Source organism: Cynocephalus volans, chromosome 6 (genome assembly GCF_027409185.1).
Source record: "Cynocephalus volans isolate mCynVol1 chromosome 6, mCynVol1.pri, whole genome shotgun sequence".
Lineage (NCBI taxonomy): Eukaryota > Metazoa > Chordata > Mammalia > Dermoptera > Cynocephalidae > Cynocephalus > Cynocephalus volans.
In genome coordinates this window covers 92,260,659-92,397,339 of record NC_084465.1, presented here as the reverse complement: position 1 = coordinate 92,397,339, position 136,681 = coordinate 92,260,659, and the positions used below count along the sequence as shown (strand labels likewise).

The following is a 136,681-nucleotide window of genomic DNA, read 5'->3' as shown; positions in this document are numbered from 1 at the left end:
GTCCCAGTTGCTAGCGCCTTGTTAGCGTTTAGGTGGAGTTGCAAAGCCCGGAAAGCGTTTTCCTGAATGCGGTTTAAACGCAAGAGGCGTCCACAGAACTGCGGATAATTTGGACCTTGTCTGGGGCTAGCAGTGGGGGAGCTGGGAAAATCTAAGGGAAACGGAGCTTTGCTTTTTGCAGTCCAAAGTTCTGTTCTCCGACTGATGTAAAGGAATGTCTCCTTTTAATGCACTTACCGGCACTGGTATGAATGTCCATTTGGAAAGGAAGTTTTTGTTGCTGTTGTTGTGTGTTTTGTTTTGCGTTACATAAAGCTGAGTATTTCTCGGAAATAAGCCTCATGAGAATGGCTTTATTCAGAAGCTATTATTCAGCTGTCATTCAGCTTGAATTCATATTGCATAAACTAAAACGGTCAACTGCTAATTTGGAAGAGGAGAAAGTACATTTTAAAACACGAATAAATGGCCCAACGATTGCACCTGTTGAAGGTTCACTGGCTGCCGAGTTCCAGACAGGCATTACTGGATCGCAAAAAATGCGTTAGAGTCCTCGCCCACTGGACTTGAATGACATTCATTCTATAGACATTCAATCAGCTTTTATCTTTAAAGTGTGCTTCTGAACCAGGCACAGTGCTAGCCCTTGGGGCATAAATATGAGTGGTAAGTGGCTTCGCATTTAAAGAGCTGGCAGATTAGCCAAGGGATGCTCATGACACAATGAACACACCCTTTACCCATTGGAATACATGTGATGCCGGAAAGCTGTCTTCTTTGCAAATTTCTGACATAGGAATTCTTTTTTCCCTAAATTCCCCTTAATAAGCAGTTGCATTCCTATAGTGAAATAGAATTTCCACTTAATCTTTTGGTTGAGAAAGGTGTTACGATGGTAGTGCTCAGCATTTTGTCTTTTCTGATCTTTTTCCTGTTGGGGGTTGTCCTTACCTAAAAGTTAATGCTCCTGTGTAACAATTTCCTGACTTTATAATTTCCCGTCTTCCTCTAAAACAACTCAGTTCAGTGAGCATTTATGGAGTATCTACTGGGTACCAAACGAAGATGCACAAGGCCCAGTTTTTGCCATCAAGTAATTTACAGACTGTAAACTAGGCAGGATTCTAAGATGGCCCCCAAGATCCCTACCTCACTGGTGTATAAAGTCTCCCAGTTATTCAATCAAACACTAGTCTAAGTGCTGCTATAAGGCATTTTGCATATGTAATTAAAGTCCCAAATCAATTGACCTTCAAATAGGGAGATTATGCTTGGTGGGCCTGAGTTAATCAGGTGAGCCCTTAAAAGGGACAGGGCTCTTCATGGAGAGAAATTCAAAGCATAAGGTAGACTCATCACCAGGGACATTCTCCACTGATGGCTTTGGAGATGGAGGGGACCACCTGGCAAGGACCAGAGAGCATTATCTAGGAACTGAGAGCAACCCCCAACCAACAGAGAGCAAGGAAACGGAGACTTCAGTCTTACAGTGCAAGGAACTGAATTCTGCTAACAGCCTAAATGAGCAGAAGTGATTTTCCTCAAGCCTCCAAATAAGAACTGAGCCTGACTGATACCATGATTTTAGTTTTGGGAGACCCTTAGCAGAGAACCCAGCTATGCCATGGCTGTGCTGGGATTTCTGATTTTCAGAACTGTGAGCTAATAAATGGGTGTTGTTTTAAGCTGCTAAGTTTGTTTAAATTTTTTGCACAGCAGTAGAGAACTAATACACATGACAGTGGAGGAGACAGACACATGTGGAATATGCATAAAGCAGATGTACTTCACAGGGCCTAGTTTTCCAAAGCCTTGCAGTTTCAAGTATTGACCTTGCAAAGGACAGGAAATTTCCCCCAGGCTATAGTCTGTGTTGTAAGTTAAAGAATTGTAACACAGCAAGGTTGCTGGCTCAAAGACAGACAGGTTACTGATTGATATGTAAAGATACTGGGAAATTGCTGTAAGAAGAGAATGCTAAAATCAAGCTTTTGTTGCAAATTGCACTATGGAAGTCACCTTGCTTGTCTTACTGAATGTTACCAGCTGCTATTGTTAAACTTGTTAAACTATACTTGGCAAAAACCCCACCTATGTTCTCTTCCTGTAACTTCCTAGTCTGGAGAATAAATGCAGGAAGAGAACCCCAATTCATGGTTAATTTCCCAGATGAAAGGAATGCCTCTCTCTTGAGGGTTCCTGGAGATTAACCCCTTTTGGGGGCTTCTCACTGCTCAGAAGAGATGGGCTTTGAGTAATCTTTGGTGGCTCTGTCACGCAGGGGAAAAGGGGTGACAAATCTGTGGGAGGCAAAGGAACAGACACATGAGTATAAAAATTCAATATACTTCTGTAAAGTTACAAAATGTCACTTTTAAAAAAATGTATAGTGCCTCAAGAAAGTGCAAGCTTCTTTGTAATTTTACCTGCTTTTTCCATTTAAAGCATAATATGTGTTAATGTGGAAATTCCAGAAATGAAGAATTCCTTATGTTTGACATGAGAATATGTAAAATGTATTGATTTTCTCCTTTTTGGAAAAGGGGGCATTTAAAAAATCCATATATTTTTAAAAAATCCACCTATCACGTTGGCTGTAAATGATGGGTGACCATAATTACAAAGTTGTATTTATTTAACAAATACTTTTCATGAGAAAATGAAAAATTCTCATGATATAAAATAGAATTTTAGTTACAAAGCAATTGCTCAATGAATTGAATAGCTACTGTTGGTTTCCTTAGAAAGGCATTGAGATAAAGAGCAGAAGCTTTGGAGTTGCATATCTGGGCTGATTCCCACCTCTGCAATCTTAAGTTTTATGTACAACTGCAACTAACTTAATTGCCCTGAACATCACTTTTCTTTTCTGAAAACGGGGACAGTAGAGAGATAAAGTATGTAAAGTCTTTATCAGAACCTGGCACAAAGTAAGAACTCAGGAAATGCCATTATACTCTTAATCTGCTTCTGAGGGATGATTTGTAGGAAGATCCACTGATGAATTTTAAAAGTAAAATTCGGGAGTGACATGAAGGTGATATCATGGTGAGTACTGGTCACAGATGAAGCTAAATCTCATTTTTTCCAAACTTTTAGAGTAGGGTTTCTCAACAGCAGCACCATTGATATGAGGAGCCAGATAATTCTTTATTGCAGGTGCTGTCCTGTGCACTGCAGGATGTTTAGCAGCATCACTGGCCTCTACCCACTAGATGCCAGTAGCACGTCCCTCTCTCCATTGTGACAACCAGAAATGCCTCCAGACATTGCCAAAAGTCCCCTGGAGGGCAAAGTCTCTCCCACTTGAGAACCACAGACTTAGAGAATTCTTGCACTGGTTCCGTTTCGGTCATGCTTGTTAACTAATGGAAAGGGTGTGCATATAAAGCTGTTGAAATTCGTCCTGAAAAGTCCTTCTACAGAAGTTGCTTGACACTTGGTTTCCTTAAAGCAACTGGAAAAGTTACCAGTTACTTAGATAAGAAGATATAAGTCTTCCCCCTGCCTCCCTCCTGCTTGGGGGGACTCCTGTGAGGCATCCTATATAGGCATGTACAGGCCTCAGGTACGGAGCAGTGTTCCTTTCAGAACTTTGGCCAGGTCCTTAGTGTAGCCAGCAGGTGAAGGAGCATCAGGGGCTCAGGTGGACAGAGCTGTGTGGCCTTCCTTGTGCTTAGAGAAGCGTTTCTGTCCCTTCATGTGAATCTAGACTTTGCTGTCTCTAAAAACCACCATTTGTCTTTGGGAGATGTGTGTTGGGAAGAAGAGCAGGCATATTCAAACCCCACTGGCTGAGAGGTGTCAAGAGCCCAGTTTGGAATTGCAAAGCCCACCCTAGACTCTCCTGCTAAAGCTGACTCTTCAACCCACCCCTGTTCTCAAGTCTGCTGTGGTTTCTATTCTAGTGTGAGGTTGACTTTAACATATAATTTGACCTTTTATTCACTCTTACATTGTAAGTCCATTTAATTAGCCCTACCCTTTGGTAAATACGCTTCATCCATGCAGACTTCTGGTTATACAGCAGGAGGAATCAGGCAGAAAGGGGAGTGTGGCTGGTTCCATGTTCACCCTCCTGCTGAGCTCAAGGCAGTGGCAATGTATCCACAGGAGCTGTAGACCCTGCATTCCAGGAGGTGGTGGTCAGTAGAGAAGTGTATGATTTGTCACAGTGGTGATGGGAGAGGAGAAAGGACCCTAGGATCTGGAGAAGCATCACCTAAAAGGACTACACAGAAGGGATGAGAGCTGTCCCCTCCTCCGAGTACACTCAAGAACAGTGAACCCAAGTAGTGGGGTGGGGAGGGTAAGCAGGGGGCAGACATGTGACTTAAGCTTATGCTGAAGTTTATGTTTCATTGCAATTAGAGCCTGGAAAAAAATGAAATCAGAAGATCAGCAAAAATGTCAAATCTACATAAATGAGTTATTGCGATTTACCTTGAATGCCCAATAAAATACAGGAGGATTTTCTTCAGCGTTCCTACCCTCTAGCTGAGAAAATCCATTCTGAATTTTGTTTCTGAAACTGCCAACCTTAGTTTTTACAAAATTATTTCTTTTTTGATATTCCTCTAAAAGGTTTGAATATAGGAGCTAGGGAGCTATGGGTTACATGATCTAGCTACACTTGCCTTCAGAACATCTCTCACCCGGTTAACATTCTCCTTTTAAATATGTCAAAGAAATGGAAATATTCACTTATGATTTGGTTTTTCATTTCTTCTTTATTCATTTAAACCCTCCAGTATTTTACATTGTTCAGTCATTCCCCTCTTGCCCTTATTTTCAACCAGAATAGTTCCTCATTCCCCCTGTTTCTAAATATTTACCTTGTCTTCCTGCAGTAAAGTACAACACACAAAACTTCCTTTCCGGCCATATCTCACTGGTGGTGCAAAAAGACAAACATTAACTATAAGGTGGCAAAACTGTTGCTTTAACGTTTTACTCTGTTACTTTTCTGATATTTTCCATTTTATTTGTCTGCTAAGGCTTTGTAGGGCCCACTTATATTAGCTTATCCTCTAGAGAGATGTCCCAAGAGCATTACTCCAGAACTCCTGCAAGGATGTGGGATTTCCTCTAGGAAAAGGCATGTATCCAGGTAACTTACTAAACCAGAAGCTGCTGTCATTCCATTAGCAGATTTATCTCTTGGGACACATCCATTTACTGAGGTACGATGATCTGGGTGACAGCACAGCATGCTTCCCTCCAACCTTGCCCCGGAGGTGAGCGTGTGTGTCATCAGCTACAATAATGGACAAGGGGCTGATAGAAAAAGTGCAGCTAAGATTTGTGACATGAAGGAAAGATTTGGGTGTTAGAAAGACATCAATCATGACTTTGCCACTAGTTAATTGTGTGGCCTTGGCTAAGTTACCTAACCCCTGCGAACCTCAGTTTTTTCATCTGTAAAATGAAATAAGGGTATATACCTTATGAACTTACTGTAAGAATCCAAGAAAATATGTGAGTACGTATGTGTATGTGATGGGGGAGGGGTGCAAGGAATAAACAAGGAGTTTTAAAAAATGTGACAAATTTGACTATAAATCCAAGGTTCTCAGAGCAGTGGCCCTTGATCAATAATGTGTGTACAGAGGTATTGATTAACTTTGGATTTTGTTAAAAGTACGCATGTTAAAAATTTTAAGGTCTATCAATTAGAAATTTCATTCATCTAATAATAAAAATCTTGACTAATGTGACTTGAGCAAGATAGAAGTTTATCTTTGTTTCACATGAACAAAATCTGCAGGTGGGCAGCTCAGGACAGATTTGGCCACTCCTTGACCATTAGGGCTCAGGCTCTTTCTGCTTTACTGGCCTTAGTATGTGGCTTCCATCCTCAAAGTTGCCTCATGGTCCATGATGGTTTCTAGAGTTCCAGCCATCACACCCACATTCCAAGCAGGATAAGGAGGGAAGGAGAAAGGAACACAGGCTAACTGTCTTACTCTCTTCCCACATGTCCCAACCAACAACATTTCCTTATATATTATAGTTTCCCTTCTCTCTGTGAGGAGAAATTCAGAAATGTAGTTTTTCAGCAAGGCATATTTCCTGGAGTTTCCATGCTGAGGAAGAAAGGCAGAATGATGACGCAGGACATCTAGCAGGCTCTGCCACAAGGGTAACCACTCAGTATTAGAAAGCCAACAAAAAAATTCCAAACAAGTAGAAAAGAAAATGAGGAATAAAGAAAATGCCATCAATCCAAAAGATAGCAAGAAAGGAATAAAAGGAAGCCAAGAAAAATCATTATAAAGAAAATGCACAAAATAAGATGGAATAAATAATTCCAATTAAGTGTAATTATAATCAATATGAATGTGGGAATGAATGCATAGATTGTCAGATAGGATAAATCAAACAAAACTCATCTATATGCTGTTTACAAGAGGCACAGTTAAATTATAATAGAGGAGGCATGAAAGCAAAGGAATGGGAAAATATATAACAGGCAAATATCTGTTAAAGGATACTTTTTTAAAAAAGAGAAAATCATTACACTTATACAAATATCAAATGAAACATCAAAGATTTTCTTTAATTCTTTAATTAATGAGGGAACCAGTAAGATGTTATAAAGGAGAATTCAAAGTACTACACTTTTGTAGTTGAATCAGGAATGCTGAAATAAATACATAAATACACGCAAAATTGGTTAATAGCCATAAGGCAATAATCAATTGCATTTCATGGAATGCAATTTCTATTTCTATGGACAGAATTACTTGTATGACTATCAGTTTTCTAGTACACAGTTCAAAGATAATGAAAGAAACAAACTCTACAGAATCAGAAAACTTGGAAAGATGTGCTCTACAACAATGCATAGTTTTCCATTGAAAACACCAAGTAACATTTTGGTCTATTTCAAAGTCTTTTGCAATTTTTCCCTAGTGTTCCCGCTATTTTTGTGATCATAGCAATCTCAAAAATTATTCTTAAGTTCGACTTGCAAAATCCAGGTCCACACAGTGTTGACCAATTACAAAATTAACGTTTACCTAGAACTTTTCGTAAGGAATCCCGGGATGATCTTTTAAAAGATCTGCTATCCTGTGGCTAGGAAACTCTTACCATCAAATTTCACCTGCAGTATCTATAAATTTGGATGAATTTCTTTCTTCTTAAAGTCCCCCAAATTTCTTAAGTTTCCTGGCCTGACAGGAAGTAACATTCCTTGCCTCTTGTAAGGCTGGGATCCTATAAGCCAGACACCATCCGGGTGTCTAGGAGGACATTGTACCCATTGGCTCCATAAATAAAGTCAACTTAAGCTTCTTAAAAGTAGCTGGTCATTTCTGATGAAATAAGCATCATTCTCAAAAATGACACTCCAGGTAAGGCCCTGGTTGTACACTTGATTCATCCAATTATATCCTAGTAAGAAGGAGACCAGATTCTTCTTGAACCTTTGCAAATAACTATATGGCCATAAAAAAAGTAAGGAGGCTCAGTAAGAGTTTCTGAATTCTGTGGGGTCAATGAGAATAAAATATTTTCAGGTATTTCATTTGTTTACAAAAGCAGAGTCTACTAAATTTTATAGATTACCGAAAGCTTGAGGGAAAAGAAAAGGGCTTATTTATACAACCAGAGTATAGAACATTGAAATAAAATCAAATATATATATATATATATTAAAACCCACAATGAAATTTCCCTCATCAGTTCATTCAGTCTTATGTAATTAACCCCTGTTCCATAGATCTTGGGTTAGCATTCCTCTTGACAAAAAGCATCCTGGAGATCGTGATGCATTCCACTGTTATGGTCTAAAAGTTATCTAAGATATGGCAGCTCAGAAGCCTACTCCCAAGAGTCTATGTATTAAAGTGTCAATAGTTTGAAGTATCTGATACAGTCCTTTTCTATGAGGCTCTGAGACTGTCCTTTTTGGTGGAAGACACAAAATCTGACTTGTAGCTTATAATAAGCAGAGCCTTCAGGGAAGCATCAGAGTAAAACAAAAACTATCTGGAGATGGCAGAGATGTAAAATGGCTGTGGTTAATTTATAACTGGTAACCCTCAAATGTCAAAGGTCGGTGGAGGGGTGCATAATTACACTGCAACCAGTGAGGAAATTTGGTTGTTACTGTGGCATGCCAAGCAAAGACGATAAAGCCATTCCAAAAAAGAAAAAAAAAAAAAAAATAGACTAAGGATAATGGTTAAGCTTGAATTCAAAGAAATCTGATTTATAAAAATGGAGGAACATAATTTTTATAGAGAAAAAATCTTGAGATATAATGTAATAATCATAAGACATGGTATACCGAGAACATGAAGTAAAGAGATCCAGGAGAAGGGCCTAGGCATCTTCACATTCATAAAACTCCAAAGGTAAGTCTGATGTGGAACCCCATTTGAAAACCACTGGCCTAGAAGATACTAGATTCAAATTAGATATGGGGGCTGGCTGGTTAGCTCAGCTGGTTAGAGTGTGGTGCTGATAACACCAAGGTTCAATCGCTGTACCAGCCAGCACCAAAAAAAAAGTATAAGATATTAACCAGCACAAGATAACATTTTAAGTAATAATTGAAACTAGGATTGAGAACACTATACTGTTATTGTCTATTATCACCAGGCAAAGCATTGACAGGACTCTTCATAAGAGTTTTGATAAGTGTTTTCCTTGACGATAAGAACAGATCATGGGTAGCCAGGGCATTGACAAATCTCCGGGGCTTCCTATCAAGTATACCATTAATGAAATATTTATGTATTGACAATATTTTGTCTATACAAATTTAACCTAGGGAAGGCTGAGCATCTCTTCTGACCTGACAACTCTTCCTACAATAGTAACACATCAAAGAAACCTAGCACTTAGCTTTTTATAAGGTGAAAGAACAAATTTTTGTGATTTTCCAGAGTCCAACTGGAAAATCTCAAAGGTAGTTTCAGGTGTAAAAGATATTCTGATTTTCTGTACACTTAAAAATGGTTAAAATGAGGGCCAGCCCGGCCCGTGGCTCACTCAGGAGAGTACGGTGCTGATAACACCAAGGCCACGGGTTTGGATCCTATATAGGGATGGCCGGTTCGCTCACTGGCTGAGTGTGGTGCTGACAACACCAAGCCAAGGGTTAAGATCCCCTTACCGGTCATCTTTAAAAAAAAAAAAAAAAAAAAAGGTTAAAATGGTAGGTTATATGTTCTATACATTTTATAACAATAAAAATAATTAAGAAAAATTATGACTAAAGAATGGCCAAAAAAAAAAAAAATCCTGATTTTATTTTATTTTTCCTAAATTTAAAATTTGATTTTTTGGGAGAACAAAAATATAAAAAATCTTGTCAGAAGCTATCTGGATATATGATTAAGACAGGATCATGGGTGCCTTACAAGCAATACTTTACTACCTATTTAATTAGAGTCACAATAAAGCATTTAAAAATAAAATAGAAGGTAACATGATTTAAAGGAATCTTTTTCTTTCATAAGCAAAGAACTCTTGTACTTTCTCTTCCTTAAATAAGCAAGGATATAGTAAAATCAACATAAAGCACAGGAAATTATTCTGGTAAAACCCAGAATCTTTGCTCTCCAGGCAGATTATACAGCAAGTAATGGATAACCTTTTACATTGTAGGCGAAGGCATTAATCAGTAAACCAAGGACACAAGCTCACAAAAATTAGGCAAATTTTGCTGAGATTTTAGCACATTACCAAGCTACTTTTCAGACTCAAGTATTATAAACTAAGGCAAATAAAACTCACTGTCTAAGTTTTGTCCTCTGTTATGTTCTTTAATATTTCACAACTCACTGACATTTTCTTTAGAACAGATCTCAGGGGGGTTGCAAGGTCAAAACTAATTTTATAGTAATGCTAACATGCAATGCATTCATCGGTGCTATCTTCAAATGAATCACTAAATATTTTTAAAATTCAGTTTCTATTTTTAATACAGTATTAAATATAGTATTGATAGTTATAACCCACATGACATAATAAGTTCTATGGGATCCTCAATAAGTCTTGAGTGTAAAAGGGGTCAGAAACTAACAAACAAAAAAAGTCCAAAACTACTGCTTTAGGACAAAATTACTCTTTTCCCTTGTAAAACAAAAGCACATACACAATTGTATTTCTTTGTTACTGCTGCTCCTAGTTTAACCTCAATAACTCATATTAATTAAACTTTTAACCAAAATAATTAACATCTATTTACAATGACTCAAAAATATAGCCTCTCTGCAGCATATAAAAATAAGAAGCAAAAGTATGCCAAATTAAATTACGGTTAGTAATCAGTGTTTTGGTATTCTATCTTACTTGATCGCATACACTACAGCCAACTCAAAGTAGCTTAAGCAAAAGAGGAAATGCACTGGTGGGGCAACTGAGAAGTTCAGGATTGAACAAGTTCAGGCATGGGGGGATCTAGGCACCCCAGCGGAGCTTTTGGGAAACTGCCTTTCTCCATCCCTTGGTTCTGGTTTCCTCTGTTTCTTCAACAGGCTGTCTTCTCATGCAGAAAAGACAACCTCTGGCAGTGCTAAGCTCACATGATCCTCAGTGTTTCAGAGCTCAGGGATTCATGTTCTCTCTTTCTTTCTGATTATTCTCCCTAAAAAGTCCTTTAGTAACTCTGCTTGGAGCTGAAGCCCATCTCTGGGCCAATCACTGACCCCAAAGGTCTGCAACACTCTAAATGCTAAGCCTGGATCCCCTGCCCACCCCTGTGTTTGTGGAGGTGGGACCCATCAATTGCCAGACCTACCACATCATTCAGAATAGGGAGCAGTGTTCTCTGCACCGAGCATGGTGCTAAACGTTTTCATGGAAAGGCAGCCTTGTTTGGTGGAAAGGACACAGACTGTCATTCAAAAGAATCACCATGTTGAGGGGGCTGGCAGGTTGGCTCAGTTGGTTAGAGCACATCCCTGTAACACCAAGGTCAAGGGTTCGGATCTCCTTGCCAGCCAGCCACCAAAAAAAAAAAAGTATCATCACGTTGAAGGGGTATCTGCACTCCCATGTTTATCACAGCTCTATTTACAATAGCCAAGAGGTGGAGCCAACCTAAATGTCCATCACTGGATGACTAGATAAGGAAAATGTGGTATATATACACAATGGAATACTACTCTGCCATAAAAAAGAATGAAATTCTGCCATTCACAGCAACATGGATGAACTTAGAGAAAATTATGTTAAATGACTGGGAGCTAAAAAAATAAACAAATAAAAAAAAGAAATATACAACAATCACAATGATACTTTGAACTATCAAAAGGTGAGAACAGAACTGAGGTTACCAGAGGTGGGAAAGGTGGAGGGCAAGGGGGGAAAGACAGGAATTGGTAAAGGGCCACGAAAAATGGTTACATCGTATAATGTTGAATACACTAATTATCCTGATTTGAGCATCACATATTGCACACAGGTAATGATACTCAACTATGTACCCCACAGATATGTACAATCAACTATGTTACAATAAAAAAACCTTAGAAATTAAATATACACACAGACACACACACACACACACACACACACAAGTGCAAAAGAACAACTACAACAAAACACAAAAGACCTAAGGTTTAGTTCTGGCTCTTCCATCTCTAACTTTGTGACCTTGGGAAAGCCATTTCACTACCTTGGGCATCCTTGTTTCATCTATAAAATAAATGGGCTGGATTAGATGATTCCAGATCTAAATGTCTGTAACTGTATTTCATGAATTCAGAAATCAAGGTTCATTCTTCTGTTCTGGGGCCTAAAACAAGATAGAGAAGTAGGTTCTAATTCTCTTAGTCAATGTTCTTCTAGTTGTCAATAACAGACTCATTCAAGCTAACTTTGGGGGTCAAGGGAACTTTACATAAAAATCCAGAATATCTCACAGAACCCAAGGTCAGGAGTGGGCCTCATGACAGCCAATAACCAGGAACTGGGAAACTACCAGGAACTATTATTTTCTTTCATTCTCTTCCCTGCCCCCACCCCCTGCCCAAACACCCCCTTTCTTTGTCTGTCTCCCTCTCTCTGGCCAGATCATTTTTTCACTTGTCCTTTACTCTGCACATCAGTTCTCTTCTTCTCTTGAAATGTCCCCTTTCTCTGCTTCTCCAGGCACGTGGAGGAGAGTGCTTTTCCATGATGGCAGCTTCTGCTCTTCAGTTTCCATAACCCTCACTCTAGCTAACAGGCGGTCTATCAGCTCTGAATCCCAACTCCAACCTAACCAGCTCACCTCGGGGCAGGTGTTCATTCATGGCCAGGGAAGCCATGGCTGCCTTATGCAGGTGGAGAGCCTCCCAGTAAAGGGGAGTACTGAGCTGGGAAGACACCCCCAAACGTACCTATGAGAATACTTCAAAAAGTTCATGGGAAGATTCCTATTATCTTTTCATTCTAGTTTTCCCTGAACTTTTTGAAGTACCCTTATTTTCAACAGTTAGGGTAATTTTTCTGTACAAACAAGTGCAATGTACTACTGCAAAGAAAGAACTTTACAACTACAAGGCTTTTAGATAGACAAACATGATTTTTAATAAACACACAAAAATACTCCTTGGAAGAGGGTGGATTCATAGAGTATAGGAAGTTGAGCATGAATCATAATAATCCTATTTAAGAAACAAAGTGGTGAAAACAACAAAAAAACAGTATACCAAAAGTGTACCAAAAGTATATCAAAAGTGTAACACAAACAGTTTTAGGGTCTCGTATGATCCATGTGTACTTGGCAGTGAGGACACTCAGAGGACCATATATGCATCTGGTGGTATTTCTTTTCTGAACTCGATTAAGATAGCCAGATGGACCGATTTCCTACAGCAGCTCCTAAACCAATGCATTCTGCTTCTACCTTTAGAAGAAAGGCCATCTGATCAACACCCAGGCAGAATCACAAGTGCATTCTCATCTCTTTGCTTATAGCTCTTACAGTTCTTTATAAATGCTTATATAAATCTAGGAATATTGCTGTCCTGTGCGGGTCTCTCAGGCCTACCCAGTTCGGCCTTCCTCAAGAGTTCCTCCTGGCAATCATACCAAGCTAGATGGATGTAACTCCTACAGAATGGCTCCAAGCAGCGCTAGGTCTGAGCAGGGACGGCGAAACCACCCTGGTACCTGCAGGACAGAACTGCACTGCAAGGCCAGCATCTTTTACTGGAAATAGCAATTAGTTAGTTCTGGATCTTTGACCCTGATTAGTTATTGATTTGGAAATTTAAACAGTATCCTCTCCAAAATGTGTCTCTGGGCAGAAGTACAAAGATTAAAAGTCACAGATGAATGCAGCCAATGCATTTTCCATGTAAAGGAAGGGAAGTCAAACAACTATAAATTCTTTATCCCTTTGGCCACTCCTCTCTTACCAAGGTGGCCCGAATCCCTCTGTTGGTCTGTTTCTGACCAGCTGTCTTCCTGTCATCCACCCAGAGTACCACTTTCTGACTAACCTCCTGTGGAAGGAAATGGAAGCATGTAAGGGTCAAAGAAGAGGCAGATCTGAAAAAGAGGAAAAAATAAGAAATTTTTCATGTGAAGCTCTGCCATTCCTGCTTCCTAGTCCTATCATCGAATGCATCCCCTCTTTGTTTTGCTTTTCCCACAGGTAAAACAGATTAATTACAAAATATACCATGATTAGCTCTGATAAAGAAAAAGCCAGAAATCATATATTCAAGGCCAGATTGAATGAAAAATCCTTTTTGAGATGCAATGGTAGAACCACAAAACTTTCCAGGAATGAGGGGCTGGAGGTATGGAGGGGGTAAGAATCTTGGAATAAAGATTTTCTCCTGAGAATTTTAAGGAATTCAGTGAAACATTGAAACATACTTTTAACCTACATGTCCATTCACAGAGTAAGGAAGCTGCCAGTGATTTTGCAGAGTTTATTCCCAAATTTGTTATGAGTTTCCAAGGGAGAGTTCTCTGGTTGCCAATATGTTACTGGTGTTCATCTAGCAAAAGTGATAATGGGGTTTGGATGTGTTGTCCCCTCCAAAACTCATGTGGAAATCTGATTCCCAATGTTGCAGCTTGGGTCATGGCGGCGGATCCCTCATGAATGGATTAATGCTCTCCCTGGGAGAGAGGGGATTAATGAGTAAGTTCTCGCTTTATTAGTTCCTGCGAGAGCTGGTTGTTTACAGGACCCTGGCACCTCCTCTCTCTCTCTCTCTTGCTTCCTCTTGCCATGTGATCTGCTTGTACCTTCCGGCTGCCTGTCACTTTCCGCTATGAGTAGAAGCAGCCTGAGGCCCATGCCAGATGTAGCTGTCCCAGAATCGTAAGGCAAATAAACCTCTTTCCTTTATAAATTACCCAGTCTCAGGTATTTCTGTTATAGAAACACAAAACGGACTAAAACAGGTGACCATGAGTTGGTCCTTCTGTCCCAGTATCCTTTCTGGTTTAGCATTTGTCTTGGACATAATCGTCACAGTTTGGATGATCGATTACATAATCACCCTACCTGTAGTACTAATGTTCAAAGAAACAAATCAGAAACCCACTAACAATGTTTGAAGACATTTATTTGAGCCTACTGTCTTTAACCAAAGCAAGTCTGCCACCAATCAAGCCAATATGAATTATAGGAAGGTGTAAAGTAAGGCAAATCATAACTAAAGCCAAAATGTTTCATTATTTTAGTTAGACTAAGTTTCCATTTATATTGTCAGAGCTAGGGCTCAGACCCTCCAAACCCACTGTACAGACTGGGTCCCCAGACCGCTCACACACAGGTCCATGCTAGGTAATTGGGAAAGATTCCAGGAGCTGTTGGCAGATAACATGAGCTCAGTCCTCAGCTTCTTCAGCTGCTTACAGCTCCAGTAGCTTACAGGTGCGGCAGAGGCAGTGGCCTTGTTGAGGGTTCCGGGGGCACTAGCAGCAGCAGCCTCCAGCAGCAGTAGTGGCCTCCCCATGCCCCCCCATTGGGGGGCATCCTGGGCATGGGAGGCACCATGGATCAGAGCCACTCATCCTTATACTTAAGTCCATAACCCAGGACACCTGGGTGTACATGCACAATTACATTAGACAATAACCAAGGAACACCTGGGCACATGTGCATATTTACATCAAATGCTCAGCAAGATTCTGAACATCTCAGGGGCCCTGACCATTTTCCTATATTTCCCCAACAGAAGGGTTTCAACTAATGCCCTCAAGCGAACATGAATTAATTTAATGCAAATTGGACTTGACTGGTGATTTTAAAATTGAAGTTGGTTCTTAGTTTTTTGGTTTTTTTTTCCAATTAGGGTAAAACACACAATATAAAATGTATAAAACATACCATTAGTGACAATTAGTGTATTCACAAGGTTGTGCAACAATTACAACTATCTAGTTCTAAAACATTTTCATCACTCCAAAAGGAAACCCCATATCCATTAAATAGTCACATCCCATTCCTCCCTCTCTGAACCCTTGGAAACCACTAGTATGTTTTCTGTCTCTGATGCAGTTTGGCTGTGTCGTCCCCTCCAAAACTCAAGTGGAAATTTGATCTCCAATGTGGCAGTGTTGGAAACTGATTGAGTCATGGGGGCGGATCCCTCATGAATGCATTTAATGCTCTCCCTGGGGGAGGGGGGATTAATGAGAGAGTTCTCACTCTATTAGTTCCCACAAAAGCTCGTTGCTTAAAAAGACCCTGGCACCTTCTCTCTCTCTCTTGCTTCCTCTTGCCATGTGATCTGCTTGTACCTGCGGGCTGCCTGCCACTTTTCTGCCATGAGTAGAAGCAGCCCGAGGCCCGTGCCAGATGCAGCTGTTCCAGAATCGTAAGCCAAATAAACATCTTTCCTTTATAAATTACCCAGTCTCAGGTATTTCTGTTATAGCAACACAAAACGGACTAAAACAATCTCTATGCATATCAATATTCTTGATATTTCATATAAATGGAATCATACAATAGATGGCCTTCTGTGTCTGGCTTCTCTCACTTGGCATAACGTTTTCAAGGTTCATCCATGTGGTAGCACGTATCAGTACTTCATTCCTTTTTACGGATGAATAATATTTCATCATTCAGATATACCACATTTCGTTTATCCATCATCACTTGATGGACATTTGATTTGTTTCCACCTTTGGGCTATTGTGAATAGTGCTGCTATGATCATTTGTGTATGAGCTTTTGTTTGAACACCTGTTTACCCAGGAGTGGAATTACTGGGTCATATGGTAATTCTATGTTTAACTTATCAAGGAACTGCCAGACTGTTTTCCACAGCAGCTGCACCATTTTACATTCTTACCAGCTATAAGTGTTCCGATTTCTCCACATCCTTGCCAACACTTGTTATTTTCTGTTTTTGTTTTTCTTCATTATAGTCATCCTAGTGAGTATGAAGAGGTATCTCATAGTGGTTTTGATTTGCATCTCCCTAATGACTAAGTTCTTAGCTTTTCGATGGCACAGAAAAGACTGCTCTCAGAGGCATGCATTGTTTCTTAGAGGTTGTGATATTTCCAGGGCTGAGAATTCAGTAGGTGTTGACAAACCTCTCATTCAGCAAATGTTCACAGAGAGCTTCAGCTCTGTGTATCACTTCAGAACCAATGAAAAAGAGTTATATTTAGCTTCAGGAGGTCAGAAGATCAGAGCATAAAATACATTCTAAAGGTTGTGACAACAGGTTCATAAGCTAGCAAATTCACACCTCAACATGAAACAGGATGGAAGCTGCAGAAGCTCTCTAATCCACTGCACCAAATGGTGGCTGAAGGTCAATTACAGTTAAAACAGGTATCAGCTGCTGTTTTCATCTCCCTTTTCACTTTTGATAAAACGTGTCTTTGCAGAAACCTCTTAAGGCAGATGGGTGCCCACTTCCCCAAGGTGTTTGGTGGATTAATGTGAGCAAAACACCCTGTGATAATAAGACTCTGCTGTAATTGAAGGGTGAGGTGCTCTTATTAATGAGACTTTCAATTCTGAGCATTTACTACGTGTGAGATACTGTCCCAGGCAATTTATTAATAGCCGAGAATGTAATGCACAGCTTTCAGACGTTATCTCAGTCTTAATAATAGCTCTTTCCTGGCTGCAGCAGTGGTTCTGTCTGGGTTCAGATTTGAGCTCTGCCGCTTACAAGCTGTGAGATTTAACCTCTGCAAGCACCAATTTTCTTATCTATAAAGAAGGAAATTAAAATGCCCATCTCTTAGGGTTGTTTTCAGGATGTGCTAAAATAACCTGGTTAACTTCCTTCAATGTCAGGTACATGGAGAGCAGTCAATACATGTTAGTTCCTTTTGCCTTAAAAGTAAGGATATTACAGAGTCTATTACTCCTATTTTGCAGATGGGAAGAGTGAGGCACAAACTCCACTGTGACTGAGAAGTCATCACCTTTTGGGGTGTCTTCCCAGCTCACAACCATTTCCAGTCCCTGGGAACTGCACCTTCCCCAGGTGATGGAACCACGGCAGTCATGTCTGTACCACAGGCTAATGCCTGAAAGACGAACATGGGACTAGAGAGGGCCCATCAGATTCTTGTCTAAGAATTTGGAAATGAGGCCAAGAGACAGAGTTAGAATCTGTATGTGGCTACAACAGTGTCACAAAACCTAGGATCTAGATGCCACTATATTATAGCATATAGTTGGGTGAAGTGGAGAAAGCTGGTCCTCAGAGAGAGAAGAGAGAAGCAGATGTGCTCTGAGAAGCAGCAATAAGAGCTGAGAAAAGATTCCAATGGCTTTCCAGTCCCTGGGTCTAGTCCTTTCTGAGCCCAGCACACATGTTTTCCTTTGGATTCCACGAGACGCCCACCTGCATTGTTATAATAAATTCCCTCATGCTGCCTCTCATAGTTTGATGGGCAAGATTTTCACAGACCACAAACTCAAACAGGCAAGTGACTGAACTTTATTTTCCTGTAACACAACTTAATTTCTCTTTTGAGGCCTCATTCCACCTGATGGCAGAAAAACAACCAAGTCAGCTCCAGTTACACTCAGTCATTTCAGCATGTTTCCCTCAATTCAGAATATTCTCACGTACTTCCTCTCTCCAGAATGGCACCTCTGGGCTTGTTGGGCATCCTGGCTCACACCCCTGGAGAAAGGTGTAATGAGATCTGATGTGTCCCATCTCATCCTGGGTCACATGTCCTTGCAAGCTACACTCTATCACCTTATCCTGAAGGACAGTCACCCTATAGGTCTTTGGCCACTGTCAGACATTTTTGCGTTCCTTTTAGGAATTCATCAGCATCTACATTTTTAAATCTTTTTTTAATAAAATGATTTTTTAAAAAAGTCTGGGCAACCTTTAACTAATCTGCAGAGTGGACTCACCTAGTTAATCTTCTAATCACTTTCTTACATCATGTTGACAACATAAACTTTGTGCTTTGACCTTTTTAGGATGCAGCCTTTTGAAACTTAAAATTCCTCTTCCTCTCATAAATCCTAGCTGTTGTAAATCAAAAGTGTTGGATTTTAAGACTACTGTTTCTACCACAAATTTTAAGAACCTAATTTGGAACTCCTTTGAGTCTCAAGAACCTAATCTGGAAGTCAACTCCCTTTGGCTGAGATATTGCATAGGGCTAACTTAACTAAGACAGGCCATGGGGTAACTTCTAGGAAATGCGCACGCGCGCGCGCACACACACACACACACACACACACACACACACACACGCACTCACGCACACACACAAACGCACATTATTTCATCATGCTGCATGACTTTGGGTTGATTTCTTGATTACTGTGAGCTGAGAACCCAGTCTCACAAGAACGCTTTCATCCTTCAACCCTGCCTGCCTATCACGAGAGTCTAGGACTGTCTCCTCTCTCGTATTCTATCTGCTTCCACAGTCATTATGTCGAATGGGGCACAGATGCTGGAGGGCAGGTGGAAAGGCTGTGCCAAAGTTAGACCTACATTTGCAAAACCAAGTGAAACACAATGCCCATTCTCCTGAAGCCAAACTGCTTTCGGAAGGAGCGCAGTGGAATGTCATTCTGTGTAGCATACTTGTCATTCCCCAACCTTGGTTTCAGATCGTCTTTATACTCTGGCCCGTGGAAAGACTTGCTATGAAATTCTGTTCTCTCACAGCACAGATATAGCAACTGTGTTGGGGGACTACTTCAGACACTCCAGGCTTCACTAAGAAAGCAACTTTCAACAATAAAGCTGGAATGGGGGAGCATCTAAGATTGAGCTGCAGCAAATTGGAGGCTGGAAATATAACCAAGTTATTTAGAATAGTCAATGAAAATCATTTCTGTGGGAGAGATATGACATTATCACATTATCTTGCCTTAAATATAAGGCATCTATCAGTGGTAAAAAGTTAATCAGGATTGTAGGGCTCTTAGTGTAGGTATTCCCTCTTTTATTTCTAGGTTGCAAGGTGCAGAAAGTAAAATTGCAGAATAGCCAGTCAAATATGTGCATGAAGATACTTCCCATCTATCATTAAACTTCTTAAGACAGAAGTTTTTCTTTGGTTATTTGTTTTTTAATGAATTTTAATGATATAAGAAAAATACAATATAATATTATGTGAACATGACACAGATAAATAGATGTATGCACATGAATCCAGTTAGGTAGTATACACATACATACATACACGCATATGGGTGTGTATTTCTAGACACATATAAGACAAAAAGAAGTAAACACATAAACAATGGTCATTTTTCGATAGTGTTACCTTGAGTAGTTTGCATTTTCCTCCTAACACTTTAATGCACATCTCAAATTTTTGTATTACTCGTAACAAGAGGAAATAATTGACATCATACTTTTTTTAAAGGGTGGAATGAGACAAATTCTCGAAGAGAAGATGAGGGAAAAGGTAATCTGAAAACTCTCCTGCTACATTGCTTAGAAATGCTTGACAAAATATAGCAAAAATTATTTTACATGCTTGAATGAACTGGCAGAGAAAAAGGAAGGCTCCAGGTGTGTCAGTAACAAAGAGGAAAGGGAGTGGTGAGGATGTGAGATGCTGCTACAGCTGGGGTTAGTTAAAAAACTGCTGCAGTTTTGAAAGGGCTGCACCCACACTGAAAAAATAGATTAGGAAGAACATCATCAATTCACTGGCACAGAGGGACAACAAAGAATTTATATGCCTCTGTCCGAGTGGAGAAAAATGTCCTCCTAAGAAACAAAATCTCCAGATTTGTTTCTACCTCAAATTTGCAGGTTTAGATTTGCAGATGGTCCAAGAACTATGACAATAAATGACCTCCAAGATGACAAATGTACAAGAAGGTGGTCTGGGGTGGAGTGATCTTTCTGTGGCAAATGCACAACAGCTCTTGAGGGACACATCTGCAACACAGGCCACAAGGGATTCTCACAGAAAAACAGGCTTCTCTAAAGATGACCTCACAAACAAATATGATGAAATGCAGGAAGACAAAATACTCCTTAAGAGTCAGCAGCCACAATAAATAGCATTAAAAGACTCCCTAAAACTTCACATAATAGAATGACAATTTGAAAGAGAATGTTAAAATCGTCATGTTTTAAATGATTAAAGTCCTAAAAGACGTAATTAAAACATTAAGAAAAGAAAAATCTCATGAAAGGCACTGTTGCATGGTAGTTTTGAGCATAGAAACTGAAGCTAAACTGCTAGGTTCAAATTCCAAAACTATCACCTACTACCTGGGGGACTTTGAGTGAGTCAATTAATATTTCTGTGTCTTGGGTCCCTCATCTATACAGTGGGGACATTTAATGGTACCTACATCAACAGGATGTTGTGAGAATTAAAGGTGTTAATATAAGTAAACTGCTTAGGAGATTACATATGTGCTTGGTACATAGTAACTTTTAGCTATTATTGTAACAAAAAAAGGGGGGAAATATTTTGAAAAGAAACAAATTAGAATGTCTTGAAATTAGAATTAGAGTCATTGAAATTAAAAAGTTAGTGAGCTGGTGAAAAAGAAGCTGAAGAGAGAATTAGTAAATTAAAAGTCCCATTTGAGGAAATTATGAAAAATAAAGGAAGAGGATAAAAAGATGGAAAATGTGAAAAGGAGGTTAGGAGACACAAAAAATGAGATAATCCAATATATATCTAATACAAATCCCAAAAATAGCAGTAGGTAGAATGATGGGGAGGCAGTGTTCAAAGAGATAATAGCTGAGACTTTTCCAGAATTAAAGAAAGAATCCTCAGGAGTGAAGGTACACACTGTGTCCAAGCATAAAAAATGAAAATAAATCTACACTAGACACAACATAGAGAAATTGCAGAACACACACACAAAAAAGATCTTAAATGCAACCAGAGATAAAAGACAGACATCTATAAAGAAACAAGTTAAGTTGATAGCACCTTATGCAATAATCACAACAGAGGCCAAAAGACAACAGAAAAATGTCTTCAAAATGTAGCGGAAAAATAATTGACAACCAAAAATTTTATAACTAGCTAAACTATAATTCAAAAGTGAAATGGAAAAAAGACATTTTAAGGCAAAGACAGAGTGCTCACCATTCATAGACAGTCACAGAAAATATATCATGGATGTACTTCAGGAAGGAGGAAATTAAAACCAGAAGAAAGAAGCAAAAGGCAAAAAATAATGATCTCCAAAGAAATAGCAAACACGTGGGTAAACCCAAGCAACTGACTGTGTAAAACACTACTGCTGTTTAAGATAATAATGACTAATTTGAGGGCATAAAAACAAGGAGAAACAAAAATACCAGAAGACAAGAACATGTAAGACAAGAGGCAGGTGACTGGTACTGAAGTGTTCTAAAGTCATTTACATCCTTTGGGAGAACTTTAGAATTCTTAAGCAAGTACAGATGTTAAAATTTTAAAGGTAACTACTAAAAGAATAGAAATATAATATGTAACTTCCATACCAAGAAGAAAGGGGGAAATAAACAAGACTTGATCTATCTAATAGAGAGAGAGAGTAGGGAAGGAGAAAAAAAGAAACAAAGAAAAGCATATTTCAAAAAAAAGCTTAAAATTAGGTGGTATAAATGAACCAAACTTCATCAGTAATAAATATAATACACACACACATACATAAGTGTACATGCATATATATATACACACATATATACATGTACATATACTAACACATACACATACATGCATGTACACACACGCGCGCGCGCGCGCGCGCACACACACACACACACACACACACACACACACACACACACACACACACATATTCCCAATCCATGAGTTTAAAAATAAATTTAGTTATTGGACACCAAAACCCAACAATATGCTATTCACAACAGGCAAACTTAAAATCTAATGACCTAGAAAGACTAAAAATAATGAAATGGCAAAATAGTAATACCAAGTAAATAATAACTTTTTAATTGACAGCAGAAGATTTAACAGGCACAAGAGAAGACAGTGTTATGTTGATATTAAACAAAAGATATTTAAAATTTTATTTAGGGATAAAGAAAGTCACTGCAAAATGAAAACAAACAATTTGCCAGGAATGTTCAACAGCTCTGATTTTCTGTGCAACAAACAACATTGCATAATAGAAAGAAATGGGAAAATGGACAAATTCACATTCAGAAGGGGTCGGACAAAGTAGAACATGGAAGATTCGAACAAAACAATTTACATGGCTCAGTGTATACCAAAAAAGTCAAGGTTTTCTGACCACAGTCTACCACAATTTGAAATTAGTTAACAAAAAGATAACCCCTTATAAAACATAAAAATACATTTCTAAATAGTTTATGTGTCAAAAAAGAATCTTAAGGGAAATGAGTAAACAGTAAGCTCTAAAAGATTGTGACAACACATAACAAAACCAGAGAGATGTAGCTAAAGCAGAACTTGAGTCATTTGTGGCCTTAATTGCCACATTAGAAAAGAAAGCCTGAAAAATAATAAGTGAATGTCCATTTTGCAGTTATAAAACAAATACATAAACCCAAGAATGCAGAAGATCGAAAATAACAAAAAATGAAAACAGAAATGAATAAAAAGTTCATATCCTTTGTATGTTTCTCTACTGTATTTCTGTATTTCTGATTTGTGGGAAATCTTCAAGTCTTGAACTTGCTGACCTTGCAACGTTGACCCCACTGTTTCTGAGAACGTGTTTTTCACTTAACTTTTAAAATTGAAATATAATTTATATACAAGGAAATAATTAGATCATAATGCGCAGTTTGATAAGTTTTGACAAAGGCCCACATCCATGTAACAAGCAACATGTAAGCCATTCTCAAATACTGAAAAGAGCTGTAGTGGACCTTATCTCTCAACACCCACCCTCAAAACCCAGGCCACCAGTGTTCTCACTGCTTTTGGCATAGACTGGTTTTGCCTGCTCTGAAATTTCATATACATAGAATCAGATAATATATACTATTTTGTGTCAGGCTTCTTTTGCTCGGAATAATGTTTCTGAGGTTCGTCCAGGTTGCTGGGTTTATCGGTAGTTTGCTTCTGGCTATTGCTGAATAGTATTCCACTGTTTGAATATACCAAAATGTATCTATTCACTTAACAAAATGAAGAGACAAACCACAGTTTAGGAGACGATGGGTCATTTTGGGCTATTATGAAAAAAGCACTTAGGAGTGTTACTGCTAGGTCATAGGGTAGGTGCATGTTTAACTTAAAAAAAAATTACCAGACCAATTTCCAAAGTGGTTATATCATTTTATACTCTCATTAGCAATATATGAGCACTTCAGTTGCCAACATTTTTTTTTTTTTGTTCTTTTTAATGTTAGCCATACTAGTATGTGTATAGTGGTATCTCATTTTAGTTTTAATTTGCATTTCTTGGTTACTAATGATATTGAATCCTTTTTCATATTTTACTGACATGTAATCCTTTGTAAAATATCTGTAATTGTGCATTAAAAATTTGTTTTGGTCTTTTTATTATTGAGTTGTAGGAGTCCTTTATACATTCTGGATACAAATCTTTTATCAGAAATATTTATTATGTACTGGGCCAGCCTCCTCCCAAGCCTGTGCATGAGTGCACATATGTGTATGTATGTGACTGGGAGCTCTTTGGGGCACCCACGACTGGGGTCCAGTTAGGTATGTGTGAATGTGTGTGTATGAGGTGGGGTAGAATGGGTTTCCCTGTAAATTGTACCTTGGGTTTTTATTTTTTGTCATTTTGTTAAAATTAATGCTGTTTTAATATTAAAATACTGACATTTAATTTTAAAATATATGTATTGGAATATTGTCTCCTATCTGTGGCTTGCGTAATGGTATTGTTTTATGAGCAAAAATTTTTAGTTTTGATAAAGTTCAATTTATCGTTTTCTTTTAATAGTTAGTGTTTTTTGTGTCCTAAGAAATCTTGCCTATCCCAAGTTCACAAAGATACTTCCCTATGTCTCCTTGTAGAAGCTGTAGAGTTGTCAATTTACATTCAGTTATATGATCTATTTCAAAATATTTTGTGTGTGTGGTATGAGGTACGGGTTGAGGTTCATTTTTTTTCCCACGGAAATACACAGTTATTCCAGGACCATTTGTTAAAAAGATCTTCCTTTCGTCATTGAATTGCTTTGACACCTTCATCAAAAATCAGTTGACTATATATGTGGGTTTATTTCTGAACTCTTTTTGTTCCATGGATCTTTACAACAAAACCGTACCTTCTTGATTACTGCAGCTTTATAGAAAGTCTTGTAATTTATAGAAAGTCATATAATTAGCTAATTAACAAAAAGTTTCCAAGTTTGTTAATTTTCGAGATTGTTCTGGGTATTCTAGCTCCTTTGCATTTCTACATAAATTTTAGAATTATCCCATCAATTTCTACAAAAACGTTGTATTTTTTTAAAACAGCTTTATTGAGATATAATTCACACCATAAAATTCATCCATTTAAAGTGTACAATTCAAGTATACAATTCAAAGTGTACAACTCATGCAATGGTTTTTGCCATGTCATTAATTTTTAAAATTATGGCAAAATATATATAACAAAATTTGCCATTTTAATCATTTTTAAGTGAACAATTCAGTGGCATTAAGTACATTCACAATGGTGTGCAAACATCACCAATATCTAGTTATGGAAGATTTTCATTATTCCCAACAGAAATTCTATAAACATTACACAATAACTCACTTCTCCCCCTTCTCAGCCCCTGCTCTAACTTACCTTTTGTCTCTATGAATTTGCCTATTCTAGATTTTTCATATAAGTAGAATCATAAAATATTTGTCCTTTTGTGTCTGGCTTATTTCACTTGATGTAATGTTTTCAAGGATCACCCGTGTTGTAGCATGGATCATTCCTTTTCTATGGCAGAATAATATTCCTTTATTTGTGCATACCACATTTTGTTTATCCATCCGTGTGTTGATAAGACACCTGAGTTGTTTTCACCTTTTGGCTAGTGTGAATAATGCTGCAATGAATATTGCCATACAAGTGTGTGTTCAAGTCTCTGCTTTTAATTCCTTTGGTTTTATACCTAGGAGTGAAATCGCTGGGTCATACAGTAACACTGTGTTTAGCTTTTTGAGGAACTGTTTCTATAGCAGCTGTGCCATTTCACATTTCCACCAGCAATGTACAAAGGTTCCAATTTCTCCACATCCTCACTGATACTTTTTTCTGTTTTTAAAATTATTATAGCCATGTGCTATCTCATTTTAATTTGCATTGCCCTAATAATTAATGATGCTGAGCATCTTTTCATGTGCTTGTTGATCATTTGTATATCTTCTTCAGAGAAATGTCTATTCAAATTCTTTGCCTGCCACCCAGAATCAGGCAAGAGAGCATTCCCAGGGTCCTAGGGAGGAGCCGAGGGCAGCTCCCTCTGCCTGGAAGCAGGCAGAGAGCACATCTGGAGTCCTAGGCAGGAGCCAAGGGCAGCCCCCTCTGACCGGAAGCAGGCAGAGAGCACACCTGGGGTCCTAGCCAGGAGCCAAGGGCATCACCCCCACCTGGAAGCAGGCAAGAGAGTATGCCAAAAACACCACTTCCACAGGGGTGGCCCACCACAGCCACTGCCACAGCTGCTGCAAAAGTGGCTTGATGCCATAGCAGTAGCCACAGCCACTGTGCAGGCAGCCCGCCAGACACTCATCTGCATCAACACAGGGAGAGTCACAGCAGAGACCAGAAAAAGAGGATGTCTCTCTCCTCAAAGCCCACTCCAGAGTAACAGAAGAAGCAACTGCTTTACCAGATGACCAGACATCAACATAGAGACACTAGAAATACAAAAACCCAAAAAAGTATAACACCATCAAAAGAATGCAGTAATTCTCAAATACTACACCCTATAGCAGAAAACCCTTGAAATGACCTAAAAGTAATTCTGAGCAAAAATCTTAAGGAAGCTCACTAGGATGCAAGAAGACTCACTTAGACAACATAACGAAATGAGAAAAAAATTCCAGGATACGAAGGAGGAAATTTACAAAGAGATGAATACCTTAAAAAAGAATGTAGCAGAACTCATAGAACTGAAAGATTCATTCAATGAAATAAAAAACACAACTGATAGCTTAAGCATCAGGCTAGAACAAGCAGAAGGAAGAATTTCTGATCTTGAAGACAGTCTTGTAGAAATAACCCAGGTGGACAAAAGAAAAAATGAATTTTAGAAAATGAAGAAAATCTAAGAGAGCTAGCAGACAACCTTAAGTGCACAAACATTTGAATCATGACTGTTCCAGAAGGGGAGGAGAAAGGAAAAGGAATGAAAAATCTATTCAATGTTAATAATAATGGAAAACTTCCCAGGTATATGGAGAGACACAGACCTTCAGATCCAGGAGGCTCAAAGATCCCCAAAGAGATTCAACCCAAAAAGATCCTCTCCAAGACACATTATGTCAAACTGGCAAAGCTGAAAGACAGAGAGAATCTTAAAAGAAGCAAGAGAAAAGTGTCAAGTCACCTACAAGGAAGCCTCTATCAAACAAACAGCTGACTTCTCGAAAGAAACTCTACAGGCCAGAAGAAAATGGGATGATATATACAAAATACTAAAAGAAAAAAACTGCCAGCCAAGAATACTGTACCCAGCAAGGCTATCCTTCAGAAATGAGGGGAAAATTGTGTATTTTCCAGACAAACAAACAAACAAACAAAAAAAAATATGAGAGTTCACCACCACACAACCAGCCCTACAGGAAATCCTCAAGAAAGTCCTGCATCTGGAATCTGAAAAATGGTAATCACTACCATGAATACACAAGAAAGAACAAAACACACTGATAGACAAAAATGCAAATGAGAAGAGAAAGAAACTAAATCTTACCACCACAAAAAACCATAATGACAATGTAGTAATGCCTCTGCTTTATTTCTGATTTTAGTAATTACGGTCTTTTTCTCTTGGTCAGTCTAGATAAAGATTTGCAAATTTTGTTGATCTTTTTAAGGAAAAGAAAAACATATCCTTTGAATTCAATTTTTTTCTTTCTTTCTTTTGTTGTTCATGCTTTTGGTGTCATATCTACCTGCTGGTATTTTGATTGGGATTACACTGAATCTTTAGATCAGTTTGGGGAGAACTGACATCAACATCAGACCTTCTAACTCATGAATGTGGTATACCTTTTAAAATTTTAGGTGTTTTTCTAACTTGTCTCAGAAATGCTTTAGAGTTTTCAGTGTAGAGATTTTGTACATATTTTATTAATTTTTTCCTGATTATTTTATGGATTTTGCTATGGTATGTTTGTGTGCCCCCAAATTCATATGTTGAAATCCTAACCCCCAAGGTGATGGTATTAAAGAAGTGGGGCCTTTGGGAGGTGATTAGATCACAGGGGCAGAGCCCTCATGAATGGGATTGGTGCACTTATAAAAGCGGCCCAAGGGAGCTTGTTTGCTCCTTCCTCCATGTGAGGACACCAGAAAGTGGCTATCTGCAATCCAGAAGAGTGTCCTCACCAGATCTCAACCATGCTGGTGCCCTGATCTCAGATTTCTCAGCCTCCAGAACTGTGAGAAATAAATTTCTATTAATTATAAGCCACCTAGTCTAGGGTATTTTGTTAAAGCAGTCCAAACAGACTAAGACAGACTTTAATGCTGTTTTCAATGGCATTATTATTTAAATTTCATTTTCCAATTGTTTTTTGCTGGTATGTAGAAATATCATTTATTTTTCTACATTGTTCTTGTGTCTGCAAACATCTTAAATTCAGCTATTAGTTTTAGTAGTCTTTGTAAAATCCTTAGGGTTTTCTATATACATCATTTGCAAATAAAAGTTTTTATTTCTTCCTTTTCAATCTGTATCTTTTATCATCGTTTCTTGTGTTACTGAACTAGCTATGACCTCAACTTCAATAATGAATAGACGTGGTGTTGCGAACAGATATCCTTACCTTGTTCCTAATCTTGGGGGAAAGACATTCACTATTATATTGTTAGGTATAATGACACCTATCCTTGTGGGTTGAATTATGTCCTTCCAAAAGATATATTTAAATCCTAATCTTTGGCACCTGTGAATATAACCATATTGGAAATAGGGTCTTTGCAGATGTAATCAAGTTAAGATGAGGTCATACTGAATTAGGGTGGGCCCTAAATGCAATGACTGGTGTCCTTATGAGAAGAAAGAGATTTGGAGACAGAGAGAGAATAAATAAAGATGGAGGCAGAGATCAGAGTTATGCTGCTAAGGATTGCCAACAACCACCAGAAGTTAGGAAGAGGTAAAGAATGGTTTTTCTCTGGAGCATTTAGAAGGAGATGGACCTGCCGCCGGCTTGATTTTGGATTTTCAGCCTCCAGAACTGTGAAAGAATAAATTTCTGTTGTTCTAAGCCAACTAGTTAGTGGTAATTTGCTATTACTTTAGGAAACAAATAACTACTTTTGTATGAAAGCTGTTCATGAATTTTTGGTTTTGTTATGTAGTCTGTTTCATGTGAGAATTCACAGAGATTAAAGAATTATACTGCTGCCACCCTCATCTTCCCCAAATCCTTCTTCAGATCAATGATTTTAAACTCCTTTTATGGTCCAGGACATGGTTTAACTTGGTGAGTGTTCTATGTGAACTTGAAAAGAATGTGTACTCTGCAAATGGATGTCATGTTCTACAAATGCCCATGAGGTTGAGTTGGCTGAGAATGTTACTTAGGTCAGGCACTTGTAGCCTAAACAGTGCTAACTGGCACACCATTCCTTATGCACAAGCTTCACTGCCATCTCCTCTAGGGAGACTTTGTGCTATGCCTTCAACTAAAAGGACACACTCCCTACTCTGGGGAACATTTTGTTCATACTTCTTACAGAGCCTGTATTACATTGCTTTATAGCACAGTTATTCAAGAACATGGTCTTATGTCCATTACTAGACTGCAAATTCCTGGAGAGCAGGAATTGTTTCTAATTCATTTCCATGTCCACAGGCACCTAACATGGTAATGTGCATCCCACAGGTATTCACTTGTTTGTAGTGTTTTGTTTCTTGCCTAGTGTGGAGACACTTCTGCTAACAGAACTGTCTTACAATGCAGGGAACTGGCAAAGGGGTTATATTAGACAGAGAATTCTGTTTTGATGTGTAATTATTTTATTTTCTGAAATTCAAGATATTTTAAGTAGTTTTTTAAAACAGAAACTCCTACCAATCCTGAATATATAGGTTAAATCAAATAACTAAAAGGAACTTAAAAGAAAAAGCCATAAGTTTAATAGGAATATGTGATGACATTTATGAATAGTCTAAAGATGTCTCCTCCCCTCTCACCCCCATAATGCAATTTCCTTTGTGCCTGGGTGCAGGTGGAGTGAGCTGAGAAGGGATTACATACCTGTCAGAAGCATGCACGTACCTTCCCTAACCATTCCACCTTCACAACTCCACTAGTATTTGCCTGTGCCAGGCACAGTGCAGTAAGCTAGCAATACATCTTCTACTCATGCTATCCTCATAACACCACCATCTCAGACTTACAGATGAGGAAACAAAAAATCAAGGAGTCAAATGATTTGCCCAAGGTGGCCCAGGCTGTAAACTGCAAAGGCAGGACCAGTATGCAGATCTCACCATCCCAAGTCCAATGCGGTTTCCATCCTCACACCCGGGAAGATGAAAAGGGTGCAGGAGGACCTGCATGGAGCTGAGCACCCACTGTGTGACAATCAGCTGAGCACCCACTGTTTGACAGTCAGCTGAGCTAGGAGACTAAAAAGTGGGCTGTGATGGTTATGCTGAGAGTTAAACGAGATCATGTATATGAGGTTTTTCACAAAGTGCTTGGTAGTACGGAAGCATTCATGATTATTACTGTTATTTAGGAAGGAGGTAAAGGCTAACAGAAACCAAAAACTGAGCCTAGTGTCCCTGTACTGGAGCAAGACCAAATAACTCTGACTTCAATTGGACCCCCAGCTGGACCCAGTTAGGTGTGTTTCTTAATTTTCTTCTATTAACCACACCATAAAAGAACACATCTATATATTATGTGGAGGTGAAAAGCATTGAGAGAGAATAATTCTTGGACCTATTTGAAGAGATCTCAGGCTTCTTTTGGTTATAAGTGACAAAACCTAATTCCACTGAGCTTTAAATAAAGTGGGATTTACTGACTTATCTACTTGGGAAAGATAGATACGGAGCAGCCCAGGCATGGCTGGATCCAGCACTCAACAATCACATCCACATCCTCTATCTCTCCATCTTGCTTTCTGCCTCACTTCCTCCTGCTGCACTCCTCCCTGTGGTCAGGGGAGCACAGCCTGCATGTGAGTCATTCTTCTGCCATCCCAGTTTAGTAGCCATAGAGGAAAGGGATACTCTCTCCCAGTCTCCAGATATCTAGTCCCAGGGAAGTCTCATGATGGGCCTATTCTGGATCACATGCCCACTGCTGTGGCCAGAGGCCTTGGGGACCATGACTGGAAGCCCAACAAGAACTCAAAGGGTGGGGGAGGGGCAGTTCACTCAGAGAAATGAGTGTGTTCCAGAATAAGGGGAGAGGAGATGAGGGCAGAAAAATGTATTACCTGTCCTCTGGAGTGTGGAGAGTGGAGTCCTATGGAAAGCGTCAGGGCCACCCTAGTGCCCAGTTACCACTCTTCTGGAATCCTCCAACTGGGATACAGCTGTGAAGCATCTCAGCTGGCTCTGGAGCTCAGGCAAGGCAGAGGAAGCACTGTGTCCATCTGGAGATGTGAGTAGTTGAGGGTCTGCTCCTTGAAGGTGCCATGACACGCAGTGCCGACTGGGAAGACTAGGGGCAGCAGTGAATCCTCTGTGAGAGTAGGTCCAAATGAGAAAATGCGTATTCAGCCAGGAAAACTCCAGGCATGATGGAGCCATACTTCCCTTCCAAACAGTAATCATAACAACAGTTACTACTATTGCCACCACCATTTTTGGAGCTCCTGACCTGCACTAGGCACTGTGCTATGTATGTTATGCACAATTCTTGATTTCATCCTTGTAACAATCTTTTGCAATAGCTATTATGACTCCTACTATGGATGAAGGAGTCTTCCAGCTCCACAATCCTATGATCATCTTTTCATACTAATTAAGTTGAGAACTTGGGATATTATAAAATTCTTTGTGTGGCTGAGAAAGGGTCCTGAGTTGCTCTCACACATGCTACAAGAGAATATAGGGCTTCCACAAACAGAAGCTAATGGTCCTTAAAACAATCACTTACTGAATAAAGTTTACCTACTGCTCCATTCCCTCTTCTGCCATCACTGGCTGGTTGGGGGTTTGATCAGCATAAGCAAATCTGAACTACAGCTCTATTGCCCAGCAATCTCACTTGGGCAGGGAAAGGGCTGACATTTCATTTCTAAACTTACAGAAGCACAAAGAAAGAAACCTTTCAGCTCCTCTGATGGACTGCAGCCAATTCATGTGCAAAATTCCCATATTGCTAAGAGTTTTTCTGGCTTCTTGTAAGATGACTGTCAGCCACTCCAAATGGCTTTTTTTTCCCCATTTATCATTTGTTTCAGATTTACTGGGCAAGTCCCTAGGTATCACACTGGTGTGTAGTTTTTCCTTTTGGCCCCAAATGAGTGTCCCAACATTTGTAAATCATATAAAATGTGATATTTAGATGAGTAATATCTGTGTGGGTAAAGGAATAGCAGCTTATGAGAGAAATTATCAGTGAGAAAAAAAGACATGTGGTGAGATAAAGTTAAAAACTTAAAGTACCTTGATAGGAGTTATAAAGCAAATGTCATTATAAGAGCAGCGTATACCAGGGGTCCACCCACACTTTACAATGCTTTTTAACTTTGTTTTTAGAATAACACCTCTCCTTCTCCATTTTAAAATAAAAAGAAAGCACAGTTATCAAACAAAAATCAAGCAATATAGGAAAGTACAGAGAAAAGAGTAAAATGCTGATGTCGACCATTGACATTTATCAATTCTGCATCAGCCTGAACCACGCTTGCTCCGAAGGCGGTATCTCCATTACATGCCTCTGGAGAGAACAATGTGATGACGACTGTGGCAGGATGTGTGTATGTCAATGCGTATAAACACACGTGTGATGTGTGCTCCTAAAACGGATCAAGGGCATCTATCCTAATCTACCCATGTGAATGTGAGAACAATGAAAACATCAACTCTAGGATGGTTCCATCCCTTCTTGCTCTTTCTGGTTTCTCCATCGCAGCCACTGAGCACAAATCTTCCAGGTGTGTCCAGGTTATCGTGGAAAGACAATAGGACAGAAAATGCTCCAGTATAGGCAGGTTCTGGAGTAACAGTAAATGGCAAATGCAGCCACACTCTCCCCAGCTGGCCCTTCATTACCACAAGGCAGCTCTGCTCTCCTATTCCCTGGAAGTCAGGACAGATATCCAAACATATTCTCTTTCTGAAGCCAGCTCTGTTCATCCTCCAGAAAGCTTGAAAGACGAGCTCATGGTTCTCAAGTGCCCCCCCCCCCCCGGGGGGGGAGAAATGGACTCCCTTCACACAGCACGCATCTGAGCACACTGCCCCAGCTGGGCATGGAGAAGTAGGAGGTGGACAGCTGGTCCTTACACAACCTGCTCCAGCAGTCCTGATGTTTAAGATTCATAAGAAAAAAGCCATTATGAAAAAGATCCTGGGGTTCAGTGGGGGAACTGCCCATAACTTAGAAAAAGCAAAGCTCATAGAGACTGACTTCAGTTCTGAAACATACTTCCATTTCACACAACAAGAATGGTGGTGGTGATACCTCAATGTATCTCATTTGCCCAGATTCAGTGTGGAACAGTGACACATGGGCTTGTCACAGTGATTGTTTCAAGAGAGGGAAGCCCCTTAAAATTAGTGCAAGAAAAAATGTCAGGGCAGAATATTATAAAGGTACAGGTTTCTCGAACAAAGAAACTCTAGGGCAGGACCAAGTCTCCTGAGAGCTGGACCAAGGACAGGGAAAGGAGTCTTCAAAGAAACTTTGCTGGCATCCCTGGCGACTATATGACTCCTGTCCTTGTTTCTTGGTGCACTCGCAGCACCCTTTCTACCAGCTTTTTCTTCTTTCTTCTCTTGCACATGGCCCAAAATGACCACTGCAGCCTGAACTCCATATGATCCTTTCACTCAAGTACCTACCACCTGCCACTTCAGTTACTCTCTTCCTTCAATCCATCCAACCCCCACTTCTAATTGGCTTAGCTCTTGTGTTTAAAGAGGTGGCTGGAGAGGGCTCAAGTAGGCAATAGTGGGGAGATGCCCTGAGCAGGGGTTGTGGGCAGGGTAGCATTGCAATGCCAGCCATACATAGCTGTTCATCTACAGGTATCTTAACATCCACAAACAAGTGTATGAGAGAGAAAACCTGAGTTCAACTCTACTTTGGCATCAAGTGATTTAGGCAAAAAAGTGTATGCTATTGAATGTAAACTAATTAAGCACACAGCCACTTAAACATTATACTTAGCACATTCATCTACTATCTATTCTGCATTTGTGGTTTCTCTGAAAACAGAATTAAACCAGGCCAAAGAAGAACACAGCTACCTCTGAAAGGAACTATTCTTTCTACAGTGTCTAGAACACCCAGGGCAATGCCATTACAGAGGTTGTTTGATGCTTCAAGATTACTTTTTGTTTAGGTTTTAAGAAGTTTTGTAAAGACTTTGGGCTGCCTGGGTTTTGCAGCCTGGCTTTACTCTTCATTAGCTGAGGGAGCTTAGGCAAGAGGCTTCCCCAGACTGGATCTCGGTTTTCTCACCTATAACTTGAGGATAACAGTACCTGCCCTATAGAGTTATTAGGAGGATGAAATGTGTTAATATTTGCAAAGGACTTAGAATGATGTCCAGCAAGTTATGTGTATTCCATATACGATACTTATTATTGGCATATTCAATTAAGCAGAAGCCCACACAAAAATCTTTAAGAGAAGCACTTGATGAAATACTTTAAAAATAAGTTTATTGTAACTAATGAATATAAAATCTGACAGATGTTTCCAGACATTTTTGCAAGAAAAGTAAAACCCACCCCCACGCCCCCTCCCCACAAGATAGAGTAAGACAGAGAAACAATACGAACCTAAATATGAAATTCTCATTCATTGGTTGGTCCTAAAAGACTCCAACACATTATAGTATAAGTAAAGATCCATTAAATTAAGAAGTCAACAAACCACTTGACACTTTTGTTGTTAACTTGCTTTCTACTGTCATTATGATGCTCATTCAAAATGCTGAGGGACAAGAACAGGTAATGCAAAACTACATGTGACAGATATTCAAAGTGCATGGATCTATGAAACCACAACATTCATAAGAGTACTGGGTGTGGAATTAAACACTGACTTAAAAATTAATCCAAGGAAATTTATGTACATTTCAGCCTTTGGCATCTGGTCTAATGTGTTTTTTCTTTATACAGACATTAATTTGTTCAATCTATTAACCAGATTAGATTTATATGAACACATTTCTCACCTGACACAGATTGTCCACAGCCAATTTCACATGAGGTAGTTGGGCTGTTTAATGACATTCTAGTAAAATTCTCATGACACATAGGAATCATACATTAAACATGCCATGAAACTGAAGCAACAGAATTACTTCTAGATCATCCTTCTTATCATCACTGACTCCACATACACCAAAAATACACACATGTACACAGGAGTCAATGTGGATAAGATTAGCTTTGCAAAGGGTACCAACCATCCCAGGGTAGTTTCTGTTTGTAAAGTACAGGGAGGAAATACTGACCACACTTTAAAATATATGAAATATTTAAAACAAGCAGGATATTGTTCTTATGTTTTCAAATAGCTTAGCTGAAAACATTTGGTCACTCTGAAAGAGAAGTGACTAATAAGAATAACCAAAGAATTTTGAAAACTTTTGCATTGCAGGGTAGTGGTATTTTTTCCTTTTAATTAAAGGCTATATAAAAACAGCAGAGGAGAAAGATCAATGCATGCGTCAACTGTACCAGAGAGGCACCATCAACGACTGTTTAATCATGCCCTGGAATGCCTGAATGCAGCAATGCAACAAGAAATCATGCAAATGGTCACTGAACACAGGGCTACCGACTACTGAGACAGGATGAGAATTGGGAATGTTTACAGGGAAGATCTAGTGAACAGTATGTTTATGGAATTCTTGAAAGGACCTTGTAATAGATAAACAGTCTCAAAATACCATTAGATAGCTAGTGAATGTTTATGCATTTCTATGAAATCCCTGAGTAAGCAACTGCAGATTACAAAGGGACATATGTTAGAACATATTTCTAAATAAAGAATTCTATATACACTTCACAGGGATACAGGTTTACTGCACACACTGAAATTTGCATACAGACTGTACAAGACCATAAAGACCATCTGAAGTCAGACCCTCTAAGACCAAACGCATTAGCTCAGTTAACAGGACAATGGCTTAAAATATATCTTACTTATAAATTCTACACCTAAAAAATTTTAAATTTAAAAAAGGTTGATAGTTTACCTTAAAAAAATAAATGACACACAAGGACGGGGGAGCTGAACTGCTGTAAAACCTATGACTGAAATCAGAAGCAACTGGTTTTAACCAATGATTCAGAAATGCACCATTATGTAACCAAGTTCCTGTCAGACATGGTAGTTTAGTAGGAAAAGACATAAAAATAGTTTTCCTCCAGAAAGTTTCCAAAATGCCTCACATCATCTTCTACTATTCACGATCCTCTGACTCTACTGCCTTATCTGATATTTCTTTATATATGAGTTTCACAATCAGATTGTTTCCTTAATAAGAAACAACTTCAGCTCTCTTCCTCACTTCAAATTTAATGAAGAAAACTATTTTTTTAAAAAATTTTATTTTATTTTATTTTATTTTTTATTTTTTTAAATTTTATTTTGTCTATATACATTGTAGCTGATTATTTATTGGTCCCTACCACATATTTTTCTTAATTAAAAACACTTTTCTGAAAACATAAAGTTGAAAGTATTAACTTTTTGGAGATATATATATATATATATATATATATATGGAAGTAGTAAGCACAAAGACAAGAGTGCAAACTTTTCCATCGACACTCACTGAAGAATAGACTGCCTTTCCTAGGTGCCACACATCAGGGCATTCACCTTCTTTATAGCTACAAATGGGAACGAGATCTTTAAGAAACTATTGCAGTCCAGGAGGGCAACAGGATCCTCACAGATTGAGCACCTAGCCCTGGGCTAGGTTGGTGCCAGATTGCTGAGGAGTGGGGCAGCACGGCTAAAAGGAGGGATAGATTTGGCTTGCTGATGGAGGCACTGCTGGTGATTTTCAGCAGCAAGGGAGAGAAAAGCAACAAGGTTGAACTCTGAGTTCAAATTCCTCATCGTGGAATTTGACAGTGGGAGAAGCTTTATGTACACCAATAATTATGAGAAGGTGTAAGTCACTGCTTACACATCCTAATGAACACTACTTTCAAAATCAGTTCCCCTTCATTTGGAACTCCCTTCAGAGCTGGATCAAGAGCTGATGAGAAAATCACTTCTTCCTCATAGTTACAAGTTGGTTTTGCCCCCAAAAGGTATTCCTCCAATTTACATTTTTCACCAGGATTAGCTATAACGAGTCAGATTTGCTTTCAAAGGACAAAAGACTTATCACTGAAAGGGTGTTGTTCAGTTCAAGGAATACACAGTAGGGGCTGGCCAGTTAGCTCATTTGGTTAGAACATGGTGCTGATAACACCAAGGTCAATGGTTCGGATCCCCATACTGGACAGCTGCCACAAAATACAAATATGTACTGATCCTTACCAAATGTAAAACTTGGCTTCTACTGTGGGGAGAAGTGTAGATATGATAAAATTATGTGTGTGGAAGTGCTTTGTAAGGGGTCAGCCAAATGTTACTTGTTACTTATTCACTTCTAGTAATGTCTAGAAGACACACTTCCTTTTTCTTCAGGTTCTCTCTCAAGGTTATGCTAGAAAAGGAATCCTAAAAATTTTTGGAGCAATGAGAGCAAGGTGACTATTCTGTCAACAAACATATAAAGTTTTCTCATCTCCTCTCAATGGCAGGGTGAAAAAAAGCTTATGTGTCGCAGAAATCTTGGAGGGCTATGGAGAGAAAGCTTTAAGTATCTTTTCTTATTGCCCTCTTCTTAGGAAGTAAATGCCTAGCAGCACAAATTACGATTTTAACTAAAATGGAGATGCAAAAACTATAGATTCAGGAGGAAGTTCTGACTATGCCAAGGCTCAGGTCAAGTTGAATTTACTGTTTAGTATTAGATTCACTTTCCAATTACTCTTAAGAATCCTCAGTTTGACACATCTTAGGCAAACCTAATATGCTCAATGAATGTTATACTCTTCCTAGAGGGCTGGAAAAAGGATAACTGAAAATGCAAGTTATTCAAGCTATTCTGTCTGATCTGGATTCCAATGATCCCAGAAATATCAAACCCCTCTTCCCCAGAAAATTGAGTCATATATACCTAGGCAGTACCCAATAAGTGTGAAATGGCCATGCTGGGCATCTTCCCTCTTGTGTGTCTTTAGAGCCTCAGTGGCAAACCTGAGATATTTTCAGAGGGCTCCCCTCCTCTCCAAGAGAACACAAAAGTTCACCTGAGGTGACAGGGAGCACCAGCAGTTGCTTGGAATGGTCATGCTTCACAACACTTACAATCTCCTGGTAGCATCCCCTCTAAACGGCACAATGCATAAAACATCTTCATTCAAAGTACAAGCAAAGATGTGCTGCTTTTTCTTTTTCCCTTTTGGGAGGCTATGTCAAGTACAGGAGTCTAAATTATCCCCTACATTCATCCTAGCCAGGGAAGGATATCCACATTAAGTACTCATGGGATTGGGAAGAAAATAACACACATACCTCAGCAGCTGCCAAAAGCAAATGCTAAAATACAAAATAAGCAACATCATTTTAGCACTCCTTTCTCCCCAGCCTTAAAACATGTGATGTTGCTTTTTTGAGTTGAAGTTCCAGAAGTCCTTATATGGGCAAAATACCTGCTTCATTAATGTGAGCTAAATAAACGTCGATTTATTTAAAGACAGACAAAAGACAGTATGAATCTCCCTCCCTACATAAAGCTTGCTACCTAAGGAGAGATTCTCTCTCCTCTAGGGATCTGAAGCAGGAACAGCATCATTTGAGCTGCTAAGGTGGTATTCATCTGGCCCCTCAAAGGAACTCTCCTTCTATCCTGGGGAAATACCTTATGTTGGAATTTCCCTTCCTGTTACTAGAAGGAAGTAGCCTCTAATGGGGAAGGCACCCATGGCTTCTCTCCTATGTACACCCTAGGCAGCTTGGCCTACTGGGAGACTAGGGCCACAGTTTGGAATCACACTTTACAGAATACCCACCCAAGGTTGTTTTATGGAATACTTAAGTCCCATCTTCAAACTCTGACACTGTCCCAAAGCTTTTAAGATTGATAAGCAGATGCATTTCGCTTGCTCTGCACTCTTGGTGATTAAACCAAGATTGATCAGAGAGCAGATTCAATAGCCCCTGAATGCAACACCAATGTCTGTTGGCTGTGTGCTGATGCTGGTTCAGTCAAGAATGCTGCTGAGTAAACCTGCTCCATTTATCACTCTCTGTTTATTTTATTTAAAAGATGCCTCTTCCTATTTGGAAAAAGGACATATTTAGTTCTTGCAGAAAACTAGGAATTCTGTAAATCAGAATTTAATCTAGTGGTTCTTCAACCCTGTGTGCATGAGAATGACTTGGAAAGTTTACCCAAATGCACATTCCTGAGCTCCACTCCCTAGATTCTGGTTCTCCAGGTCACTCCATGGGACTCTGATGCAAAGGTGGTCCTGATCATACTTGGAAATCAGCTGGCTCCTCTATTTAGAGACCACATGACTGAGTGGATCCCTCAAACTCTAGAGCTTACTTTTGAAGTGGGGTAATAATCCCTTTGAGTGTCACAGTTTCATTGTGATGTCAGTTGAGATAATGCACGGAAAACATTCTGGCAAAGGGTGGGTACTAGGTAGGTGTCATCTCAAACGACCTGTCCCACCTCTCCTATACTGTCCCCCAACTTGAGGTTAGGGCACACTACTCATTTCCTTGGAGCCACTGACTCCTACCTGTCAACAGGGCCACCTCCCATAAGCACACGATCACACCAATGCCCTGAACACCTTCACTACATAGGTTCTTTTGCTGATAGACCCATGGAGAAGAGGATCCACTGAAGAATGTCTAGGAATAGAAAACTCGGCATTGCAATAGCTTCAACAAAAGGGCTTACACTCCCTCCAAGTGTTTAGTCTAATTCTAAGTTGGCTGAAACACTGGCTATGAATTATAGTCCTTGATACAGAATTTGCTATTTTCAGCTTAGGTTTTTGTGGCCCATTAAAACTAAAAACTAGAAACAAAACAATACAAAGCACAATACCAACAAATTCATTTGTCAAATTGGCTCTTATTACTTGCTGTTCAAGACTGTAACAGCTATGATTTGGTTTCCAGTAGGCCCTTTGAACTGAAATATATAGCACCTTGATTTTTAAACACACAAAACTCATACACATTTAAAAAATTATATATAAAAGCACTGGGTTTTGCCTCCTCCTCTCCATCCCCCCACATAAAGGGGCTGGAGATGGTTGAAGCTGTTGCTAGAAATTAAATAGGGCAACAAAACACTTTAGCAAACTTTATTCCCTGAAGTTAGGAGGTGCTGTCCTGCAGCTGTCATACCACCTCGTCAGACTCCAGCCCGTGGACCTCGTATAAAGTGTCCAGTATTGCAAGCTGCTTTTCCATGGCAGGGAGGTAAAGGCTGAGGTCTCTCTGCATCCCAATACTGAAAGCTTCTTTCTGGTGGTCGCCTTCCTTTATGGTTAACGCGGCCACAAAATCTTCATAGGATGGAGCTGCCCTCAGAGCTAACTGCAAAAGAATTGCCTGTGAGAATCTACATCACGTCTGTCTCTTGCACACTTATTCTTATGCACACATGCACAGGCACACACGCGCGCGTGCGCGCGTGCACACACACACACACACACACAGAGATCTGAGTAGAGCAAGAGTAAAGAAATATGAATAACTTTTTAATTCATGGACTCTCTAAAATTATGTTCCAAGCGCCAAATCAAATAACTTTTAAGGCTAGAAGAGGCAAGTATATATGTGGACCATCTTAAGGATGAGCGATGAGATGAAGTCAGGGAATGCTAAGAGTGTGAGAAAAGCTCCCTTTTCATCCACAGTGTGATCCAGTCTGTTGCCCTTGAATACTTGAGTACACCTGTATGCATGTTGCCATCATGGTGTCTCTTCGCACATGGCCAGCCTTCCAGAGCATCTCACTCTATTTGTGTCTCATCTCCATATACATTTCTTTGCATATCTCCTATTTCCTCCATATAGATAATATTTCCTTTGCACCCTTGAGTATCTTCTGAAATGGAAGGGAGCTAACATTTGTTGCTTGCTTGTGCACTGATGCTTTAACATATTTACCCCAGTTAATCTTGGTAAGAACCTTGTACAGTTTATATGCCTATTTTACAGATGAGCATCATATAGCTAATAAGTGCCAGGGCTAGAATGTGACCTTAGGATCATTTCTGTGATCTTCAATCACACCACCACACCACGCTGCTTTCCAAATAGAAGATTTCCTAGGCTCCTATCCTCCCCTTCCTTTGCAGGCCTACTATTCCTAAGCTTGCTACAATCTGCTTTTTTATATCCACAAGGTTGGCTCTTTTGGAGAATTGTGAATTATCATTCTACAGTTGCTTTCCTGATCTTCTTTATCTTTTGAAAGTCTTTGAGAATCAACCCTCCCCATTTTTGCAATAAAAAAGTGACTGGCATTATCATGCAGTAGTTAAAACACAGACTTGGATGAAGCAGACCTGGACTTGAGGTCTACATACTAGCTTGAGGAATTTAGCAAAGTGCTTAACCTCCTAGAATCTCAGTTTCCATATACCACTTTCCTTATTTTATAAATTAATAGGATATGTAGAAAGTTTTTAGCCCATTGTCTGGCATATAATAAATATTAAGATATTGGTATGAGTACAAGGGAGAGAGAGAAAACAGAAAATGAAGAAAAGGCAGTCTTCAAAAAACTGTGAGAAAATCTCCCAGAACTGAAGGACAAAAGTCCTTGGATTTAAAGGCCTAACCAAGTGCTTAGTCAATGAACGATAAAGACCAATAGGGCATATCACGAAATTTTATAACGTGAGGATAAAGAAAAGATCCTAAGAGCATCCTGAAGGGACAAGGAAAAGTTTGTATACAATGGAATAGAAATGGCATTAGGTTTTATAATGGTAACAGTGGAAGCTGGAGGACAATAGAGTAATACCTTCAAAATTCAGAGGGAAAATATTAATTCTATACCCAGCCAAACCAGCACTCTGGGAAAAAAAAAGGTAGAAACAATGATAGAGTTTAACTGTCTCGTTTGACTAAAGGGGAAACTAAAAAGATCACATCATGGCTGGTTAGTGACCAAGCTGGAGAGACTGGACTTTTGTCTTCAAACAGTTATAATCCAGGAACTTATAAACTGTTTGAAGACAAAAGTTCACTACTTGGCTGGTAAATGAGTCAAATTCCTTGCATATAAAAGATGTCTCCCTGAGCAACTGAGATCAGTTAAAATGAATTTGGCTCTGCTAATTAGTACATGTTAGAAAACTCAATAAACCATCCAAAGTAGAGATAACTTGGAGAGTAATAGTAGAGAGGCTGAATGGGTCAATCTAGCTACAGACTTAATTCCTCTATTGATAAGGCTGTCCCCAAATGCTCGACATAATCTATTTTCTTAAAAACCAGCAGCTTTAAAAATCATTGGCATAATATCTAATGCCTTCAAAATATTCTTGCTCTATAACTTTGGGTGATTAGCCTACCTCTTCATGTCTCAGGTTTCTCTGTTTATAAGCAAGAAAAATAAGAGATCCCAGCTCAGAGTTATGAGATTAATAACTCTACGCATGTGAAGCACTTAAAACAATGTCTAGGGCATAGTTAGTGCTCAAACTGTAAGTTGTAGTTGTAGTTCTTGGTATTAGACATAACAATTCTACTTCTAGGAGCACAGTTTCAGGAAATAAGGGTTTTAGACAAAACTACGTATAAACAGATGCTGTTTTATTTCTAAGAACAAACTTAGAAGCAGCTTAATTTTCCAATATAGAGGATTGGGCAAATAAATTATGATACCTCCATACAGGGGAAATATTGTGCTAATGTTTTTCGAAGACTCTTTTATGACATTAAAAAATGGTCTTGAGAGAATCTATTAAGTGGGGAAAAGAATACAAAATTATACTACAAGCTAAATGTAAAAAAAAAATGTATATGCAATATACAGAGTAAGTATATACAATAAAGATAATTATACACATGTATATAAATGGAAATATCTATAAGTAGAAATATATATTTATCTAAATAAAAGAATATATAAATGAAAATACATAAAAACAAAAGCTAAGAAGGTAAAAAACACAAAAAATGTGAAAAATGGAAAATATGGAGTTTTAATTTTTTCCCTTTCTGCTCTTCCATGATTTTTAAATATTTTTATAATGAGTCTAAATTACTATAAATTGGGGAAAATGCTATAGATGAAAGTCCTTTTAAAGACTCGTGCTTATGATGAATTTTCTACAGTGGCTGCATTCTAGTTGGCAACATCTCTTAGATCATCAAGAAATACAGGATTAAACTTTGCCTTCGATACTGGGAAAAAAAAATCCCACAATTGTTTCCTGTAAATGGGGCAACTCAATATCTTTGTACTTGGTCATCTCACTGAGGGAACTCAGGTGTCAGGCATGTGTAAGCAATCACAGTATTCACTCAGAGAGATCAACGAATACAATGAGCATCCGTTGCCTAAGAAACCATAGCAGCTTCTCAATTATTCTGTCTTCACTGCAGAGAATTTGTGATAGTAAGGAGTACTACCCTTGGAGAGAGCAGATCTGGGTTTAAACTTGGGCTCTGCTACAGCCTCACTTTAGGACTAGACATAATTATTCTGAGCTTGTAAAATAGTAGGAGTTAATCCTGAGGATTAACAAAGATAATGAACATGAAAGTACAATGCCTGGTACACAATAGGTGTCCAATAGCTACATGGTACTTGTTATTATGATTATTAAACATGCACTGAAGGTAAGTGTAGGCAGTTTATAACTGCAATTGGTCTGGCACCTATTCTACTGAACAGTAGGATATGGAGCTAGTCATCCTTGTGATTTCAAAAACTATTCATTTTTCACTAATACTTTATTTCTTGCACTGTACATTCTTCCCACTTTCTTTACCCACCTCCTAATAAATCATGACCCAATAGTTCCTACCTTAGGCAAATGACGTATCCTTTAAATTAGTAAGAGTCATTATCTGCAAGACTATTTTATCCCTACAACCTTCCAAAAAACACTCACATTCTATGAAGTTCCCTAGTGCACAACATGAGATTCTGCCTTTTCGTGGCTACATTTGACTAATACTGACCTTTTCCTGGATAGTAAGAATCACAGTGTTATCACTGACATAAAGAAGCCATCTTCTGATATTTTACAAAACAGGATAAGTGATTTGTCCAGGGGACTATCATTCTCAGGTTTGTGCTTCTTCTAGTTCAACAGGCTGGGAGGGAGGGGGTGGTGGGTAGCAGGAGCCAAAATACATGAATACAAACACCTTCTCAATGAAGATAACTGGATAAAAAGTGATTTCTAGCCCTAGCTGCTGACACATCCAATATAGTGAATGTTAAAAGATAAAATACAACTAGAAAAAAGAAAAAAAATTAACTAACATCTGAGAATTAACAGGATTGAATACAGTGGTCAGCAGAGGGAGCTATTAGCTTGAATTCATCACCTGAATGCACCGTTTTCTCTTCAATTGTAGGTATTTAGGATCTCTGCTTTTCCTGCCTACCTCCGCATTGATACTGAAGTTTGTATTACCTTATCAGAAAGGTGACCACTTCTGAGGCAAATCTCCACAAGGTCACTGTAATCGGATGGGGTAAAGCACACTTTTATTCATATTTCTTTAACAGTCTTTGCGATTCTAGACACTTTTTATTGCTTACATTTCCACACACCGAAGGTTTATAAATGACATGACATAAGCAGTATTGTTTTTATCCTCAAAAACAAAGCAAACAGAAACACCACACACACAAAACGCTCTGCTTCAGAACATTAGTAGGCAGGAGGATTACTTACTGCAAAAACTCCTCGAACTACCCAGCCGTGGTGTTGCCGTAATGTTTTACCATATGCATTATCTTGAAAAGAAGAAAAATTCTATGAGGAATAATTTCATCAGATTTTGATGTGCTATTTGTATAATGTACTTTTTAATGTATGCAATAGCATATATTATTGGTATTAGGAAATAATGAAAAAAGTCTAACTACAAGATTTTACACCCCAAAAGTCTTAAGTAGGAAAAAAGCAGCATGGATTTTTTTTTTTTTTTTTTTAAATAGATACTTCCACTCTTACCCTAGGTCAATGTATCTGAACCTCAGCTGACTAACATGGTAGGAAAAGTTCAATACATATAAAGAAATAAAGAGATAGGAAAGGATATTGAAAATTGAGACTAAATACAACTAGAAATGCAATATTATAAAAAACAAAAAATGCAGTTCTTTAAAACATTGTGTGACCCTGAGCCAGTCCCTCTCTAACCATCTGTTTGCCCGTTTGTAAAATGATCTCTACGGTTCTTTCCAATTCTAACATTCATTTTATTCTAGGATGCCAAATGTTTGCCCTAAATGTCCCTATGATCCTGGATATATTAAAGCTAGAAACCTTTAAAAATATAGAAAAAGAATGGCTTGAAGTTATTAGGCCAGTTGTAAACTAATTGGTGAGGCCTATTAACAGAAGTCATTCATTTTTTTTTTTTAAAAGAAAATGTAATTTTATTAACATTATTTTTTACATTCTAGGATGTTGTTGTGGAGCAGTTGAGAGGGAGGGAGAGAGGGGAAAAGGGAAAGAAATGGGATGGAAGAAGGAGGAAGGAGGAGGGGCGAGACTGAGGCCTGTGGCACTCCCCTCAGTCACACAGGGGAGACGAGGGAACTTCCAGTAGTGGCTTGGTCATTGCTGGGCTGGATGCAGATGTGGGGGGGGGGGGCGCATGGCAAAAGCCCTTGGCCCCCTACCGCTCTGGGCCAGGAGAGCCCAGCGCACTTCCTGCAGCAGCTGTGTGGATGCCACTGGGCTGGCTGTGGGTGTTGGGGAGGCACAGCCGAGGCCCGAGGACCCTGGCCCCCCCACCGCCCCTGATCAGGAGAGCTCGGGGTGCTTCCTGTGGTGGTTTGGTGGTTGCCGCTAGGCTGAGGCCCCCCACGACCCCGGCTCACAGCGCACTTCCTGTGGCAGCTTTGTAGTTGCCACTGGGCTGGCTGTGCATGTTGGGGCCCTTACTTGCCACCTTCAGGATTGGTTGCGGGTGTCAGGGGGCATTGCTGAGACCCCCAACCCTCCCCACTTTCTGGCTTGGTAGTCCAGGTGACCTCTGGTCCTTCTAGATGTTTATAGGTGTTCTTTGATGTGGAATATACTAAAAAGCATATGTACTTCACAGGGCCTGGTTTTCCAAAGCCTTGCAGTTTCAAACATTGACCTTGCAAGGACAAGAAATCTTCTTCAGGCTGTAAGTCTCTGTTGCAAGATAAAAACTGTGGCACTGCAGGTTGCTGGCTCACTGTCAATATTAGACAGATCATCTAGGCAAAGAATCAGTAGAGAAACACAAGATCTAAACAAGACTCTAGACCAATTGGAATTGGCAGATATCTACAGAACATTCCATCCAACAACTTCAGAATATTCATTCTGCTCATCAGCACATGGATCATTCTCCAGGGTAGATCACATATTAGGTCACAAATCAAGTCTCAATAAATTCAAAAAAATTGGAATTATCCCATGTATCTTCTCAGACCACAATGGATTAAAACTAGAAATTAATAAGAAATGAAACTCTGGAAACTATACAAACACATGGAAATTAAACAGCATTCTACTTAATGACATATGGGTCCAAGAAGAAATCAAGCAGGAAATCAAAAAATTTATTGAAACTAATGAAAATAATGATACATCATACAAAACCTGTGGGATACTGCAAAAGCAGTATTAAGGGGGAAATTTATTGCATTAAATGCTCACTTCAGAAGAATGGAAAGATGGCAAGTGAACAACCTAACACTTCACCTTAAAGATCTAGAAAAACAAGAACAATCCAAACCTAAAGTTAGCAGACGGAAAGAAATCATTAAGATCAGAGCAGAACTGAATGAAATTGAAACCCAAAAAACAATTCAAAAGATCAACGAATCAAAAAGTTGGTTTTTTGAAAAGATAAATAAAATTGACAAACCATTAGCATGGCTAACTAAAAAAAGAAGAGAGAAGACTCAAATAACAAAAATTAGAAATGAATAAGGTGATATTACAACTGATTCATCTGAAATACAAGGAATCATTCGAGACTACTATAAACAACTATACGCCAACAAGTTTGAAAATCTGGAGGAAATGGATAAATTTCTGGACACACACAAGCTCCCAAAACTGAACCATGAAGACATAGAAAATTTGAACAGACCAATAACAATAAAGGAGATTGAAGCTGTTATCAGAAGGCTCCCAACAAAGAAAAGCCCAGGACCAGATGGATACACAGCAGAATTTTACCAAACATTCAAAGAGGAATTGACACCGATTCTTTACAAACTATTCCAAAAGATTGAAACACATGCAAATCTCCCAAACTCATTCTATGAAGCAAACATCATCCTGATACCAAAACCAGGTAAAGATATAACCAAAAAAGAAAACTACAGGCTGATATCCTTGATGAATATAGATGCAAAAATCCTCACTAAAATACTAGCAAACAGAATACAGCAACACATACGTAAAATTATTCACCACGATCAAGCGGGATTGATCCCAGGGATGCAAGGTTGGTTCAACATGCGCAAATCAATAAATGTGATACACCATATTAATAAACTCAAACACAAGGACCATATGATCATCTCTATAGATGCTGAAAAAGCATTTGATAAAGTTCAGCATTCATTCATGACAAAGACCCTCTATAAGTTAGGTATAGAGGGAAAGTATCTCAACATAATTAAAGACATATATGATAAACCCACTGCCAATATCATCCTGAATGGGGAAAAGCTGAAAGCTTTTCCTTTAAAAACAGGAACTAGACAAGGATGCCCACTCTCACCACTTCTATTCAACATAGTGTTGGAAGTACTAGCCAGAGCAATCAGAGAAGAGAAGGAAATAAAGGGCATCCAGATTGGAAAAGATGAAGTCAAACTGTCCTTGTTTGCAGATGACATGATCCTATATATCGAACAGCCTAAAACCTCTACAGAAAAATTGCTGGAATTGATAAATGATTTCAGCACAGTAGCAGGATACAAAATCAACACACAAAAATCAGTAGCATTTCTTTTCTCCAATAGTGAACATGCAGAAGGAGAAATCAAGAAAGCCTGCCCATTTACAATAGCCACCAAAAAAATAAAATACTTAGGAATTGAGGTAACCAAGGAGGTGAAAAATCTCTATAATGAGAACTACAAACCACTGCTGAGAGAAATTAGAGAGGATACGAGAAGATGGAAAGATATCCCATGCTCTTGGATTGGAAGAATCAACATAGTGAAAATGTCCATACTACCCAAAGTGATATACAAATTCAATGCAATCCCCATCAAAATTCCAAAGACATTTTTCTCAGAAATGGAAAAAACTCTCCAGACATTTATATGGAACAATAAAAGACCACGCATAGCCAAAGCAATGCTGAGCAAAAAAAAATAAAGCTGGAGGCATAACACTACCTGACTTTAAGCTATACTACAAAGCTATAATAACCAAAACAGTATGGTACTGGCATAAAAACAGACACACTGACCAATGGAATAGAATAGAGAATCCAGAAATCAACCCACACACTTACTGCCATTGGATCTTTGCCAAAGGCACCAAGCCTATTCACTGGGGAAGGGACTGCCTCTTCAGCAAATGGTGCTGGGATAACTGGATATCCATATGCAGGAGAATGAAACTAGATCCATACCTCTCACCATATACTAAAATCAACTCAAAATGGATTAAGGATTTAAATATACACCCTGAAACAATAAAACTTCTTAAAGAAAACATAGGAGAAACTCTTCAGAAAATAGGACTGGACACAGACTTCATGAATACGACCCCAAAAGCACGGGCAACCAAAGGAAAAATAAACAAATGGGATTATATCAAACTAAAAAGCTTCTGCACAGCAAAAGAAACAATTAACAGAGTTAAAAGACAACCAAAAGAGTGGGAGAAAATATTTGCAAAATATACATCTGACAAAGGATTAATATCCAGAATATATAAGGAACTCAAACAACTTTATAAGAAGAAAACAAGCAACCCAATTAAAAAATGGGCAAAAAAACTAAGTAGGCATTTCTCTAAGGAAGATATACAAATGGCCAACAGACATATGAAAAAATGCTCAACATCACTCAGCATCCGGGAAATGCAAATGAAAACCACACTGAGATACCATCTAACCCCAGTTAGGATGGCTAAAATCCAAAAGACTCTGAACGATAAATGCTGGCGAGGTTGTGGAGAAAAAGGAACTCTCATACATGGTTGGTGGGACTGCAAAATGGTGCAGCCTCTATGGAAAATGGTATGGAGGTTCCTCAAACAATTGCAGATAGATCTACCATATGACCCAGCTATCCCACTGTTGGGAATATACCCAGAGGAATGGAAATCATCAAGTCGAAGGTATACCTGTTCCCCAATGTTCATCGCAGCACTCTTTACAATAGCCAAGAGTTGGAACCAGCCCAAATGTCCATCATCAGATGAGTGGATACGGAAAATTGTGGTACATCTACACAATGGAATACTACTCAGCTATAAAAACGAATGAAACACTGCCATTTGCAACAACATGGATGGACCTTGAGAGAATTATATTAAGTGAAACAAGTCAGGCACAGAAAGAGAAATACCACATGTTCTCACTTATTGGTGGGAGCTAAAAATTAATATATAAATTCACACACACACACACACACACACACACACACAAAAACCCGGGGAGGGGGGAAAGAAGATATAACAACCACAATTACTTGAAGTTGATATGACAAGCAAACAGAAAGGACATTGTTGGGGGGGAGGGGGGGAGGGAGGAGGGTGGGAGGTTTTGGTGATGGGGAGCAATAATCAGCCACATTGTATAGGGACAAAAGAAAATTAAAAAAAAAAAAAAGTCAGACTAGTTACTGATTGTTATGTAAAGATACTGAGAAATTACAATAAGAAGGAAATTTTGCTAAGATCAAGTTGTGTTGATGAGATCACTTAATTGTCTACTGGAATGTCATCTGGCTTGTTTCACTGAAAGTTACCAGCCTATACTGTTAAACTATAACCCCACCTTTGTTCTCTTCCTGTAACTACCTGGTCTGGAAAATAAATGCAGGAAGAGAACCCCAATTTAGTGTTAATTTCCCAAGAAAGGGATCCCTTTCGCTTGAGGGTTCTGGCGGGAGATTAACCACTTCGGGGCCTCTCACTGCTCAGAAGAGATGGGCTTTGAGTAATCCTTTGCATCTCCCTCACCCAAGGGAAGTGGGGTGACAAATCCGTGGAGGGAAAAGCAACACAAAGCAACACTTTGGTGAAATGAGACCTTTACTAGTTAATATGAAACTTTACCTCTGGTTGCAGGTATTTTGTTTTTTCTTCCATTTCTGTGTTGGGATTATTTGCTGTTCCCACCATTTAAACTCTGTGCTGGAACTAATTTGTTTTCCTTTGCTTACTTCTAAAATGGGGGAACTTCCTGCGGGGACCAGTACTTGAGCCCTGTGGTTGAGCTAAATTGCTGCTTTGCTGCTGATTCCCTGAGGAAGGCAGGCTTTTTGGGCAGCTCAGGTTTTAACGGTTGACTTTATAGGTACTTCCAGCTCTTGAGAGATCTGCTGCACCTGGGTTGTGTAGAAACTCTGGTCTGGGCCTAAATCTTTTCATTAAATGGCACCCCATGCAATTCTATATTCCTGACCAGTCTCCTCTGAGTGGTCCTTCGCTGATTGGCATGCAGATCAGCTGTCCTTGCTGTTCCCCAGTGTTCCCCTGGTGGTCTGTCTCCCTGACTGCCCAAGCTGCAAACATTTCCCATAGGACAGGTCATGCTCTGGTCCCTTGCAATGACTCAGCAGCCTCTGAGTGGCTCCTTTTTTTCAGTTGTTGTGGCTCCTCACTCCTCTGTGGGTCCTTGGGAACCCTACTAATTGCCAGTGGCCTGGAGGCCACCTTGGCTCTCTTCTCCCCTGCCACCTCCAAGCAACTTAATCCAAAGGGCACAGCTCTGGCTTTTGCCAGCTCCTGAGCTGAGTGCTGAGCAGCTCCAGCCTGGACGCAGCCAGGGCTCGAAACAGTCAGAGAAGTTTTTTCTTCCTCTCATTTTGGCTTCTCCCGCCTTCAAGCACTCCATAGGTCTCTCCTCCTCTTTCCTTGAGCTCTAGGGGCCCCAGCTTGGCTGTCATTGCTTTTTTATAGTTGCAAATTGGTTGATTTGTGGGAGAGAGTGACCCTGGGGACTGTCTGCCATCTTGACCAGAAGCCCATTCATATTTTATACTTTAAAGATAACACCCTATTGCTTTAGTCCCAATGTGTTGTAAAATGAGATTCTAAAACTGGTACATAATTTTAATGATAAAAAAAATTCAAGAACAAGATAGCTGCATTTTATACAAGAGATGTGTTCCTGAAAACTTTGAATAACTCAATACGTGCAAAATTCAGAACTGATTTTCCCACAGGAATAAATGCATACTCAGGAGGCACAGATCTACCTCACTATAGTGCATTTTTATCTCAATGCTCCGTTTTATTTTCTAAGCATCATCTCCAGTCATTTACAGAGTGTTCATGCCTAAATTAACAGCACACATATAAGGGGGGCAAGCTGTTTGATTCTCTTCCTCATGATTTACCACATCTAAATTCTATTCCAAACTTACTTATTTTCATGTGTTTAGATTCAGCACTAGCACAAGTACTAATATTACTACCACTTAACGAATGCTTAGGTGACATTACAAAGGGCTGTAAAAATACGACAATTATAACAAGAACAGATGTTAAATAACCAAAAAAATGGACACTAAAACCACAAGTACAAATTCACAGAACACTGCCAAAGGAAGTCAGGTACCTGTGTTTCCTGGCCAAAATGGTGCCATGTGGCTAGAGCTTAAACAGTTTACAATTTACTCAAACCCTCCAACTTTGAAATTATATAATTCTAGTTAACTTTTATTTTAAAAATTTGGGTGAGGCTTTATTAATGCTTTTAGTATATCTTACTATTTCAATTTTACATAATTATAACTTGTATAAAATTAAATTATATTTTATATAAAATAACTTATATTCAATATTTATGAAGGTACTTCAAAAAGTTCATAGAAAGATTGATATTATCTTTCAATTCTATTTTTCCAAAGTTTTTGAAGTACCCTCATATATTGCAATATATTTTACATAAAACCGTACGTTTGAAATATAACAACAGATTTCCCTGGCTATCTAAAGTATTAGAAACAGGTTGAAATGTCAGCATCCAGTGTGGTAAAGCTTAAGCAGAAGTGATAAAGAATTAATACAGTAAATTCAAGTCTGGAGAAGACTCTTAGAAACAACCTGAAGGAGAACCCAAGAACAAATGTAATTCTCTGTAAGGGGATATATGGTATCATGAAGTTTTGGATGGTATTCAAAGCCTCAATGAATATATCTTAAGAAACGTGAAGAACAGCATTGCTGACCTACAAACTGCATGCTACAGATGGGCAGAGAATACTAGACACAGCTTTTGAGAAAAACCAGCAAGACAAAATTTTCAACCATTTGAAAAGTTACTTGAGCTGGCAAGAGAGTATACAAAATTCCAAGGAAAACATCCTGAGGTGAGTTACTCCGGTAACACAGTTGGAATCCTTTCTTTCTTGTGACCCTAATCCAGGAAGGACATTAAATGCCATTATAAAAAGTAAAATGCCATTAAAATCTGCTGGTGGATATCCACAATGAACAGCTGCTCCATTCAGCAAGAATTTAGTGCAAGTCTACCACACTTCACATACTGTGCAAGGCAGTGGGACCCTCAGGTGATTTAAACTTAGTCCCCCAGCCCTCGAGAAGTTTATGGATTTAGAAGGAAGCCAGCCATTTAACAAATAATTATTATATAAATATCTAACTGCTATATTACAGGTTTGTACTACAGGAACGGAAAGAAGACAGATACTAATCTAGCCCGGGGGTGTACAGACAGTGATTTCTCAGGAGTCTTGAAGGCTGGGTAGGGTATACAGAAGGGTGGTGGATAGCACCACTGACAGAGGAAGCACCATGGAGATGTGAAAGGTCACAGCCTGCTGGCAATAGAGAGCAGTGCACTAGGGCTGGGTAAGTGGGTTGAGGCCAAATTGTGAGGACCTTTATATGCCACGTCAAGGATTCCAAACTTCCACCTGAGGCACAGTGGCAGCATTGAAAAATACAACATTTATTGTTTTTTTCTGATTTTACAAATAATGCATGTCTATTGTCAAAAATATGGCAAATACAAAAAAGGAGGGAACTAATGAAACCTATAATCATGTCCCTCAGAGGTAACTATAATGGGCATTCTGGGGATATACATTCTCTTATTCTTCTTTCCTTATACAGAGAGTATTATTTTCTTCTGTTAACAAAGTTATGATCACTCTGATTTGGAACTGTCGTAGGGAAGTAACAAGATGAGAGTCACACTTCTTTACAATATATAGCAGACATAGCCATCCTGCTAAGGTCCACCTAAACTGTCAGTTCCAAAGCCCACCTGGCCAGACAAACTGCCAGTTTAAAAGGGCTCTGGATTCAGTGCAATACCAACCTCAGAGGTATAAACCTTTCCTATATTTTGCCATTCAGGCCAACCATTCAAAAAAGGCTAGAAACCATTCTCCGTGCCCCCTTCTAAAGAACAGCAAGAAGACAAGAAGACAAGAGTGCTGTGAGTTCAAACAGCATGGGCGGCCTGGCCTAAAGACAGGGGAGTTGTTTGTACAGCAGCATGATCTGTGTCCTCCCATCTGGCTCTTCTACAGGAAGCAGCTGTTCCTCCTTAGGCCTGCACCTTACCAGAGGATAGTCCCACCAGCAATACATGGGCCAGATGATCTAATGGGAGAAGAGTCACAGAATTTGGGCTGGGTCTTAACTTAGGGCCAGGCCAGGAAGACCACTACTAGAATTTAAAACCAACAAATGAAATAAAACCCATTAAAAAAAAAAAAAAAAAAAAAGACCTGCCAAAAGTCCTCAGCTGACTTCTAAGGGCTGAAAATATGCCTGCCATGTGAGGATGCATTAAAATAACATGAAGTCTAAGCCTGGCCTATTTAGGTTATCTAGAGAAGATTAGGTAATGAAATATATTAATCTTCACAATAACACCCATTCATTATCATAATGGGAGTATTTTGGGCCTCTGAAAGACATAAATGATACCTTTCCCCAGCTCTTTGAGATGTGTCAGTTCCCCAGAGACTGATTCAAAATTTCCAAGTTAGAAGCCCTGACAATCAACTTGCCCAATCCTCCTTTTGCAAATAAAGAAACAGGCAGTGACTTACTCAAGGTCACAAAGCTAAAAGCAATGAGAACATGGGGCACTCTTGTCAGATTAAATAAATCATTCTGCCAAAAAATTAATATTTAATCTCTGTGAAACAAAATAATGGAAGTGAAAAATATGCCTTATCCAATCCTGAAAGAATTAGTACCATATTCTGGTTATGGAAACAGCACAGATCTGATTTCTTTACTGGTATCTCAGAAACTTGCTGTGGGGTATTTATAAACTACGCCTAAACCTTTTATAGTATGTGAGAGAGAACAACTTTTCCATTACCTTTGGTGGACAACTATTCTGTCCAGGAACTGTACGTAGGAGGATGCTTTTCTATTGTAAACCTGTAACTGGCAAGGTTACTTTGGGTTGTAAAAAGGACATGGGAGAAAAGCAAATCTAAGTCGTAAGAGAAAGCCTGGGAAGTAGATAACCAAAGCCAGGAAAGATGGAACCATTCACTGGGCTCAGGAAATGACAATCATCTCAGCTCTGCAAATGTGCTAAATTAGACAGTCCTTAGGCAAGAATCAGGAACGAGGAGATGTGAAAGCAGGCAGTCAAGTTTGGTAGGAGGCCAGTGGAAAAGAGGCACAGGACAGTAAGAACCTTTGCCCTGTAAGAACTTATGTCTTCTTATAAAGCACAGGGACAAACAGAACAACGGGTCAGAATACGGAGTGTAGAACAGATCCATATACACGTCGAAGTTGGCATTACATACAAGTGAGGAAAGGATGGGTGATTCAAATAAATGCTGCTAAGACAATAGGTTTTCTGACTGCGAATAATAAGTAAAATTATATCCCTACCTTACAACATTCTCAAACATAAATTCCAGGAAGATTGAAGATGTAAATATGAAAAGCAAACCTATAAAACTTTAAGAAGAAAATATCAAAGAACATCTTTGTGACCTCAAGGAAGAAAGAGCTTCCTTAAACAAGACATAAAAAGCACAAAACCATAAAGAAAAAGAATGATGTTTGATTACATAAAATTTAAAACTTCTGTATAACAAAAGACATCATAAGTGGAAAAGCCATGCCATAGACTGACAAGAGATATTTACAACTCAAAAAAAAAAAAAAAAAAAGATTAATATCCAGAAAATACAAAGAACTTCCATGAATAAATAAGGAAAAGAAAACCTAAGAGAAAAATGTTTGAAGTACATGAATACGCAATTCACTGAGATGGAAATCAAACTGCCAATGAAGATAGGAAAAGCAGCTCAAACTTACTAGTAACCTAAGAACACAAACTTTGGCAGTATTCTATCATTTTATAACACAATTATATGGAACACATTTTATAGCACAAATTAAAAAGTTTGACAATGACAAGTGTTAGCAAGAACATGGAATATTGGGAATTCTCACTACCCTACTGGTGATTACAACTTTGGAGAGCAATTTATCAATATCTACTAATGTGGTTCAGCCACTCCAATTCCATTATATACTAGAGCAGCAGTTCTCAAAGTGTGGTCCCCAGAACAGCATCACCTGGGAACTTGTCAGAAACGCAAAGTATCAGACCCCGCCCTAGACCTAAGGAGCAATCTGTCTTTTAAGGAACATTCAAGGTGATGTTAATATTAGAATGTGAGAAACACTGCTCTGGCAGCACAGCTTCTCAACCTATAAGGCCCAGTGAATTACAGGAGTGCCGACAGTCAGATTCCCTGGGCCAGTCACCCTTAGCTATTAAGCAGCTCCTTTTCCCAGAGACCTGTTCAGATATTAAAATTTTCTATATGACAGAGAACATGTAAAAAAGGAACATGTTCACTGTAGCATTGTTTGTAATAGTGAAAATCTAGAATCAATCGAAATTTCTATCAACAGTTTATTAGTTTTTTAAAAACTGTAGTCTATTCATACAACAGAATGCTAACCAGCAGTGAAAATGAATGAGCTACGACTACAGCATCAGCAGTGGATAAATCTGAAAAACAAAACCAGGTGAAAAAGGAAGAATGTGTACAATATGACACCATGTATACAACTTTAAATCATGAAATCCAACACTAGATACTGTTTAGGGACATATAAATATATAGTAAAAGTTTTAAAATATGCATTACATAATAAACAAATTCAGTGATGATCTTCTCTGAAAAATGAGGGGAGTAATAGGATCAAGGAATGGTACACAAGCACTTAACTGTATTGAACTATTTTACATATTAGCTCAAGTGGTAGATATTTTTTAAATGCTTGAAAATACTCATATTTTTAAAAAGCTGAGCTACTAGAAAAGTACCCTTTGAATTCTTTATAGTGACTAAGCTTCGGGCAAAATGAGTTGTATGGAGAAAAGTCAACTCAATAACAAGTGCACAGATGTTAAGGGATGCCCCAACCCCTACTGACCTTAACACAGAGGTGAAACAAGCATCCAGAGATGCCCTTTATTAACTTCAGGCACTGTAAGGACTAAAACTTGTGTCATTGTAGAGGATTCATAAAGCAAACATACCTCACAGGGCCTGGTTTTCCAAAGCCTTGCAGTTTCAAATATTGACCTTGCAAAGGACAGGAAATTTCCCCCAGGCTATTGAATCCCTGTTGCAAGATAAGAATCTTAACACAGCAAGGCTGCTGGTTCTAAGACAGACAAGTTACTAATTGATATGCAAAGTTACTAAAAAGCTGCTAGAGGGAAAAGGAATGTTTGCTAAATCAAGCCTTTGTTAGTGGATCACTTAATTGCCTAACAGAATGTCATTTGACTTGTTTTTACTGAATGTTACCAGCTTCTATTGTAAAACTTGTTAAACTGTACTTATCAAAACCCCACCTATGTCTCTTTCTGTAACTTCTTGTTCTGGAGAATAAATGAAGGAAGAGATCCCCAATTTGTGGTTAATTTCCTAAATGGAAGGAATGCCTCTATCTTGAGGGTTCCGGGAGATTAACCCCTTTCTGGGGCTTCTCACTGCTCAAAAGAGATGGGCTTTGAGTAATCTTTGGCGGCTCCATCATCCAGGGGAAAAGGGGTAACAAATCCGTGGGAGGCAAAGCAACATGTCATAAGCCAATGCTGCCACTAGAGGCATGTGCTGTGAGTGGTTCTGGAGAGGGCATGACTTGATTCACGTTCCATAGTATTTTCGATTAGTCAATGAAAAGGACGAGTCGACACCAGTTGACGATCCACCGGCGAGAGCTCGTTTTATTAGGCAGCACACACACATATATATAGGGCTTTAAGGGAAAGCTGATTGGCGTGCGATTCACGCTGGCGGGGAGGAGAATGCGGAAGAGAAGGGCAACCAGCGCCATGATGGGGTACGGCTGAGAAGGGCTTATGTGATCAGGGTATGATCCCTTGGGGCATTTGGGTTCTTACATTGCTCCCTTTTTCTTGTTTTAGAAAAGGGGATGTTGAAGTCATCAAGCTACTTCCTGCTGAACTGGGGCATTGTGGGGGGGGGCAAAGGGAAGAAGATACATAAATACCCATTATGAAACCCCAAAGGAGGGTGGAGAAACAAGTAATTTCAAAAGGGGAGAAGTCCATAAACGTTCCTTGAAGCCACAAGTCGCACATGCACTGGTTCCATTGTTTGTAGTCAGATACTGGAGGGGGCAACCAGGCGTCTGTGGCGAGGGCGTGTAGGAATGCGTTTCCTCTGGAAGGTGGTACCTCTTCAGCGTCGGCTGAGGCGCTCACAAGATGAGGCGAGGGGTTCATCGGTATCTAGGAGCTGGTAGTTTCTAAGTAAAAGCTGGTTAAAGGCCTGATTAGAAATTTTTCTCACTTGGGCTTGAACAATGATGCAGGGCAAGAAAAGACAGGTTATGAGGAATAACAGCATTCTTCTCCAAGAAAGATGCAAGTACCTCCTTTTTCTGCAGTGAGGAGGTCTAGTGCTCTACGGTTTTGGAGGGTGACCTGAGCTAAAGAGGTGATTTGTCTCTGTAGAGAGGAAAGAGATTTGGCAGTGGAAGTTAGAGCCCCTTCAAGTTTAGTATTGATGTCTTTGACTGCCCATAAACTGTGTCCTAAGGCTCCTCCAGACAGGCCGGCTCCGACAGCTGATGTTGTTAGGGAAATACCAACCATGATTGGGAGGAAGGCGGCCCCTTTTTGTTTTGAGGGTGGATGAAGAAGATAGAACAGTTCTGAATTGGAGTACAGAGTGAGTTGAGGGACCATGGTGACAAGAAGGCATGGGACAGTAAGATTAGACTGGATGGAGGTAGAGAGGGTTCCATTGCACCAGAAGAAAGAGCCTGGTGGGGTAAAGGTATGGTTATAAATGGTTGAGGAAGGGAAGCGTTTAAGGGGATGGCCGCCGTTGCATGAGAGAAAACAATTTCAGGGAGAGAGAAAGAAAGATGAGTGTTTCAGAAATGATCTGTTGCCAGGTGTAAATGGGTGACCCTGGGGAGCTAGCAGAGGGGCCTGAAAGCTCCCTGGGTGAAATGAAAAGAACAGGAGAAGGCCAAGGAGAAGGTTCATGTCTCCAGAATTGGGGGTAAGGCTGAGGTCTGGGATAGGCGGAGTTTGAAAGAGTCGGTAGGATAAGGGATAAAAGAATGGTGTGTTAAGTTCTTTTGCAGCTTGTTATTGGAGTTCTCGGTGGCCGAGGGCGGATCCTGAGTGTAAGGCTTCAGCCTGGAAATATGAATCCATGGAGTAACATGATTACCTGGCAGGGCAAGTTTAGCAGCAGTTGGAGTGCAAAGGATGACAGGACACGGGCCTTCCCACTTAGGGATTAGGGGGATTTTGGGTTCCGGGGAAGTGTAGAATACTAATTGGCCTGGGCTGAGTGAAAGGTTATTTTTGGAAAGCGACAGATCTGGAACTAGCCAGTCCTGGTACTTCCATAATGTGGTGCGAAGGTGGGAGAGCAAGGGTAAGGCCATGGTGGGTGGTATGGGTCCTTCAGTTGCTGTGATCCCCGGGGGTAGGAGGGGCCTACCACATGACTTCAAAAGGGGAAAGATTGGAGGGCCTTTTTGGGAGAGCTCTGGTCTTGAGCAGAGCGAGAGGTAGAAGACGGACCCAATCAAGGTGTAATTCCAGAGACAATTCAGTTAGAATGTCCTTTAGGGTTCTGTTTGTTCTCTCTACCTTTCCAGATGCCTGAGGTCGGTAAGGGCAATGTAGGTGCCAGGGGAGAGAGAGTGACTGGGAGAGTTTTTGTATTATCTGGGCGGTAAATTCAGGTCCATTGTCAGAAGTGGGCATCCCAAATCGTGGGATGATTTGGGAAAGGAGAGTCTAGGCTACGGTGGAAGCCTTTTTATTGGATGTTGGGAATGCCTCTACCCACCCTGAAAAGGTATCAACAAACACCAAGAGGTATTTGAGGCGCTGGACAGCAAGCATGTGAGTAAAATCGACTTGCCAGTTGGCCGCGGGTGTGAGACCTCTGGCCTGGTGGGAGGGGTATGGCCCAGGTTTGAGAGGGGTGTTAGGATTGGTACGCTGGCAGATTGTGCATGAGGAGGAAATTTTTTGCAAGAGGGCTTTGTCAGATGGGGTGACTGAGAAGAAGGCTTGTAAAAACTGGGATAAAGCTTGGGGGCTAGAGTGAAACAGGTCATGGAGCAAGCGAAAGAAAGAGGACTTATCATCATTAGGCGGTTGAGGCTGAGAGGGTGTCTGTGAACCTTGGGAGCCGTATGGAAGAATGGGAAGTTGGTTTTGTGTCTGTGGGTGCATTGCCGCAGTGCGTGCGGCAAGGTCAGCCTTACAATTCCCGCGACTGACTGGGGAATCGTCCCTCTGGTGGGCTCTGCAATGAATGACTCCTAATTCACAAGGTATTTGGAGTCAGTGTATAAGTTAAGAGTTCTTCCTTCAGCTAGAACACAGGCTTGCGTGGTGGCGAAAAGTTCGGCCTGCTGGTTGGTAGTACCCTTGGGTAAAGGTTGGGCCTCTATAACCGAATCAAGGGAGACTATGGCATACCCTGCGTAATGAGTGTTTCCTTCCTTGAATGAGGACCCATCCGTGAACCATGTGAGATCAGCGTGAGATAGGGGTCCCTCAGTGATGGAAGAGCGGTAAGGTATAAAATTTTGAAGGCTTTCTACACAGTTGTGCAAAGGGGTGTTGGGGGAATCTAGTATAGGCAGTAGGGTAGCTGGATTTAGGGGTGGGCAGGTAGTGAAGGATAGGGCAGGATTTTCCAGAAACGAGGATAGGAGGGTTAGGATCCTGGAAGGTGGGAGGGATTGGAGAGCCTTATAGGTAAGGAGGTCTTTGAGGTGATGTGGTGAGAGAATGGTGAGAGGTGCCCCAAATGTTAATTTGGATGCCTCCTTATGGAGTAACTGCCCCGCTGCTAGGGCTCTTAGACAGGGTGCCCAGCCTCGTACAGTGGGGTCCAACTGTTTTGATAGGTATGCTACGGGGGCAAAGGAGGGGCCATAATTCTGTTTTCATGAACATAGAGGAAAAAGGGTTTAGTTAGATCAGGGAGATGAAGTGCAGGGGCTGTTAGAAGGGCCTGCCGAAGCTTGAGAAAAGGGTGCTGAGGTGAGGAGAGTAAAGGTTCTTCAGGAGGACCCTTACTCATATTATAGAGAGGTCGGGCTAGCAAAGAGAAATTGGGGATCCATGCTCTGAAATATCCGGCTAGACCCAGGAATGATAGGATCTCTGTTTTGATTTTGGGGATGGGCAGGTCAGTAAGAAACTGTTTTCTGTCCAGGGTGATTTCCTTCTTTCCCGGGGAAAGGAGAAAACCAAGGTAGGTTACAGACGGTAAGGAGATATGGGCCCTGGCCGGGGACACTCGATATCCCTACCCGATAGGAAAAGATTTGAGGTCCTGTGCTAGGGTCTGCCCGAAAATATGAGGGCTATCCTGAAATCCCTGTGGCAGGACCGTCCAAGTGAGTTGTTCGGAGTGTCGGGAGTTGGGGTCAGTCCATGTGAAGGCAAAAATGTCCTGAGTATCGGTTTCCAGGGGTATGGAAAAGAAGGCATCCTTTAAGTCCAGAACCGAGAAATGAGTAGAGGTTGCTGGGAACTTGGAAAGAAGAGTGTATGGATTTGATACAAGGGGGTGAATGGGAATGACAGCGGCATTAACAAGGTGGAGATCTTGGACGAGACGAAAGGCGCCATTAGGTTTTTTTACAGCAAGTATGGGAGTACTGAAAGGGGAGTGAGTGGGACGGAGATACCCCTTTTTTAATAGGTCCTGAATGATGGGGCTTAACCCGAGGAGGGCTGTTGTGGTTAATGAATACTGAGCCTGACAAATATATTTGGAAGGGTCTTTTAGTTTTATGTGTACAGGGGAACACTGGGCCAGAGCAGGGCTGGCAGTGTCCCAAACTGTGCGGTTAACAGGGTGTGTTAAGATGGGTAAGGACTTCTTTGGAGGGGTGGGATTAGTAGGATCTTGGGCTTGAACTAGCGCTAGGAGGAAGGAAACGGGGGAAGAGGAAGAGGACAGGGGCAAAGTAATGGAGACTTGAAGCCGTGATAGAATGTCCCGACCCAACAAGGGGACGGGGCATTGTGGCATGACTAGAAAGGAATGGGAGAAAACGGATTGAGTGCCTTGAACGCAGGTTAAAAGAGGGGTTTTTGGGGGAAAGATTTGTTTACTTCCTAACCCAACTATAGGAGAGCTGCTGGAGGTGGTGGGGCCTTTATATTCCCTCAAGACCGAAAAGGTGGCTCCAAGGTCCAGGAGGAAAGATATTGGGTGGCCGTCCACAACCATGGATACCCTGGGCTCCTGCTTTGTTATAGAGATGGTCGGGAAGGGCCCAAGGCTCTGTCAGTCCTTCTCAGCGAGGCCCACCATAGGTGGTGTCCACGGTTCGGGGGACTGTGGGGCAGTTGGTCCCTCACCCCTTCAGGTGAGGGGGCAATCAGATCCCCAATGTCCCTTCTTTTTGCATTTTGGACAAGGAGTGGTGGGTGGCCTGGGGGTGGGGCAAACCTTTGCCCAATGCCCTTCCTTTCCACATTTAAAGCAGGCTCCAGGTGGAGGCTTCGAGGTGGAGGCTGTGGGAGGGCGCCCAGGGGGTTTGATAAGCTGGGCCAACATCTGGAATTTGGCGTGGTCAGCCTTTTGTATTCGACGTTCCTTTTCCTCCTCCCAATTATGAAAAACCTTGAAGGCCACTGACAGGATTTCGGTCTGAGGGGTTGCAGGACCCTGCTCTAATTTTTTAAGTTTAGTTTTAATGTCGGGGTAGGATTGGGCGAGGAAAAAGGTCATAAGGACATGCCGGCCGTCTTCTGAGTTGGGATCTAAGTTAGTGTATTGTCGAAAGGCCTGAGTTAATCTACTGAGGAACGCGGAGGAAGTTTCCTCCTTTTTTTGGACAATTTCTTGAATTTTTTTGGAAATTGACGACCTTGCGAGCCGATTTTTTGAGGCCAATTAATAAGCAAGAGGCAAAACGGTCTCGAGCCTGGATTCCCTGGGCCGTGTTATAATCCCAATTAGGTTCCTGTTCTGGGACTGCTTGGGGGCCTGGCGGGTGATTCGGATTGGTACGATGGGTGTCAGTGGCATGGGTTTGGGCTGTATCCCAGACCCTGCGGCGTTCCTCGAGGAGGAGGGTATTGGCTAGGAGCATGAAGATGTCATGATGTGTGAGGCTGTAGGCCTACAGGATCCATTGGAATTCTTTAATGTAGGTGGTAGGGTCGGTAGAGAAAGATCTTAGTCTTTTTTTCTAATTCTGTAAGGTCAGCTAGGGAAAAGGGAACATGGACCCGAACTACTCCTTCAGCCCCAGCTACCTCACGTAGTGGGGCGATTGTTAAACGGGTGGGGGGAGGTCCTCGGGAATGGGTGAAAGGGGGGCTTAGTGGGTCAGGAGTAGGGGAGGGTAAAGACGGAGGAGGGGATGGCACAGGAGGTGCAGAAGGTGATGCGGATGACGGGGAGGAGGAGCGGGCGCTGGAGGTACTGGGGGAGGAGGAGGTCGGTAGGGTGGGGGTTCATCAACAGGGTCGAAATCGAGGGGTGACTGTAAAGATGGTTTACAGGCTAAAAGGACTTGAGAGGGAGCACAGGAGGAGCAGAGGGTGGGGTTCTGAGCCAAGGGGCGTCGATGTAGGGGATCTCCTTCCATTTTTTTAGGCACTGGCAGTGGTTAAAGAGGACTCATAGAATGTTAGGATCTAGTGTGCCCTCAGGGGGCCATGTGTTTTGATTATCTAAAGGATAATAAGGCCAATCTTGTGTGCAGAATTTGGTGAGGAGTTTGGGCTTAATATCCGGCGTGAGGGAAAGGTTGGTGAGGTTTTTCAGAAGGCATTGAAGTGGAGAGTACCCTAGGGAGGAGGAGGAAGTGCCCATTCTGGTCTCTTAATGGGAATTTAGACAGAAATCGGACAGAGATTAGTGATAAGACAGATCCTTCGGCCGGTTGGGAAAGGCGGGATCCTAGAGGGCGTCCCCAGTAGGTCACATCAGTCCCGGCAGGTTCAGGTACGAACCAGGAGGGGAGTAGGGAGGTGTGGGTCGTCACTCAGACCTTCACTTCTCTAGGGCAAAAGCCCGGTGCCTGAAGGAACCTAGCGCTAGGAATTTCTGGTCGGATCCCAGACCCGGGAAGTGGAAAGAAGAGAGTGGTGGACAGGAGGGTGAAAGAGAGAAGGAGAGAACAGAATAGGGCTTTTAACCTCCAAAAATGAAAGTAAAAGTTTACCGGGGCTTTGGAACCTGTTATAGTTTGGGAATTTATGGTGGTCGTGAAGACCGTGGTGGGGTGGGGTACTGGGCGTTAGGGGCTACCGGATGATCACGGCTAGACTCCCTGTGGTAGTAGCCTGAAAAAAGGGCTGGTGCCCTTTAGGAAAGGGAGCTTACCTAATGATGAGCCGGTGGTGAGTGGAAGGAGCCAGTGCTGAAAAGAATGGACGAGGGTGGACCGTCAGTGGTGAGCGGTGGAAGGGATGCCAGTCCTGGCGGGACGGAGTTCCTGAGGGGTGACTTGAAAAGTGTTGCCGCTCAAGGGAGCCCCGAGGGGCGACCCGGAAAGTGTTGCTGCTGTGATCCGAAAAGTGTCGCCGCTCAAGGGGAACTCCGTCCCGGGTTTCGGCACCAATGAAAAGGACGAGTCGACACCAGTTGATGATCCACCAGAGAGAGCTCGTTTTATTAGGCAGCACACACACATATATATAGGGCTTTAAGGGAAAGCTGATTGGTTTAAAATACAATCCCTATTTAGCATACTGCATGGGGCTTGGTGGGGAGCTGATTGGCGTGTGATTCACACCAGCAGGAAGGAGAATGCAGAAGAGAAGGGCAACCAGCGCCATGATGGGGTGTGGCCGAGAAGGGCTTATGTGATCAGGGTGTGATCCCTTGGGGCATTTGGGTTCTTACAGTCAAGTTATGATTGATGCTAAATATCTGATTATGAGTTGTGACTTTCTCTCTCTCACTTAGCTCTCCTTGTCTGTGAAGACCTTTCATATTAAATACATGACTGAGCATCCTTTTAAAGTTTTTCCTATTCTGTGCCAGACAGCTTGGTTGGGTTAATTTTTACTTGACATTTTTGGAATCATTCTGAGATGAGAGATGCTGCAATATGCTATCCCACTGAATGAACAGTACAGAGCATGTAATATTTGATACAATGGTGCATGAAATGCCAAAGCAACTTTTCTTCCTTCTATTTGCAAGAATGCTTTTCAAAATCTCTTTTTGATGTGGCATCTGCAAATGCTCAGCTCTAAGGCAGACCATTAAACACATCTGCCTTATGGACCCAACTCCTTCCATAAAATGACCTCTAGAAGTCCCTCAGCTCTTGGCATGAGACCACCCAAAATGTTCCACTCTGATCATCACTGTGGTGAATACAAATGATGATTCAAGTGCAAAGGTGGCAATGTAAAGCCTAAGGCCTTCTTCCAGATTCTGTGACCATTTAGGTCACAGAACTGCAGGAACACAATGACTACAGATGTATTTACCAGAAGGGTAATATACATCAAGGCTTCCATTCTGTCATTTAGGACTATCACATGTCATCTCCCATCTCCAAGGCCACTAAGATTACAGAAGTTTTATGAACATGTACCTCAAAACCTTTCTTAAGCAGTGTTTTATTGGAAACCTATCTAATTATGATGAAAAGAAGGCAAAATTGAGGCTGTGACTAATTTCAGCACTTTTACTCCTACTTATCAACAATCCTTCAGATGCAGTCAAGTTCCCCAAAGAATCAAGATATAGCCAAGTGACAGGAGAGTTTCAATGGCCTAGGTCTAAATGAATAGGCCTCAAACTTCAGCATGGATTAGAATCACCTGAATGACTTTTTAAAACATGGATTGCCAGGCCCCACCCTGGGGTTTCTAATTCTGCAGGTCTGAAATGGGGTCTGATAGTCTGCATTTCTAATAAGTTTCCAGGTGATGAAGATGCTGGTGTTGTTGGACCAGTTTGAGAACCACTGATCTAGACTTCAAGATGTAGGGTGTAGAAAAATATAAACTTTAGTAAAATTGTAGGGTAGAAAAATATAAACTTTAGTATACACAGTTTTGTGACAAATGCTTGCTAATGACATTCTAAGTAAAGCAGCTTCTAAGGGGCTATTAAGCAGCTTTCAAGGGGCTGTTGAGATGTAAAGCAGCTTCTAAGGGGCTACTAAGCAACTTCTAAAGAGGCCGTACAAAGGGCAGGGCAGGCGGCCCCAAGTACACTAAACATTCCAAGAAAGAAACGGCCCCCACCCGGCTCCAGGAACTGGCTAGTACCTTATCTAAGTGTCTCCTGGTCAGGCAGGCCCCAGGGAAGATATACGATTTAGAGAAGCGCCGTTCCTTATCAAGGGTACCAGCCTGCTAAAGCCCACCTGTAAATCTAAAGGCGCCACAGATCTAGATCTATCGGGGTGCCAGCCTGCTAAAGTCTGCCCATAAATCCAAGGGCGCCACAGATAACCAACAACTCATCCTGTCATAAAGTTCTGTTCAGGAAAAACTGTATAAAAGGTGCTTGTATTGTCCTGGAGACGAAGCGACCCCAGCATGCTGGAATAATTAAACCTCATGTTTACTGCAACGGCCTCTAGCTCGTGGTCTTTGTGAGGTGAGCCATCCCAACGTGCGGGACTTGTGCATGGTGCACAGGTCTTACAAGGGAAGGTATTTATTCTCTCTAAACCTCACTCTACTCACTGTAAAAGGGGAGTATTTGTGAGATTAAATGAAATGTTTATCAACAATGTAGTGTAATAGTTACAATAGGTGCTCTATAATTGGTAGCTATTATTGTAATAACTCGAATTCAATTTTAGAATTTAAAAAATTTTAGAATTTTAATTTAGAAATTAGCACAAGCTAATTTGCCTATAAATGGCATATAAATTGCATGTACCCTCATACCTACATACCCACCTTCTCTCACTTCAGACAAGATATCAGTTCCACTTATAAAGGTTGTGACTTCAAAGTGAGAAAAGAGAAGCCATTCTCTTAGAAGAAATGTGCATCAAGGACTCTATGGATTCTGAATAGCTATTGTGTAAGCATTTCTCATAAAACTGTTTGTACAGAGCTTGCTGTGTCTGTGCATGGAGGGGAGAGGGAGGGTGGGTTGTTTAGGAAAACTATCTCCTCACATTGAAAAGCAGCAGGAAACTAGAGATTAAATCAAAGATACGATTTAAATCATGAAAATCTTCTTTGAAATAAGCATGAACATCAGGATGGAAATGTCAAATTTACAGCTCCCTTTTCCTTTCCATTGAAAATAGTGCTGAATGGGAAGAGAGGAAAGGAGAAGCTGAGATTGGCTACTGTTATTTCAGTCACAAAGCAGCATTTGTCCTTCAAAGTCTCTTTTCACAAAGTCAACTTCTCAGGGGTCCATCTCCAAATCAAGTAAAGATACCAGCTTGAGGAGAAAAGGAGGCAGAACTGGGGTGAGGACAGGGCAGAAAGGGTATATCCTCAATATGGTCTCTATCCCAGGGGTCAAAGCCCTTCTTACTACTTGCTAGTGTCCTGTAAGCAGCTGGTTTCTATTCTACCCCAGCTCCAGCTGTGGGCTAAATGGAATTAGCATCACCCCCCAGCGCCCCCCCCCCAATAGCCCCAACAAAGCAATAGCAGCATTGCAACATGTGGAATACACCAAGCACCAAGTGCTGAATCCTGTATCTTCTTCTTTTCCAATAGGTGGAGAAGTCTTTCTCCTCATATGAAATCTCCTTACTAAAAAGTTAGTCTAAAGAGAAGTTTTGGGCTTGGGATTTGAGCTTTCTAAACTTTCCATTTCTGATTTGGGACAAATAAATCCCATCTTCTGGCTGATTATCAACTTCATATGTCACAATGATAATGAAAATGATAAAAGTATAAACAATAATAGACACTAACCTCTACTGAGTGTTTATTATAAGCCACTTTTCAAATCTTTTTCACATTTATGAACCTACTTAATCTTTACAATAACCTTATTAAACGGGAAAGAGTATCACCATTCCCATTTTCTAGATGAGGAAACTGAGGCACAGAGAAGTCAAGTAACTTGCCTAAGGGCACAATATTAATAAATGGTAGAACCCAGAGAGCCACTCCAGAGCCCATGATCCTAAGCCCTTCATAAGACATAAAGTTCAACAGATACTGGGTAGAGGGCATGAACAGACATGGTGAATATACTTTAAGTACTCGAAATCAGGACACACAGGGAAGAATACAATTGAGACTAATCTTAAATTCATGGGTATATGGGGAATTTAAAAATGTAAGTCGGCCAGAGATGGTGTAGAAGACCCTTTGTGGGAAAAATGAGGACCTTTGAAGCAGGGACCCAAAGAGACCCTGTATCAGACCCTGGGTGATCTTAAGTGTTTTAATCTTTCAGAACTTCAGTTCCCTAATGTGTAAAAATGGATTAACATGAGGATTAAGTTGTTTAAATTCCTCACCGAGTACTACAGAAATGTCAGCTCTTATTGTTTTAAGACACATCAGCAATTCCTAGAGAGGGTGGCCTGGGGAAATCATGTGGGAGCAGAATCCTTCAGGACTCATGGCCCAGAGGGAGGACTAACAGAGGAGGGAGAACCCACCCCTAACACTGAAAGATGCTGCAGAGAACACTGGCTTTCTCTCCTCACCAGAAGCATCTAATTATAATTCCTTTTACTGTTTATACTCATGGTTATTTAGAGCTTGACTGTGTATATAACTACATTATAATAATATAGGGCTTCAAAATAATGTGGAGATTAACTTCTTCCCCCATACATGCCTTAAGGCCCATTCTGGAAGAATTTCCTATAAGCCAAGTGTGTTTAGCCACTCTGTTAGGAACACTGAGGATGCATCCACATCCCAACATTTTCCAAAACTGGTCTGATAGACGTATCAATCCAACCATCCATCCATCCCCGGTCCATCCAATGTTTATTAAGCACCTACAATGTTGCAGTAACTGCATTAAGATGCTGGAGATATAGGACAATCTCTTTTGACCAAGACCTTCATCCCAGTCTAGGCTCTACGACTACAGAATGGGACACACAGAGCATTTGAAGAATACAGGATGATAACCAACCCTTATTCTCAATCCAGAGCAAATCCCCAGGATTCCCCCCCAACACATCCTTTTATGGTCTCCAAAATTAACTTCTCTTTAAATATTGATATTTGATGACTACACTGTATTTGAAGATTAGTTTAAATTAATAACCTCTTGACCTCTTGATAATATTAGGTCTTCCTATTAAGGGATGGTTTTCCATTAATTCAGTGCTTCTTTAAGATACACTGATTTTTAATAAGTTAGACCTAGATTACTAGGTTGCTGTCTCATGGGGCCTTTTAAAATAAAGCATATAGGAATCAAACAATCAATAATAATGAAATAAGAAAAGAAACAAAATCAAATCCTGAAAAGCAGAAATTATCTCTATACCCTATCTCCTCCTCCAGCAGTCTCCATTCTACATCCTATTCAACTGATCAATCAAAATGTGAAGAACACTTACTCAGGGCTGTTTGGATATCCTTTTCTCCATTTTTCACTTCTGTCAAAAATCCCTTCAAAAATTTGAGACCTCTAAAACCAAAAAAGAGGAAGAAATATTATTTTCAAAGTTCACATGTTGAACAGGTATAAAGAAATGGCAGACCAGCTTGTTTCAGTAATATCCTGGGCACAGCAGTCAACAGGTCAAATCATATGGTGATTCTTTCTGAGTTTCTTCCCTGCCATTTCCCTGTAGCTTTCTCTGGATCATTCCCTCACCCCACATGATGTACCTAAAGAAGTGGTTTTCAAAATGTGGTCGCAGGACCAGTGTCTTCAGCATCTCCTGGGAATTAGACAGAAATGCAAATTCTGTAGCTTCATCCAGATTTTCTGAACGAGAAACTGGTTCTGAGTCCAGTTTTTAATAAGTCCTCCAGGTGATTCTGATTCCACTGAAATGGGAGAGCCAGAGACTTTAAGGGAAACCAGTTGACTTTACTGTCCTTTAAGATTCCTATCTCATATGTACTATTACCAGTATTTATCACCATCAAGTGAGAGGGAAAAAAAAAGTTGGTGTTCTATTCATCATGCAGAGAAAGCTACACAATTTGGTTAGATTCTTCACTCAGAATTAGTGCCCTTTGCATAACAAGTTTTTTTCTGGTAACATTTCAATTGAGCAGGATTTTAACTGCTGTCTCACTCCAACTGCCTTACCTCTTCAGCCACAAGAGGGCTTCAGTGGCTGAGTTCCTAACCTGGGCTACATCTGCCTCTACTTCGTGCAGCACTATCTTCTGAAGGGTAGTAAACTCTTCCTTGTTGGTTATATACTTCTGATTTACTTTCTGAAGGAAAAGGATGGAAACAATCTAAGTTAAAAATACTAAAGTTAACAAGAAAATCAGTATATTAGTTAGACTTATAAGTTTGGCAAGCAGGCCTCCAAGACATCAAAATAAATAATTAAGCCTCTATTACTTTCTTCCTTATGTTTTCAAGGTAATGGGTTTTTTTCCTTGAGAATTCTATGATGCTTAAGCTGTAATTAAAGAGTTAGTCTCAAATCCCTAAAATATGTATAATCAATTATCGTTCAATAAAAATAAATAAATAAAACCATTTATGTAGAAAGAAAGGGGGGGGAGGGAAGGAAGGAAGGAAGGAAGGAAGGAAGGAAGGAAGGAAGGAAAGAAAGAAAAAGTGTCTCGGGGTTTTAAAGTACTCTTCTTTAAGATTTTTTTTTTTTGGCCTCAGAACCTCTCTGACAGTTCTCTTTGGCAGACAGTTTTCATCCTGAGTATAAAAATCAACAATCATTTGCTTGAATGAGATTTCATGCAACTATTCCCTCCAAATACAAAGTAAAGAAAGGTTTGTCTACAGGAATTTCTTATAGTGCTTCCTTGAAGAGTAGAATCTAATGATAAAAAAGAGATTTTTATTGGGTACTGTATTCTCAAGAAGGCAATATTCAATATACATTTAAAAAGGGACCCAAATTTTATTTTTAGTTATTTTTTTCTTTCTTTTTTTTAAAAAAGATGACCGATAAGGGGATCTTAACCCTTGACTTGGTGTTGTCAGCACCACACTCTTCCAAGTGAGCTAACCGGCCATCCCTATATAGGGATCTGAACACGTGGCCTTGGAGTTATCAGCACCACACTCTCCCAAGTGAGCCATGGGCCGCCTCAACGGACCCAAATTTTAAAAGCTAAAAGTAATGTATACAATTACCTTATTTTACCAGGAAAAATAGACTCAGATTCAGTGAGTTGCTAATGCTCCCACAGCCGCACCTGGATGTTGGGCCTTTTGAGTCCCAAACCATTGACAGCCATTTTCACTATCTACTTTTTTAGAAAAATGTAACTTACTATTTAAACCATAAAAAGCACAGAATCAGTACTGACATAAGAGTGAAACCCTACTGATCTATGCTCTGAGTATGAAAAGGAAATCCTAGTTTTGTTTTTAAAATGAATATTCCATCCTCCCATAAAGCTTGCCTCTAGCATACAATAAAGGTTTAGTAATTCCCTCACTGAGCATTAACAAGGTGAGAAGAAAACTCTCAAAGAGCTGTGATACATTTTCCACTTTTTGATTTGTTCTTGTCAAATACAAAAGTATTGAAAACATTTTCCTTTATTTAAAAGTTTCCACAGAGACAAGCCAGTATATTCACCTTAATATTTCCAACAAGATCCATTTTAACAGGAGCAAATACTGTAGGTCCAAGTTTGTCTAGAAAAAAGGATCAAAACCATTTTTATTTTGTATGGTAACAATAAATTTAGCAGATCATCTCCTCAACAACTGTAATTTTTACTTCTAAATCATTTTCTAAACATAAGCCTCAAAATGATGAAGGAAGGAAGGGAAATAACAATCACAATAATGTGCTGAATTTTCAGAAGAGAACTGAACTGTGATCACCAGAGGTGGGAAAGGAGGAGGGGGAAGGGGGTTAGTGAGAAACTGATTAATGAACACAAAGAATGATTAAGCTTTGTAATGATGAATATGCTAAATATCCTGATTTGATCATCACACATTGTACACAAGTTCTGACAGTCAACACTGTACCCTGCAAGTATGTATAATCAATTGTTTCAATATGAGTGAATAAATGAATAAATAAAAGATTACGGATAATGAGCAACACACATGCACAAAAAAGCTTCTAGGATACTGGTATTACCTTTTTCTATCACACTACTCTAAGGTGAGAAATTATAATGAGGTCATAAGTGGCAGGTAAGACAGAGCTCTTATAAATTTATAATACATATTGTAATCCTTAGGGTTGCCCTGTCCAATAAGATAGCCACTAGATATGTGGCTGTTCAGCACTTGATACGTAGCCGGTCTAAATTGAAATGTACTGTAAGTAAGTAAAAAAAATACATATCAGATTTTGAAGACAGTATCAAAAATAGAATGTAAAATATCTCATTGATGATTCTCATATTGATTACATGTTGAGATGATATTTTGGATATACTAGGTTAAATAAAATACACTTTTAAAATTAATTTTTGTTTTACTATTTTTAATCTGCCTACTAGAAGACTTAAAATTACATATGTGGTTAGAATATTCCTGTTGGGCAAGAACAATAGCTGAACATTTTTAAAAAGCGGTATAGATAAAAAGCCAAAAGAGAAAAGATAAAGGAATTCTAAAAAATACTTAACTGATCTAAACAAACAAATAAACACCAGGAACACAGATAGCTAAAAAGCAAATAAAGTAAATAAACTAGAATACTAAAAAATAGTTGATTAATTGGCTAGATGTCAGGAAAGGGATAAAAAAGAAACCAAGTCAGATAGAAAAAATATAAAATAAATAGCAAGGTGGTAGAAACAAAGAGCAAGATAGTAGAATTAAATTCATCCAAACAACATAATTCACTATATTAACAAATCACAGGAAAAAAATCTTGAGGATTTCAATAAATGCAGGAAAAGTATTTTATAAAATTAACTCATTTGTGATTATAAAAAACTCTTAGCATACGAAAACTAACTGCATCTACATGCTATCAATGAATAATTGGGAAATGAAATAAAACACTTTTTACAATAGTATCAAAAACCATACAATTCTAAAATTTGTTACTAACAAAAGATGTGCAAGATCTAAACACTAAAAACTATATAAAACACTGTTGAGAGAAAAAAAGATAAGTAAATGAAGAGATATAGCAAGCTCATGGACTGGAAGACTCAATGTTGTGTAAGATATCATTTTCCCCTAATTGGTTTATCAGTAAGTGTGATCTTAACCAAAATCCCAAAAGGCTTTTTTAATAGAATTGAAAATCTAAAATTTATATGGACATGCAAAGGACCTAGAATTGCCAAAACAATCTTGACAAATAAGAACAAAATTAGAAGATTTACGTTATCTAATTTCAAGCCTTAAAGTAATTAAGACACTGTAGTACTGGCATAAGGAAAAACAAACAGATAACTGGGACAGAAGAGAGAATCCAGAAACAGACCCATATTACAAGGTCAACTGATTTTCAGCAAAGCTGCCAAAGCAACATAAAAGGGAGAAGAATGTTTTTTGGCAAGGTTCTTGAGCAACCAGATATCATAAGAAAAACGAAAAAACAAACAAACAAACCAAAACCTCAACCCCCTAACCTCACAGCACATACAAAAGATAATTCCAAGACGGATCACAGATATAAACATAGAAGTTTAAAAAGTCTAGAAGAAAACAGGAGAATATCTTTATGACCTTTAGGGTAAATAAAGATTTCTTAGGACAATGAAAGCATTAACTATAAAAGAATAAACTGAACTCCAACAAAATTAAAAACTTCTACTTTTCAAAAATATCATTAAGAAAAGAAACAGGGAAGCCATAGCCTGGCAAAAACATTCACAGTGCATTTGTCTAATGATGGAATTTTATTCAGATTACATAAAGAACATACATAATTCAATAATAAAAAGATAACCAACTTTTAAAAATGGTTAAAGATTTGAACAGACACTTCACAATTGAAGATATAGCAATGGCCAATAATTATACGAAAAAGTGCTTCAATGTCATTAGTCATCAGGGAAATGCAAATTAAAGCCACAATGAGATGCCATTAAACACTCACAGAAATGGTCAAAATCAAAAATACTGACACCACCAAAAGCTAGTGAAGATGTGAAGCAAAAAGAATACTCATATGCTGCTGTTGGAAGTATACAAGTGTGCAAGCACTCTGTAAACAGTCTGACAGTTTATTATAAAGTTAAAATATGGACTAGCAATTCCAGTCCTAGGTATTTGCTCAAGAGAAATGAAAACAATATTATGCCCACAGACACAAAAATGTTCACAGCAACTTAATTTATAATGGCTCCAAACTAGAAACCACCCAAATGTCCATCAATAGAAAAATGAATAAACAAATTGTGGTATATTCATTTAATGGAATACCACTCAGCAATAAAAAAGAAATACACTACTAATACATGCAAAAAAAATGAACCTCAAAAACATTCGAAGTGAGCAAAGTCAGATGCAAAAAAGTATATCATATGATTCAATTTATATTAAGTTTTAAAATAGGCAAAACTAACTTATGGTGACAGAAGTCGATAAAATGGTTGCCTCAGGTTGAGTGGTGGGTTGGGGGCCAGTTGGCACAGGGAACGTCTGGGGTGGCGAAAACATTCTGTGTTTTGATAGGAATGTGGATTACATAGGGAGGTACACTTGTTAGAATTCACTGAATCATAAACTTAAGTCCTATGCAAATTATACCTCAATTTAAAAAAAAGACGCATAGTTAAATGGGTCATGCAGAAAATTTCAACACATTAGAAATCTCTGGTATTACTGACTTCATACTAAGTAAAAGTAAATTTGAACTAAATAAATTTATATATATAAATTTTTAATCTTTGAAAAAATGTTTTAACTGATAAAATATTTTTTTCATAGTACCAATAGACTTGAAGGCCTACTTCACTTTTACATTTATACTTTGTTTCTAGAAAGCAGAATCCCCTTTTCTCATTATACTACTCTAAGGTCAATACGTAATAACAATTAGAAATGAAATGAGAATATGCAATAGTGATTACAGTCATACAGTTTTAGCTGTATGTGGCTGGTGATATGAAGAGGTAGCTAAAAAGAGTCATCTCACTGTATACACAGTTCAGTATATTTCTCCTGCAAAAAAACTGCCATGAGACAGATTCTAGAGACTAATAAACACAAGTCAACTGCATCAATCTTACCTAGTACTGGAACCACAGCATAACAAGATGCCAAGAATGCTTCTGTGGGAATGCCACTGTCCTCCAGAAGTTCAATGTCACTAAAGCTAAAAAATTTGGTGATATGGAGGAGGAAACATTGAAAATACATCAGCACTCTGAAGTTCACAGAAACTGCTGCCCCTCTGTAAGGCAAATCATTTGACCTGATTTCACAGATATGCCCCAGTTTTTGTTTTTCTATTATAATACAGTCTAATAAAATAATTTTCCAAAGATAATCCACCAAAGCAAGCTAAAATTTGTTCACAGAGTATACCTTACAGTCCAACTCCTTCTCATCCACTGTTCAGATAAGGTAAACAGTAAAGCAGAAACTTGGTATACCATATGCTCTATTCTCTTAGAATACGCCATCACCTGCAAGGAATACCACGACTGATTTTCCAGAAGGAAAGCTCATATCAAACTGTCAGTGATTTTAGAAGGTCTAGAATACCTGGTGTTCATCGTACTAAAGAAAGTTGGGATAACTTCTTTGCCTTCTTCCCAGTGGGATTCTGGAGAGCAACTGGAGTCAGATCCAGGATGTGCTAAGTTGCTATCATGATTTCCCAGGTTTTCCTCTTCATTTTCCTTCATTATTTCACGTTGGACTGGAAAGTAGAAGATACCTTTACTAACATATATTTACTATAAAAATTAATACATATTCATTGTTGAAAATTTCTAAAACACAGAAAAGTATACAGAGATAAAAATCTGCGAAATACTATACAAATACACATATACATACATATACACACAAACAAAATCAGGCTTCAATATATGTTGATTTATACCCTTCTTGTTTTTACTGAACAGTACATCATGAATATTTTCATTATCATTCAATACTCTTCAAAAACAAGGTATTAATAACCATGTGATACTGCATCATGCCCATGTGGAGGGCACTTAGGTGGTTTCCAAAATTTTACTATTACAAATGCAGTTAATCCTCATTATTAGCATATTCTGTACTTGTGAATTTGCCTATTTGCTATAATTTGTTTGTAACCCCCAAATCAATACTTTCGGCACTTTTGCAGGCATTCGTGAACATGTGCAAAGTGGCGAAAAATCTGCCGCACATTCATAGCTGAGGGAGAACAAGGTGATGCTCTGGTTTCTTGTTTCAGCTCTCATAAACAAATGTCTTTATTTAGTCCACATTTTTTGCATGTTTGTGAATTCTGTTGTTGATTTTGCTGTTTAAAAGGGCCCCCATATGTAGTGCTATCTAGTGTTCCTAAGCACAAGAAGGCTCTATGTGCTTTAGGGACAAAATATGCATATTAGATAAGCTTCATTCAGGTATGAGTCATAGTGCTGTTGGCTGAATGAATCAACAATATGTTAAGGAATCATCAATATGTATTAAATAAGGTGTCTTTAAACAGAAACACACATCAAACAAGATTATATATTAATGAGTCAACAGAAATGTTATGTCCAACTTGTAGGAACTTCACCCTGTATTTCTCCAAGGAGGAACAGTTTGATATTTGCTAATTCAGTGTTTGTGGTGACTTTATAAAACATAACTACTGCAAATAATGAGAATTAACTGTAATGCCATAAAGAGAACCCCTGACCACAGACCTTTGTACTTAAATCTGACTATTCCCTGAAGACAAATTTTTACAAGTAAAATTACTGGGTCAAATAAATGACAGTACTGTTTTGACAGAAATTCTCCTGTCTGTATTATTTACTCAACAGATAACACTTCAATGATGTGCGAACTGCTTATTTCAGATTAACAGTTAAGAACCCACATCTTCTTTTTGCCCAACTATTCTGTAAAAAATGGGGTCTCTCATTTCGAGGCAGATGAGGAAATAAATTTTTTTAAAATTTTATTTTCAATTTATTGAGCACATCTAACACTATTAAAAGCGTCAATGTGGTTGTCATTGACTGACCTGAAGTGAGATTTAGTGATTAGTGCCAATGGTACTAGCAAATTTGAGAGGGCAGCATTTCTAACTACAAACCTATTTTCTGAAATGTCGGACTCTGGCTTGATGAATACAAAGGCTAAGTGAAAACCTGATGGTGGTTGGTGAATTCTGACATCCTCAGCCCCCACCAGGAACCAACCAAGATGAAAAAATGAACTGCCATAATTTTACACACTGTTAAGTCTGACACCATAGTCTAAGTTCAAAGAACTCTGAGATACAGCATGGAAGGTTAGTGAGGTACTCATACTCTCTAAAAAGTCAGCATAGACAGCTACTGCTCACTATAGCCCATGAACATCACAACCAAGAAAACTGAGGAGGAAACTTCCTTGTCATTATTTATGCCTTCTCTACACTGGTCAAATGGGATAACAGAATGTTGTTCAGTTAAATGATCTGTCTTACTGAGCCAACATCTTCCTTAGGAGATATCTAGCACACTGTCTTGAGGTTAATCCCTATCAAGTGTCACACCATGGGTATAAATCAAACCCCAAATTTCCTATGTTCAGTGGTTTGCTTCAGACTCTACTTTTGTTTTTTCCTGTTATATTATCACCTGTATTTTCTTCACTTGATATGCTGCAGTCTATCTCTGCAGATTTCAAATATAAGGAGCTCTTGTTTTTCATTAGGATTTCTTCATCACCATTTATTTCCATATTCAAAGATCCATTTTCACAATTGTTCAACTCCACTTGCCTGAAAATTTTTTAAAAGGAAAAAAGCCGGAAAGTCCAGTTATTTGGCCGTCAGTAGATCACCCAGGTAGATGTTATTCAGAGGGATGGGACAATCACCTTTTTAACACCCATTAAAAAAAAGAATTGTTAAACCAAGCCAAACCTCTCAGCCTCCTGCCTCCAAGGCAGGTATCTGCATGAGAAGGGTGCAGGCCAGCCTCAAGGCTACAGTTTAGAAATCAAAGAGTCATTAATGGCTCTTTCTACACCCTCAGCTGACCCAATCTTCCTGCTCCCCACCAGCATCAGGAAATAGTCATTGACAGCTCCATAGTCTTCAATCAGCTTTCTCCAGGTGCCACATTTAACACTTTTTTGACTTTCTTCAGCTTCTCCCTAGGAGGCTTTTTCTCTCTCTAGCCACTTCCACTTCTAAGTGTTTGTCTAGCAGTTAACTGTCTACAAGCCAGATGCTCTGGTCAGGGAAGAATACTCCCTGCAAAGTATGTCTGAGAGGAAAACAAAACAAAACAAAACAAAAAAAACCCAGGAGGACCACAACACATCCCAAGGGATTTGTCAGCATTTTAGGGTAACAGAAAAAGCTAATTAATATGCAAGTGGAACAGCTGATTCTATTTGTTAAAGTGACAACATGATATTTTATTGTAGGTGATTATACCTAGCCAAATTAGAACAAAAATATTTTCTTCTAATTAAATTAAGGGGAAAGGGTCCAAGCTACCTGGTGACTCCAGGAAAAGCATTTGCTATTTTTTTAAAAAATACCACATTTCAAACTAGTAATTCAAAATGTAGGAGTACATAGAAACAACATTTCCAAAGAAAAAAAAAAATCTACAAAGATATACCTCGTGGAAACATTTAGAACAGAAGAAAATTGGAAACAACCAAATTGGGAACAATCTTTGTAATAGGGAAGCAAACAATAGTACATAAAGAGGTGAATTATTAAATAATAATTTCAAAGGACAAATATATGGACTATGTCAATACATGGGAATGCCTATGTGACATAACTGAATAGAAATTTCATTGACCATGTAAATGTGTACTTTTTTTTAAATTGAAGAAGCATTTAGAGGAACAGAATAGTTTACATTTTGATATTAAGTTCTTTTTCCAACCTGTAAGCCTACTAAGACCTTTATTTTTAAACAAAACAAAATAGCACTACCATTTTTTCTGGATAAAAGCACACTTAAATCAATGCTCAAGTCTTCTACAAGAGAAGTTCCAACCTCTGGTACACTCTAGAGAGATCAGAAGTTACTAGATGTGAAGGGTGCAATCCATATCCTACGGAAAATGCAAGCAACTTTCCTTTTAGTGCTGAATGAAAGATCACTGCACCACTCACCCAAAAGAGGAAAGACAGGTATTGTTTCCTTCTGGTATCATCTCAAATCAAGAGGAAAACCACCATATGATCAAAATATCAGTATTTTTTTAAAACAAGGAATAACAATGTCCTTATTTTTTATTTTTTGAAAGAAGAATAAAAAAGTTACTATACCTTTCCAGGGAATTATGAATCGGTACAATAGGATGTTTCATCTTTAAAAGAAGTAAAGAAATAAAAGTTTACATGTTAAACTTCCAACACAGCCTATTTAATAGAATTTTATCACATATGAAAGTGGTAAATATGACCATAACCAAAAGAAACAATTTTAGGTCCTCCCAAAAGGGAGTCATTGATCCCAACTCGTCCTTCTTATTTATTCTAATAAGGGTACCCAAATTTCTAAGGAAAAAGAAAATGGTCTTTTAAAAGGACTTAATTATTATGGCCAAACTCTTGGTGATCTGGCTTTCTTTGTAATTTCAGTTATGCTCACTACCCATTAATAAATAGGAAATTATGACACAGCATTGTTTCAAACACTATAGGTATAAAGGTAAACACTATGTGATTCCTGCCCTTAAGATAATTTCAATATAGAATAAGGCAAAAATAAAGGGTATTTAAAAGAGGAGAAACTCTTAGCCCAATCTAGGGATTCACGGGAGACTAATTAATTCTTGGAGGGTGAACAAGTGCTAACCCAGGAAAGAGAGGCAAGAAGGGCATTCTTGGCACTGGGAAATGGCATAAAGGTGTGTGTGTGGTGGGGGGGATTAATATGTTCAAGCCAGGTAATGACAGGGAAAGAGATTGGTGATGTGGGAAGAGGCTAAGAAGATTTGACTTCAACCTACCAGCAATAAGGGAACCACTGACGGCTTAGGTAAAGTGGTTCAACTGACCACTAACAGAAACACTGTACTGACTGGAAATGTCAAGCTGAAGGCAACTAGTTAGAGCTTCCACAAGTTTAGGCAAGACTCACTGGATAAGGAGGTTAGAAAGAAGAGGCTACATTAGAGCTATGTTTAGGTGGTAAAATTGCCACAAATCACTGGCTGGATATAGGGTACTGAAGGCAGATTTAAAAGTAAACATAAAGCAAACTCCAGTAAAAAAATGTCTTTATCAGTCACTAAAGGGTGATGGAGAACATAGCTCAGTATATCACGTAAGCTTTCCAACTTTCCATTATGCCTTGTTGTAGCTAAACTGAGCTGGCCTTTTACCTTGTTGGACTTGAGCATGGCCAGCTGTGGTGATCCTGGGGGAGTGCGGTAGAGCAGCTCAGAGGTGAAGGCTGCATTTGCAATCTGCATGCACTCTTCCAAGGTCTTCAGAAAAGTATTGCAGGTTGATTTCAACAGAGTTCCCACATCAATTCCCTCCTACGAAACAACCAGAGTGGAAGACTCCTTTACCTTGCCAAAAAAGAAAGAGCCCAATTGTGGAATGTCCTTAGAGGTTTTTATCCACAAAATAATAATAATGTACCCACCTATTTTGCTGGACAAATACGTATAAAAGAAAAGTCCAATTTATGTATTAATCAGTGTAACCATTAGTGCTAACGCTATTAACCAGTAGACTCCCTTAGTTGTGACAACCAAAAATGTCTCCAGACATTTGTCAAATGTCTCCCAAGGGGTGCAATTGCTTTGGGTTGAAAACGCTGTTCTAGACTATAACCTCCCCAAGAGCAGGACTGAAATTTTTTTTGTTACCCTTCTCTTCCCTTCCCTAACCCCCCAGCACAGTGTCTTATACATTGCTATGGATTGAACTGTGTCCCCCAAGTTTTATATATTAGAGGCTTGATCCCCACTGTGACTGTTAAGAGGGTGAGAAATCCTATTATTGTAATTGAAAGGTGGGGCCTTGAAAAGGTGATTGGATTCTGAAGACCACGCCTAATGAATGGATTAATAATGGTGGTCACAGGTGTGGTTCTGAGGGATTTAGAAGGAGAGCATGTGAGTCTCTTTGTGCTCTGCCATTTCAAAATGTGATACCCCAAATCACTGTAGTCACCACCAGGACAGAGCCCTCACCAGATGTGTTCCCTGGACTTTGGACTTTCCAGCCTCCAAAACTGTAAGCAATAAGTTTTGCTTTCTTATAAATCACTCAGTTGCAGGCATTTTATTATAACCAACAGAAATGGACTAATACACATATAAAGGCAGCTGTTGAATGAATAAGAGTCCAAAAGGAAGTGATGAAAGTGAGTTAAATCATCTTTATTAGAAAAATTTAAAGCACATATACTAGTAGCATAATGTTCTTCTATTACCTAAGAAAATAAATTAAAACCATTAATTACAATCTGCAGATTCCTCATGTTGTAGGCATTATGTGTCCACTTATAATTCCTTTGAAAGCAGAGCAGACACCCTCTCTGGTTAATGTGAGCTGTTCCATATGTAGCTTAACACCAGAGAGATCCTTTAAATGTATGTTTTAGGATGAGTGAATGACAATGTTTTTAATAAATGTTGAAAATCACAATCCTTGCTGATGATGGAGAGAAAAAAGCCATGTCTCCATCTTTGAAAGCATTAGTCTATTCCAAAGCACAATAATTACTGTGAAATAAAATCCTGTTAGTTTCATCAAAGGTGATAGATACACATAATTGACAGACACTATGTTGGCATCTTCACAGCCAGATCTATAAAAATGGCTCTGCAAGACAGGTAAGAGTGTATTTTAAAAAGCGATGCAAACTGGGAAGAAACATATGAGTATTTTAGTATATCAATACTAAAGTTAAAGGTCCCAAATGTTAACAATTTATTTAATCCCCATTTCATTCCAGGAAGGAAAATCATATGCTTCCATATGCTGAAATGCACACAATTCACATTTTTTGTTATGTATTTTATTACTTTTTTCTCTTATAAAATAGTAAATTCCAAGATAGTCATAAATCATGTGAGTGAGCATCACCTATAAGCAACATCTGGTGATATTTTTCATGTGTAATATTAATAATATTTTACCTCAGAATTGGACACTCCAGTTGTGGTCACTTCTTTTGTTTTATCTACTTGCCGAACAAGGAGGTCACAGTAGAGTCTTAGTTCTGACATTTTGGTTTTCAAGTTTTCCGTGTTTTCAGCAAACTCTAAATAACAAAATGATGATAATGTAGTAACTTTAATAAATAACCAATTTACTAGTTAGTATACTACATAGAAGTGGAATATATAACATATCCCCAAAGTCAGATGTTTAAAGTATAGGCTATAGATGTGATAAGTAAAGATATGGGAGCAAAAAAACCCAGAAAAATGGGATTCTCAGTCTTTTGAAGTAATGTATAATATACATTATTTCTTGAACCAACATACTGAATAATCACCAGTATAGAAAAGAGACAACACTGTCTGTCCCAATCCTGTCAGAACTGGGAGCAGAGTCAAAGGTTCAGAGTTTTGGTTTTAGTTCTGCCACACAGTTTTCCCTGTCTGTAAAATGGGGTCACATCTATCTATCTGCTAACGCAGTGCTCTGATCATATCTAGGAACAGCATCCTGTACTGTCCACTCACCACTAAGAATGACTCATAATTTTGGCTGAGGACTGGTTCAGCATGCTGCCTGTCAAAGCTAATGGCATCCAGCCATTAATAACAATGCACTCCAGCCACCCTGGTGCTCATCCACCCTGGTGCTCATGGCTCAGCTGAAATTATTACCACCCCTGTTTCCTTCTCCATGAAGAAACTGCATGTTACCATCTGCTCTGAGACAAAGCCAACAGCTACTACAATTTGCTCCCAATTTAGCTTTAAAAACCAACCAATAAAGAGACAATTTTACTGAGACTACTTGAAGAGTTAAGCATACCTCCCACACCTGTCATGAGAAATGTTCCCTGGAACACTTTTTCCCATACCATATCCCACAGACAATCCCTTCAGGTATACATACAAGATCGTGGGGCTGGGATGGCAGCAACAAGGGCCCTGAGACTCTTGCCCCAACCCAAAGAGAAAGCTGTGCCATGGTTCTCAGGAGACATAATAATGTCAAGTTAATGAATATTAAACAGCAGCAACCTGACAATTATACACCCATCTCACACCAGGGAAAGAGAGGGGAGAGCAGGGTGTTACTACAAGAAAACACTCTGATCCAAAGCTTCTGTGGTACAGCTACTGTTCACTAAAGGTCAACTTTGTGCCAGTCTGGGTCCTAGACTGTTTCATATCATCACTAGGATTAGTGATGGTAATGGGAATCCTTCTATGGTAGGTACTATTACCTCTTTTTTAAAAGATGAAGAAACTGAGGCTCAGAGAAGTTAAATGATCTATACTAACGTTACACAGTCAGTAAACTGAAAACCCATCATTTGAACCCAGTTGTGTCTGGCTCCAAAGCCTGTACTCTTTCCGCTATGATATACTAAGAAAGAAGAGTTAGATATGAATCCTGGTTTAAATTCTACTGAGATATAAAGCACTTGCATGATACAAAAAGCTAGCTAGGTGGATAGAGGCAAGATAACAAATAAGGGAACCTAGAAATACCCATGGGTGATTCCCAAGATTTCCAGACCAGAGGATAATCAGTACTTGCCTTTCTCCTTCTGGGTCCTACTGTCTGTCAGGCAAGCTTTGGCTGAACCCAAGGCCACCAGCCACCGTTGTCTCTCAGCCACACTTCTGGCCTTCAGGTAGAAATACTGTTCCCCAGGAATTATCAGGTCCATGCGTGTGTTATCTACAGAATGAACTGGGACCAAGGCAGAGGGAGGTCACAGACCTAGAAGAACCCTGTCTGGGTAGCCTCCACCCCACCCAACTTCTTGAGCTCAACTGATGTCAGCCACTGAAGGTTTCTTCCCAGAGAGGATGCCAGCCCTCACTGTCTCTCCTAGTTCCCAAGAAGTTCTGCATACTAATCTCTTCTTATATGCCTCTGCTGACCAAGAGGAAAAACCTTGCAATTGGCTCCAAGGTATCACCAAGACTTTGGCCCAAAAAAGAATCATTCAATTTAACTTTTGGGTTAAACTGATCTTTCATCAGAGTAGAGAGGGAATCTCTCTTTTGGCTTATGTATGTGTAAAGAGTGCTGCTCTGAGGCCAAAAAGGCCCACATGCCAACAAGCAAGAGTACACACTTTATCTCCTTGGATTTACTGGGAAGCAATCAAGAACACAGTATTGTTTCTCTTCTACTTCCCTTAACAAGTCAGACCAAAAGTGTAAGAATTCCCTCAGAGTCCTTTAGGAGAAGAAACAAGCAAACCACACTCTCCTTCACTCACTTCCATACCACAAATTGCCATCTAATCTATTTTTCTTCTGAGCTACATCTTCTCAGCATGTCTCAAAGATTCCAAAACTGAGAAGTAAAGACTATTTATAGATGTGTTAGATTTTTGTTTGTTCTGTTTTGGGTGTGTAGTGATAGTGATGAGAGTGGCAGATGTGTTGGAGTGTGTGTGTGTGTCCATCTGTTTTAAACACAAAAATGTTTGATATTATGGTAAAAAGACTTAAAATAAGCTTTGTAAATAGCCACTGGACCCAGGAGAGCAGATGACTAAGGAAAGAGCACTAGGTAAATGGTTAAAGCACATTGCTCTCTCATTTATTTTGACCACCTCTTAATCAATCTCCTTGTAAAAGGTGGCAGTTTTAGGTTATATTTGCAAGGCTTTCTTTTAGGACATAACACTATGTATCTTGGTCTGTACTATGGGAGCAACAGAGAAAGGCATTCAGAGGCCAGTGTTTTTCTTATTTTTGTGGGGAAACAGAAAGAAAAATGAAACCCACAAGTCACTTGGTTTCTCACCTTGAATTTCACAAACTGCCATTTGGATGCTCCCTTTGCAACCTTTCCAAGCATCTTCAGGAGAATCATAATAGGATAATATTCCCCCACAAAGAAGGAACCATCGAGGCTGCCAACCTGAAAACAGAAGTGAGAGCATCATTGCAATTACTGTCTGTGTGTACGGTGCTTCTCAAGACACAGAAGTAGGATACTGAGTCCCAGTTCCAAGGAACTTTACATTGCAAGGGAAATCCTAAGAGAAAGAATTTGATTAGAAAAGGCCTATATGTTTGATCCCATTTTTGTAAAATTAAAAACAAACACCCACTGAGTCATATATTTTTAGTCATATGATGTGTAGAAGGAGGCTGGAAGGACCAGCAACAAGTATATAGTGATGCTTCTCTAGATAATAGGATTTACAGGTGATGTTTTATTCATTTTCCCTAATACAACACTAGTAACCTGTGATTTTCACTTTTTCTAAGACAAATGATGATTGTGTCCTGAACATTACTGTTAGTACACACTCACACTCCTCTCTCCTGATTAAGAAAAATTATCTTAAACTTAGAAACGAGGCAACAAAGATGGAAATACCCTTTCAATGAATGGCATAGAGTGTCCACGAATTAAGCCTGCTGAGTCATATGACCCTTAGGAAAAGGTAACTTTGTTTTATTTACTATTTAGTATTGATCCACTGAAATTGAGTAATCTTAAAACATTCAAAGAGACCCCGCCCCTTCCCTGCGTATGGGGCCAGCCTGGTGCCTCGCGCCTGTCAGCCATCGCTGGAGCTACCAGCTTCTCCTCTCACTCAGTAATACCTCAGCGCAGGGACTCCCGACCACGGACTGCTGATGCCGCCACCCTGAGTGGTTCTCAAGCTTGGATTTGCATCCGTGTAAAATCAACTGTTGAACTTAAAATTCAGATCCCTGGGCCTCCTGCTGCAATTCTGATTCAGTAGATCTGAGGTGGAGTTTAGACATGCATTTTTTTTTTTTTTTTTTTTTGTCTTTTTCATGACCGGTACTTTTTCGAGCCAGTGAGTGCACGGCCATTCCTATATAGGATCTGAACCTGTGGCGGGAGCGTTGCTGCGCTCCCAGCGCCGCACTCTCCCGAGTGCACCGCGGGCTCGGCCCTAGACGTGCATTTCTAAAAACCTCCACAGGTGGGCTGGCAGGCGGGCTGCGGCGGCTGCGGACGCGCGGGGTCCGAAAGTTTCACTGCCCGTCTGGCCTCAAGAGCCTGAGCTGCAGGAACAACCGGCCCACCGCGCTGGAAAAGAGAGACAGGAGCACGCGGCAAAACACACTGTAGAAAAATCTCCAGGCACCGCAGGCGCAGGGGGGCAGTGGCTTGGATAAAAACACTCAAGTCAGATTCCAGTCTCAGAGGTGGAGTCTGCTGCTGAACTCAGCGACCATGCACCGGATCTAAATGAGGGAACCGGTAGCAGCAGAGCCAGAGGCAGCAGCGCAGGAACCAGCAGCAGCGGCAGCAGCGGAGGAACCAGCAGCGGAGGAGCCCGAGGCAGCGGCACCAGCGTAAGCGGCACTGGCGGTAGTGGTGGGAGCAGGGGAAGCAGGGGCAGCAGCAACGGAGCTGGCGGCAGTGGTGCCAGCGGCAGCAGCGAGAGCGGCAGCAACGAGGGAAGCAGCAGCAGCAGGAGTGACACCCTGCAGTACCGCCCCATCACCCAGCAGCCCGGCAGAGTCCAAGCTGACCAGAGAGGTGGCTCCCCGGAGAGGCCCAAGACCGGAGGCAACCACACATGCAAGGCACTAGTGACCAACTGAGTAGTCACTGAGGTAGCCATACCAAATTGGCAACACCAGCAACACCTTAGTCAGACAATAGTGTCAAACCTGTGGACTGTGAAACCCCCTACCACAATGAATAAACATCAAAAAAAAAGATACCAGAAATACAAAAAATCAAGAAAGTACACCACCAAAAGATAATAAATCTCAAGCTCGAGATCCTATAGAACAAGAAGCCCTTGAAATGACTGACAAGGAATTTCGAGTGATAATTCTAAAGAAACTGAATGAGATACAAGAAAACTCAGCTAGACATCATGATGAAAGGAGGAAAAGTATACAGGACCTGAAAGAGGAAATGTAAAAGGAAATCAATGCCCTGAAAAAAAATGTAGCAGAACTTGCCGAACTGAAGAAGTTATTCAGCGAAATAAAAAACACAACGGAGAGTTTAACCAGCAGGCTTATCAAAGTTGAAGAGAGAACCTCTGAACTTGAAGATGGGCTGTTTGAAATAACAAAAGCAGACAAAACAAAAAACAAAAAACCCCCAAAAGGGAATCAAAGGCATTGAAGAAAATCTGAGAGAGATATCAGACAACCTTAAGCGCTCAAATATATGAGTCATGGGTATTCCAGAAGGGGAGGTAAAAGGAGATTGCATTGAAAACATATTCAACAAAATACTGACAGAAAACTTCCCAAGTATAGAAAAAATCACAGATCTTCAGATCCAGGAAACTCAACGATCTCCAAACATATTCAACCCAAAAAGGCCTTCTCCAAGACATGTTATAGTCAAATTGGCAAAACTCAGAGACAAAGAGAGAATCTTAAAAGCTGCAAGAGAGAAGCATCAAATCACCTATAAGGGAGCCCCAATCAGGCTAACATCAGACTTTTCATCACAAACCCTAAAAGCTAGAAAGGAATGGGATGATAGATTCAAAATCCCAAAAGACAGAGATTGTCAGCCAAGAATACTCTACCCTGCAAGGCTATCCTTCCGAAATGAAGGGCAAATAGTATATTTCTCAGACAAACAAAAACTGCGGAAGTTCACCACCACATGACCACCCTTACAAGAAATTCTCAAGGAAGTACTGGGTTTGGTTCCTGAAAAATAACTACCACTGCCATAAAAACCCAAGAAAAATCTAAACCCACTAGTATAATAAAAATGGCATTCATGAAGAAAAAACAAACAAACAAAAAGGCTATGTACAACCTAAGGAACCAACAAACACAGAAAACAAACAGTATATCAGAAAGCAAGAAACAAAAGACACCTAAGACAACCAAACAACAATCAATGAAATGCTAGGAATAAATCAACACTTTTCAATAACAACTCTTAATGTAAAAGGCTTAAATCCCCCAATCAAAAGACACAGACTGGCTGACTGGATTAAAAAGGAGGACCCAACTATATGCTGCCTTCAAGAGACCCACCTCACCCATAAAGACTCACATGGACTAAGAGTGAAAGGGTGGAAAAAGATCTACCATGCAAACAGGAAAGAAGAACGAGCTGGAGTAGCTATTCTTTTATCTGACAAAGTAGACTTTAAACTAAAAACCATAAAAAGAGACAATGAGGGACACTACATAATGATAAAAGGACTGATCCATCAAGAAGACATAACAATCATAAATATCTACGCACCCAATGTTGGAGCAGCCAGATTTATAAAACAAACTCTATTAGACCTAAAGAAGGAAATAGACACTAATACCATAATAGCAGGGGACCTGAACACCCCACTGTCAATATTGGACAGATCATCTAGGCAAAGAATCAGCAGAGAAACATGAGATCTAAACAATACTCTAGACCAACTGCACATGGCAGATATCTACAGAACATTCCATCCAACAACCTCAGAATATTCATTCTGCTCATGAGCACATGGATCATTCTCCAGGATAGATCACATATTAGGTCACAAATCAAGTCTCAATAAATTCAAAAAAATTGGAATTATCCCACGTATTTTCTCAGACTACAATGGATTAAAACTAGAAATCAATAACAAACGAAACTCTGGAAACTATACAAACACATGGAAATTAAACAGCATTCTACTTAATGACATATGGGTCCAAGAAGAAATCAAGCAGGAAATCAAAGAATTTATTGAAACTAATGAAAATAATGATACATCATAACAAAACCTGTGGGATACTGCAAAAGCAGTATTAAGGGGGAAATTTATTACATTAAATGCTCACCTCAGAAGAATGGAAAGATGGCAAGTGAACAACCTAACACTTCACCTTAAAGATCTAGAAAAACAAGAACAATCCAAACCTAAAGTTAGCAGACGGAAAGAAATCATTAAGATCAGAGCAGAACTGAATGAAATTGAAACCCAAAAAACAATACAAAAGATCAATGAATCAAAAAGTTGGTTTTTTGAAAAGATAAATAAAATTGACAAACCATTAGCATGGCTAACAAAAAAAAAGAAGAGAAGATTCAAATAACAAAAATTAGAAATGAATAAGGTGATATTACAACTGATTCATCTGAAATACAAGGAATCATTCGAGACTACTATAAACAACTATACGCCAACAAGTTTGAAAATCTGGAGGAAATGGATAAATTTCTAGACACACACAAGCTCCCAAACCTGAGCCATGAAGATGTAGAAAATCTGAACAGACCAATAACAATAAAGGAGATTGAAGCTGTTATCAGAAAGCTCCCAACAAAGAAAAGCCCAGGACCAGATGGATTCACAGCAGAATTTTACCGAACATTCAAAGAGGAATTGACACTGATTCTTCACAAACTATTCCAAAAGATTGAAACAGACGCAAATCTCCCATACTCATTCTATGAAGCAAACATCATCCTGATACCAAAACCATGTAAAGATATAACCAAAAAAGAGAACGACAGGCTGATATCCTTGATGAATATAGATGCAAAAATCCTCAATAAAATACTAGCAAACAGAATACAACGACACATACGTAAAATTATTCACCACGATCAACTGGGATTCATCCCAGGGATGCAAGGTTGGTTCAACATATGAAAATCAATAAATGTGATACACCGTATTAATAAAATCAAACACAAGGACCATATGATCATCTCTATAGATGCTGGAAAAGCATTTGATAAAATTCAACACTCATTCATGACAAAGACCCTCTATAAGTTAGGTATAGACGGAAAGTATCTCAACATAATTAAAGCCATATATCATAAACCCACTGCCAATATCATCCTGAATGGGGAAAAGCTGAAAGCTTTTCCTTTAAGAACAGGAACCAGACAAGGATGTCCACTCTCACCACTCCCATTCAACATAGTGTTGGAAGTACTAGCCAGAGCAATCAGAGAAGAGAAGGAAATAAAGGGCATCTAGATTGGAAAAGATGAAGTCAAACTGTCCTTGTTTGCAGATGACATGATCCTATATATCGAACAGCCTAAAGCCTCTACAAAAAAACTCTTGGATGTGATAAATGATTTCAGCACAGTAGCAGGATACAAAATCAACATACAAAAATCAGTACCATTTCTATTCTCCAATAGTGAACATGCAGAACGAGAAATCAAGAAAGCCTGCCCATTTACAATAGCCACTAAAAAAAATAAAATACTTAGGAATTGAGTTAACCAAGGAGGTGAAAAATCTCTGTAATGAGAACTACAAACCACTGCTGAGAGAAATTAGAGAGGATACAAGAAGATGGAAAGATATCCCATGCTCTTGGATTGGAAGAATCAACATAGTGAAAATGTCCATACTACCCAAAGTGATATACAAATTCAATGCAATCCCCATCAAAATTCCAATGACATTCTTCTAAGAAATGGAAAGAACTATCCAGACATTTATATGGAATAATAAAAGACCACACATAGCCAAAGCAACGCTGAGCAAAAAAAATAAAGCTGGAGGCATAACACTACCTGACTTTAAACTATACTACAAAGCTATAATAACCAAAACAGTATGTTACTGGCATAAAAACAGACACACTGATCAATGGAATAGAATAGAGAATCCAGAAATCAACCCACACACCTACAGCCATCTGATCTTTGACAAAGGCACCAAGCCTATACACTGGGGAAGAGACTGCATCTTTAGCAAATGGTGCTGGGAGAACTGGATATCCATATGCAGGAGAATGAAACTAGACCCATACCTTTCACCATACACTAAAGTCAACTCAAAATGGATTAAAGAATTGAATATACACCCGGAAACAATAAAACTTCTTAAAGAAAACATAGGAGAGACACTTCAGGAAATAGGACTGGGCACAGACTTCATGAATACGACCCCAAAAGCACGGGCAACCAAAGGAAAAATAAACAAATGGGATTATATCAAACTAAAAAGCTTCTGCACAGCAAAAGAAACAATTAACAGAGTTAAAAGACAACCAAAAGAGTGGGAGAAAATATTTGCAAAATATACATCTGACAAAGGATTAATATCCAGAATATACAAGGAACTCAAACAACTTTACAAGAAGAAAACAAGCAACCCAATTAAAAAATGGGTAAAAGAGCTAAGTAGGCATTTCTCTAAGGAAGATATACAAATGGCCAACAGACATATGAAAAAATGCTCAACATCACTCAGCATCCGGGAAATGCAAGTCAAAACTACACTGAGATACCATGTAACCCCAGTTAGGATGGCTAAAATCCAAAAGACTCTGAACGATAAATGCTGGCGAGGTTGCCGAGAAAAAGGAACTCTCTCTCGTACATTGTTGGTGGGACTGCAAAATGGTGCAGCCTCTATGGAAAATGGTATGGAGGTTCCTCAAACAATTGCAGATAGATCTGCCATATGACCCAGCTATCCCACTGCTGGGAATATACCCAGAGGAATGGAAATCATCAAGTCGAAGGTATACCTGTTCCCCAGTGTTCATCGCAGCACTCTTTACTTGGAACCAGCCCAAATGTCCATCATCAGATGAGTGGATACGGAAAATGTGGTACATCTACACAATGGAATACTACTCAGCTATAAAAACGAATGAAATACTGCCATTTGCAACAACATGGATGGACCTTGAGAGAATTATATTAAGTGAAACAAGTCAGGCACAGAAAGAGAAATACCACATGTTCTCACTTATTGGTGGGAGCTAAAAATAAATAAATAAATTCACACACACACACACACACACACACACACACAGACACACAAAAACTGGTGTGGGCGGGGAAGAAGACATAACAACTACAATTCCTTGAAGTTGATACGACAAGCAAACAGAAAGGACATTGTTGGGTGGGAGGGGGGAGGGGGGTTTTGGTAATGGGCCACAATAATCAACCACTTTGTATATCGACCAAATAAAATTAAGAAACAAAAAAAACATTCAAAGCTTAACTACATTCACTTCAGTCCCGGAGAATTTCAGGAGACAAACCATGTACAGCATATATACAAGGGTACTTCAAAAGGCTCATGGAAAGATTCTTATTATCTTTTAATTTTGTTTTTCCACAAACTTTTCGAAGTACTTTCACACACATCTTATCTAGTCTTCTTACATACCCTATATTCTAGTCATATCAAACTTATTTGCTGTATATCTGCCTCTGGGCTTTTGCTTGACCTGGATCTTCTTAATAAAATGTCATCCCTGATTATCTCTGAGTAAGTCTTGTCAGGTCTTCTCAGTCAGGTGTAGTTTTTTCTTATCTCTGAAATGCCATAGCCCTTTAGGGATGTATTTCTCTCACGGGACTCTTGCTGTGGCTGAGGCAGCCAGAGAGGCCAGTGGGGGCTTTCGACAGAGCCCCAGGGGATGCTCAGGCACAGACATTCCTTGGGGACTGATTCACACAAACCAAGTGGGTAAGATACCAATTGAAGTCAAAACAGTATCAATTTATTACACTGTAATAGGAGATTACTGCAGTTCCTGGAGCACCCCTAGCCTACAATTATAGTACAGGGAAACTACCTTTGTAATCAGAATGCTGAATGGTCAGCACTAAATCTAAGAAGGAATTAGGGGCCGACCGCGAGGCGCACTCGGGAGAGCGCGGCGCTGGGAGCGCACTGGCGCTCCCCCCGCGCAGGTTCGGATCCTACATAGGGATGACCGGTGCGCTCACTGGCTGAGCGCGGTGCGGACGACACCAAGCCAAGGGTTGCGATCCCCTTACTGGTCACAAAAAGGACAAAATAAATAAATAAATAAAAATAAGAAGGAGTTACGTAGGCAGGAGAGATGTTTCACTCATCATTTATTTCATCAGTGTCTCCTTTTCTAGGAACCAAAATATTCAGGCCTGACAGCTACCATGACTCTTATTTCCTTAAACAAAACTGGATAAACACTAATTCTCAACATCCACTTGTCACCTCTCACAGGGTGATGGTGATGCAAAGGATTACTCAGAGCCCATGTATCCAGAGCAATGAGAGGGCAGAAGGGGCTGGACCCAGGGAGAACTCCAAGAGAGGAGAGCCCAGGCACAGCCCCAAATCAGGTATTTTCTCAGCTTTTATTGTACAGGCAAGGAAATTACAGAAGAAACACAGGTGGTTAATCAGTCATAGTGAAAACATAAACTGGCTAAATGACAATCTTCATTAAAGCACGTGTAACTTATAGTTCAAGCAATTTACCATCAAAAGGAATCACAAAACTAAGCTATGTGACATACAAAAAGAAACAATTAGATAATTACCATGGCTGTGCTTAGTTCCCTACGAAACTCAAAGAAACAGTAGAGGGTAAGATGTGGAATGTCCCCCAACCACTAACTAGCAGGATAGCCTTGAAGATTTTAGCTCACATACTTTCCCATCGTTTAGGTTTAGCTGCACCAAAGGCAACTACCCCCAGAGCAATCACTTTTGCTGTGTTTCAATTTTCTTATCTACATCAAAGACTTTAGTCCTGTGAAAGTTTTCTGGTTTTTCCCAATCTTAGCATTTCTATGTGTATTTTTAAAGAGCTGGGCTATGGCTTAAACTATAGGACTTGGGTCCTGCTAACCTAAGGACGTTGGTCCTACTATGCTACAGGGTATGGCCCTGTGAAATACCTGTATTTTATTAATGTTAATATCTTCCACATCCACTCTCCAATAATATGTGAACTGAAATATCCTGCCATACAATGCTTTCTCACCAAACATTGAATAATCTGTTCTAAAACTACAGATTGTGCTCCTCTTATCACATTTTATATTGACAACTTCCTTCCCAGGGACCTAGACTCTTCATTGGTTTTATGAGGAACCCTATGGCCTTATCACCACACTGGCACAACTCAATTCTTGGCTTGTGAACCTCCTGGGAGAAACTCATAAATTTTTATTTCAGAAGGTGATGCTTCCTGACCTTAGCCTCAAATGTGACAGAAATTCAAACTTGAAGGCTACCGTTCTTGGCACAAACTTTAAAACCTGTGAAAACAAATCAATCATCAGACTATGTCTTGTTGAGCAGAGAATCAGTGCTTCTGGAATCAGACATTATTGGTGATGTTTTATTCCTTTGTAAGAGTCTGATTAGTTACACATTACACCACCCCTCTTCACTGAAACAGAAGAATCAGTTTCTGAGAACCTGAGAAATGGGAGAGGACTTTGACATCACCTAGTCCAACCAGCTCATTTTACAGATAAGGAAACCAATCCCAGGTAGAATAAGTAACCTACTTAAAGCCACACAAGTAGTACATAGCAGAGCTGGGAAGAAAACTATGTCTTTCTACACTGCCCCTCCTGGCACAAAAACTCCCAAACTTTGGCTCTCACTCCTAGAAAGCTATCCTGGTATAGAATAGTAGCATTTTTTCACTTACAGCTCAACTCCCATTGCTCTGGTTAATTTGAACACTCCCCACATCCACCCTGACTTTTGTGTAGAAGGCATTCAGGACATCCTCAATTACTGTATTTTATCAAATTTAGGAACCATCTGTATTAGTGTTTTCCAGAGAAAAAGAACCAATAGGATGTGTGTGTATGTATAAAGAGATTTATTATAAGGAATTGGTTCATGTAACGATGGAGCCTGAGAAATCCAAAGACCTACAGTCAGCAAACTAGAGACCCAAGGGTACCAGTGGCATAAGTTCCACTCCAAAAGCCAGCAGGCTCAAGACCCAAGAAGAGCCAATGACCAATGTCAATGCTCAAGGCAGATAGGCAGGAGGAGTTCCCTCTAAACTCAGACTTTTTGTTCTATTTAATCGATAGGATGACACACACCCACATTAGGAAGACCAGTCTACTTTAACTTCTACCGATTCAAACGTTAATCTCATCTAGCAACACTTTCGCAGATGCGCCCAGAATAATGTTTGGCCCAATGTCTGGGCACGTTGTGGCCCAGTCAAATTGACACATAAAATTAACCATCATATTATCAATTCTAAGGCACACCATTATTTTATGTAATACAAGAAAACAAAAACCAAAAAACAACCCCCCCCCCGCCAATTAAACAGTGACATGGCACTGATTCTAAGATGCTTCCTAATTTGTTATTGAAACGTAAAAAAAAAATGTATTTTAAACTTACAAAAATATACTAAACTATTTTATCTTATGCGAATCTCAAAAATGTTAAAAAGCCACACTCCCTCCCCCACATACACAAAGCACAGCTGCAGTAAGTTTTGAAAGTAGCTGGTGAATTATAATTGTAACTGAAACAATACCTTCCTTTTAACAGGTTCTGCACTTATTTAGGGGAAGTTGCAATTATACAAGGGGAAGTTCAATATATCACTATTTTACTCTGTAGTTTGTAACTACAGAAACTGTGACAAAGAAAAACTTTTCTTATAAGCATAAAGTTTCTGGAACTTCAGAAGGCATGTTAAGAGATCACAGAAGTCTCATTGCCATTAGATGAGATTTAAATGGAGAGCAATGGACAGTCCTGATTAGTAATGGGACACATTGCTCTTTCATGATGTCTAGTGCAGAGAAATGGATACAGTCCAAGAACGATGAATTGTAGGAGAAAAGAGGCATGGAAGATGAAGAGGCCATAAATCCATTTCCTGTTTTAAATTCATCTGCAATTACCCTGGAAATGATAAAATATTCAAGGTAACAAAAGAACAGATGGAACTGTGGGTCTACAACAGTCCCTGCTCCCTTAGATTGCCACTAGACTATCTTCCTATCCAACCCCCATCCTCTCTTCTGCCATCCACCACTAAGAGATGGATGTGGTGTAATCCAAACTCTCCGCTTGGAAGAATTAGACAAGAAACTTCAATGAGCAAGGAGGAGTTTTAGCTCCTATCACCTACCACTGCCAGGTATGAGGTAGGGGGAAAAAAAGGAATATTTAAATACCAATTTCATAGACTTTATATTATCCTGGTTATTTCACTATAGAAAGTATACTTGACATTTATTTTTGGCAATCCAACATCCACCCTACACATTTCCATTGCTAAAAACTTCTTTTCCACACTCCATCTGTATAGTTCAGGCAAGACTAACCAATTCCAGGGTGGGCCTGTGAAACAGGCCTAACTGGAGCATCATATCCCCTGTCCTCAATGATAGTCCCTGAATGGGCAAGTGGCCCAACCAAAAATAATTCTGGGACTTCTGCTGGGAGTTGGGAAAGGTGTAAGTATATTGAGACTGTCTCTTTTTCCTTTGGTCTTAAAGATGTTTGCCTAGAGCTGCTAGTAGCCATTTTGCCATCACATGGGACCTAAACTTTAATCGCACATAAAGGGAAAGGGGGTGGCGAGACCTGAGGTACAGAGAGAGAAGGAAGCAAATCTGGATGAGTGTTTGAACTCCTCATTTATACCCTGTCATGCCTGAAGGTAAGATACCACCTGGACCTTTCCATTAAGTGAGTCAATAAATGTCCCTTTTTACTTTTATGTCTGTCTGAATTGGGTTTTTCTACAAACAAAAGAGCTCTAAACTATCACATGATCATCTCACTAAACTTACAAAAAACACCTGACAAAACCTAATACCCTTTCATAATAAAAATACTTAAACTAGGAATAGAAGGGAACTTCTTCAACCTGATAAAGGCATCTACAAAAAACCCACAGCTAACATACAAAATGGTAAAAGATAGGATGCTTTCCCCCTAAGATCAGAAACAAGACAAGGAAGGATGGATGTCTGCTCTTACCACTTCTATTCAACATTGTACTGGAGGTTCTAGCCAGGGTACTTAGTCAAGAAAATGAAATAAAAGGCATCCAGTTGGAAAGGAAGAAGCAAATCTAGCTCTATTCACAGACGTGCTCATGTAGGTTCACGTGTGTGTGTGTGTGTGTGTGTGTGTGTGTGTGTGTGTGTGTGTAAAAACCACAAAAAACCCCCAAGGAATTCACTTAAAAAACCAGTAAAATAAATGAGTTCAGCAAGGTGACAGTATATAAGACCAACATACAAATATCAATTATATTTCTGTATAGCTGCAATTAGTAATCTGAAAATAAAATTTAAGAAAATAAATCCATTTACAGTAACATCAATAAAGAATAAACTACTTAGGAATAAATTTAACAAAAGAAGTGTAAAACGTGTACTCCGAAAACTACAAAAAGTTCTTCAAAGAAATTGAAGATCTGAAGATCATTCCAAAACTGTTACCAGCTTGTTTTTTTCCTCACATAGTGCAAATGCCTTTCTACACTTAACTGACAAGCATTTATTTGCAAAATTCACTTATCTTTAGCCAAAAGGCTTTTTAGTTCAACTAATGTTGAACGTGTATTTTTTCAATGAACATAATTTCCTTCAAAAAATGCACTTACATTTGAATCTAAACTGGCATAGCCCATGTTAACCTTACACTAGAATTTTTTCCTTTATTTCCCAACAGCAACCACCATTTTAAAATCAAATTGCTAAATGAAGATGTTCTTATTGCTTTAAAGTTCCAAGCCAAAAAAGCGATTGTTTGTGTCATACCCATTTCTGACTAAAAAATACTGTAGCTTCCCTTTTCTTCTTGTCAGCAACTTTGTGACTAGCTCATCAGATGCATCACTATAAAAAAAAACTGCACTCTATTTGACACTTAAAATTTTTTAAAATTTATTTTTAAATTTATATAAAGTAAAATTCATTTATTGGCAAACAGTTCTGAGTTTTGATGAATGCATAGTCCTCTAACCACCACCACACTAATCAAGATACAGAAAAATTCCATTATCCTCCCCACCAAATTCCCTTGTGTTGGTAGCCCTGGCCAACCACCATCATGTTTTCATTTTGAGGTCAAAATATTTTCCAATTTTCTTGGAAACTTCCTCTTTGACCCATGGGTTTCTATGAAGCATACTGTTAAATTTTCTGATATTTAGGGATTTTCTGCATAACTTCCCAATACTTGGGGATTTTTCCACTAATATATTGATTCGCAGTTTACTTAAGACCCAGAACATTCTTTTGACAAGGTTTGGCAAGGTTTCTAGTACGGCCCAGAATATGATCTATCTTGGTGAATATTCCATGCACACTTGAAAAAAATGCAGTATTCTGCTGTTGTATTTTACTCAGTTTTTCACTGTAATTAGTGGGAGAAAGAGGCTACAGTGAGCTTGAAACAGAGTAAGGCTAGCTAGGCCTGTGAACCAAACTGACTCCATTTTCCTGCAGAGGACACTTTGTTACTTTTCCACTCCTCTGTCATGAGACCCCCTCAGGGCAAATGATTACCCCAAGGGCTGCCCTGACAAAACAGACTGAGATAAGAAGGAAACAGATATTTACTGTGTTGCAAAACCCCTCCCCAAGTCTTGTTTACTATAATTATAAAAGTTACAGACTAACCTTAAGACCCCTTTAGGAATTCCCACCTGCACACAAAGCATCAAGGTGACTGCTACAATGACCCTCCTGGGGTGACAATGATGAACACCACTGCCTACTGAGCATGAGCCCATGACGCAACCAGGAAGAACAGAATGGACCACCTCCAGTGACACTGGCCTGCCACCCCTTAAACTCCTTTCCCTATAAAAGACCCTGAACAGCTCCCCTCCGGGGCTAGCTTTACTGTTGCTACCCCCCTTATGCTTAAGTCTATCTCCTCTTTTAATAAAGTGTTGCTTGCTATACTGTTGGGTACATTGTTCATTTCTATGACTTTGGAATTCAAAAGCCTAATTTAATCACTGGCAAAAATTGGAAAGTTTTGGGCACCGGAGAGGACTCCAGCTGCAAGAGGCAAGTGGCCACTGGAACTATTTTGCTCCCATGTCTCTGCTTCTGGTAGATCTCTTTCCTGGAGTCCCTGGCCTAAATTCTGACAAGGCAATGATTTGTTCTCTTTACTTTTCTCTGATTTCTGAGCCCTCTTCTGTTTGGTTGGACTGTATCCATGTCTATATAGGTGCATCCTGGAGAGCTCCCAGCTACACTTGGTTTCTCATTTTCCGAGCCCTCTTCTGTTTGGCTGGATTGTATCTACGTCTGTATAGGTGCACCCTGGAGGGCTCCTGGCTATGCTTTGTTTTTCTGATTTAAATCTAGTCGATACTTTTTTTTTAAGGCTGAAAACAGTGGGGAGAACTGCTTTTATCAATTACTGTTAATGGAATAGGTTGGCCCCGCCAATTAGGACTAGGTTAAACTGGACCCCACTGCTCCTCTTTTCTCTTTGTTTGCTAGGTTAGACATTTAGTTGAGTACCAGTAATCTGAATAAACCTTCCAATCCTTGCATCAACTTTTGGACTTTCAGGTCATTTGTTTAATGCGAGAGAGCAAGCTGAGCCTGGCCTGTCGGTAACAAGCTTACTCAATCTTGGAACAATAATGACACTCACAAATAACTAGTAGAATATCCACTAAGTGAAATGTTAACCTCATGCTGGAATACATCACTCTGCCTATAAATGCATCACAGTACCCTCAGAACTTTTGCCAATTTAGCTGTCATGGGAAACCAGAAGTTTATGATCTTACTGTTTAACAGGAAAAACAGACAAAAAGAAAACATTAATACGCTGTAAATTTTAAAAATCCGTAAGAAATGCTGCTGTGTAGAAATGCAGAAAAAATGAAAAGGAACTGTAGAAAATTAAGCCAAAAGTAAAGAAAAAAGAGAAAGAAATGTGCATTTTCATCAACCATAAGAGGAAAAACTAGGGACCATAATTAAGGGGGAGTAGAATGGGAGAAGCAAAAGGCTAAATCTTTTAAATTCTTTTAGCTTTAGTTTCCTTTTCTACATAATTGCAGTATGAGTTTAAATGGTCTCTAATAGTCTTTCAGTTTTCAAAACCTGTAAATCTTTATTCTAATACAAAGTAATAGAAAATCCAATTATTTACTAAAATCTATTTCAAGAAAAAGTAACTAATGTTGAGATTAAATTTCTTGATAAAACTGACAATCTTTCCGAAGTGATGAGTAAATACTTATTCATCATAAATTATGGTTTCTATATTCATAACCCATATATATTAGTTACAATACGTTATATATTATGCATGTAATATATATGTAATAATTAAAACAAAAACAAAAACAAACTACCATTTTAAGTTGAAGTAAAGCACAGTTATTGATTTAATATGACCCCTGACCTCCACCACTTTGGTGTTTTCCAATATTCAGCCTGGGTGTTCAGCCACACCTCATCCTATCATTGTCCCCCCCCCATATCAGCTTCCCTTGGGTTCCATACAGAGCAGGGGATAGCAAAACCCTGGGTTCCTCTGCCAGGTCAGTAAGATTTTTGCTGTAGCTGTGGAGGAGAGAAGGAAGAGAAGAAACACCCCTCATCATAACACATAGTAACCAAGCATTAGCTAAATTACAGGCTTCTTAATTTACATTAATTAATTCAAAAAGCACTTTTTCAGTAGTTGTAATTTGCTAGGCTTGGAGACTTGGAGTAAAGACATCCCAGTGCTCAAGGAGTAACACTCTACTGGGGAGTAAGGCATGCAGATGGTGAGGAGACAAACTATAATTACAATAGATGATATCAAATTCTCTTTTGAATCTTCTGTTAGAGACTGCTGTATGTAAGTTGTCTCTCCCTTGTGCTTTGGGCTACCAAACTGAATATTTATTCATTCTGGATAAAGCTACTTATATGTCCCATCAGCATCTTACTCAAGAGAATAGAGTCAGGAAACCTTGGTTCAAATTCACACTCATAACATTGAGATGTCATCTTGAGCATATCACTTAATTCCTCTGGGCATTATTTTCCAATTTATAAACAGAGAAATGGACTCAGCTAAGGTTCCTTCCAGACTTAACACATCATCTTCCCTCTGACTATGTGTCTCTCAACAGACCCAGCATCCTTTCACCATCTAAGCTCCAAACCTGAGGGTCACTTCTGCCCCATCCCTCCAAATCAATCACTAAGTCCTTCCCAATCACTCTCATTTATACTCTTCACTTCGATATTCCACTGTGCCCATACTGGGGCATAGAGGGTGAACTCATGGAAAGCATATGGAGTCAAGCAGACCTGGTTCAAGACTTAGCTGTATGACTCTAAGTTACTTATTTATATTGTGAGCCTTGGTTTATTCATGTGTGAAGTAGGGAATAATGTCTCCCTCCTCCCCTTCCTTCATCATCTCCCCCCTGTATTTCAGCTTTCCCACTTCTCTTATCATATTTCAGCTGGGTTAATCTTCCTTAAATACTATTTTTACCTGCTCTTTCCTCCTATTCAGAAACCATGAGTGACTCTCTACCACACCAATTCTAAACTCTCAGGCTTGGTTTAATAATCTACCCCCATCCTAACAACACCCCAGTATTTCCTTCTGCTCTCAGAAAACCAACTCCTTTTTAGTCTTAATGGCTTCTCTACTGAGGGTCACTCTGTTCCCTAGCAGTTCTCTCACCTTCCTCCTTCTGTCCCCACCAATTCTATCCACCATTCAGACCACCCTCTTCCATGAAGTTTTCCCTGACCAGGACTAAAAAAGGCTCTTCACATTTTTTTTAGCAAATGTATACCTGTCTCCTTCGGCTAATTTTATACCTTCCTCTCTTATTTTCTTCCCTCCTAATTTCTGCCTGCTTACACTGGCATCAGAAGCTGAAGGGCTATGAATGAAGAGTAGATTTTGGTAGCCAGAGGCTGGGAAAAGTAAGGAGGAACAGAGGATGGGCAGAAGTTGGTCAATGAGTGCAAAGTTAGTCAGACAGGAAGAATTAGTTCTAGTGTTCCAACACACAGTGAGGTGGCCATGGTTAACAATAATATATTGTATATTTCAAAATAGCAAGAAGAGAAGATTTTGAAAGTTCTGCCATTTACATGTATTGAAATGTCACACTGTATCCCATTAATATGTACAATTATTATGTGCCAATTAAAAATATAAACAAACAAACAAATAAATAAAAAGATGAAGGGCTGGTCTCCACCCAAGGCATATATATTAGCCAGCAGAGGGAGAAAAGCAACAGGACATCTGTGACATCAAGCTGGATGACCAGAGACTTTAATATTCCAGCCTGTCAGGGGTGCCTCAAATTTGCCTTTAAAATCTCAGTAAAGACACCAGAGGGTGATAGGTAACAAAACCTAACCGTCCCTGGGGACCAGCTATATGTAATGTAGTTCCTTTAAGCCTTTTCAAGTCACAGCCTCTGGGCAACCACTTGAAAGCTTAAAGGTCAAAATCACAAATTTAGCTGGAAGGGTACTTGCATGGTTGAGAAGGATTTCCATTCGACTACAACCTCCTTGAGAACAAGGATCATGTCTTACTCAGAACAATATATCCAATACCCACAAAGGGTCTGATAAGAAGTTAGTGCTCAGTAAGTGTTTTTTGAATGAACGAATACATGAATGAATGAATGAATGAATGAATGAGGCTATTAGACACTGTTTGACGGCTCTTAAGTTCCTTAACAAATAATCTCCTGGAAGTAAAAACACAAACCAGTGGTATACAGAATTACATCATCTGTAATCATCATTTATCCAAAAGGGGGGCTATATGACTATCACAGGACTTGCAGAGTCAATTCCAAAATTTTGACAGTTTATTTGGATCTTTTCCTTTATAATTTATACACTTTGACTTCTGAGAGGATGACTTAAGGAATTCTGGATACATAAATTCTCAGAAGCCATGAGAAGCCTCAGTTTGCACATAGAAAGCTGAATATACACAGACTAAATTTTCCGGGCATCATTAATCAAAACAGCTATCCAATTAACCTACCCTTTAGTGAACTATGTGACAGGCATGTTCATATATACTATTCATTTCACCTTCTTAACAAACCTAGGTATGGCTATTATTATTATTACTGTCATTTTAAAACTGAGGCTAAGGGAAATTAAGTAACTTGCTCGAGGTATCAGCACTAGTAAGTATGAAGTAGAGGGTTGAACTTAGGGCTTTCTGACTCCAACATTTTGCATGTAAGTGTAGGGATTGTAGAAATTGTAGGGATTGTAGAAAAATATAATTGTAGGGATTGTAGAAAAATATAAACTTTAGTATACACAGTTTTGTGACAAATGCTTGCTAATGACATTCTAAGTAAAGCAGCTTCTAAGGGGCTACTGAGATGTAAAGCAGCTTCTAAGGGGCTATTAAGCAGCTTCTAAAGAGGCCATGCAAAGGCAGGCGGGCCCCAGTACACTAAACATTCCAAGAAAGAAATGGCCCCCACCCGGTTCCAGGAACCTATACGATTGAGAGAAGCGCCGTTCCTTATCGGGGGTACCAGCCTGCTAAAGCCCACCTGTAAATCTAAAGGCGCCACAGATCTAGATCTATCGGGGTGCCAGCCTGCTAAAGTCTGCCCATAAATCCAAGGGCGCCACAGATAACCAACAACTCATCCTGTCATAAAGATCTGTTCAGGAAAAACTGTATAAAAGGTGCTTGTATTGTAAACTGGGCGCCGCTTTTGTCCTGGAGACGAAGCGACCCCAGCATGCTGGAACAATAAAACCTCATGTTTATTGCAACGGTCTCTACCTTGTGGTCTTTGTGAGGTGAGCCATCCCTACGTGGGGGATTTTGCATGGTGCACGGGTCTTACATAAGCATTCAAATATACTGGACTGTAAGTGTCACTGAAACCATGAATTCCATAAATAAAGAGCTGACCACTGGAAACCCATATACAAAAGAATGAAGTTGTACACCTACCTCACATCATACACAAAAATTAATTCATAATGAATAGGAGACCTAAATGGAAGAGCTAAAACCATAAAATTTTTTAGGAAAAAAATAAAAATAAGTGTAAATCTTCATGACCTTGGGTTTGACAAAGGTTTCTTAAGATATATCAAGTGTAAGCAATAAAAGAAAAAAATTGCTAAATTGGATTATATCAAAATTAAAAACTTTTGTGCTGCAAATGATACCACCAAGAAAATGAAAAAGACAACCTATAGTATAGAAGAAAATACTTGTAAATCATGTACCTCATAAGGAACATATATCCAGAATAAAGAACACTTACAACTCCATAATAAAAAAATAACCCAATTAACAAATAGGCAAAGGATGTGAACAGACATTTCTCCAAAGAAGGTACACGAATAGCCTAATAAGCAAATGAAAAGATGATCAACATCATTAATCAGGAGAATATAAATCAAAACGATGAGCTACCACTCCATGCCCATTAAGATAGCTTAAAAAAAAAAAAAAAAAAGACAACACATGTTGGTTAGGATGTGAAGAAACAGGAACCTTCTCTGCTGATGCAAATGTAAAATGGTGTAGCCACTTTGAAAAACAATTCGGCAGTTCATGATATTGTTAAACAAAGACTTACCATATGCAGTGGATTGAATGACCCCTCCTCCAAAGGTATTGAAGCATAATCCCCACTGTAACTGCTGAGGGTGGGAAATCCTATTATGATAATAGAAAGATGGGGCCTTGAAGTGGTGATTAGATTGAAAGGACCATGCCCTAGTTTCATGGGCATGGTTCTGAGGTCTTTAAAAGGAGAGCATGTGAGAATCTCTCTCCTTCTGCTCCATTTCTGCCATGTGAGACCCCTGAGTCACTGTCGCCATCACCAAGGCCTTCACCTGATGTGTTCCCTGGACTTTCGACTCCCCAGTCTCTGAAACTGTAAGCAATTAATTTTGTTTTCTTTATAAATCACCCAGTTTCAAGTATTTATGTTATAAGCAACAGAAACAGACTAATACACTATATAACTCAGCAATTCTACTCCGTGATACATATTCAAGAGAAATGAAAACAGGTCCACTTGTACACAAATGTTCAGAGCAGCATTATTCAAAAGCCAAAAAAATGAAAAAACCCAAATGTCTATCAACTGAAGAATGGATAAACAAAATGTGGTACATCCAAACAATGGAATATAATTTGGCAATAAAAATGAATGTAGTGCTGATACCTGCTACAACATAGACGAACCCCCCCAAAACATGATGCTAATGAAAAGAAGCCAGTCACAAAAGACCACTTATTGTATGACTCCATTGGTATGAAATAACTGAACTAGGCAAATCTATGCACACAGATTAGTGGCTGCCAAAAGTGAGCAGTGGGTGTGCGAGTGTGACTGCTAATGGGTACTGAGCTTCTTTCTGGAATAATGAAAATGTTCTAAAATTGTTCGTGGCAATGGCTGCACTCTTTCCATATATATTAAAATCAATGATATACATTGTACATGAACAAATTTTATGGTACATGAATTACTATCTTAATAAAGATATTAAAATGACAAAAATAAAAAAGGTTGACCAGTGAATGTGAGACCATGAATTCTGCTCTGGATCACTCATATTCCAGATGTCTTTCTGGCATTGTTTACACAGCACAAACATATACGGCAAGAGTCACCTTTCCCCTACTGGGGAAAGACAAAATTGCAGTACCTCCTCCATGACAACCGTCTGGCCAGCATGATACAAGCTTCTGTTATTTTTGGAATGTGGTGCTGCAATGTGCTTGTGTTCTAACCTGCTGGAGAAGACCACAAAGTCTGCAGCTGGTCACAGCTCACGGCAGCAGCCTTCCTATCTGCTGGGTGGGCAGAAAAAGGACCTAAAACTGCAAAGCACAAAACTCAAAGTAGAAAGCACAGCTCAGAAAATTTCCTTTTAGCAAAACCTATGTACAACATTGGGCACACAAAGCCTTCTTCACTCCTGAACTCCTCCCCACCTCCCACCCCAAAGTAGAGTCTGCTATTCTAGGTCAAACATACTTTAAAAATATATACATTATGAATCAGCTAGAATTATATAATGATCAAGCAGGAAGGACCTTTGAAAGTATGATATAATGGAGCACTGCCCCCAGAGCCACTTATTAACTGTGTGACTTGGGCCAATTCCACCTCTGTACCTCAGTGTCTTTATCTGGAAAATGGGGATAATAAAGGCAACTGCTTCTCTAAATTGCTGCAAAGATTAAATGAGTCCATGTAAAATGTTTAGTGCCTGGCACATTGTAAGTGCTAATAAGTTTTTACTATTCTTGTAATCATAAACTGGTAAATCCCACTATTTTTATGGAGAAGACACTAAAGCTCAGAAAGACAAAGTAACTCTGCAGTTGCCAGTGATAGATACAGCTGATATCAAACTTCAAAACTCTGACTTCTGAATTAGTGTTCTAGAGCATTAATGAGAGCCCTGCATGTATAATACTCCTTGACTTTTAGGTCTTCAAATATACAAATAAACATACAATGCTTAGTAGTATGTCTCACACAACATGGGTGTTTGTAAAATGTTTAATCCATTCCGTTTTTCATCGTAAATTTAATCTTCTTACATCTGAGGAAAGGTTTTGACACTAAATCCCAGAATGTCTAATGTTCTGCCCCTCGAAAGGCAGGATAGCTCAGGACTGTTAAAGAAAACGTATGCTCTTTTTCTCTTTTTCCATCTTTCATTGAAGGAGCACAGGGTACGTGAGTATACCTATCATTTGAGGAAAAAGAGACTTTTCTTCCTTTCTTTCTGCATTCTATATGTACACTCATGTAAGCAATTTAGAAGCTCTTCCCAGGGCTTGATGATGCTTCCAACTTTCAGTAATTGATACCTATCTATTTAATTCAAGAGGCAAGAGAAGCTCACAAAATAACTATAGCATTTAGTAAAATACAATAAATACAGCTAGAGAGATACAAAGATATGACCAGAAAACTTTCTACACTGTAACAAAAGTAAGCTTTTTAAAATCTCATCATTTCTCTTTCTCTCAAGGATGCACGCACACACACACACACACACACACGTGCATACACACAATCAAGCCACAGTGCTTAAACAAGCCTATGAGGCCCTGCAATATCAGGCCTCTCACACACCCCTGCATCTTTGCTGGAGCCTCACCCAGCTCACTAGTCAGATGAGTCCTCTTTCCTTTCTTCAAACTCACCAGCTTCTATTCTGCTTTGGGGCCTTCATGCTGGTATTCCCTGTGCCTGAAACGTTTTTCCTTATACCTTCCAACTGTATTTCCGCCTTGGCCTCCCCACTAGCTTGTTTAATTTATCCTTCAAGCTCTGCTTAAATTTTTTCCTCAAAGAAGCTTTCCCTGACAACCCAGACTAGCTTCCCTGCCCTCCCCGCACAGATCACACACACTTGGAACATGCTTTTAACCACTTACCTAATAAATATCTTTCTTTCCCACCAGAATGTAGGCTTAAGGAGGGCAGGGTCTGTCTGCCTTGTTCAACATTGCTTCCCTTGTGCTTGGCACAGTGACCAGCACATGATAGGTGGTGAAGGAAATGAACAAAATCCTCCAAGGATTCAAAGATCAAGTGATAAACTGATTTCCTAACTTCTCAAACTTGACACAAGGCATCTCATATCAAGCTGTCATCACAACAGAAATATACACACTACACAAACAGAGGCATGGGTCACGTACTCCTTTTGGTGAAAAACTCAGAATAAACAAAAACTTGGATTGGGATTTTATGTATTTTAAAGTTACTATGTGCAAAACCACAAGAAAAAAGTTACGTTTTAAAACAAGCTTAAGAAGAAAAAGTAGTGTCTCCATCAAAGCTTGTCATTAAACACACAACATGCTCTTTTTGGGAGACCAACTAGCAAAGTAGGGTGGAGCGTTCAGGAAACAAGAATGCATGTCATCCTCCTAGGCTATTACCATTCCTTTCCAAAGTAAATTTATCTCCCAATGACAGAATGTGCTAAACCACAGTTCTAGGTACCCAGTGGTATGATGGGCTTCTATGAACAGTATTGCCCACAAGGAGGGGCCACATGGGTTAAGGGAACACGCAGCATAAAGACAACTGCGTCTGGCAATGGCTTCAGCACCCCTCTTCTCTAGGGCTTCCCCCTGGCACCACTCACATTAACTTCTCTTGGCTGGGGAAGAAAAAAGTAGACTACTTTCTAACAGAACAGATGGTACAGTCTTCATGTGACAAAGATTCCAAAAGATCCTTCTAGAGAAATTTTGCTTTATTGAAGGATACACAGGGTCAGCCAGCAAACAAAACAAAACAACTGCACCAAGAGACTAAACTTTCTGTGTGGAAAAGAGGAAGAAGGAAGAGGGGAAAAGGTGGGGGGCGTGGGGAGTGAAGGGGAAAGAAGAATAGGAAAAGAGAAGTGTTGAGGATGAAAGAAAAAAAAGATAAAAAGAAAAAGCTTGTGTAATGGAAAGGGGTGAAGGACCAGCAACTAAATTTTACTCAAGGACATGAATGTCAGAGCTTAAAGAGACCTCAAGAGGAAAATCTCCTGGTCAAGCCTCCTCCCTTTGGGTTAGCAGAGTGCTAGCCTTCGGCATTCATCAAACCCAAATCCAGCTTTGAGTCATCTAGGTCTAATCTAATTGCTACCATCACTGATGGTCTTTGAAGAAAAGGTCAGGTCCTCTAAAGAAAACACCTCTTCTCATTCAGTCTCTACCAATGATTACAGGAAAAACAAACAAACGGGAGAACTACATTATGCAAAGGAAAGAAATTCTGGGTACATTCCCAACAGGTGCCCTTTTGGCTGTGCTGTGCGACCTCAAAGTTACTATGCCAGCTGATCCACTCAAACGCACCCGTCCTTAAAACACACATAAAATCACCACACTACAAACTTTTTAAAAAAACTGTCCCACCAATGAAAGGATGGGAAAATATCTCTCCCCCACTCTAGGAGATAGTGGGAACATTTCTGGCTTCAAATAGATTGCCATTAAAATTTTACATGCCTAGTCCATTTTCCAAAATAAAAAGCTTAATTCCAAACAAGTGCCTAGCACAGTTTCCAACATATGGTAGGCTTTTATTAAATATTGGTTGCACAAATGAAAAAGTGTCCGTTCTGAATCATCTTCGCAACTGAAGAATAGTTATAACCTTCCCAAGAAATAAAGAAAGTACTTTCAGAAATTGGAAAGGGGACAGTGCACTATTTTTAAGCCATTCTGCTCGGCAGGCCAAGAAACCAGTTGCTAACATTTGCATCCATTTTACGTAATTTTTGAGTCTGTAAAACAAAAGAATGTTCAGTGAGAAAATCAAAAACCGTGTGCACAGTTTGGAGTTTTGATACTGTTGAGCTGGAACTCTGATATCCTGGTCTGCGCTCAGATGACTGTGAAGGTGACAAAGGGAAAGTGCACTGGGGACTTGACAAAGGATCTTTCATCTCTCGAACTCCAGGTTACTGCGGGCCAGGAGAGTCCGGCTCCTTCGCCAGAATTCGAGACTCCCACAGGAGCTCACATCAGGGTGTCAGCGCCCCCCTCCCGCTGACGCCGAGGGCATCGTGCCTTTCAAGTCACCCCAAATCTCAGACTTTAGCAGCTTTCCCAGAAGTGAGAGGGCAGCTACTTCTCCCACCCAGCCCCAAGACAGGGCCGTGCTCGTACAGCAGGGGAGACACGGTCCCAGGAGAGAACTGCTTTGGGAAATATTCCCCGGTCAGCGCAGGTCTCGGCGGTCTCAGGAGGGACCGTGACCCCGAATCCCCGGAGGCGCGTCCCGACGCCGCCCTCCGGCCGCTCAGACAAAGGACGGGCCCCCCGCCGGCGCGGCCACTCACCGCTCAGATAGTTGGTCCACTTGTACAGCACCCCCTCCATGGCGCCCGCGGCCCCTCAACCCCCGCCGCGCCCGGGCCGCTCGCCCACGCCCGCCGGCCCCCTCACTGCCCCAGGCCCCAGGAGGGCAGGAGCACCGGCAGCAGGGCCATCGCCCGGCGCGGCCCAGACGCCCACTCCTGGCGCCCGGGGCCGGTGCGGGGACGCCCGGCCCGCCTCACATCCTCGGCCCGGGGGCGGGGCCTCTGAGGCGCCTTGTCGGGAAAGGCCGCGCCGGCCGGTGGGCCCACGCGGCGGGGCCGGGCACGCTGCCCACAGGGAGACCGAGGCGCCGGATGTGACTGACGGGCAGCTTAAACCTCCAAGGTGCGGCGAGTGAGGCAGCCGGTCGCAGGACCGGCCACCGCGAACGACCTGAGCCCTTCCCCGCGGTGCCCGAGCGCGCTCGCGCATGCCCAGTGCACCGCTCGCACGCACGTTCCCAAAATCCACTCCGGGATTTCGCGGCGGCTCGGCGGCCGCTGGGCGGCTGGGCCTTTGCAGCCGGAGAGGCCCGCGGGAAAATTGAGTCCTGGGACGTGGGCTTGGGAGTAGAGTAGATGAGGGAAGCCCCTGGGACAGTGTGGGACACAGTTCTGACTGTAAATGGTGCCTGATGTTTAAGGGTCTACGTCACCCCTTAAGATACCCCTTGGGTTATATACCCCAGGGTTCAATTCTCATTCAAGGCTATCTAATTGATCCCACCCACACTCTAAGATGATGGGAATTCAGGATACAATGCTGTGAGGCCTTTGTAAATAGCAGTTGTCCAGACTCTAAGGTCTCGCTACTAGAAGGGTGATCCATGGACAGCAGCACTGACATCACCTAGGTGCTTGTTAGAAATGCAGAATCTCTCCCCAAGCCCAAACCTTCTTCAATATCTGCGTTTTAACAAGTTCCCCAGGGGATTCCTATGCACATTGAAGTGTGAGAATGCACTGTCCTCAGGATATTTGACAGGAAAAAGGTTAACTATAGATTAAATGTAACGAGAAGACTGAGAAAAGTGTTCAAAATGCTCCAAATTGCTTTAGGTATATGTCACAGAGCATGCACCAAAATGTTAAGATGATTACTTGTGGATGGCGGTGTTACAGGCGATCTTTCTTTTTCTTCAAATTTAGTAAATAAAAATACAGAACAATTCGTTGTTTATTTGAAATTCAAATTTAACTCGGCTCCTCTATTTTATCTGGAAATCTACTTTCGTGCTTTCCGGTTTCTTCCAAATAAACTGGAATGACCATGTATTGCTTTTGAAATTAGGCGAGAAATGTAAAACTAGAAAATTGAAACTAAGTTGAGGCTATGTAATTCAGAACCGCTATTACCATTTCTTCTTTAAAGCGGGGGTCTGCACGTCCTTATCCATTATTTACCCTCTACACGAAGGTCGCTTAAGTGATAAATTATTAGCAACCATAACATTACGGCGGTGTTGTGGAATGAATAAGACAAGGTTTGAAGATGGAGTTCAACTGCTTTGGGGTCAAACGACCTTAATGAGCAGGACATTTAACCTCTCTTAGCCTAAATTTGCATATCTTTTAAATGGGGAAAGAAGAAGCAGTCTTACTGGTAGTAGTGAGGTTCCTGCGCCGGGAAAGCGCTTTGTGAACCCTCAAGCACTATGCAAGTCTTTAGATTGAATTCTGGAAGGTAATAAACAACAGCAGGAGCCTTGGATTGTGGAGTCCTGGGGTCCATTCTCCCACGGCGAGAGTAAACGAGTCGTTCCTGAAACCCCCACCTTTTCACCAGGTCGGATGACACATCCCGTCTAGCTGGGCTGGTGTTCTTTACAAGGTAAATCTTCCGGAGGAGTTTCCGGTTCGGTCCGCGCCCCTCTCCTCTCCCACAGTCCGGGTTTGGGACTTTTTTAATCCGCCCGGCTCTAGGGCCACTGGGGGTGGTTCGCCTCCTGGCGGCTGCCGGGCTGGACCAAGCTGTAAATTACATTGCTGCAGCGTCATTGGCTCGAGAGGCGTCTGAGTGACAGCACCGCAAGCCAATGGGCGGCCGCTCTTCTCAGACGGCCGCAGTGTAAGAGCCAGTCCCACGGAGTTTGGATTTAACTCTTTAAAGGCGAGTTCACAGTGCGTGGGAAAGTTGTTGGTAGTAAATGTGCCACGTCTTCTAGGAAGGAGGAGTCCTGAACTTGCCCAAGGCCTTTGCTTCCGAGCCTTCAACCACATTCTTAACTCTGTGAAGTCGTGGATACTTTCTCTGCTTTTGTAGGGACTTCTTTTCTGCCCCAGAATCATGAGGCTTTTCTTGCGGAATGCGGTCGTGACGCTGTTAGTCACAGCTCTGAGTGGGGCTCTGATCCCCGAACCAGAAGTGAAAATTGAAGTTCTGCAGAAGCCGTTCATCTGCCATCGTAAGACCAAAGGAGGGGATTTGATGTTGGTCCACTATGAAGGCTACTTAGAAAAGGACGGCTCCTTATTTCACTCCACGTAAGTAATTATGCCCCGGAGGTAAAAAAAAAAACACTCACCTATGGCAGCTCTCCAGCAAGAAAGGTAGCGTGTACCTGGTTTTACCTCTCTTTTAAAAAACTGAAATGTATTATTTTCGTCTTTGGGGAAAGGAAGTTGTTTAAAGCCAATTCTAGGAGTATAACGAGGACTTGAAGGTCTTATTGGAAACATGTGGTCTGAATAAAGCTGTTAATTTTTTTATTGTAAAAATTAGAACTAGAATCTTTGAAATATTAGGGAAATATCTCATATCTAATATCTAGGTGTACAATTAGGCAATAAGTAGAAAAAATTTAAAAGAATTCTAATATCTCAAACTCCATTCCTTAGGGAAAATGACTCAATTCCACTTCTAATTTGGTGTAGGTAATATTTACTTAAAGCTTTTCACAGCAACTTCATGAGCAAAATTCACAATCATTTTTTTGCCTGTTGAAGGATATACTAATGCTCTTTCACTGACCTAGTTAATTTTTGTTCTAACATGACATTTTGGTCAGGGCACAGGACCATGATTTCAGCAGTCATTTGCTTCTTTCTAGAAAGTCAGACTTCATTGATGGGGGTGGGTGTGGTTATGGAAATTTACATGAAGGATTTTCAGGTAGTTACAATATCATTTCTGATCTGTAAACAAAGAAATTGCAACATGGGAAAGGCTTACAAGATTTCCAATTAGGCATCGGTTCCATTCATTCCATTCCAAAAGTATTTAGTGAGCAGTTCTTTTGTGTTAGGTCCTGTGCTGGGTACTAAGAAGATTCAGAAATTTTTATTTCTAATCATCTTCATCCAGTCATTCACCCATCTGTCTATCAAACTCTTACTGAGTGGCCACAGCAGGCCCTGGAGATGCGAAGATGATTGACCAGGTTCTTGTCCTCTAGCAGTACACCGTCTACCGGGGGAAGGAAGACAAGAAAATAACTCAGTGATATACAGTACAGGATATTCAAAGTGCTATCAAAGTGTAACAGAGCCTGGAATTAGCTGTGCTTTAGAAGGTGGGGAAAGAGAAGGACTTCCCAGAGACCCTGATTGAAGTGGGCCTGGAAAGATGGGTGGAGATTTGGGGGTGTCGGGTTGGAGATAGGGGAGGGAGGATGTTGCAGGTAGAGGGAATGACATGAACTAAAACAGTGAAGCTTCCTGATCCATCCTAAATCTCATTTTCTGATAAACTGCCAAACTGCCTTTACTGGGCATTCAGAGCTGGTCTGTCATGGGGTTTGGGGGAAGTGAATGGCACTTTTCTCTGAACTCTTAGCCCTGGTAAAAAGTTCCAAAAACATGGCTTGCCATAGAATTCTTAACAGCCCTTTCTTCTTGTCAACAAGGCCAGTGCCTTGTGATTCGCATTAAACAATATTGTGATTCGCATTTTAAATTTTCAATCACATTCTTACTTTTAGTTTGATCTCTTTTAGACGCAGCCTGATTTCTTACAGCTCTCAGAACCAAAAACCTTTGCCAACTTTGGTGGCAGACATGGAATATCGTTTAGCAGCTTGCTACTAACATTCTAGTACCTGATGAGGGGACTGTTGTCATGCAGCCACCACATAAATGGTCAGGAGCTTCTAACTCTGAATATTAGGAAGAAGTACCATCAAATGATCAGTCTATAGAGCACATTTGATATTTCCAGAACAATAGTCTATGTGGGGAATAGCTCAGCCAAAACAAGAAATGTGCCCAAACTGTAGTCAGAGCTGGGTAGTAGATTCTTCCTTCTTTACTCTCTTCTAGACTTGCCAGATTTTCTACAGTTGGCATTTTGCTGCTTTGATCATGGGGGAGATTAAAGAAAGGAGGAAGAAAGGGATTTACCTAGATTTAGTAACCATGGTACCCATGAAGCCTAGTAGAATGACTTCTTATTCTCACCCACAAAATATCCTTGAATAGAACACTTCCCCAATTGCACTGAAAGGGAGCTAACTGGGGCTCCAACAATCCTCAGCCCTCAACCACCGCAAATAGCTTGGAAGGTTGGATTGCCTAGGCTGGCCTCTCTTTAGCTCATGAGCTAGGACATCTTGACTATTTCTTTCCCTCCCAGTCCTTGAGGGGCCACACCTCTAGGTCTCCCTTCATAACCCCACAGTAGACTCCTGAGGAGAGAACTGGGCCAAGGTCTGAGTTGGGATTCAGGGGTCAAAAGTAGCCTTTTCTAGCCATCAGAGCCATCAGCAGGATATAAGATGCTGTGCTCCTGACTCTCCATGTTCAGTGCGTATGGACTCATGTGTGTTGGCAGTAACTTCTCCTTAGCCTCTCCTCTTCCTTCCTAAACTCAGCCATTTTCCATTATATTCTCCCTGATCGGCAACCTAGTGGTCTTACTGGGACAGCATAACTTTGTGGTTAAGACCTTGAGCTTTGGAATTAGGAAGTTAAATAGTGGCACACTTAACCTCTGTTTCCTCATCTGTACAATGGGATAATAATGGTAGTTATGTGATAAGATCATTGTTAGAGTTAAAAGAGGCAAAAAATTTAGGGTAATACCTGGTAAATGCTCAAACAATTGTTAATTGTTTTTATTATTATTCCCTCTGCCCTACTCAAGCTGAGTTAACTGTGTGAAATTTGCATCAAAAAAATGGGCAATGAATTGAATTACCATATAGTTGACTTGGGGGGAATGTGTGCGAATAAAGAACAACTGATTTCATTAATTTCCAAGCTAATAAATTTAACCACATATGGGTGGGAAAAAAATGCACCACAGCCAAAAAAAAAAAAAAAAAGTTACTAAAGAGTTCTAATGTGTTTTCTTTCTATCATAGTCACAAACATAACAATGGTCAGCCCATTTGGTTTACCCTGGGCATCCTGGAGGCTCTCAAAGGTTGGGACCAGGGCTTGAAGGGAATGTGTGTGGGAGAAAAGAGAAAGCTCATCATTCCTCCTGCCCTGGGCTATGGAAAAGAAGGAAAAGGTAATAACACATTTAAATTTGTTACTACAGCACTGGAATTCTTCTCCAGATTAGGAGACAGAAGTTAGAGTAATTACCATTTTTCCCCCCTCAAGAAATACAGGGCTTGTATTACTTTAGGAAATATAATTATATCTTGATTATCAGTTGAAATGGCCAGTTAAGGCCATGGTATTTAAACGGGCAACTGAGCAATGAAAAAAGGTTCTGGATCCTTGAACTCTATTAATACTACTCACCAATGTGGTGGTGGTGGGGGGGTTAATTGTGGTAAAATATACATATCATAATATTTACCATTTGAACTTTTTAAAGTATACAGTCCAGTGGCATCAAGTGCTGTACATTCACAGTGTTGTGCAACTATCACCACTATCCATCTCCAGAACTTTTTCAGTCTCCCACACTGAAACTCACCTATTTATTTTAACAACGTAAAAAGAAAGATCATTCAACATAAGTGTTTTGATGAGTTGAACATTTGAGATGTAAATGATTAAGGCATTGAATGCAGTTTTAGATGTAGGCTGTATGTGGCTTGGAATTACGAAGTCTCTCACAGCAAAGCTGTTATTGGGGGTTCTTTTCATTCTTGTTTTAAACTTTACTTATAAAGCTCTTAATAATTTATTCTGAAAAGTAATGGAGTGACATGAAATGAGTTTTATTCTCCCTTTGTCACAAAGTAGAAGCAAGCTGGCTAGCTGGTCCAGAGAACCTTTGTGCTAGTTTGTTCCAGGGAAGGCCCATACACCTGGTATTTTGAGTAGGAACCCATGCAACTTTTCAAAGGCTATTTGGTGATATGTATCAGGAGGCCTGAAGATGTTTATATGCATTTATCCTATAAATCCTTTATTGGAATCTAACCCAAGGGAGTAATCAGATATCGGGAGAAAGATTTATGAACAGCGATGAACATCATTGTGTTTTTTCTAATAGCAAAAAATTGGAACCAACCTAAGTGTGTAATGATAAGAACAAAATATGGCCAGTTGTTATATCCAAAAGATATGTGATATAATGTTATATAAAAGTAGACAATAAAGTTATAGTATATATACTACGATAGTAAGTATGGGAAAATTTTTATACACATAGTGAATCACAAGGAAATAAAAATGTTAGTGGACTAGGATACTGGGAAAAATAGTCATCAGAATCAGACAGAGAACAACTCTCAGTCGGTATAAACTTAACAGCATCCTTAGGTTGAGTTTAACCATTGACAAAGTGGAGGTCAGGATTCCTAGCCCCAGTTTCCCGAGAAAAAATATAGGTGCCATATGTGAAGCATTATATATTCTAAAATGGACCTAGCTATATAAATCTTATTAATAGGACAGTATTTACTAACCAAATTCAATTCTTATTTTCATTATAATCCTCTTGAAAGAAGAAAATCAGGTATCTAGAAAATGTTTCTCTGGTGCTTAAAAGTGTTCTTTCACTTTCCTGTATCTTTGTTAGCTCACCTTTAATATTTATATATGTAGTATTAGTCCATTACTCTTTCTTCATACTATATTTAACTCAGTTTTACTTCATAACAAGTAGAGATCTAAATTTGAGTCATTTCCCTCGAACTGAGTGCCATGAAACTAATTCTTCTAATATGTATTTAACACTAATTTTGTAGTCTTCTAGTACATGCTTGCATGCCTCCTCTGGAAAGATACCTGTTTTATCAACACCTAGTGCATGTCCCTTCTCTTTCTAGATCTGGAATGGTAAGCTTCAGCACGCAACGTAAGTGTTCTCTCTGGAACTTACTAATGCTTTTTCATGGAACTGTGTGGGATGGGGGAACAACTAAGAAATATTTGACACATTTACTGAGACCAATGTGTTAAATATAATTATAAAGAAACAAGTTTGAAAAAAATTGTCAATACATCCCAGAAGGATGTGTGTGTGTATATATAAATATATGTATATATTCTTTTGAAATTGTTGAATCTTCCTGCATTATTTTTAAAGCCTATAAGATAATCATATCTCAGTAACATGTATTGAGAGCTTACTATTTCTCAAGGATAATGCTAAGTATTTTGCATGGATTTTCTCCCTTCATCCTCCCAGTGGACTCTTGAGGTGGGAAATACTACTATCATCTGCATTTTACAGATGAGGAAACTGAGGATTAGAGATGAACAGATGTAAAGTTCAATCCCAGTCAGTATGACACCAGAGCTCTCTCAGTGTAGAAATGACAGTACTATATGTTCTTCTAGGTCAGGGCTTCCTGGCCCAAGATTTGGTAAATCTCTTGTAATAATTAACTCTGAATTATTGAAAGCTCAAGTCACTCTTTACACATAATATGTAATATATTATTATACTTGAAATTTAATACCCACACCATTAGGTACATTTGCATGGGTGGGTGGGTGTGTGGGTGTGTGTGTGTGTGTGTGTGTGTGTGTGTTTTAATTGCTAAGCCAAAAACAGAATGTTTTTGCTCCACTAGTTTGGATTATTCCTTCTTTAACTCTATTCTATTTCAGTAAAATATAATTTTAATATAAGTAATTTCCATCACATGTGAAAATTTTAGGAAGGCTCTTCATTTAATTCAGTTATAAAATATTTTGTCCAGTACCATAAATTTTCTGTTATTGAAACTTTTGGATCTTTTAAATAAAACTTTATTCCCTCTCTTTCCACCTTAGGTAAAATTCCGCCACAGAGTACACTGATATTCAACATTGATCTCCTGGAGATTCGAAATGGACCAAGATCCCATGAATCCTTCCAAGAAATGGATCTTAATGATGACTGGAAACTCTCCAAAGATGAGGTGACCTTTTCCTCTTCCTAGTCACTCTTCCTTTCTTCTTTCCTTCCTGTCTTTCCTTTCTTGCCTTTCTTCTTCTTCTTTTCTTTCTTTTTTTTTTCTTTTTGGTAACTCATTTTTTAGAAATATGTTTTTAAAGAAAATTTTTATTATTTATCAGCACCACACTCTCCCAAGTGAGCCACGGGCCGGCCCTAAAAATTTTTATTATTTAGATAAAACTTTTTTTTATTTAGGTAAAATGTTATTTATATGAGAGTTGGCTTTTTAAAATAGGAAATCATTTTTGTTTTGGAGAGAAATATATTGAGACTTAAAAGGCACCATTCAGTCCTTTGCTTTTTTTCTTTCTCCCCAGTGCTTAGGGTTTACTGTATCTTGTCCTCACCCTTGGGTCTTTGAAAGATCCATTTTGCCAAGACAATTCCCATTTGGAGTTACTGTATAAGAAACATAAATGTCCTGAGAAATATCTCATATGGACACTTTCTGTTTATAACACCTTGTAGTATTACAAGTCATATGCCTTTTTTTCTATCTAAGATAAATTATAATTCCCTTTCATTAAAAATTTTTGAATATACAACACATTCACATGGTTCAAATATCAACCCAATATAAAAAGAAATTTTATTTAAAAGTCTTTTTAATACCCACATCCTCTTCTACCCCATCTTGTGATCCCTCCATCCAGTTTTATTAGTTTCTAAAGTATCTTCCCAGTGTTTCTTTATGCAAATACAAGCAAACACAAATACATATTATTCTTCACTTTGTTACACAAAAGATAACAAGCTACACATACTGTTTGCATCTTGCTTTATTCACACAGTATATCCTGGAGATGTGTTCTATACTAATTCATAGAGTTTCAGAGTTTCATCATCATCTTCTTCTTTCTTTTTTTACAATTGCATTAAATCACTTTAACTTAAAAATAAATATATGCTGTATGTTTGCATGTTGGGAGTTGGGGGAGAAAGGATTTGAAAGGACTGGAGATATGATTAAAAAGGAAAATACAGGTGGAATTCCATTGTGAATCTAGTGGGAAATTGAGAGCAGTATTTTTTTTTATATTTTTATACATCTGTATGAAAATGAAAAATTGTACTCTAGGCACTCATCTGGCTGGACTTTGCTTTAATTTCTGAGATCAGGCTTGATCAGTGCGACATGATCATAGCCAGGAGCACAGCACCTGCTACTCCCAGACACTTATTCAAGTCAAAAAATGCTGCCATTTAATCTGGTTTTAAGAGAAGTGTCTAGAGTTCTGGCTCTTGATAGAAAAAAAAATCTGGATAATTCAATAGATTGAAAGACCTTTCAGGGCCGAGCCCGTGGCGCACTCGGGAGAGTGCGGCGCTGGGAGCGGGGCGACGCTCCCGCTGCGGGTTCGGATCCTATATAGGAATGGCCGGTGCAGTCACTGGCTGAGTGCCGGTCACGAAAAAGACAAAAAAAAGAAAAGAAAGAAAGAAAGACCTTTCAGATGCTTGGCTTTATTTAGGCTCAGATTAAGAACAGGCAGTATGTTTTCATTGGGTATTTTTCAGATAATATAAGCCTTATATTTGATATAAGGTTATATACATTATATAAATTTTATCTTTGCCTCTGAGCAATATTTTGTATCTCTTCTACAGCAGGATGTCAACAGTTTTTGTTTGTTTATTTGTTTGTTTGAGCAGCTGGCCAATAAGGGGAACCAAACTGTTGACCTTGATATTACAAGGCTACACTCTAACCAACTGAGCTAACTGGCCAGCCCTAGCAACAGTTTTTAAGGGGAAAAATTCTTTATAATTCTTTTACTACCGTGAGAAATATATCATAAAGTAATTGTTTAGTAGTTATTTATATATTAGATGAACTGCCTATCCATGTCTGTGCTATTGATTGGCTCAATGTGGATACCTGATGAATGAGAGTTATTAATGGGATTCGTTATTTTGTAGGTTAAAGTGTATTTAAAGAAGGAGTTTGAAAAGCATGGTGCTGTGGTGAATGAAAGTCATCATGATGTTTTGGTGGAGGATATTTTTGATAAAGAAGATGAAGACAAAGATGGATTTATATCTGCCAGAGAATTTACATATAAACATGATGAGTTGTAGAGATATGTGTGTCCATTTTATATAGCATCCATCTTTAAAGAGAGGGCAATCATCTTTAAAGAAAGACATCTTTTTTAACAATGTTCCGTTCTTGCTTTGGTTTTTATTTTTATATATTTTTCTGACTATTATTTAAAGAACCCCTTAGAGGTTTTATTATCCATTTCTTTCTGGTAAGTTATTGGGAAGAAATAATTAATTTGTCTTTGAATAGAAGACTTCTCGACCATTTTCCATTTTGACATATGAAGTCTTGTTTTACTTGCTTACTTGTAATTTTAAAATATTGCAACTGAGAACATACCACACATGAGACCAGGTTATAGCACAAAGCAGTTCCCGATATTTCTTCTTCCCTCTGTTTTCTCCAAGTTAGATACTGACATATTTTAAAAGCCTTTTGCAGTTGCCCAAGTCTTGCTATTTTCATGTTATAATGAAATAGTTTATTTTAAGTGCCTTTGAGTTGCTGCTTGATGAAAATGGTTGTTAGACTTTAATTGTTAACAGTTAGTCCTTTCCTAAGGAGACGTGCAATGCCGAAATGAATGACAAAGTTAATAACTTATAAATATGTTTGCATTGAAACATTCTGCACTCGGTTCTTAGGGACTAATGGCCTAATGTGATAAATAGGAAAAATCGTTTATGTGTTTCTTTGTCATAAAATGTACCAAAATGTTATAGAGGAGGTAATAAATTGTATTTATATTCAGTGTTTACTATTTAGGCTAGCAGATTAGCCTTCCTGGTTCTTTAACGAATACAGTCTATAACTAGTGTATTATGTCACAATGACATTATATCATAAGAGAAATTAGTAATCCAATTAAGAATTTTCCATTTCTGCCTCATCACAAAGTGAGGGAGACCTACTGCAGCTACTATTGAATAGGTGCTTATCCTGGGTCAAAAAATTGATGATTTTATAATTTTACCTTAAATTGGCTTTTATATTTAATACTCTTAAAAAAGTCTCCAAATCTCCATTTACTAAGAATAGTCATTTATATTTTACAAACTATCAAGTGCATTATTGTCTTGGACTCTCATTGCTCTGATGTCTATGAAAAAAGCTGGTGGATCTTATGATAACTACTTTAGAGATGAAAAACTGTCATTCAGAGATATTGATTATTATACCCAAGGTCAACAGCTAAATTGTAGAACCAGTTTTCAGTCCCCAAGTTCATTGACTTACTATTGCCCTCTACTAATGAAAAAAAAAATGTTGAATTCATTGGCCTCAATTCTCCAGTTTGCTGTTCTGCTGTTTGTCTTTGGGTTCTTGTCCTCTGAATATGGTTTACTGGCTGTTTCTGGTACATTAGAATTCTCCCCGTGACCAAGGAATGGCTCTGGTTTCATAGGATAATCTTGGGTTTAGCTCTGAATTGCCTCAAAAACCCCGAACAGTGAGAGGTTCCAGGTGTGTGTCTTTAATTCTTCCCTTCCTGTTTGCCTCCATGTTTGTTTTTTAAAAAGAATTAAGAGCAACTATTACATCATATATAGACTACTTTCACTAATTACATATTGACATCTTCCTCACTGAAACATATGAGGGTACACTTCAAAAAGTTTGTGGAAAAATGTAATTAAAAAATAATACAAATCTTTCCGCAGTCTTTTTTTAAGACCCTTCATGTACTTCTTGGGAAGAATGTACTATAACAGCTTTCTCTGAAGCAATCAGCTATATCTTGAAAACTGTTAAGTCATCACTGATGTTTTCCTGAAACTGGAGGAGTAATAAGTCACAGTACAGAAAGCTTTATACTGTATGATGGGAGGAAGGAAAGTAGCTTGTCCTGTGGTGCTACTTTGTATAAAGATTACTGATGCTGTCTATGGTAGAGCAAGAAAAGTAAAAAGAATTTTGATTATTCAGACAGCATATTCTTTATCTTGTGTGAATTTGTATCAATCTCATCTAAACATTTGGACACAAATACGAAATGAAAAATATATATAGATTATGGTTGTTTTTAAGTTATCTGCTTTTTTATCTTAGCTGTACCTTTGCACCCTTCCGGTAGTGGGAATAATCAGACATGAACTGTGACTTCACATGTATATAATTTGACTCATTAATACTGCTTGATGTGTCATACTGAAATTTATATGACGATGTTTTGGTATTCTTTTCAAAATAAAGTTTATTTGGGAAATAATTGGTTTTGTGAAAAATTCTTAGAGCACCAATTTCCTCAGCAGCTTTATTGATTTTCTTAATTGTTATTCTAGTTTTTATGTCAAAAGTAAGGGAGGAAGATGGAGAGGTAGTGGGAGGAAGGTGTAGTGACACTGTGAGTATGATTCTGATTATCTACTCGGTTTATACATATTTGTAAGGAAAGCAGTAGTTTGGCTTAAATTGTTTTGAAATAAGCATTTAACTTTGAGTGTTAAGGGAGATAATAGTGAATTTATAGCACTGGAGAAAGTGTTTTTGGTGTTTGTGGGGAGAAGGGGTGGTGGTTATCATCACTGGCTTTTTTTGTTTGGGATTTTATTGTGTGTAACAGGTGAATCTTATTATGTTTATTATCTACTGAGTAAATGAGGCTATAAAATGCCTTATGTGATTAAATAAAATGCTGAGTTACCATAAAAATAACAACAATGATTTCTGATTCAGATGAAGCAATTAGCCAGTTGAGTCTTCTCTTGTGGAAATGAATTTGTACTTTCCATCTTATTCATGGTATAGGATATTGCTTACATCTATAATACTGTTTAGATATCAGCATGCTGTCTGTCCTCACTGAATTGAATGTATGGGTGATTTCTCAGTGTCATTTTGCAATAGAACAAAAGGGACTTTGGTGACATGTTATGGGAGAAAAAAGCAAATTAGCATTGTAATAATAACCCTGGGAAAAAAATAACAAATAACATCTTTTCCAGAGATGCAGAACACTTGGATATAGAGTTTCTGTCTTGTTTTTGTTTCTTATCCACCTTAGCTTGAAATCTAAAATGTCAAACATGATTATGGATTTATATTCCCATTTGAGAGCATTAATATTATAGCACTTTTATCTCTTAATATTCATAGCATTCTTTTTAGTAGGATTTGTGTATTCCCTTTAGTACAGTGAAATCCATAAATTCTTACATATGGGTTTGGAGTCTTTATTAGAAGGGAAATTCTTTTCTCTCCTTAAAATACTGTTTTGGTTTCTTTCACCTTTGCCTCTGCTACCTCCAGCTCCTTGCTTCAGGCTGACTGCAGAAAGAGACCTTAGCAAACATTGGTTTCATAGCTCTGTCCTCAAATTTAATGAGAGTCATGCCTCAGTTCCTAAAGGTTGCAGAAATATAGCAGCAATTTGCACTTTAGTGTACGCCAGAATCACGTGGGGTGTGTTAAAAGTGCACATTCCTGAACCCCTTCCGCAGAGATTCTAATTATTTCTTAGATTGGGCCCATGAATCTGCACTTTAACCCACTGGCTAGTTGACCCTGATGCAGATGGTCTAAAAACCTTAATTTGAGAGACAGTCGAATCTCTGTGCTTGAATATACAGTGTCCTATATTTTTCTCTTCTGTGGACATTCTTTCTTGCATTACAGAAAGCTGTGCATTAGGACAACTAATTGTGCCTAAAAGTGAATATACAGTCAAAAGGATAAGTTGTGTAGAGATACCATTTTCCTCAGGGTTGGAAATTTTTTATGACTCTGAATTCTTACAGCAAAAAGTTAGATGGTCAATAAATATGTTTTTTGTGAATATCTTCCCTACCAGAAGAGAAAAAAATCATTGGACTTTCCCAGAATTATTCTTCTATATTATTTTTTCAGAATAATCTGCAATCCATCCCCTTTAGAAGGATGTACAGCCAGATTTAGAAGAAAAATTAAACTGTTCTTAAAAATATATACACAGACACACAATACACACATTATATATGTATATAGTGTACACTATGTATATGCTACATATACATAGTTTTATACCAAAGATAGTATATTAGTCCTTTTTCTATTGCTTATAGAATACCTGAGATTGAGTAATGTGTAAAGAAAAGAGGTTTATTTCTTACAGTTTTGGAGGCTGGGAAGTCCAAGGTCCTGAGAACACATCTGGTGAGGGCCTTCTTGGTGGCAAGTCTCTACAGCAAAGCAGGGTATCACATGGCAAGAATGGCAACACTTCAACATCCTCATTTGCTCTACTTATAAAGCCACCAGTCTAATCCCTGGCCATTAACCCTAACCATTAACCCATTTATACATTGACAAAAATAAAGTGATATTATCATATTTATATATTGGTTTTTGTCCACAGTTTCTGGCTCAAGCTACTCTCTGATCTTCCCCTCCCCTCCTTTCACCTGCTCCTTTTTCTCCCCGAGGCAGGAAATTCTCTGACCTACCTTAGCTGATTGTAGGTCATAAGACCCCCATTTCCGGAGGGGCCTCGCCCCATGCCCAGGAGGAAGGAAGGCTGCACAGAGAGGCCAAGAAGAATCTGAGCAGACAGGCTTTGCTGGGTTTCCCCACCCAGTCTGTTAGTGTTGATCACACCCTTTTTGTCCGATTACATTTCTGCCTGGTTGTCCATGCTTGTCATGCCTGTGTAATGAAGCTTCCATAAAAACCCAACAGGCCTGGGTTCAGAAAACTTTCAAATGGCTAAACACATGGAGGTTCTAGAGGGTGGCACACCTGGGGAGGGCATGGAAGCTCCGTGCCCCTTCCCCGTATCTCGCCCTATGAGTCTCTTCCGCTGTATCCTTTGTAATGTCCTTTATAATAAACGGGTAAACTTAAGTACATGATTCCCTGAGTTCTGTGAGCCTCTTAAGCAAGCTAATCAAACCTAGGAGGGGTATGTAGGAACCCTGATTTACAGCTGGTTGGTCAGAAGTTCCAGAGGCCTGTACTTGTGACAGGCATCTGAAGGCAGGAGGCAGTCTTGGGGACTGAGCCCTCGCCCTGTGGGTTCTGACACTATCTTCAGGTAGATGGTGTTGGAATTGAATTGAAGGATACCCAACTGGTGTCCGCTGAAGAAATGGCTGGCTTGTGTGCCAATGGGAAGAAGTCCCCACACATTTAGACACAGAAATCAATCTTCTGTTTTGTTGCTGAGTAAGAGCATAGAGGGAAAAATATTAGACTCCATTACTCTATGAATGGATTAATCCATTCACAAGGGCACAGTCCTCATGATCCAATCACCACTTAAAGGCCCCACCTTTCAGATACCATAATCGGATTTCCTACTTAACTGTGTTACAATGGGTATCAGTTTCCAACTCATTGAACTTTTGGGGAACACATTCATCTCATAGCAGATAGTAATTGAAATGCTCTCTTTAGCACATGATTCCTCCTCTCTGAAACCTTGTCTTTTTTGTACAGTTAAACTTCCTTTTGTCCATTTGGTGTCTGTCATTCTATACTTTGCCCACATTTCTGTGTTTTACTCATAATTTAAGTGAAATGTCCTAATAGTTCTCCATGTAAAATCAACAATAATCTTTTTTCTTCCTCAGCTTGAGATTTACCAAAGGGATTAAATGGCTCATTTTCATATATTTAGATTATTGTTAAGGAAAAAGATAAAACAGTTGGAAGATTTTGGGAGATCTGCAGTATGTCTGTGTATTCTTTTGTTGACCAATTTGAGTTTGTGTACTGCTAATAAAGCCTCTGGTATAAAATGAATTGCTTTAATGAGTATGAATCAGTCAATAATCTACAAAGCCAGCCTAAGTGCCTGTGAGCTAGACTAACATCAATTTTGTTTTATGATCATCTAAAAACAAAGGACATGAGATATTTACTGAGGTTTTACTCTAAAAATCCAGAGTAAATGAAGTGTCCCCTTGGTCTCTAGTAACAGCTAAATTATATCCCATTTGAGGATTTCTGGGAGTTTACAAGTCATTTCATTAATTTAAAATTCCACATTGCAGTAGGATAAAAATTTCCTCCCCAGTGAACAGTTGCAGTCAAAACAATTCCATGCACAATGTAAATTGAGGTATTGAGGGACAGTTTTCATTGTTATGAAGAATGGAGTAAGGTTAGGGAGACCTGTAGGGGCTTAGTTCCAATTTCTTATAGCATTTTCTCATTAATTTGCTGAAATTACTCTGCCAGAGCGCATTTTATATTAATGTAACTCTGAATCTAATTTTTATTTCTGGTTAGGAGACTAGGATATCATATCCTTCAACCACATCTTTTCCATTATGATCATAAGTGCTAGAATTGTTGTACAGCTATTTATGTGCAAAATATTTTGTTTAAGACATTCCACATTTTTACAGTGGTTCTTTAGTAGCTAAATTTAATTAAACGAGTAATTAAACTTATGAAGAGTAACCAAGAGGAGTAGTAGTACAAATACAAGAAGATTGGCCTTTTAATAAGAAACAGAATTTTACTTGTAGGAAAACAGAGAAGAATTTTAAAAAGATCTTGCAAACGAAATATGGAATTGCCAAATCTCCCCAGAGCATAGTTGCTCTCTCCTGCTGTCTTCATAATGAATGGTTCCTTGAGAATATTCACTTAAGTTTTTCCTTGTGTTATTTTGGCTAAACTTTATAAGGTATTTAATCTTTCACAAAATGCTACGTATTTTTTGTTCTTGCCCTATGGTAGTAGTCAAAGTTTCTGTTTTGAATCATAATCTTTAAAGAAAATTAAGCAGCCTACTAAAGTTATTGATTCTTACATTAAGGCTGAACAGTAAATCGACTCTTCTTGAATTTTTTTCTAACACTTTATTACTGTGGCAATAATATCTTCAAAAGTATTAGCTCTCTGCCACTCACCTAATTCTTCCTGGCTAGGCTCAATGGTTTTCTAATATTTCTTTCTTGGGAGTGAAGTTATTTTATTTTTTATAAAGTTAATATGTAGTACAATGATTTTTTTCACAGTTCAACAAGTTTTAGTATATTCACATAATTGTACAACCATCAACACAATTAATTTGAGACAATTTTCATCACCTCAAAAAAAACTCTGTACCCATTAGGGCTTATGCCGCACTTTCCCCAAACTCCCCAGTTCTAAGCAACCACAGATCTTTCTTAGTGGCTTTGCTTATTCTGGACATTTTCTAATAATTCTTAAAATTCAATCTTTTCTTTGCATTCAGGGTAAAGATAAATAGATTATCTGATAAATTCATTTGATGGTAAAATAATTTCCACTTTTAATTTTTATTGTAATAGGTGCTTTTTGAAATTCATAGGTGAACCTTATATATTTGCACATATAAGAGCTAGAACCAATGGTATAAGGGAAATAATAAGAATACTAAAAACCCAGGACTAAGCTTATGATTAAGGATAGAAAGTCAGTGAAAAGGAAGGTAAATAATAACCAGGAATTTAAAAACTAAAATATTTCCCTATATCTAGATTATTCCCAGTTCTCTGAAAGTCAGGTAACTCATTCAACATGAAATAGAATAAAATACTACCAGTGGTTTATGGAAAATTCAAGAATGCCACAAACAAAATACTCTTCCTCCAGAGTCTGAGAATTTTCACACATTCTCTCATTATGTGAAATCATTATTTAATCATTCATAGCATGAGAGAAGTCTTCCTTTAACTGAACCCAAAACTCTTATAACAGTTTAGACAGACTTCGTTTAGTTCTCTAAAGAACTGGAATATAACTAACTCTGCTTAAAGTCGTACATTATCTTAAGCAAACAGTGATGTTAAAATTGTGGATATAAGAGGTTCAGCTTTTACAATTCTGGACAAGCCTTCATCTATTAAAATGTGGCTTCGGGCTGGCCAGTTAGCTAAGTTGGTTAGAACACGTTGTTGTCAAAACCAAGATCCAGGGTTTGATCCCTGTTGCTGGCCAGCCACCAAAAACAAAAACAACAGAAAGTGGCTTCAGATGGCACTAGAATATTAAAAACAAGCTCTATTTTAAAACTGTGCATAGCATGGGGCACACCTTTTCCACACTTGTAAACAGGAAAAAAATTGTAAGGAAGAGTTAGGTTGAAACTCCCGAATCTGACCATAGAATGGTTATATGTTCTTTGAGGATCACAAGACCAAATCTCAGCAACTTCCCTTTAAATTGTGTGTATTGGGCTGGCTGGTTAGCTCAGTTGGTTAGAGCCTGGTGCTGACAACACCAAGGTGTAGGGTTTGAGCCCCGTTCTGGCCACTTTCCAAAAAAGAAAGAAAGAAAAAACTATGCATATGTACATAAAAAATAATTGGCTAAGCCCATGAATGACTCCTAGAGGTGCAGCGATGAGTGTGAAGCATACATAATAATTTGTTTTTAAAACTAAGTCAGGCTGGCTTGTTAGTCAGTTGGTTAGAGTGCATGGGTTCGGATCTCCATACTGGCCAGCTGCCAAAAAAAAAAAAAAAAAAAAAACCCAAAAAACAAAACTAGATCCAGAACATTCACGATCTGTTTTGTTTAACGTTAATTAGGAGTCATTCATTGAAATGACATATTTGAAAAATCAAACTTATAAACCCATCACCCAACAATAATAAATGGGATTTTACAACTTCCTTTTGCCGAAAAACAATTTATGGTTGTCTAAATTATATATCCAGAGGGTTTGATGGATCATTTAAATTCTAAAAATAGTATAAAAATAGATTTTAACAATTTACAATCTCTTTGTTTTGCCTGTTGGGCAGTAATTCTGTAGATTGATTTAAGGGCATTCTAAAGGTCTGTTACTATGGTAACCAAATTCAGAAAACTAACCTCCTAAACATGGTTGTCATAGGATTAAGTCAGGTGGCTGACTAATCTTCACTAGTGCTTTTCTTTCTCATCTTTCCATGGCTTTTCTGTCAGCTCCTTTCTTTGGTTCTCATAAGATTACACACAAGACAGTTATGCAGGCTTTCTTACCCATACGTCAGTGTCTCATTCACATAACATTGTCTGTAGTTCATCCCCATGAGATTTGCCCAATGACAGATCATTTTTCCTCCCCCTACTATTATACACTGAAGGAAGCACCAAGTGGAAAATACCTCTATATCAATGTGCTGAAGGTATTCTCAACTGTGCATATGTACTTCAAGCTCCTCAAAAATCAATGCATAAGGTTCTCTAGACAGTCAATAACACTGGCTAGAAGAAAAGGCAAAATTGTCATCAATAATTTTTGAGTGGTCTAGGTTTGGGTAACCCTCATCTATGACCATATTTTAATTGTTTACATTTCCCAATATGCTAGATTAATGAATTTATCTATGTATAACCCTTATGTTACCCTGACAGCAACATGTAATAAATATATGCATATATTACCTCTATACTTAATTTCCTTGCTTGCCTCTGACTTCTTGAAAGGAGAAGTTGTTATATTCTTTTCTCATCCTTGTAGCAATAGTGCATTCTCTGGTACAGGTGTCGAATAAATGTTTCTTGTTAAATTAGTATGTTGAAGAAGTTCTATAAGTAGACCGTGCATCTGTAGTTCTTAAAATAATGGGTCTAGCTGAGTCTATATCAGGACATTTGGTTCCTTATAGGCATTAAGATTAGTGTTCCTAGACATTCATATATGCCCATGAAGGAAAAACTGCTGTGGGACTTGCTATTGTGAAGAACTGAAAAACTGGGTGAAATCAGCTGTTATCAGAGGTTGGACAATAGGCAGAACAGGATTATGATTCTCAAGAGAGAGGAAACAGATGAAGTGAGACCAACAATCACCACAGCTTTCTGTTGGAGGCCAAGAGAAGCGAAACAAAACAGGACCCTGTTGTCTTGCTGAGTTGAAGAAACATAAGAGTTCAGGGAGGTAAAAGGCAGCTAGAATTTGTAGGGCGAGCATTGGAGAGGAGGAAAAAAAACTTTTAAGGAGAGAGGAAGAACCTCAGAAAATTACATAAGGGTTCCTTGAGTCATTGACTGAATAGCAACCTGTGCATGCATATGGTGAAACTCCACAGGCTGGAGTTTCTTTTGGAAAGAACAATTATTGGAAAGCTGTAAATAAAACAATTCCTATAGTTCACATGAAACTGGAAATTGTTCAAGCTCCTAACAGCCAGACTCACCTTACTGATTATATAAAACATTCAAAGAGCACTTCTCTGACTCTGTCAGATGGCGTTCTCCAGGTCAATCCTCAGATTTGGCTCCCAATGAATTTTACAAAATTGTATTTGACTCAACAGACTTAATTTTGGTCAACAAGAATGGCGCTGTGAGCAGTATCTGAAGGAGGCCCCCTTGACCACCTGGCAGACTCCCTGACTCTTGGGTCAGGACCACCAAAGGACCTCTTGGGTCCATGAGCTCAGATTCTCCACTGGGTGTAACTGGTTGGTCTCTACTCAGATCCACGAACCTCTCATCTTTAGGTTCAGGTAACAGTTTATGGGAGCTGGCTGCCTCCTCTCTGGAGGGTCTTTACTGCTCTCAGAATGACAGTTCCTGCCTTGAATGACAACTTCTGGCAACCACAGGGGATGTGAAGGAGACTGCTGATGACTCCTGAGACCCCTTGTAGAATGCAGAAAAAATGCTGCTAAGCCCCCTTTTGGGGACTACTCTCTTCCTCATAGAGACCTGAAGTTTTAAGTCCCTTCCAGGTCTGAGCTCTGCTCTCTTTGCATTGGAGCTCCCTGATCTCTTTGTCTTTCAGGGTACCATGGGTTAATTTGTGTTGTGGCAAGGCATGTGACCTTTGGGTTTGCGGTGGCTGAGGAGTTACTGGCAAAAAGGGCTAGTTTTAATGTTTCACACTTAGGTAAGGGGGACCTCAGTGTCTTGACTGAGTGAGACAGAAACTGGAAAATCATTTGCTAAGTTTGGTCAAGGAGATCTTGGAGCCAAAGCCATCTTGGCTCTGAGAAAACCAGGATCTAACGTGAGAATGGGATCCTAATTTCTAGAGATCTGAGTACTCGGCCTTCCTGTTCATTTGTCTTCATCATGTATAAGAATTATGGCCCCAGAAACTTCAAATATTTATAAAAATGGCAAAATCTTACTGAAAATAAGTCAGAATTGTAATGGACGTCATGTGGAACATTACAAAGATTGATCCTTTCCCTCCCACAAACAGCTATTGTGCTTTCCTGTTTGTCTGGTCTTTTGTCCTGAGAACTTGTCTCGACTTTCTATCTATTGTGGGTATGTGATTTATAGGGTCTGCATGTGCAGGCAGTCAACCAAAAGGTTGCGAGCCTCAAGAATATGGCCAGGTAGAAATGCAGGTTGTACCCCATTTGCAGCTAGTGTAATGTGGCCAGACAGAAATGAGGGTTGCACCCCATTTGCAGCTAGAAGAACTGTTAGCAGCTCTTAAGGCATTATCTAAGACTTTCTTTTGGCTGTTTTTGGGAGTGGCTCTGGGTCTTGGAAGGGTAAAGTGCATTTTAAAATACAGGTACCTGGGCCGAGCCCGTGGCACACTTGGTAGAGTGCTGCGCTGGGAGCGCGGCGACGCTCCCGGCGACGCTCCCGCCGCGGGTTCGGATCCTATATAGGACTGACCGGTGCACTCACTGGCTGAGTGCCGGTCACAAAAAAAAAAAAAAAACGACAAAAAAAAATAAATAAAATAAAAATAAAAAAATAAAATACAGGTACCTAAATTAGGTCCACCAAGAAACTTCTAAAAAGATTTCAAGATTTTGTATTGCCTCTTTAAAAGGCTGTTTATAGAAGACCAAATAAAAAAGCTTAAGCTACTAACTGATGAGAAAATTAAATCTAGCCACGTTTTTGATTAGTTAAACCAATGGAAAGACCTTGATTTCCCTGGAGTTAGCTATTCCCCTTATCCCAGTCAGAACAGGCCTTGGCTGGGGGAAAAGGGTAATAGCGAAAGAAAATCTGCTTGACCAAGCAGGATGGCTGGATTCCTAGGAGTCACAAATTCAGTTAATAATAAGATAATAGTACAGTTGATTAAAAATATACTTCCTTAAGCTAAGGCTTGATCTGAAGGTCAGGATATTCCTTAAATGAATGCCTTACGGCTTAAGATAATATTGGTGACCCCTTTCCTTGAGTTGTCTTTGCTGGTAACAAACAGCTACAAGCCTTCTTTGAAGTCTGTATACCTCCAAACTTGAAGGAGCCAAGGGACCTTAGTCAGGATGCCAGAAATAATTTTACTGACCTTACTGCTGACCAACCAGATTCCCAAATACCTCCTGGGACCCTCACTCATGATTTTGCTCTATAAATGCCTGTGATTTTAAGTGGTTGAGGAGCATGAGTTCTTTAAGCCCCTTAAGCTGCCATTATGCTCCTTTGACTGGCCATCCAAATAAATGCTAATCTTTTACACTGCAAACTTTGGTGTGAGAGACTTTGTAGTTATCTGGACAGTGGATGATAGACCTCTCTTGATTCAGTAACATTAGTTACCATTCCAACCTAAAGACAAAAAAAAAAAAAAAAAAAAAGCTAAATAAAGTATTTTTAAAAGTTAGCCCCCTCCAGGTCAAGCAGGCATAGAAAATGCTTTTCCTCACCAGATTCATTATAGGTCTCCACCCTGAAATAAGTAATCTAACCAAGAAATATAAGTTGAAAAGAATGCCTATGTAACTAAATTGGTCACCAAAATACAATTTTCTGACATCTAGTTGGCTATTTTGAAACTCTTTGTAAAAGAAATTCACATCTATAAATGAAATCTGCATTTTTAAAGAATCTCCCTCCCTGCACCTAAACCACTAGATAACTTTGGTTGTAAATTTGTGGGTTGATTTCTGGGTTCTCTATTCTATTCCATTGGCCCGAGTATCTGTTTTTATGCCACTACCATGCTGTTTTGGTTACTATAGCTTTGTAGTATAATTTGAAGTCAGGTAGTGTTATGCCTCCAGCTTAATTATTTTTGCTCAGTATTGCTGTGGCTATTTGTGGTCTTTTGTTGTTTCATGTGACTGTTAGAATTGTTTGTTCTATTTCTGTGAAGAATGTCTTTGTTATTTTGATGGGAATTGCATTAAATCCATATCATTTTGGATAGTATGGACATTTTCACAATGTTGATTCTTCCAAACCAAGAGCATGGAATGTCTTTCCATCTTCTTGTGTCTTCTTTAATTTCCTTCAGCAGTAATTTGTAGTTCTCATTGTAGAGATCTTTCACTTCCTTGGTTAAATTGATTCCTAGGTATCTTTTTTGGGGTTTTTTGTTTGTTTGTTTGTTTGATTATTGTAAATGTACTTGCTTTCTTGATTTCTTTTTCTGTTAGTTCATTGTTGGAGTATAAAAACAATACTGATTTTTGCACGTTGATTTTGTATCCTGCAACTTTACTGGAATCATTATCAGCTCTAAGAGTTCTTTTGTAGAATCTCTAGGTTTTTCTATATATAGGATTATGTCATCTGTAAACAGGGACAGTTTGACTTGACCTTTTCTAATCTGGAAACCTTTTATTTCTTTCTCTTGCCTGACTCTGGCTAGTACTTCCTATACTAGGTTAAATAGGAGTGATGAGAATGGGAATCCTTGTCTTGTTCCTGTTCTAAGGGAAAGGCTTTCAGTTTTTCCCCTATCAGGATTATATTGGCAGTAGGTTTTGGTGTCAGAGTGATGGTGGCCTCATAGAATGAGTTTGGGAGAATAAATGAGTTTGTTGCAATTTTTTGGAATAGTTTGAGGAGAATTGGTAATAATTCCTCTTTAAAAGTTTGGTAGAGGGCCGACCCCGTGGCGCACTCGGGAGAGTGTGGCGCTGGGAGCTCAGTGGCGCTGGGAGCGCAGCAATGCTCCCGCTGCGGGTTCGGATCCTATATAGGACTGGCCGGTGCACTCACTGGCTGAGTACCGGTCACCAAAAAGACAAAAAAAAAAAAAAAAGAAAAAAGAAAAAAAAAGTTCGGTAGAATTCAGCATAAAGCCATCCTGTCCTGGGCTTTTCTTTGTTGGGAGATTGCTGATTACTGCTTCAATCTTGTTGCTTATTATTGGTCTGTTTAAGTTTTTTGTGTTCTTGGCTCAGTCTTGGTAGTTTGTATGTGTCCAGAAATGTATACATTTCATCCAGGTTTTCAAATTTGTTGGTGTATAGTTGTTCATAATAGTCGCTAAAGATTCTTTTTATTTCTGTGGTATCAGTTGTAATGTCTCCTTTTCATTTTTCATTTTTGTTATTTGGGTCTTCTCTCTCTCTCTCTTTAGTTAGCCTAGCTAATGTTTGTCTACTTTATCTTCTTGAAAAACCAACTTTTTATTTCGTTGCTCTTTTGTGTCATTTTTTGGGTTTCTATTTCATTTAGTACTGCTTTGATATTATTTCCTTGTGTCTATTAATACTGGGATTGGATTGTTCCTGTTTTTCTAGTTCTTTGAGGTGTAGCTTTAGGTTGTTTATTTGAAATATTTCTATTCTTTTGATGTGTTTATTGCAATAAACATCCCTCTTAGAACCACTTTTGCAGCATCCCACAGGTTTTGGTATGATGTATCTGTTTTCATTAGTTTCAGTAATTTTTTTGATTTCCTGTTTAATTTCTTCTTGGACCCATATGTCATTCAGGAGAATGTTGTTTAATTTCCATACATTTGTATAGTTTCCAGAGTTTTGCTTCTTACTTATTTCTAGTTTTAATCCATTGTGTTTTGAGAAGATACTTCAAAAGATTACAATTTTTAAAAATTTGTTGATGCTTGATTCATTACCTAACATTTGGTCTATCCTGGAGAATGTTCCATGTGCAGATGAGAAGAATGTATACTTTGTGATTGTTGAAGAAAATTTTCTGTAGATATCTGCCATGTCCAATTGCTCTAAAATGTGGTTTAAATTCTGTGTTTCTCTGTTGATTTCTTGCCTAGATTACCTGTCAAATGTTGAGAGGAGATTGTTCAGGTTCCCAACTATTATCATATTGGGGTCTATCTCTTTCCATAGGTCTAATAGTGTTTGCTTTATACATCTGGGTGCTCTGATGTTGGGTGCATATATATTTATGATTGTTATGTCTTCTTGCTGTATAGATCCTTTTATCATTATATAGTGGCCTTCTTTGTCTCTTTTTATAGCTTCTGGTCTAAAGTCTGTTATATCTAATATAAGAATAGCTACTCCTGCTAGTTTTTGGTTTCCATTCGTGTGGTATATCTTTTTCCATCCCTTCATTCGTATTCTGTGTGTGTCTTTACTGGTGAAGTGAGTCTCTTGTAGACAGAATATAGTTGGGTCTAACCTTTTAATCCAATCAGCCAGTCTGTGTCTTCTGAGTGGAGAATCGAATCCATTTACATTTAAGGTTGTTACTGAAAGATATTGTCTTCTGGCATTTTATCAATTCTCATTTGGATGTATTAAATATCTTTAGTTTCTTTTTTCCCCTTTTATTATTTGTCTTCTGTCTTTGTTCACTTTTGGAGGTGATAAGATACAGTTTCTTTCTCTTTCTCATTTGTGTTTTTGTTCTGAGAGTGGGCTTTGTGCTTTCTTGTTTATTTGTGGTAGTGATTATTGTTTTTGGGATTCCAGATACAGGACTCCCTTAAGGATTTCTTGCAGGGCTAGTCATGTGGTGGCAAACTCTCATAGTTTTTGTTCATCTGGGAAATACGCTATTTCTCCTTCATTTCTGAAGGAAAGCCTTGCTGGGTATAGTATTCTTGGCTGGCAGTTTTTTTCTTTTATTATTTTGAACATTTCACCCCTTTCTTTTCTGGCCTGTAGAGTTTCTGTTGAGATGTCTGCTATTAGTCTCATGGGGATTCTCTCAGAGGTGACTTGATACTTTTCTCTTGCTGTTTTTAGGATTCTGTCTTTGTCTTTTTCCAGTTTGACTATAATGTGTCTTGGAAAGGATATTTTTGGATTGAATCTGTTTGGGGATCTTGAGCCTCCTGAATCTGAAGATCTGTGTTTCTCCCTCTACCTGAGAAATTTTCCACTATTATTTCACCGAGTATGTTCTCAATGCCGTTTCCTTTCTTTTCCCCTTCAGGAATACCCATGATTCAGATGTTTGTGTGCTTAAGGTTGTCTGCTATCTCTCTTAGAATTTCTTCATCTTTTAAATTCTTTTTTCTTTTCTTTTTTTGGTCTACCTGAGTTATTTCAAAGATACTGTCTTCAAGATCAGAAATTCTTTCTTTTTCTTTCTTTCTTTTCTTTTTTTTTTTGGTAGCTGGCTGGTTTGGGGATTCAAACCCTTGACCTTGGTGTTACAAGGCTTCACTCTAACCAGCTGAGCTAACCGGCCACCCCAGAAATTACTTCTTGTTGTTCTAGCTTGCTACTTAAGCTCTCAGTTGTGTTTTTTATTTTGTTGAATGACTCCTTTGGTTTCATGAGTTCTGCTGGATTATTTTTTAAAGTATCAATCTCTGTAAATTTCCTCCATGTTCTGGATAGTTTCACTTAATTCATTGTGTTGCGTAACTGTGTCTTCTTGTATCTCCTTCAGTTTCCTTAAGATTTTTACTTGGAATTCATTTTTAGTCATTTCAATGGTTTCCTGAACAATGGGGACTTTTATTTGAGAATTATTGTATTCCTTTGATAGACTCATTTCTTTTCTTTTTTTTCCTTGTAGTTCTAATATCTCTATGTTTATGTCTGTTCATCTGGTAGAGCAGTTGCTTTGTTGCTTCTTCTATTACTCTCCTTCCCTGGACTCCACTTGTGTCCCTCTTTGTGTCAATGCAGTTGACTGGTTGACAGTCTGCCTGCACAGTGGCAGCAGTTGCGTGGCTTCTGCTGTGGTAGCAGGCCACCCTTGTGGTGGTGCTGATTGTGGAAGTGGCTTTGG

The 136,681-nt window shown here is 39.3% G+C and overlaps 2 protein-coding genes across 3 annotated transcripts; one reads left to right on the top strand and one right to left on the bottom strand.

The window, feature by feature from the left end:
• Positions 1-39,866: 39,866 nt before the first annotated feature.
• Positions 39,867-109,977, bottom strand: PLEKHA8 (pleckstrin homology domain containing A8). 2 transcript variants are annotated; one of them, XM_063099523.1, is made up of 14 exons: positions 109,560-109,977; positions 84,804-84,920; positions 83,577-83,732; positions 81,992-82,116; positions 80,219-80,377; positions 79,158-79,198; positions 77,497-77,639; positions 75,428-75,584; positions 74,950-75,035; positions 71,373-71,431; positions 69,899-70,029; positions 69,195-69,265; positions 44,691-44,752; positions 39,867-40,356 (listed from the first exon to the last, which is right to left on the bottom strand). In XM_063099523.1, the coding sequence occupies exons 1-14, from the start codon at positions 109,597-109,599 to the stop codon at positions 40,159-40,161; spliced, it is 1,545 nt and encodes a 514-aa protein (XP_062955593.1). In that variant the 5' UTR covers positions 109,600-109,977; the 3' UTR covers positions 39,867-40,158. The 2 variants fall into 2 exon arrangements, with proteins under 2 accessions (XP_062955593.1, XP_062955594.1); XM_063099524.1 differs by lacking the exons at positions 39,867-40,356; positions 44,691-44,752 and adding an exon at positions 67,017-67,090.
• Positions 109,978-111,709: 1,732 nt separating this feature from the next.
• On the top strand, positions 111,710-122,081 carry FKBP14 (FKBP prolyl isomerase 14). The gene is made up of 4 exons (XM_063098833.1): positions 111,710-112,061; positions 114,878-115,029; positions 117,702-117,829; positions 119,788-122,081. Exons 1-4 carry the CDS (start codon positions 111,865-111,867, stop codon positions 119,944-119,946), a joined length of 636 nt encoding a protein of 211 aa, XP_062954903.1. The 5' UTR covers positions 111,710-111,864; the 3' UTR covers positions 119,947-122,081.
• Positions 122,082-136,681: the final 14,600 nt, after the last annotated feature.

Excerpts from the sequence above, each read along its gene's own strand:
- FKBP14 (XM_063098833.1), top strand. The coding sequence starts at position 111,865 with ATGAGGCTTTTCTTGCGGAATGCGGTCGTGACGCTGTTAGTCACAGCT. Across the intron at positions 112,062-114,877 it reads GGCTCCTTATTTCACTCCAC|TCACAAACATAACAATGGTC; the intron begins GTAAGTAATTAT and ends TTTCTATCATAG. Across the intron at positions 117,830-119,787 it reads GGAAACTCTCCAAAGATGAG|GTTAAAGTGTATTTAAAGAA; the intron begins GTGACCTTTTCC and ends GTTATTTTGTAG.
- PLEKHA8 (XM_063099523.1), bottom strand. The coding sequence starts at position 109,599 with ATGGAGGGGGTGCTGTACAAGTGGACCAACTATCTGAGCG. Across the intron at positions 82,117-83,576 it reads TAGGACCCAGAAGGAGAAAG|AGTTTGCTGAAAACACGGAA; the intron begins GCAAGTACTGAT and ends TTTGTTATTTAG. Across the intron at positions 69,266-69,898 it reads GCCCTCTTGTGGCTGAAGAG|AGGTCTCAAATTTTTGAAGG; the intron begins GTAAGGCAGTTG and ends TTTTGGTTTTAG.